The sequence below is a fragment of the Eublepharis macularius genome, chromosome 5, assembly GCF_028583425.1.
Source record: "Eublepharis macularius isolate TG4126 chromosome 5, MPM_Emac_v1.0, whole genome shotgun sequence".
Lineage (NCBI taxonomy): Eukaryota > Metazoa > Chordata > Lepidosauria > Squamata > Eublepharidae > Eublepharis > Eublepharis macularius.
Window position 1 is genome coordinate 17,529,650 of NC_072794.1, and position 144,179 is coordinate 17,673,828.

The 144,179-nt window shown below is 45.6% G+C and overlaps 1 protein-coding gene across 1 annotated transcript; it reads right to left on the minus strand.

Annotated features, from left to right (window-relative positions):
* Positions 1–35,871: 35,871 nt before the first annotated feature.
* Positions 35,872–103,277, minus strand: LOC129330255 (ceramide synthase 4-like). The gene is made up of 11 exons (XM_054980292.1): positions 103,192–103,277; positions 81,360–81,533; positions 67,327–67,444; positions 59,693–59,811; positions 57,576–57,633; positions 57,307–57,357; positions 56,355–56,444; positions 55,212–55,340; positions 50,113–50,219; positions 48,646–48,802; positions 35,872–36,191 (listed from the first exon to the last, which is right to left on the minus strand). The coding sequence occupies exons 1-11, from the start codon at positions 103,275–103,277 to the stop codon at positions 36,099–36,101; spliced, it is 1,182 nt and encodes a 393-aa protein (XP_054836267.1). The 3' UTR covers positions 35,872–36,098.
* Positions 103,278–144,179: the final 40,902 nt, after the last annotated feature.

The following is a 144,179-nucleotide window of genomic DNA, read 5'->3' on the forward strand; positions in this document are numbered from 1 at the left end:
TGCCCACAGCCGAGTCACGTCGTGCATGCACATCCACAGAATAGTGCTTGATGAAAGTGTCTGCAGTGGACCATGTCGCAGCTTGGCAGACGTCCCGGAGCGGCACTCCTCGCAGGAAGGCAGCAGAAGCAGCTTGCGCTCGAGTGGAATGAGCGGTAACCAACAAGGGACACTGGACTCCAGCATGCTGATAGCAAAGTTTAATCGTAGACACAATCCAGCGAGAGATGGACTGGGCAGAAGCAGGTGAGCCCTTGCGAGGGCCAGAGTAACACACAAACAGGGCAGGAGACTTCCTGAAACATTTGGTGCGGTGCAAATAAAACAACAAAGCACGCTTCACATCCAATGTGTGTAGTGTTTGTTCCCCTGGGGATGAGGGTGTTGGAAAAAAGGAAGGGAGGAACACCTTTTGCTGTAGGTGAAACCTTGAGACTACCTTGGGCAGAAACTCCATGCTAGTGTGGAGCATGACAGTACCAGGAAAAAACTGCAGGAAGGGAGGATCACACCGCAGGGCAGACAGCTCCCCAACACGCCTAGAGGACGTGATTGCCACCAGGAAAGCCACCTTCTGAGTGAGCAAAGGTAGGGGACAAGAAGATAGAGGCTCAAAGGGCTGGAGCATCAGCCGGGAGAGAACCAGGGAGAGACCCCATTGCGGAATGGGATGGGCCCTAGGAGGGAAGGTCTTGAACAGGCCCTTCAGGAACTGCTTGGAAAGCCAGTGAGTAAAAACTGTCTTCCCATCAATCTGCTCATGGAAGGCAGAGATTGCAGCCATGTGGACCTTAACACTGGAAAACGCAAGGCCCTGGGAGCAGAGTTCCAGGAGGTAGTCCAGGATGACAGGAAGCGGGCAACTAAAGGGAGAAACCCCCTTCAGGGCCAACCACCGGGAAAAACGTGACCACTTCCTCTGATAGGACAACCTGGTAGACGGTTTCCGGGCATTCAAGATCACCCCAAGCACTCCAGAAGAGAGGCTCACTCCCGGGTGCCCAGAAGCCAGGCAGTCAGATTCAGTACAGCCACATCGTGATGCCACACCCCGTCCCTGGTTAAGAGGTCCGGGGCGTGAGGCAGGGGGAGGCATCGCCCCTGGGACAGGGAAAGTAAAAGGGGGAACCAATCCTGGCGAGGCCACCGAGGGGCAACGAGGATACAGTGGGTTCGGAAGGCCCTGACCCTGGAAAGAACCTTGTACAGGAGCGGGAAGGGCGGGAAGGCATAAAAGAGCCCTGGGGACCAAGGTATTTGGAAGGCATCCCCTAGGGAGTGGCGGCCAGTGCCGGCCCGGGAGCAGAACAGCGGGGCCTGTTTGTTGCGGGCAGTGGCGAAGAGGTCGACCAAAGGCGTGCCCCATGTGCGGAAAACCTGGTCGAGGTAAACCCTGTTTAGGGACCACTCGTGCTGAGGCAGAAACACCCTGCTCAGCGCATCCGCCGAGGTGTTGAGATCCCCGGCAATGTGCACGGCTCTGGGAAGGACGTTGTTGACCATGGCCCAATTCCATAGAGTCGTTGCCTCCTTGCAGAGCTTGAGCGAGACCGTTCCTCCCTGCTTGTTGAGGTAGTAGCAGGCCGTGGTATTGTCCGACAGGACCTGAACCCTCCTGTTCCGAATGGCATCTGCAAAAGAAGCGAGGGAGTAACGGATCGCCCTAAGCTCAAGAAGGTTGATATGCATGGATGCCTCAGATGGGGACCAGATGCCCTGAGCCGAAAGCTGTCCACAGCGCCCTCCCCATCCCAAGTTGGAGGCATCGGTATAAACTGTGACCTCAGCTAGGAAGGGGCCGAAAGGACAACCTTCAGACAGGTTCCCAGGGACAGTCCACCAGGCCAGAGAGCGCAGCACCACCCTGGGGATGGAAAACCTCTGGTGCTGACCCATGGTGAGGGGGTTGTACCTCCGGACAAACCAGTTTTGCAGAGGCCTCATACGCAGGCGCGCAAAGAAAACCACCCCTGTGGAGGAGGCCATAAGGCCCAACAGAGTCTGAATCAAAAGGGCCGTCTGGTACCGGCAATGCATAAAATGCCGGGCTAAAGCAGAAAGCCTGGCCAACCGGTCTGGGGGCAGGTAGGCTCTGCCCAGCAGGGAATTGAAATGGACCCCAATAAACCTAATGGCCATGCCTGGGGCCAGGATAGACTTATCCCCATTAACCACCAAGCCCAACCTAGCCAGCACGGACAAAGTGAGGGCAATATGGGCCTGGAGAGAGTCAGGCGAGGGTCCCACCAGGAGCCAGTCATCCAGGTACGGGTAGATAAAGCAACCCTGGGACCGCAGGTATGCCACTACGGTGGCCATGCACTTTGTGAATACTCTGGGTGCAGAGGCTAGCCCAAAGGGCAACACTGTATATTCATACACAGAATTCCCATACACAAACCGCAGGTATTTCCTGTGGCCCTCAAATATAGAAATGTGGAAGTAGGCATCCTTCAGGTCTAGAATGGCTAGCCAGACGCCCACTTCCAGGAGCTCCATGACCCGCGCCAGGGTCAGCATGCGAAACTTCTCAGCCTTCAAATAACCGTTGAGGCCTCGAAGGTCTAAGATAGGCCGGGAACCTCCACCCTTTTTATCCACAAGGAAGTATCTGGAGTAAAATCCCCATGGGGAAGTAGAGACATTGACCACCCGGACAGCACCTTTGGTAACCAACTCCATAACATTATTGTGTAACACAACATCACAACATGGAGAACAACGGGGAGGGAAAGAGAGAGGGGGTGCATCCGTAAACATTAACTTGTAACCATGGGCCACAATGGACAGGACCCAAGTGTCAGAAGTAACACGTTGCCAACAGGGCAAAAAAGGACGAAGCCTGTCCAGAAACTGGGCAGCAGAGGAAGCACCCTCGGAGGCCAACAGGGGAGCGTTCAGGCGTAGTCAGAAGACCGAGGGCTTCTGCGCCGAGGTCGAAGGCTTGGGTGAAGAGGGCTGTTGCCTGCCCTTGGACCGGCCGGAGCGCCTGGAAGGGTGACGCTGCTGGGCAGAGTAGGATCGGTGACCGTAGGACTGGCCCGAGAAGAAGCGCCCTTGACGCTGCTGGTAAGGCTGGTAAGGGGTCTGGTAGGATCGGAACCGACCATAGCGATACCTCGGACCCGACGACTGGGCTGAGGGGGCGACTCCGAGGGACTTGGCCGTCTGCTGATTTTTCTTCATCAGGGAGAGGTACTCATCCGTCTTCTCCGAGAAGAGCTGGGGCCCCTCGAACGGGAAATCCTCCACCTTCGCCTTCTTCTCTGGAGGCAGGGCCGTGGACCGGAGCCAGGCGTGCCGACGCAGGACCACCGAAGTTGCCATCGCTCGCGCTGCAGAGTCGGCGGCGTCCTTGCCAGCTGTCATCTGCTGTTTTGACAGCTTCACGGCCTCGGCTTGGAGGGCCTTAACCAGGTGGCGGCGATCCTCCGGGAGGTCGGAGAGGTAAGAGGACAGCCTCTTCCACAGGAATAGATTATAGGATCCCATTATGGCCTGGAAGTTGGCAATACGGAATCCCAGAGACGCGGACGAGTAGAGTTTCCTGCCCACGCCATCCAGCTTTCTGCCTTCTCGGTCCGCCGGGGCCGACGAGGAACCGGAACGGAACCGAGCCTGACCCTCCTCAGCCACGATGGACGAGGGTTTCGGGTGATTGAAGAGGTACGGGCAATCATCTTGCTTCAAACGGTAGTACCTTTCTACCTTCTTTGCCGTCGCGGACACGGACGCCGGCGTCTGCCAGAGCGCGAGAGCGTTATCAACAAAATCCTCCACAGGGGGAAACGCCACCGACGCGGGGGACCCGGAATACAGTGCCTCCAGCAGCTTACTCTTGGGCTTGGAGGTCGTGGAGGAGACGTCTATCTCCAGCGCGGCGGCCATCCGCACCATTTGTTCGGAGAACAGCCTGTAATCGTCATTCGGGGACGACGAGCGGGGCCCACCCACGGTGTCATCCGGGGAAGGATCCGAGGCCGCGTCTGAAGAGCACTCCGACGGGGACGCCAGACCTTCCTCATCCTCGGAATCCGAAAACTCCGGCGAGGTTTGCGTCGGAACCGAAGACCGGTGAGCGGTCGGGGCCGACGGATAAGTTGCAGGAACCGGCGGTCGCAGAGGCAAGCCCGGAGGTGGAGGAGCGGGTGCTGGGAGCCCGACTGGCTGAGCCGGAACGGAGACCATCGGAACCGATGGATGTTGCAGGAAGGGCAGCGACTGCTGGAACCACGCCACAAAATCCTGCCAGGAGGTCATGTTCCCAACCCCCGCGACCGGCTGGCAAGGGGGCAGAGGAGCAGGCACCGGGACAGGCCAGCGAAGAGGCATCGGAACCGACGAGGTGGACGGCAGTGGAACGGAGGCCTCTGAAGGCGCCGGGGCGGACGGCAGGGAGCGCTCAAAAGATTGGAACGGTTCCGGGAAAGGCGGAAACGGCATGAATTCCTCGGGAACCGACGGAGGAGGCGTGCAAGGAGGCGACGGGGTGTGGAGACTCACCACATCGTCGGGTATCAGGACTGGTTCGGCCGGAGAACCAGGCAGCGCAGTCGGAGCTGGGGACAACGCACGGCCCTTGGCCCTCGACTTCGCCTTGGCCTTCTTGGACGGGGGCTCCGAAACAGCCTCCGGAACCGAAGGCTTGGAGGAGGACTTCGGCTTGGGCGCGGAACGCTTCTTGGCCTTCCGGCTCGAAGGACGATCCCCGGAACCGGAATCAGGTCGGGCCTCCGGAACGGGTTGCCCCGTCGGTTCCGAGGGGAGCGGCTCTGGCGACTTACGAGACGGCGCCGGTGACGGAGAGGCGGAGCGCGGCCTATCTCCCGAAGAGCCCGATGGCTTGGGGGGGAGAAGGTTGGCATCCCACAAGAAGGCACGGAGCCTGGCCTTCCGATCACTCCTTGCCTTCGGAGTGAAGGACATACAAATGGAGCAGCGCTCGACAACATGCCCCTCGCCCAGGCAGATGAGGCAGAGCTCATGGCCGTCCGAGTGGGTCATCTTAGTGCCGCATTTATGACACTTTTTAAACAAAGATGTCTGCGACATAATGAACGGTATCTCCCGACAGATGACAAGGGGAAAATACCGACCAGCAGAAGAAACGATCCAAAACTCCGAAGAGACGCTGAGAACGAACGCTAGACAATAGGAACCTTTTCGACGGCGGCGAAAAAGGAACTGAGGGAATGCCGGGGACGTTCGGATATATATGCATTCAAAATTGGCGGGAACACCGGCGCGCATGCGCGGTGGATCCGAACGTCCCCTTCACATCTCTTAAAGCTAGAAAAATCTTTTCCGCGGCTGGCCTGCGCCTGCGCAGTCCCAATGTGGGGCTGCACAGAAGGACGAAGACGATCTTGCATGGCCCATCCAGGCCCAACTGCTTGATATTGTTGAGGGTATGAATGAAGTATGTAAATCTATACATATAAAGACAAGTGTCCTGACTGACTCCTGGACCTGGAAACCTGAAATCTGAGGAGAACGTTCCTTTTGTGACATAGAGGCTCACTAATAAGGGATTTTAAGAAATTTGCCCCCTAAGGGGGTAAAAGGGGGTAAAATGTGTTTTCCCATAAGGATACAGCTTCCCTGTGTAGTTGGCAGGCTTCTCCTCCCCTGCCAACTGCCAACTCAGCCACTCTTCCTTGATTGGGCTAGCTTTCAGGGTCATTTGCATATGGGGCCAGCATTCTAAACATTTGCTAAGGGAGTCATTGAATGTGTCCTGAGGTAAAAAGCACCTCACAGTCTTCCCCTAAAAGTTTACTAGGGTTGCCAATCTCCCTGTGGTGTAGAGTTGCCAACTTCCAGGTGGTGGCTGGAGATCTCTCAGAATTTCAACAGTTCTCCAGGTGACAGAGATCAGTTCCCCTGGAGAAAATGGCTGCTTTGGAGAGTGGACTGAATGGTATTATACCATTCTGAGGCCCCTCCCCTCCCCAAACCCAACTCTATCCAGGCTCCACTCCCAAAATCTCTAGGAATTTCCCAACTTGGACCGGGCAACCCTACTGTGATGCCTGCCTGCTTGCACCCCCCTCTCTCTGATGGTTCAGTTATGGAACTCTCTGTTCTGAGGTAAAAATCAGGTCAAGAAACTGCGGACAGTTGAAGAAAGACAGTACACAACTCTGAAATAGAGATGTTATATAAAAGTCAGTATGGCAACTGAGTTTTTAAATGTTCATGAGGAGATGGTGCATGAACTTTCTAGGGGCCACTTCAATGTGAACCTCTCACATGAACCTGTCGAAGTGCCCACCACACCACCCCTCCCTCAGTCGAACTCCACCTCACACCTCTTGCAGCCATCACCTCTTACTGCCCCCAAGAAGCCTCCTGGCAGACATTGTGCAGGATACACCATGCTAAAAGGAGGAAGGGATATTTTGAGGCACTAAGCATTACCCTCAAATATGTCAGGGGCTACAAGAGAGTGATGGGGGGAGTCACCGGGCTGCTGGCTGGAGACTTCTGGCAGACTCTGCCAGTAGTCTCAAGGGGAACTCAAGCTGACGAGGTTATTGTGTGTGTCAAGACATCGTATCTGTGGCCCCTCATCAGGAAACTCTCACTAAGAAAGAACATGAGTGTCCACTTGAGAGGCGAGGTGTCCACTGGAGAATTCTCTGAACTCCTACTAAAAATAGGGGACAGAGAATAACCTGAGTTCAAGGGAAAGGTGACCATACCTGCAGATCTGGGCACAGTAGTGACAACCCTAGCAGACCTAACAGCCACAATATACCCTGATATCGTCACTGTAATGGAGAAGTCCATGGACTGGCTGTGCAAGCATGCCATTCTGACCCCCAGGAATGACAAGGCTGCCATCATTAATGAAACACACCTCCCGCAAAGGGGCAGAAACAGAGTACAGATCTGGGGACTCAGTGGGGTGAATGAATGATGTGGTCCACTACCCCGTGGAGTTCCTCAACACACTCAACCCTCCTGGCTTCCCAGACCACAAGCTTCTCCTCAAAGTGGGGACTCCTGTGATGCTGCTCTGGAAACTCAATCAACCCAAACTCTTCAATGGCACCAGACTGTGAGTGAAAGCCCTCCACAGGAACATCATCGAGGCCACATTGTTCACCAGCAGTGCTCAGGGGAGTCAGAGTTCATACCACTCATACCGTTCATACCATCAGAGAACCCCTGGCAGATATCGTGCAGGATACACCATGCTAAAAGGAGGAAGGAGTATTTTGAGGCACTAAGCATAATCTTCAAATATGTTAGGGTCTACAAGAGAGTGATGGGGGGAGTTACTGGGCTGCTGCCTGGAGACTTCTGGCACTGAGAGATCTCTGCAGTGCCAGATCTAGGCGCGCGGGCACCTGGGACAAACCTTCAACAGGTTCATGTGAAAGGTTCACATTGAAATGGCCCCTAGATACATCATGCACCATCTCCTCATGAAACCTTGCTGGGACAAACCTTTCATGACATCATCGTGCAGGGGCAGGAGGCATGCCTGCCTGCGTGGCAAGCCAGCTGCTCCAGCGCCTGGTGAGCTGAGGAACTGGCGGCAGCACAGCTGTGCGCTAGGGTGGCTAGCTGGCTTGCCGCACACGCAGGACCTCCCAGCCCTGCACTCAGCCACCTGCGTGGCAAGCCAGCTGCCCCAGCGCACACCCTCACTGCCACCAGTTCCACAGCTCACTAGGTGCCGGGGTGGCCAGCTTGCTGCGTGGCCAGCTGAGCGCATGGCTAGGAGGCCCTCCATGCAGTTTGCATGCCCCACTGCCCTGTGCCGCCCGCGCGGCAAGCTGGCTGCCCCAGTGCACAGTGAGCCGTGGAGCTGGTGGCGGTGAGGGTGTGTGCTGGGGCAGCTGGCTTACCACGCTGGTGGCTGAGTGCAGGGCTGGGAGCTCCTGTGCGCACGGCAAGCCAGCTGCCCCATCAGTGGGGCTGGCGAGGGTCTCCCAACCCCGCGTTCAGTCTCCCGGGCAGCTGGCAGCCGCACCTGGCACCACCTCTTTGGCAGCGCTGGGGAAAGGCTACCCCCCCTCCCCCCCTCAATCCGGCCCTGGATCTCTGTCAATTCCCGCCACTGAGAGATCTCTGTCTTTCAGTGCTACACCTCTGAAGATGCCAGTCACAGCTGCTGGTGAAACGTCAGGAACTACAATGCCAAGACCATGGTGATACAGCCCAGAAAATCCACAACAACCATCATTCTCCGGCCATGAAAGCCTTTGACAATATAAGGCTTTTTTGTCTTGCCTGTTTTTGCTAAACCTACAATTAAAATTTAACCAAAATTGCTATTGGCTAAGTATTAAGAAGACTCCCTGATGGTAAGAGTGGTGCCTCAGTAGGACGGGCATCGTCAGGAGGTAGCGGGCTCTCCTTTGGAGGTTTTTAAGCAGAGGCTACATGGCCATCTGTCAGCAATGCTGATTCTATGACCCAGTATGAACTTTGGCAAATTGTGAGAGAGAGGGCAAGAAGGGAGAAGGCACTACTTGGTTCTCATGGTCCTTTCTTATGTGCCCAGGACCCAGGGTAATACCAATATCCACTTTGGGGGTCAGGAAGGAATTTTCTTCTGGGCCATATTGGCCCAACATCCTGGAAGTCTTTTGTCTTTTTCTGGACATTGAGCAGGAGTCATTAAGGAAGTGGGAAAGTAGCTGTGAATTGCTTGCATTGTGCAGGAAGCTGAATTAGATAACCCTTGGAGTCATTCCTGCTCTATCATTCTATGTATGTAATGAGCAGCTTGCAGCAAATCATATTAAGGATGCTGAAAAACAATGGGCAATGGGAACGGGCAATGGGAAAACATAGCTGTTATGTCAGAGCAATCTCAAATCAGCTTTGACAAGTTGATTCCTGATGGCGGCTCAGGTTTTCTAAAGGATGGAAATTGCTTAAAATAATTAACCCAATGTCATACATTCATTCATTCAATGTCATACATACATAAGGTACCCCTTACCTCCTGTCGGGAGGGTGGGGTACCTGGCACTTACCTTGTGCAGAGCATGACATCACTATGCTGGCCATGTGAGCTCTCCTGCGCTCTGCACAGGGCCAATTTGTTGCATTTGGGGGCCAAATCAGCCCAAAACAAAGCAACAAAATGCACCCACGGGCAGTGAAATGATGTCACTTCCAGAAGTGCCACGTTGGTTGGGAGTGCATGTGCAGCATGCACTCCTGAGGTGCCTGCCAGTGGCACCTCCTTCTGGTGCCAGTGGCACCTTTCCACCCGATGCAGAATTGTACAACCATTAGTATATCAAGCAGCAGTGAACTGCGTAAATTAATTTAGGATTCTATTAGGCATGGCCTCCACTCGTAAAATCATGCTCTGTTCATGTGATATTTTACCAATTTGCCCCTATTTTTTGCAAAATAGAGTTAGAGTTCTAGAAAATTGGAAGGGGTAACTCAAATATATAAATGTCAGTGAGGATAGTTATGGCAGATACTGTAGAATTAAGAATTTTACATCTTCACTAAAAAGTAACGAATATTCTTTTCCTATTAAGGATACATTATGGTGAGGGGGGAAGGCTATGAAATGATGTTAAGGATTTGTCAGTTGTATCAATGTGTGCAGAGGACCTCTAAGTAGTCGCAAGCTGCACAAGGCCAGTGTTTCTGTAGAATATTTGAAAATGATAAACAAAGCCATAGTGGAGGGTTCCTAACATGTTGATTTCCCTTTGGATACAAGAACATCTAACTTAAAATACCAAAAGCGGGGCAGAGTTTGAACAAGCTGCCCTAAATAAAGGTGTCGCAAGACTGTTTTTCACTTCTGGAATGGTTTGTTGCAAGAACCAGCGTGGGAGTTGTTTTGCTGCATCTTTGTAAAATGCAACTCAACAAGAGATGCAATGAACTACTGATACAAACCATGTATCTGTATGTTAATCTACATATCCTCATATAGTATGTGGCCTATGAATAAGTTTAATCGCTATGTGAAAGTGTAATAAAAACTCAAAGCTGTTCTCAACAAGGTAATTCTTTAAACTTGATGAAGAGATTACAGATAAATGTAACTTTTTAGTTACCCTGGAGACTTTGATTAAGAGCATTAATAAGGTAAACCTGATTTACCTCAGTAGTAAAGAAACTATAACCATTATATGTTTAGATCAACTTTAGAGCTTTAGGAGATTTAATTTTAATAGTTTGAGTATTCTCTAGTGTTACTTGTATAAACTGCATATTTTTCTACTTACTGATTTTTTCCCCAATAAACAGTTATTTTTTTATTTTTAAACAAGATCATTAACTCCAGAAAGCTCTCTGTTCAAATTGCTGGAAGAGGATCCAACATTTGGCCAATCATAATTTTGTGCTGCCAGAGTGATTTTTTCTGGTTTGACTTACAACAGACCTAACTGGAGCCTGTGCACTGTGTTCAGTTATGGAGGCTTTAAATCTTCATGAAACTGAATTCTGAATGAATCCTTAAATTGGGCACAAACAAAATAATTTGTCACAGAAGGAAAGAGCAGAAATATGTTGACTGGTGGCAAAAAGGGAATAGGCCTGTCAACTCCAATGGCACATCAAGACAGAGAGCAAAGTGAGAGCCAAGCTACAAGTGACGCCTTACACAGGTTGGACACTTGTCAGCTTCCCTCAAGTTTTGATGGGAAATGTAGACATCCTGGTTTTACAGTTTGGCTCTTCATTACAGCTGCAAGACCAGGATCCCTACATTTCCCATCATAACTTGAGGGAAGCTGACAAGTGTCCAACCTGTGTCAGGCGTCACTTGTAGCTTGGCTCTCAGATGAACACTGTGCTCTCCAGCACAACATTGGAAGCACATGAAAGGCTGTCGGCAGACTTCCCTGTGGGTTACTCGCTCCTGAAAGATCTCAGACACCATATTGCTTAAAGAAAGTCATTGTGAATGGACTGTCATTCCGCATTTCAGCAGTAGAATCCTGTGGCTTGCATTTTTTCCAAAAGAGTAAGTTTTATATTGCATTTTTTTAAAGGACTATTTCTAGCAGGCAATTTAAAAGAGATTCAAAGTTCTGGGAAACTAAAGGCCAGTTAATGCACATTGGCAGGAACTGCCTGTATTCCTATGGGATTGGTTCACTTAGTAGAGTTTGGGATGAAAAGGGGTTTTTTCCCCATTCTGTTGATGATGGTATTTCAAAGCACTTGCATTTTCTTCATTTGTTCCTGCATACCTCTTGGCTCCTGACTTTCCTTGCCTTCCTTATTTGAGCAAGTAATCTCAGTCACATGTGCATTAGCTGTTATTCTGGAAGCCTTCTTCACCCTCCTCTCTATTACCCAAAGTGATAAAAAAAACCTATGATGGGCAAAGGCATCCCCTTGCTGGTGCAGGATAAACCCACGTACAGGGTGGACTCGTATTTATAGGCACTATTTGGGGGATTTTTACCCTTTGAATACCAAGGAAGTATGAGAGGGGATAAGCACACTTAAAAGAAAAAGGGGTTGTATTGAAGCGGTGGTGGACAGTGCCCTCAAGTCACAGGTGACTTTTAGCGACCACTGGTGGGGTTTTCAAGGCAAAAGATCAACAGATGTGGTTTGCCATTGGCTGCCTCTGCAATCCTCATCTTTGTTGGACATCTCCTATCCAATTACTAACCAAGACAGACCCTGCTTAGCTTCTGAGATGTGACAAGATCAGGTTCACCTGGGCTATCCAGGTCAGGGTTTGTATCGAAGTAACACAAACCAAATTAAACAACTGTTATGAAAATGGAATACACAGAGAGATATTTTAAAACAGAAAACCAAAACGCTTTCCCTAACAGCTGCCTGTCTATAAGGGGAAACAAAGGGGAGGGGGGATGAGAGAATAAAACTTTTCCTGTAGAATGTGGAAATCCTGTAGAGGCCTGATGTGGAGACCAGAAGAGTAAAGTGTAGAAACAGAGACCTGTGTCAATTTACAGGGTCAGTGGCTAGAAAAACTGCTGCAAAATATTGGGAATTTGGAGGCTATAACTGTGAGGAAGGTGAATATGTAAGAGTCCAGTACATCTCCCTCCTCTGGCATTGCTGATGCTGGAGAGGATTTTAATTTTAAGTCATGTTGTACATGGGCATTTCCCAGTGTACAGGGTATACGAACAACTACAGCCTTCAAACTTCCAACAATTATTCTTCTTGTTTCTGCATCAGAACATGAGCACTCTGGTAGGATCCAAAGAAGAATAGAAACCATCTTCTCCAGGTGGAGAATGCCACTGAACAGGCATAATCTCTTGTAGGGGCTGCTGATCTTCTTGTGTACTTTGATAACTTCTTTAAGGACTTTTCCCATTGCTTCTACAGTTGCCTCCAGAGTGCAGGGAATGTCTATTATGTTCATCTTGAGCAATGTTTTTTTCCTTTGGTAAGAAAGAATAGAGCTTGTTTGAAAACTGGCTGAGGAGGAGACTACAGACTCTTGTTCTGAAGGCCTAGGTGGTGTGCTGAGGCCAGTCAGTATCCATGGAATCCCTTTTGTGGACTCTTCTATTATTGATGGGAATTGAGAAGTAGTAATTTCCACATTGCTAGTACTGAGACAGTGGTAGACTTATATACCTGTACTTCAAAGCAACTTCTCCCTTTGACATTGCCTAAAATCTGAAGAATATCCTGAACAGATCCAATCATAGAATATTCCTTCTGAATGCAACCTATTTTAAAGCCTTAGTGAGGTTTAGAGAAAAGATTCTTCTACCTGCACCATTACCCCAACTTAGACTTTGCCATATTTACAGAGGTATGAGTGTGTGTGGGGGGGGGGAGGGGTGTTACTTACAAGTTATCTGTAATAACTTTGCAAAACCCACACTATTTACCTCACCCACATATCCAGAATAATCCTCCTGGTGCCATCAAAGTTGAGGGAAGAAAGTTGGGGACCCGGGCATTTTCACATGTCTTTAAAATAGCTTGATACTCACAAAAGGCTGCCGGCTTCCTTGTGTGATTTTTGACACCATCCGTTTACAAAAGTCACAAAAGTGCCATCGTCACTGCTTGCCTCTGTTTTGTAAACAGATGGCATCTAAAATTGTGCTAGGAAGCCAGCAACCTTCCGTGAGTATTGTGCTATTTTAACTACTATGGAAATGACCCTAGTTTGGTAAATGGGAGGGGGTTTGAAAATGAGACGGTAGTGGTGCCTCTAGTTCTCTGGGTCCTTACCCTGTAATTTTCAAAGCAATTCCCCAGATCCTATAATCACCTTTTACCCATTCACAAATAAAGCTCAAAATATAAACAGGGTTTATTCAACAAGAAGAAGTGGACAACCAAAAAGCCTCAGCAGTTGCAGTCTGTTCCCTTGCATTGTCTCTTAAAGTGCAAAAGGCTATTTCCTACCCCCTACCTCCTACCCAAAGTCCGTAATAGCAGGAATTAACTGAGGCTCTTCTCTCTGTGCAAGAGGCTGTACTGCATCCCACAGATGTTCAAAAATAAATGTCAGTGAAATGGCTAGATCAGAAGAATTACTTTGGAGCAAAATTAGCTTTGATTATGATTCTGGTGCACACAAATCATTTATGAGTGGCCGATGATTCATAACATCTCCCCCACAACTACCCGAAAAAGCACACAAGCACACACACACACACACACACACACACACTTAGAAATCTGTACTTGGCTTTTCGGCTTTTAGATGTGGAGCTAGGCTCACAGCAGGCCACTCGACATGAAGTGTTTTCGCAGCAACATTTGGTAAGCAACTATCCCTCCTCTGGAGCCGTGGTGGCTGTTGATTGCATTGCATAGTATTGGCTTGTGAGTTAAGGGTTGGTCCAAAGTGACTATTCACACCTTGCAGTGGCACGTTAGTGAGCGGAGGGTAAAGAGGCCCTGAGGGCAGGTCATCTAACGCAAAACGGGCAATTTTTAAATAGCCAGAAGATGGGAAGTTTCGTTCCTTACAAGGAGTGTCTCAATTGATCCCCCACCAATTAATATGGCTCTATTATGTCAAAGAGATCAAAAAACTGTTAGAGATTTATGGTATTTTATATATTTAGTTTAGTAACTTAGCAGAGTAACATAGCAGAGTAATTTAGTCAGAAGCGTTTAAACCCTCACAAACGTGCATTAATTAATCCTCAGACAAAATTCATAGAAAGATAGAGCTTATAGTTTATTGTAGCAGATTTCTCCATAGCAATATCTTCTGGTAATAACAAGGGAAAGATCCTATCTAAAGAGTTACATTCTCTAGGCTAATACCACGGCCTGAAACTAGGCTGAGAGGTTGTAGGTGAAGGTTTGTGGACAAAGAGAAGAGTTCCATGAGGAGCATGGTGGCTTTACATCTTTCTCTTGGAAGAGCATGAGGGAAGGTGTGAAATCTCCCAAGAAGCACAGAGGCAAGAGAGGAGGAGTCAGTAGGCGTTCCCACCTTAGACAAGAGAGTGGCAGATTGCTAGACTTATACATTGCATTCAAAGAGACATGCAGCACCCCCCAGTGTCCAAAGGCAGGCTGAGTCGCCTATTCCAACAAAAACACCATTGCTCGGCATGTTTGGGAGTCTTAAAACGGTGCCGTTGAGAATCGTGGAAAGCAGCTTCAGAGTGCACACAATGAGGCAGGAGCCATTATGTGATGTGATGTTGACTCAAGGGGACTACAAGATCAAAATTCCCTTCCACTGTCATTGCGGTCCATTAAGCTTTGTTCATGGAAAACAGAAAGGTTACCAGTCGGCTGAGATGTCATAGCTGGTATAATCTCTTCCGGTTGAGTGATGTAGGAAGAGAGAGATTTATATTCTGTGTTTTTCCCTTTTCAAGAACTCTAACACCTCTATGGCATCAACCCTTTCCCATCAAACCTGGAGGCCAATTTACAGTAAATCCATCTAACACACCAATGGTGGCAAAATGTTTGTTCTGTTTTGAAAACTGGATACTTTCTATGTTCATAGATTAATAGGAGTTAGTCATGTTAGTTTGTAGTAGCAAATTAGTTAAGAGTCCAACAGCAACCAAAAGACTAACCAACTTCATTTTTGCGTAAGCTTTAGAGAATCACAGTTCTCCTCATCAGATGCATGGAGTATCTGAAGTTGGCACGTCATTGAAGAGCTACTGGACTCTTTACTATCACGATAATTTCTGCAGCACTTTCTTAAGTTGGCCAAATATTTTGAAAAAAAAGGGCAGTGTAACTGTACTTGGAAATAAACACCTTAATGACTGATCAGTCTTTTCTGTGGCTATTCAGGGAAATCACCTCCCACAACCCTGTTGTAAAGCACTGGCTGTGAAGAGGTGTGGGGAAGGAGGGTGTTTGTAAATTGGAAAGCCTAATTCACCCATAGCTGCCATCCAACAGATAACAGAGGGAAACAAGATCATGAGGTCAGGGCAGGATATGCCAAGCAAACAAATGTTCCTCATGCCGTAACTTCCCACCTCCAGGTTTATTTACTTTTTAAGTAAAGGAGCCCTAGAAGAGGCCAGGGGGAAGAGGCGCATTTACACATTCGCTGGACCCCCCCCCCTCGGAATGGTCGGTCTTACTGATGAAGGAACATAGCTGTCAATGAAAGGGCAAGATCAGAGGATGGACTTTGGAGCTCCAGTTGATTTGAATCTGTTCTCTGGGCACAAAAGATTTCCCGAAAAAAATCTGCCCCAGCAGACACACCAAACAGCACACAGACACAGACACACACATAACCACAAACAAAATTGGCTTCTTTGAGCAATGCCAGGCTCACAGCAATTTTAACCAGAAAAAAAGTTTCTTAAGACAAGAAAAAATAGGGTGGGCTTTGACTATTTCCATCTCAGTTTTGATTGCATTTACCGCTGCTCCTGGGGATTGTCCAACCACCAATTCCATCCCACAACAGACTGCTAACCTGTCTCCTCCCCTTACTGAAATCTCTGGGAAATGATTGGATTGGGTCTTTTCAAGAATAGAGAGAATTTTAAATCATCACCTGTTTTTGAGCCATTGGATGATGTGGTGATGATGATTCTGAGCTTTAAAAAAGGGGGGGGTGTAAATGCCAGAATCAGGAAGCACAATGGGCGTTCCATGCTGAATGCAGAGCCGGAGGGATTTCTTGTGGACTGCCCTCCAGTTGGAGCGATCTGTCAAAACACTGCTCTTGATCGAGGGAAAATGCTTTGCAACACACAAGAGCTGTGTGAGGGGCCTGAGAAAGGCCAGAAGGGAAGCTTCGGCCCGTAACAACCTCTCTTGTTCCAAGGCCGGGTCTCTAAAGTGGCTCCAAGGCAATTCCTTCAGCAATGCGCTCTGCTTGCAACTGCACAGTACTTCACATTGGAGAGGGGAAACTGACAAAAGCCTTTGTGAATGCCAGGATGAAAGAGCAGTGTTGTGGGAGGTGATTTCCCTGAATAGCCACAGAAAAGACTGATCCGTCATTAAGGTGGTCTTCATCTGCAAATGGAGCTGCCTGATGAAAGAGTCACATTTCACAGCTGTTCCAAACACCAGCTTCTGGAAGCAGGCTGACGTTTCCCAACAAGGTTAGACCCCCCCCCGCCCCCCAGCGAAAGCAGCCCATATTTCTTACAATCGAAAGCTTTACAGAGAGTGGGACCACAAGTGACACCTGACACAGGTTGGACACTAGTCAGCTTCCCTCAAGTTTTGATGGGAAATGTAGGCATCCTGGTCTTGCAGCTTGACTCTCTGACTGCTGTCCAATGGGCTTTTCAACTGTCACTTGTCCAACATTCCGCCAAGCTGCCTACATTTCCCATCAAAACTTGAGGGAAGCTGGCAAGTGTCCAACCTGTGTCAGGCGTCACTTGTGGTCCCGCTCTCAGTTCCTGCCTATACAATAGCAATGTTTTTACAACAGCGCCACCTATCTGAAACAGGGAAAATAACAGGTAGGAAAAACGGGCAGAGAAAGCGGAAGCCAAGCAAAAGCCGTCGCTCTTCAACAGCAACTCAATGATGTTCATCGCGGCCACTTGCAGCCGCGACTGCAATATCAACTCTGCACGTGTACAGAGTAATGGTGCAGGACACATGCTCACAAGGGGATAACTGAACACAAGAACGTAAGAACAGACATGATTACTGCCACTAGCACATTCACGAGTATTTCGTCTCGTTTGGTTTGGCTCTGACTCCAGGAAGTCACAATACCTGGAAAGCCAGACTGAATTTTGTTCTGAACATTGAAGGGTTGCCCCATCAGACCTCCTTCTGCCCCATCAGAAACTTGCATGGGATGAATTGGACATGACAGCAATTTATTATATGTAACAACTTCCATGTCAGATTATTATTTGTGGGCTATAACTACTCAGCTGCAGAGAGAACTCTGTATTCAAATGGGGATAACTTTGATGCTTATTTTGGGAAGCTCACAATTTTGTTTGGGCATCTGAAACACTGTAAATTGGCATTGGATGAAACGCAAGAGATCCCTCCTTTATTTCTCAATCTGCCACCCTCATTTACGCATACCACAAGTTCTTTTGAGACCCAAGCTAGCATGAGTTTCCAAGATGCAGCTGGACAGATTTGTGAGTTTTTTAACACAAAGAACCCTAGCCAGAAGGAAGAAAGATTTCTGTGTTAAAATCACTCACAAGATGACTGTGGAAGCTGCTTGGCTTCAGCTGCAAGCAGCTATAACCAAAGGAGGGATCAAGTTACTATGTGGGCCCCACCCCCCAGGAACACTTCCTACTAAACCAGGGACAAAGCAAGCCTGAAATGCTTTTACTGCAATGAGATTGGCCACAAGATGGTGCAATGTAACCAGAAACCTGCCCACACCTCAGATAAAAGAAAGTTTTGGCTCAGATACCTTCTTTGCTCACAAAAGCTACCCGGTCATGCATGAAAACAATGAGTGTAATTTCATTTTAAATGCTGGGTTAACCTAGTATATTGTTAATTATAAAGCCTTCTTTACAGAGCAAAAATAAATACTACATACACTTGTCAAGAGAAAGTAAGCAATGAATATCAATGGGTGATTGCAGCTGCAAGTGTGTCCAGAGCGCAGAGTACAAATTTGGGTCTGTTTTTGCTGAGAGAATGAGTACTGTAGGCTCCTTTGACTTGCCAATCTGCATTTCTTTGAAGTGTGAGAAACTGTTTAGATCTGCATTTCAATGAATGGATGTGGAGGTAGAGGAAACTAGGATACTTTTAGCAGTTGAGGAGGAACTGATATGGAATGTGTGAATGTATTCATGCAGAGCAAATTGAAGTGTGACTGTGCAAGCAAGTGCATGGAAAGTTGGAGGGGGGACATGTGAAATGAGGTTCACTTGAGCGTCCCTAGTTACTTAGTAACGTGCATTTCCACCATTAAATAAGGTAATTTATAGGGTTGGCTGAATCAAAAGGAAAGTGGGCCAACCAAGATTTGGAGGAAGGCTTAGCTGAAGGGTAGTGTGCCACTCCAAAGAATAATTTATAGGGTCGGCTAAGGTTCAAGGGAAGTGGGTTGACCAAGAATGTTATGGTCCAGAGATTTAAGGGATCTCCAGGGCATAGTAGTATAAAAATGGCCTGACGTAGGGAATGGGGTCCTCAAAAAGAAAAAGTCCAGGCCATCTTCTTGGGAGATGGACCTGGAACTTCTACAGCAGCCTCCGCAGGAAGAAAAGGTAGTTGAAGGCTGTAATACATTAGAGGAGGTCAAGGGAATATATAGATATAGTGGACAACTCCAGACCTTGCTGTGGGAAATATGGTGCTGCTGGCTACTTGTGAGGCTTTGAAGTGTTTCAACATGCCATGACCAATGAGGAGAGAGAAAGTCAAAAGGCAAAAAAGGAGAAGCAGACTCAACTCCAGGTGGAGACATCCATAGAAACCGAGCAGATCAGAGGGTGCAATTGAAAGAAATAGAGCAACAACAGTAGTGGGCTAGGAAGGAAAGGGAATTGCTTCATTGATTAGAACATGAAACAGGGCTTTAGGGACAACATTTTTCTCAAGCCTGTTTCAGGTCCTCTAGAAGGGTACCTGCCTGGTAAAAAGAGACTTGAGTGGACTCTACAGCTCTATGCCAACCTAGCCCAGTCATTGGCAAAGAGTGACTTGCGGTCACAGCATCAAGCACTACTGCAGGACAGCCTCAATGCTGTTACGCATTTTGAGGGTATAGTACAGCTTCTTAATCCTTTGCTTTCTACTGACAGACCCCCCAAAGCTAGAACTTATTCCAGTGGAGGGTGGTTTGACCAAGAATGCAGAACTGCCAGGAAAAAGTTAGCCTATTACACCAGACTGATCCGCCACTTGAAGAAAGGAACATCTCTAAATCATCTTATCTTATTAAGATCAGCCTACAAAAAGTTATTGAAACAGAAGAAGTCAGATCACGCCAAACTATTATGGCAAGAATTAGGCCTGGCAGTTCAAGAAAAGAGGGAGGCTTGGTTCTGGGAACTAGTGTCCTTTGGGACAGGTAGACAGCCCCCTCAGTTGGATGCCCAAATTTCAGCGAAAGACTGGCACGTACACTTCAGCCAAGTATTCAGGGCCTCCTCAGTTCTCCAGAACAGGGTACCCAAGCAGATACTTCCTGCTGATCTCTCTACCCTGCCACAGTGGCCCCCTGTTACAGAGACCGAGATCAGAGGTCTTATTTCCTCACTTGCCTCTGGCAAGTCCCCTGGTGAAGATCTGATTCCCTCTGAGATGTTTAAGTCCTTCCCTGATTGGTAGGCTCCCATTTTAGCTAAGTTATTCACCCAGGTAAATTCCACAGGGGTCTGCCCCTCAGGGTGGAAACTGAGTATAATAGTCCCAGTGTCTAAAAGGGGGAGCCTCCCATCTTTTCATCAATAAATAGTTCAGGTTCGATGCCGTCTGACTGGAAGCGTTCAATTATAATCCCAATTTATAAGAAAGGTAATAGGTCCGACCCTCATAACTATCTTCCTATAAGTCTACTTTCTATTCCAGGGAAAATCTTTGCAGCACAGCTTCTTGATAGGTCAATGGATTGGCTGGATCAAGAAGCAGTACTCTACCCTGAACAAACAGGCTTCCGTACTGGGGCCTCGACTATGGATCATTGTTTGGTTTTACACCATCTAGCAAGCAAATACTTGGCACCCCCGGCGGTAAACTCTATGCGGCCTTCATGGATTTGAAGACCACATTTGATTCTATTAATCGTTGTAGATTGTGGCGTAAATTGTAAGAATCTACAATAGATAAAAGACTTTTATATTTAATTATGAACTTATATACTGATACTTCTGCCCAAATTAGGTACAACTGGCAGGGTCAATTAACTCCAAGTTTTCAAACCGATAAAGGTGTGAAACAATGTTGTTTGCTGGCTCCATCCTTATTTAATCTATTCATTAATGATATGATTCCATTTGTGAAATCACATACCAGACACCCCCCTTATCTAGCAAATACTCCAATTTTGATTCTTTTATACGCAGATGATGCTCTCCTTATCTCCAAAACAGAACTAGGTTTAAAATCACTAATTAACGCATTTATTATATATTGTAATAATGAGGAACTTAAAGTTAATTATGCAAAATCAAAAGTCCTGAGATTTTCCAGGTCCTTCCATAACGGCTCCAAATCGATAAGAGTACTGGGAGGGGCTTTGGAGAGAGTCCCCTCCTTTAGTTACCTTGGTATCACTTTTAACTACAATCTGTCATGGAAACCACATATTCAGGCTGCTCTGAAGGCCGCAAACATTTCATCAATGGCAATTAAAAAATTCTTTTACTCCAAAGGAGCAAAACATATACCAGCAGCCATTAGGATTTTTAATGCTAAGGTTATCCCACAGATACTTTATGGGTGTGGAGTGTGGATTGAAGGTGTATCCGACAACCTTGACACCCCTCTACACACATTTTTGAGGGAGATAGCGGCAGTCCCGAGATGCGTAGCAGGTACTGCACTTAGGGTGGAATTCGCCCAACCCTCAATTGAGAAGAGAGCATGGATTACAGCCTTTAAGTTGTTCTTGAACAAGGAAATTTACAAGGACAATTCAGGGAAAGTAGGTTTTGCACATTTGATCTCGCAGGATACCTATAAGAGTAGCCGAACTAATTTAATTAACCAGAAACTAAAAATTCTGGATATTGATATAACATCTTTACAGACAAATGAGGCCCTCAGAGTTATAAAATTAAAACTAAAGGATCTCGATTACAGCAGTACTCTCCAGAGAGCCAGACGTACATATTCGGGCTTATCCCTGGGACTTTCACCCCCAGAGGCTATTCCATCTTACTGCTATTCTTTAAAGATTCCAGCTCAACGCAGAGCCTTCACATTGGCTAGACTTAACTCCTTCCCCTCTAAAGTGCTTTCTGGTCGTTTCTCAGGACTCCCTTATTCTGAACGAGTTTGTGACTGTGGACAAGGAAAGTTAGAGACCTTGGATCATATAATAGTTTTTTGCCCTAAGTGGAGTAAGGAAAGAGAGAGATTTATTATTCCTATTATGTTAAAAGAAAAGCTTCCCTTCCTTCCTTGGGCAATCTCAGTGTTATTATCTAATAACTTTCCTGACAATCAAACCTCTGCTATAGTGGCTTCCTTTTTAGCCACGGTGATAAAGAAACAAGATTTTCATGAGTTTAGATAGTTTAAAGTGATAATGACGAGTTATGTCTGTGTGAATTGGGTATGTTCAAGTGTACCGTTCATATTTTGTTGGTGTTTGTATGGCTTATGGCTTCGGCCGGAAAAGCAATAAGCATATTATTATTATTATTATTATTATTATTATTATTATTATTATTATTATTATTATTATTATTATAAAAGGGGGAGCATAGCAGATCCCCAGAATTACCGTCCAATAAGTTTGCTGGACATAGCTGCCAAATTGTATAGCAAATCTCTGCTATGTAAGCTGGAGGATTGGGAAGCCTCCAACCAAGTCATCTATCCTGAGCAAGCTGGCTTCCGTAAAGGGCATTGTACCATCGACCATTGTCAAACCCTCTACCAACTAGCATCCCAAAGTATCAAGGGCCCCACTAAATCTCTGTATGCGGCCTTCGCGGACATAGCCACTTTTGACTCCATTGACAAAGAATTCCTCTGGATGAAGCTGGCTGCCTCAAACACAGTTAGGCGGCTATTGTTTCTTCTGCGGGAATTCCATTCTAACATCTTTGCTAAAATCAGGGTGGGCCCCTCAGGCTCTTTAACAAAGGCAATACCAATTCTGAGAGGGGTAAAGCAGGGATGTGTCCTGGCCCCTTTACTTTTTAACCTATATCTAAACAATATTATCCCGACATTATCAGGCCCTGATTTTGCCCCCACCCCTTTTAGGATCACAGAAAATATCAGTCCTATTATATGCTGATGATATGATCCTGGTCTTTCTTACCCATGTTGGCCTTAAAAGGCTTTTACATAAACTTGGTGACTTTTGCAAAGAAGAGGCCTTAAACATCAATTATGCCAAGACAAAAATCTTGGTTTTTAGGGAAAGAACTCGTAGGTACAAGTGGACCATAGATAGAACCAACATAGAACAGTGCAGCACCTTTAAATACCTGGGGATTACCTTTAATGAAACTCTGTCTTGGAGGGTGCATTTGGCAATAACCAAATCTACAGTTCTTAGATCAATCAGTGCCATTCTCAAATTTTACTATACAAAAGGAGGTTTTCTAATAGACCCAGCAATGAAATAGTAAGGCTATTCCTCAGCTCCTTATTTCCTATGGGGGAAATAAGAGAGGCTTGTCTGGCTAGGGGCCCATCTCCTACCTGTTCTCCCTCCCTCCACCAAGGCTCAAGCAGATCCCTCCACCAAGGCTCAAGCAGCTGGTGTAATGTGTCCATAACAGGAATCAATAGGAAGTGGCTAGCCACAGGACAGGGGAGGTTAGGTTTTGGGGAGGGTGTGTGTGGTATTGGGCAGTTTGGGTGCAGGTGGACTGTGGCTGTGGCCATTGGCAGCCCCAATCCCATGTGTTTCTACAGTGTGGAAGTCTTCCCCTTGGTAGAAAGACAAAGTGGTGTGGCAGGAGAACCACCTTGGGGGATCATAAGATGTCCCCCCAAAGTGGGATCAGCTTGGGCCTTGGTGGAGGGTGGGAGGACAGGTAGGAGATGGGCTCCTGAAGGTTGGGGGCATTTTGCATACAAAATACCACACCTAGCCAGACAAGCCTCTCTTATTTCCCCCATAGGAAATAATGGAGAAAGGGGAGGCTAAGAGCAGCATCTTTGGGAGGCCATAAAAAGCCCCCCCCCCCAAAAAGTGAGCTCTGCTTGAGCCTTGGTGGAGGGAGGGAGGACAGGTAGGAGATGGGCCCCTGAAGTTTGGGGGCATTTTGCATGCAAAATGCCACCCCTAGCCAGACAAGCCTCTCTTATTTACCCCATAGAGAATAGTGGAGTGGAGGTGGATAGGGGCACCTTCTTTGGGAGGCTGTAAAATGCCCCCCCAAAGTGGAATCTGCCTGAAACTTGGTGGAGGGTGGGAGGACAGGTGGGAGCAAGTCCTCTGAAAGTTGGTTGCATTTTGCTTGCAAAATGCCACCCCAAGCCACCTAGAAAGATGACTTGTTTTTCCCCATAGAGAACCATGGAGAGTGTAGGAGGATGGGAGCACCTTATTTGGGGGGGCATAACATGGCTCCCCAAAGTCCAATCTTTCTGAGACTTGGGAGGTAGTTAGAGGAGAGTTAGTAGAAGGTCTCCACCAAGTTTGGTGTGATTTGGACAGAAAAAGGCCCCCTCGACTCCCAGAAATCCAGGAGGTTTTCTCATTGAAAACAATGGCCGAATCATTTCGACAATCTCTGTTTCAGTATTACCAAAAAATTTTGGTATTCAGAAAAAGTTTCAGTAATACTGAAAAAAAACGAAACAGCCCTGATTCGGTATTTTTAACCTAATCAGAATACCGAATTGCACACCCCTAAGCCTGACAGGAAGGTCGAGTTAACCTGAGCTGTGGCTGTGGCTATATGCACAGTGTCATGAGTAGAAATGGGCATGAATGGGGGGGGGGGGAACCGAACACCCTGTTTGTTGTTCATTGCGATCCATGAACACTGTACAATGAACTTGGACGAACATGAACTGTTCCCAGACATGTTCGTTGTTCATTGTTTGTTGGGGCCAGAACCACCCCCAACACCAATCCCCTTAGCCCCCCTCCCCTCAAACCCACTTACCTGGTCCTTTAAAGATCCCTTTAAACTATCAGCTGGCAGGTGGCTGGGGGGGATTCCCCCCCTGCCGCCTGCCAGCTGATAATTTAAAGGGCTCTGTCCTGGCAAAAACAACAGTGCCTGTTGGCAGCTAGTTTGAGGGGTTAGAAAAGTGACCTTCCCAATGTCCAATACCCACCAGATTTGCAGGGGACATAGTCCTCAGTGTCCTCTGAAGACCCTCCAAAGTTTCAGAGAGATTGCACCCCGGGAAAGGCATGATCCATGGGTCTCCTCGTTGGCTGTCATTTTCTCTTCACAGTGGCAAGAATGGGACTCTCTGCTGAAAGTACTTTGAAGGGTTAAAGTTCAGAAGGAAAGCCAGAAGGAATTCAGACAGAGTTCAGTCCCTCCCTGCCTCCGATTGCCAAGGGATTGAATGCAGGTGCGAGACTGTCTGGCTTGATGAATGGCCGCCAAAGGCAACAAACGAGGCTTGCAACGACCACCTGTCCATTTAGGATGGCGCCTCATGAACAGCTTGTTTGAAAACAGCATATTAGGCTGTTCATGGGTTTTTTCTGTTCGTAATGCTGTTCGTGCCCATGTCCAGTCTTGAGTAGCCTGACGAATACCATATAAGGACCAGCTTCTGTGCTGTCCAGCCCTCTCTCATCGGCCTTTAAGGTGCTCCTGGACTCAAATCTTGCTCATCTATGAACAACCATGTCATTCTGGAGGTAAAAGCAAATTTGGGTCTTAAAAAATACCTACTTCAGCACTCTCCAGTGGTGAATTTTGGAAGATGGGTCAGTCTTGCAGACAAGTTAAGAAACTAATCCACCTTGTTACCAAAGTATTTATTCATTTACTATGCTTATGTATGTATGGTGCCCTGAAGTCATAGTTGACTTATGGCAACCCCAGCATGGTTTTCATAGCAAGAGACTATCAAAGGTGGTTTGCCCTTGCCTGCCTCGGCAACCCTGGTCTTCTTTGGAGGTCTCCCATGCAATTACTAACCAAGACCAACCCTACTTAGCTTCTGATATTTGATGAGATCAGGCTCACCTGGACTATCCAGTGTCCTACAGCACACTTTTCTTCCTGAGACTCAAGGCAGATAACAAAAAATGCAATCAGTCCTCATAAAATATCCAGAGATCAATGCAGGAGGAATACAATTACAGAATTAGAAAAGATTGCAAATAAAAACCATCTAAGGCATAATATATAAGAAACAATGGAGAAAGTGGATGACAACGGTAGAAGAATGCAGTAAAAGCAAAATGATGATGCATACAATGAACATAGCAATAGATATACAAGAGTTCTAATCTCCTTTTAAAAATGTCCTCCTGAACATTTCTATTCCGCACATTCTGTGGAATGGGGTTAAATGCTCAGGGATGAAAGCTTTGGTCAGATCCAGAAGAGCTCTTTGTGCTTTAAACAAATCAAACTGTGAATGAGATCAAATGAGACTTTGGAAGAGATGTGAACAGCTCTCCAGCATACCTTCCAAAATAACAGAACTGGGAATGCCCTGATTTGTACTGGAGTTACCAGATGGTGGTGGTGAGAACTGAACTCTTTCCCTTCTTTGTGTTCACGCACATTGCCACCGCACACTGGTATTTTGTCCCATTGTGAAAAATATACAGGCTACCTGTACAATGCCCGTCTATCTCTCCAAGTGGGGAAACAGTGGCACTGGGGAACTCTTTGGGGCTGGGAAAATACCACAGGGGAAAGAGTGAAAGTCCCCCTCCTCCTGTGACTAAGGAAAAGTATGTTTTTTCCAATCTTGAATCTGCCAGTGTCTCATCTGGATTAGCACTGAGACCTCTCTTTCTCTAAGAAAGGCACAGTATGACAGTTTTTGGTCAAATATGTGACTGAGCACAGATTGGAAACCGGGGTGCACTGCATGTCTTTCTCCATGAATGTGTTATGTTCCTGATAAGAAAGATATCTCTCTTTATCTAAGGTGGGAGCACCTCCCGATTCTTCCTCTTTTCCTGTCTCCACTGAGATTCTCTCTTGCTTCGTAATGTCCAAAAGAAGAGGTTGCATTGGCATCTCTCCCTTCCAGTTGGGAATACATCCAAGCAGCCACAGTGCTGAACTACTCGGCCACAGTACAGGAAAAGTAATGTTTAGACTATGATTCCTTCTTTCTTCTGCAAGAAAATGCTGTGAATGGAATTTACCTCAATAGACTGTAAGCTCTATCTTTTCTACAATTCATTTGCTGGAAGATTAATAACTGCATGTTGGAGAAAACACTTCTGACTGAGTAATATAAACAACTATTTCTAATAGTTCGTCTCCCTCCCTGTGCTCACGCAGAATACCCTTTCTAAAACAGCCAAACTAGGCAGTCCTTTTTGGGGGGGACAGGTGGTGTAGTATAGATGGAATCACAGTCAATTGTGCCATGACTTTGGAACTTTGGATTTTGGATTATGGAATGGATTAGGCAAACCACTTGGCACACAACCAGTGGTCCTGCTAAGCTATTCTACACATACTCAGAGCCATCTGCCAGTCAACACTTCACCACACAGCAGGACTCTTGGAATAAAAGGGAATTCTAGTCCAGTCTCAAGCACTTGATTTTATCTTGTTGGAATAGTCGACCCAGCCTGCCTTTGGACACTGGGGGCGCTGCATGTCTCTTTGAATGTAATGTATAAGTCTAGCAATCTGCCACTCTCTTGTCTAAGGTGGAAACGCCTACTGACTCCTCCTCTCTTGCCTCTGTGCCTCTTGGGAAATTTTCCTCCACTCTCCCCTCATGGTCATCCAAAGAGGAAAGATGTTGTCAGGATGTCAGTTCTTTAGCCTGAGTTACACCATTTTTAACTTGTGTTATAATCAGTAGTTGTCTAGTTTTCCTCCCTCTAGGCCCTGCTGTCATCCAGGCCACTCATACCCATGGGAGCGAAGAGTCCTTATCTGCCCAGTCCAGACAACGGCCTTGATGTCCTCGTCTTCCCATGCCTTCGCAGACAGGACTAGGGGGGAGTCTGGGAATGAGTGTTTGAAGTATTGTAACTTTTGCTTTGCTTGTCATTCTCAACAAAGCTTGCGTTCAGTCAAGGGCCTCCAAAGCCTTTGGAGTATGGACACCTGTATCATGAGCACAGTCTTTCAATAAACCTTGTGGAACCAAGAGACCTTGTGCTTCTTGCAGAAGGGGGGAGACGAACTCTGGATAACTGGGATTCCATAGTCTGATGTAAATTCTCCATGCTCTTTATGGAGCCCTTCTTTTTGTCCACAAACCCACACCTACAACCTCGCTGCCTAGTTTTCAGGCTGTGGCATTAGATTAGGGAATGTAACTTTTTAGATTAGGATCTTTCCCTAATTATTACCAGAAGATATTGCTCTGGAAGAAATCTGCTACAATAAACTGTAAGTTCTATCTTTCCATGATTTTGTCTGAAGATTAATTAATGCACGTTTGTAAGGGTTTAAATGCTTCTGACTAAAATAACACTGCTATGTTACTGTGCTAAGTTACTAAACTAAACCATACTAAATATATATTCCCAATATATCTCACATATCAAAAAGGCTTGGACATATGAGGGAAGCCCATAGTGGCTGGGGCCTTGTTAAAAAGTGCCCTCATATCTTCCCATTTAGAACTCAGTCTCTAGAAAGATTTGGTCATGGTGCTCCTGGCCTGAATACCAGAAGCATTTAGGCAAGGAGGGAGATCAACCAGTTTAGGGTTAGAATACGGGGCTGTGGTGACCTGAGTTCATATCCCCACCCTGCCAAGGAGCATATGGTTGAACTTGGTTAACACTTTTTCTTTCAGCCTAAGCTTCCTTACAAGGTTGTTGTGAGGATAAAATGCAGAAAACCAACTATACTGCCTTATATCACTGAAAGAGACTTGAGATTTGATATCTACAGTGTGAGATCTGAATGAAGTTATCAGTGTTCAGGACTTTTTCGTTGAGGCTCCAGCTCTGTGGCGTGAAGAGGTGATGGATGTCCCTCCTCAGAGATCTATAGGACATGCTGCTCAGCTTGTTTGCCAAGGCTTTTGTGGGGGTGGGGGGAGTTGAATGATAATATGGGGATGCATGGTATATAAATTGAAATATAAATAAAAATAAATAAATAAATAAAATATTCGTTTAAGAAGGGGAGGGAGGGATTTGGTAGTCATTATTTTATTTAGATTTTTGCTGTAAATATTTTTAATCAATTACTGTCAGTTACCTTCAACCATGAGGAGAGATGAGGTAAAAATATTTGAATAAATAAATAATAATCTAGTTCTGAGGTTATGGGTATTGGAGCATGGATATGCATGGTCTGATCAGATGCCTGCACATAGGGAGCCTGCTTCCCTAGATAAGAAAAAGCATTTTTTACAGTCATACACATCTGCTTCTCCAACAGGAGAATAAGATCCTGCAGAACTTCCAAGATTTTACTGCAGTTTTTCAGTGACTATACACTGTGGATGATAGGAAGATCAACCCAATTAAAAGCTGTAGCCCAGCCAGCCAGCATCTTCTCTGTAGTCTCCCTCTGACTTTGTTCTCCCTGTGACACCGGCCCAAAGAGAGACAGTAGCAGCTGGTGGCTTGTTCAGAGTAAATATAGCTGGGTGTCATCAATGTATTAATGAGGACCGCTCACTCTAAATGTCTTAGCAATCTCATTAAGGGGACTCACATATACATTAAACAACATGAGAACACATGAGTGGTCCAGGTGAAGATTAATGGAAGACGTAAGTTCCCCAGCAAGGCATAAACCCATTGCAGATTAAATTAACATCCAAAATGTAAATACCTGCCGAAAAAACCACTCTAGATAAAAGGAGAGGGCTCACAGATTTCTCTTTAATGGCAACAATCCTGTGGGGTTTAGAACAGAGTTTGTGTTGTAAATCAGGAAAAGTTGCCCAGAGACTTGGAAAACAGCTTGCTCCATGCTGCGATGGAAGCCCAGAGAGGAACTCAAGTTGGCCCCCTCAACTCTTAAATTTTCTGAGGATCTAACTACTAACATCTACGAAGAGAAATTTTCTACTGTGAAAACAGACTGACTTGCTAACAGTGAGACTAAACAGGAAAGATTACTCTATGAATAAGGGCCCGAGAAAATTTTATGCATTTTTCGAGCCAGCCTCGACTGTGGCAGCTGTGATAATTAGAGAGTGTGGAATATAAACAATGATGTGTAAAGAATTCCTGCTGGAAGTTTACAAGGCCACTAGAGTTCAACTTCAGCTTTACTTCTGAACTTTGGTTTTGTCATAGAGGGAGCCAAGAGACTGTGGAATCTTGTAGATAGAATCTTATAAGAGAGACAATTAACAGAATTTTATATTTAAGTTGTTTACTAGAGAGGTTTGTTATGCTGGACATTAAGTTATAACATCTACCAGGAAAAGGATAGGATCAGCACACATTTCCCTCTGAGAAAATAATTACACCAAAAATTATTTGAACAAACAAACTCTAAATTGGAATCCCTTTCGGATAAAATGGAGATAAGATTTTCAAAATCTGAAGATAGATTTTCAAAACTTGAAGAAAATTTTAGAAAACTAAAAGAGGAAATGGTGCTACAAACCAATAAACTGGATGACTCCTAAAAAATATAACTGCTCAAGTCAAACAGACTGCTGATACAATACAGGTTCTGGAGTGTAAAACTGAGGTAACAAATCAAAAATTGTTTTCCCACTTCAAGTTTATCCAAATCTTTTTCAGGTGCACACTCCTAGTTATTTTTATTTCAGACAATACCAATATTGACATCTGATATTCCATTTAAACAATGGCAGAAGGATAGAATTTGAGTGGCAAGGGAAGAAACCACATGTTAAATATAAAATATTGCAAGTTGCAAAGGAAAGATGGGGGTTATGCTTACCGAGTATAAACGTATATTTTGATGCTTGCTGTTTGGTTTGGTTGAAAGATTGGTTAATGTTGAGAAATAAAAGGGTTTTGGAGTTGGAGGGCCATGACCAAAAATTCGGATGGCATGCATATTTGTGGTATGATAAAGTTAAAGTTAATGTGGATTTTAAAAATCATGTTAGACATGCCATTTTGAGAGCATGGAATAAATATAACTTTAGGCAGTGAAGACACTGCTCTGGATTTCTCCACAAGAAGTTTAAGGCTAAACCTTTGTAGAATGGATTACAGTAGTCTAGTCTTCATGGAATCATGGCATGATTCCATGTAGCCAGATCGATTTAGGCTCGTTTGAACTGGGAGAAGGCCTTTTTGGCAGCTGCATTTAGAAGACAAACATGATAGAAAGATTTGTTTTTGTTCCTGTCACCTTCTCTATAAAAGGTGTCATGTCAGGGAATAAAAATATGTAGAAGGAAGAATAACATGTAGAAGGAATGATGATGATAAAGAACACACGGTAGGGAAGAAGGAAGTCATGTATGTCTGCACAGAAGATCACTTGATGAACAACAGTTACAGGTAAGTGCAACCCTGTTTTCATTGTTGTGTCCCACATGGTGCAGTCCCACATGGGAGATTAGCAAGCTAACTTAACCAAGAGAAGGGTGTGAAGCTCTTTAATGGAAAAGACTCTTTAGGACTGCCATGCTAAGAGCTCTGTCTCTTCTTGAGTCTACGTCAATTGCATAATGTTTTATTAACATGGATGGTGTAGACCAGGTTGCCCGCCTTACACAGTTTCCATTACAGGGATGCCCAAGTTGAATGCTGATGATGTCGATTGTGCTCTTTAGAGTGCGCCCTTACAAGCAGTGGATAACATAGTTTAGATTGTGTAATAGTCTTTAATGAGCCAAACTATCCATTTGAAATGGTCTGTGCAGTGACCTTTAGACCTTTTTTGGGACCTTTAAATGAAACAATTAGGGTCCTTTCAGAAAGGAGCTGTTCTGTCCAAGTAAAAGCCCAAAGCATGTTTAACATCGAGGGTATGCAAAAACCTCTTTGTGTCAGTTGTAGGAGAAGGGGAAAATACTGGTAAGACAATTTCCTGATTTAAATGAAAAGCAGAGACGACCTTCAGCAAAAAGGGAAGGCTTGGACAGAGGGCAACCTTATCTGTGAAGATTTTAATGAAAGGAGGATCATGCCTCAGGACTTGCAATTCACTCACTCTCCTATCTGAGGTTATAGACATCAGAAAAGCTGTTTTAGCTGTCAGAACCTGAAGGGAGTAGGTAGCTAGAGGCTCGAAAGGTTTATGCATGAGTGAACCAAGGAGAAAGTTGACTGGGGAATTGGTCTGGATACTGGAGGGTATAGGTTCGCTAAACCCCTTAGGAAGGACTTGCATTGTGAATGGGCAAAAAGCGACTTCCCATCTACATGGTCATAGAAGGTGGAGATGGCCACTAGGTGGACCTTAATTGAGGAGTTAGCCAAACCATGGTCCTTTGACTGGAACAGATAGTGTAACACTGACAATAAGGAGACCGAAACAGGGATCAAGTTTTTGCCTGTAACCCGAATAAAAATCTTTTCAATTTGGCTAAATATGATTTCCTGGTGGATGATTTCCTAGCCTCCAACAGGACCTTCTGGTCTAGGGAGGAGAAATTCAGTCCAGGGCGGGATATGAACCAGGCTGTCAGTTTTAGTGTGTCCTGATCATGGTGGAGAGCCACATCATCCTGTTGCAGGCATGGTATAAGGGGAAAACAATAAATCCTGCCCTTTGCCATTTGGCAAACGATGGTAAACATGGCTGTCTCAGCCAGGATATTATGATTGTTGAGGAACCTTCTCTCATCATCTTGCTGAGTGTCAGTTTCATAAGAGGAAGAGGGGGGAAGCATATAGGAGGATGTCCAACCATGGGATCTAAAAAGCATCCCCGAGAGAGGATCTTTTCCTGCCAGGGAACAATATTGAGCATTACCTGCCAGCATATTACCTGCCAACATCTTTTCCACACTGTGACACTGAGAGATCTGGGAGAGAACTGGGAGAGAATCAAAGGGGGTCCCCCATAATAGGTTTTGGGTGTTTTTCTACTTGTTCAGGGAACTATAGATGAATCTCAGAACTTGTACAGGTTATGGTGATGTGGGAGGAACACTCTGATGAACCAGTTTTGCAAGGGACGAAGCCTCAGCCTGGCAAACGGGACTATCAGGGACAATGATTCATGAAACCTAACAGTCTTAGAATTTTCTTGGCAGTTTGCTGCCAGTATGAAAGGACCTTCTTTAGAGTGAGGAGAAATTTTTCTATTGTCCCCAGGGAGGAGAAAACAAGGGCTAGTGACGAATCCAGGACTGCCCCCGCAAACATCACTTTCTGGCAAAGAACCAGGGACAACTTTTCTATATAGACTCTCAGGCCCAACAGGTGGAGGGCTTACAGAACCAGAGGAGCGTGCCGGGACAGGGATTCTCTAGTTTGGTCCACTAAAAGCCAATCATCTAGATAGGGAAAAATGGTATGCCCTTTTTTTCTGAGGTGGCTGACTACCACTGACATTACCTTAACTAATATACGGGATGGGGAGGGCAGATGAGAGACCAAAAGTAAGAACCTTGTATTGGTATCTTTTGGATCCATATTGAAAACAAAGGAACTTTCTGTAGGGACGCTTTATTGGAACATGGAAATACGTGTCTTTTAAATTGATAGTAACAAACCAAAGATAAAGTCTTAATGGGTAAAACATCACTTAATGACAACCTTTGAAACTTCTTGACAACTTCTTGTTCTTTAAACTTGTTTCAAAAGCAAAGGGCTAAAATGAGACGTGATCCCCCTGACTTTTTGGTCCACAATAAAGTAGTAGAAAAAAAACCCAGTTGGTACAGCTGGCCAGAACTGGTTCTATGCCTTTTCATCAGTAATTAGTTCACTTCCTCTAAAAGTAAGGCTGGAGGAGGTGGATGTCAGGGCTGTGACCCACAGCACTTCCATCTTGCTTTCCTCCCTTGCTGTAAATTTCCAGTATTTGTTTTTGTTTGCAGGTTCCCAAGAGCAGCTGGATTCCCAAGATGGTCTTATCAAGAAAGGCCGGCCAAGGCGACCTTGGAGCTGTTACTGTCACATTCTATCTTAGCTGGGCAAGCAAAGGGGGGGGGGAATTTGGAGGGTTTGATATACTGTTACCAACCTTAACACACCATTCTCAACAAGAGTTCTGTGTACAGCCAAAGCTTCTCTTAACCTTTGGATTATCTATGGACACTTGCATATTCTGAATATATATTCTCTCAATAAATAACCTTTGACTCAAGAGACGTTGGATTTCTTGCTGCAAGGGGTGGGAGATGAAATTAGAGTATCCTGCCTTCCATAGACTGACAGTGGAGGGTTGATCAGAGGGGCAAAGTTGGGTGGAGTTGCCTTGAATTCAGAGTGGCAAACCTGCCCAAGTGAGTGGGGAGCGTTGGTCCTCCCCATAGGCAATTTCCAAAAAGGCCAAGTGGTGGCAGCAGGTGCAAGACAGCAGGAACAAAAGCCCCTCTGAGAGTTGTAGGGGGCACCATGTAGGTGGCACTTGCCAGGCAGAGACTTGGACAGCCACTGGTGAACCCCAGTCACCCCAGAGGGCAAGAAGGGGGAATGTTCACAGATCAGTGGGGCTATTTTGCCACAGAGGGCATTGGGAGGGGCCGGGGTCAGCCCACCCCAGATACTCTATTACTAGATGGCCCAGAGGGTGACAGGCAGGAGGAGTTGGATTGGATTGGTTCCAAGATATAAAGGGACATCAGGAAGCCTTGGGAGGGGGAGGGATCAGGGTGCAGCAGGACCTCCTTTGGGGCCAGTGATGTGATGAGAGATGGCCACAGGAATGGTTGTGCAGTGGGGTTGATAGGGATCTGACATCCCTACAGTTCTTCCCCATTGTAGAGGCAGTTCACCTCTCACCTGGGTCCCTAACCAATTGTTCAGTGCACTTTTGGTGTGACAACAGAGCCGCTGTCCATGTCATTAACACTCTTTCTTCTAAATCTGTGATGGTCATGGCTCCAGTTATGGCCTTCCTGCTCCAATTCTTCAGGTTTAACATCCTCTTCACAGCATTGCATTTTATTGGGTATTACTGATGCAGCTTCCCATTCACTGATGGTGCACCTCCGGCTTATAGCCCCTCTGGTGCAGGAATCGCAGTACAAGATGTCTGTGGTTCTCTGGAGCCTTTGAGGCTTGGTGAGCCATTGAAAACCCCTTGGCCTTTACAACCAGGCATAGCTACCCTGGGGTCTGTAGGGCCTTCAAGGAATTTAGGGTTAAAAGCAGTGGTGGCAGTCTTGGTCAGTCCCAGTGGACCATCTCATACAACACTGCATCCAGCTGCATGCATTGGGATGTTCAGTCATCAATATAGCCAGCTGCCTACAGCCAGAGAGGGAGGATGTGGTAGCCTGTAAGCGAACCAGGAGAAACAGTTTCTCAAAGAAGATCTGTTCATGGTCTTGGCATTGGCAATAATACTTCCAGGGAGAAAAGGATTGGTCATGAAACAGTATGTGCATTTGATGACGCTTTATTGATGCATAAGCTTAGCAAGAGTTTCTTCCCATCAGTCACATTGAAAAGCTTCCTCCAGTTTCCCCATTCCAAAAAGAAATTTCAAGAATACATTTTAACTTGTACTAGTCCTATGCAATTCATCCAGCTATAATCCTATGCACTACACAATTATAATGTTTCAGCTGGACTAGCACTCTCTTTCCCCAAGAAGGGCCCAGCATGGCAGTTTTTGTTCAAATACATGACTGACCGTGACTTGGGCACGGGAGTACACTGCATATCTTTCTTTGTGTATGTTACGTTCCTGATCAGAAAAATATCTCTCTTTACCTAAGGTGGGAATGCCTCCTGATTCTTCCACATTTCCTGTCTCCACTGAGAAAGATTCTCCCTCTTGCTTTGTGGTCTCTGAAGGGAGAGGTTGCATTGGCATCTCTCTCTCTTCCAATGGGTAATTTCCTTCTTATACCCAAGTGGCCACAATGCTGAACTAGTCAGCCACAGTACAGGAAAAGTAATGCTTTAGACAATGATTCTTTCTTTCTTCTGCAAGAAAATGCTGTGAATGGAATCTACCTCAAGAAACGGTAAGGTCTATCTTTTCTACAGTTTAGTTGCCTGAAGATTAATAACTGCATATTAGGAGAAACTCTTCTGTGGTTGTTGGGGGTTTTCCGGGCTGTCTTGCCGTGGTCTTGGCATTGTAGTTCCTGACGTTTCGCCAGCAGCTGTGGCTGGCATCTTCAGAGGTGTAGCACCAAAAGACAGAGATCTCTCAGTGTCACAGTGTGGAAAAGATGTAGGTCATTTGTATCTACTCAGGAGGGGTGGGGTTGAGCTGAGTCATTCTGTAAGAGTTTCCCAGGGTGTGGAATGCTAATGGCGGGAGGCTTCACTGTATCACTGAGGCAGTGAAGCCTCCCGCCATTAGCATTCCACACCCTGGGAAACTCTTACAGAATGACTCAGCTCAACCCCACCCCTCCTGAGTAGATACAAATGACCTACATCTTTTCCACACTGTGACACTGAGAGATCTCTGTCTTTTGGTGCTACACCTCTGAAGATGCCAGCCACAGCTGCTGGCGAAACGTCAGGAACTACAATGCCAAGACCACGGCAAGACAGCCCGGAAAACCCCCAACAACCATCGTTCTCCGGCCGTGAAAGCCTTCGACAATACATAGAAACTCTTCTGTTGGGTGACTCCGATAGCAAATATAAATGACTATTTCTAATAGCTTCCTTCTCTCCCTGTACTAACTCAGAGTACTAGTCCAATTAGAGTCAAACTAGACAATCTTTTTTTATGTGACAGGTGGTGTGGAGAACTAATTGCCCACTGTGGTTCCACTCCTCTGATTTGGAGAGGAACCACAGGGCAGGAGCAGGAGGAGAGGATTTAGCCTATCCCATGTAGTGTTTATCCAACCCCCAAAGGCCCCAGGGCCATAGTTTGCCTCATTGGAAGGCTTCACATGCACGATTCAGTACTTGCTTCCTTCTGCTCTGTCTCTTCTTTGTCACTTTTGCTGTCTTCTGAGTCACTCCTTATGTCTTTTTTCATCTGCAAGAGAATCAGATAAATCAGCATCAACCTTGATGGTCCTTCCTTCTCTTTTCTCCAGATAGATGTCCCCATGAAATTTTATTGTCTTCTACTTTTTATTCACCACCACATACAGACAGAATCTCAGTCAATTGTGCCATGACACCTGTTTAGACTTTGAAATATGGAAAGGATTACACAAACCACTCTGCACACAGTCAGTGGTCCTGCTAAGCTTCTCTTCACATGCTCAGAGGCGTCACACGAAAGGGAAATCAGTCAACAACTCACCACATATCAGGCTTCTAGGGATGCAAGCGGGAGCCAAGACCAGGCTCAAGTACCAGATTTTATCTCACATGTCAAAAAGGTTTGGACATATGAGGGCGGACCATAGTGGCTTAGGCTCTATTAAGAAGTGGCCTCAAATCTTACTGTTTAGGACCCAGTCTCTAGAAAGATTTGATGATGTTCTTGGCCCCAGTGCTAGAGACTTAAAGGCAAAGAGGGAGATCAGCTCATTTAGGGGTTAGAATACAGGGCTGCAGTGACCTGAGTTCAAATCCCCACCCTGCCAGGGAGCACATGGTTGAACCTGCCTGAAATGATTTCAAGTAAATGTGTGCATGTATCTTTAAATGCTTGGTGTGAGATAGGTGAAGAGTGGGAGTGAAAGAGAGGGATGAATGAGTGATATGATTGGTTGATGATTGAGAGTGTGGGCAGAGTGAATGCGTTTTAGACTGAGAGTGGAAAAAGTACATTCAGTCAAGAGAAATCAGGCAAGCTGTGTGCAGCCTGAGTAAATTTAAGCAGTTCTGAGAGAAATATTGAGTCAGAGGAAAGCAGGCAAGCTGTGTGCTGCCTGAGCAGTTTAAGCATTTCTGTGGAAAATATTTAGTGAGGAAAAGAGAGGCTAGCTGTGTGCTGCCTGAGTAACTTTAAGCACGTCTGTGAGAAATATTGAGTCAGAGAAAGAGACTAACTGTGTGTGAAGCCTTAGAAGAGATCTGTGTGCATGAGTTTAAATGAAGTAACTTTAAGAACCGAGAACTACTTTTTGAAACCGATACGCTTCTTGGGAAAAAAATAAAAGTTTATTTTGTTTTTGTTATATCCCAGAGTAGCTGTCATTGCTATATCCCATTCCTATCCTCAGGGCCACATAGAACCATGAAGGAACCTGATGCTTAGGCATGTTACTAAGGGGAAACCTTAAATAAAATATCATGGAATATAATATCCCTGGTGGCAGCAATTTTCCCAGAGGATGTAAGGGAAAGATTAAAGGCAAAATCTACCCTAGAGAAAGTAAGGGTCATAACACTGCTTACCACATTTTCTTTCGGCCTATGCTTCCTCACAAGGTTGCTGTGAGGATAAAATGCAGAAAACCAAGTATGCTGCTTTAGATCTCTGATAGACACATGAGTTTTGATGAGAAATAAATGTGAGAAATGAATGAAACTATCATTACTGCAAATTCTACTCAGCTGTACCAGTTTAACTTCCACAATAGTTAGGACTGTAAGGAAAAATTAGAAAGAATCCTTTGAGTTTCACCTAAATAAGGATCTTGATATGAGAATGGTTTGGGATGCAAGTAAAACCTTCATGAGAAGCTATTTAATGCAACACAATATTAAGGTGAAGATGAAGAGACAAGAGAAAACAGAGAAGATTATGAAGGAGAATAAAAGGAAAGAGGAAGAATTAAAAATCACTCCTAGTAATAATAAAATTACTCATCAAATGAGAATTTTAACTTTAACTTTAACTTTAACTTTAATTGAATTTTTATACCGCCCATCTCCCGAAGGACTCAGGGCGGTGTACAGCAAAAATAAAACATACAAATATAAAACAATAAGAATATAAAATATAAACATATTAAATAATTTAACTCAGAACAGGACAACTCAATTAAAACACATTTAGGCCAGCCCCGCTTGTTGGAATAATAACGTCTTAAGGGCACGGCGAAAGGTGTGTAGGTCAGGGACAATACGTATCTCCGGGGGCAATTCATTCCAGAGGGCAGGTGCCCTGACAGAGAAGGCTCTCCCCCTGGGGGTCACCAGCCGACATAGTTTGACCGATGGCACCCTGAGGAGGCCCTCTCTGTGGGAGCGTACCGGCCTGTGGGAGGCTATCGGTAGCAGCAGGCAATCTCGCAAATACCTAGGCCCTAAGCCATGGAACGCTCTAAAGATGGTAACCAGCACCTTGAAGCGCACCTGGAAGACCACCGGAAGCCAGTGTAGCTCGCGCAGGAGAGGTGTTACATGGGCACGCCGTGTCACTCCCATAATCACCCGCGCAGCCACATTCTGCACTAATTGCAGCCTCTGGGAGGTCCTCAAGGGGAGCCCCATATAAAGAGCATTACAGTAGTCCAGACGGGAGGAAACAAGGGCATGGGTGACTGTGCGCAAGGCGTCCCGATCCAGAAAGGGACGCAACTGGTGAACCAGGCGAACCTGATAAAAAGTCCCCCTGGCCACGGCCGATACATGATCTTCTAACGACAGCCGTGCATCCAGGAGGACACCCAAGTTGCGAACCCTCTCTGTGGGGGCCAAAATCTCGCCCCTGATAGTCAGCGATGGAACCAGCTGGCTATAACGGGGCGCCGGAAACCACAGCCACTCAGTCTTGGAAGGGTTGAGTCCTAGCCTGCTTCTCCCCATCCAGATCCGCACAGCCTCCAGGCACCGGGACATCACATTAAGGGCATCATTGGGGTGATCCAGGGTAGAGATGTACAACTGAGTATCATCAACATACTGATGGTACTTTACCCCAAAACCACGGATGATCTCACCCAGGGGCTTCACATAGATGTTAAACAGAAGGGGCGAGAGGACCGACCCCTGCGGCACCCCACAAGTGAGGTGCCTCCGGGTCGACCTCTGCCCCCCTGTCAGCACAAACTGCGAGTGGTCGGAGAGGAAGGAGGAGAACCATTGCAACACAGTGCCCCCCACTCCGTCCCTCCAACCGCCGCAGCATGATACCATGGTCAATGGTGTCAAAAGCTGCTGAGAGGTCTAATAGGACCAGGACAGAGGAGCAACCCTGTCCCGAGCCCTCCAGAGATCATCAACCAATGCGACCAATGCCGTTTCCGTACTGTGCCCAGGCCTGAAGCCCAACTGATATGGATCCAGATAGACATCTTCCTCCAGGTGCTGGGGAAGTTGTTGCACCACCACACTCTCAACAACCTTCGCCACAAAACCAAGGTTGGAGACTGTACGATAATGGTTGTTGTGGGTTTTCCGGGCTGTATTGCCGTGGTCTTGGCATTGTAGTTCCTGACGTTTCGCCAGCAGCTGTGGCTGGCATCTTCAGAGGTGTAGCACCAAAAGACAGAGATCTCTCAGTGTCTGTGCTACACCTCTGAAGATGCCAGCCACAGCTGCTGGCGAAACGTCAGGAACTATAATGCCAAGACCACGGCAATACAGCCCGGAAAACCCACAACAACCATCGTTCTCCGGCCGTGAAAGCCTTCGACAATACGACTGTACGATAGTTTGCTAATACAGCCGGATCCAGGGAAGGCTTCTTGAGGAGGGGGCTCACCAACGCCTCTTTTAGGGCCGTTGGGAAGAAACCCTCTCGCAAAGAAGCGTTAATAATTCCCTGGAGCCAGCCTCATGTGACCTCCTGGGAGGCCACCACCAGCCAGGAGGGACACGGGTCCAATAAACAAGTAGCAGCGCTAAGCCTACCCAGTATCCTATCCATGTCCTCGGGAGTCACAGGGTCAAACTCTTCCCAGATGACATTCACAAGACCCACCTCTGTCCCCCCTCTATACCCACCCAGTCAGAGTCCAGACCCTCCCAAATCTGAGCAATCTTGTCGTGCAGATATTGGACAAAATCCTCAGCCCTGCCCTGCAAAGGGTCTTCCTGCGTTCCCTGGTGAAGTAGGGAGCAGGTCACCCTAAACAGGGTGGCCGGGGTGATTATCTGCGGACGTGATCAAAGCGGAAAAATAATTGGATTTTGCCACCTTTATCACCCCTAGGTAGGTCTTAATATAAGACCGTACCAGTGTCCGGTCAGAATCGGAACGGCTGGCCCTCCAACCACTCTCTAGGCATCTTTTCCGGCGTTTCATCTCCCTCAGCTCCTCAGAGAACCAGGGGGCCACTTGGGATTGGCACTGGGTCAGAGGCCACAAAGGCATGACACGGTCCAAAGCCCCAATGGCCGCCCTATCCCAGGCAGCCACCAGCTCTTCAGCCGGGGCGTGAGCCAGTGCCTTGGGTAATGGCCCAAGCTCCGTCAGGAACCTATCCGGGTCCATCAGGCACCTGGGGCGGAACCACCTGGTCGGCTCCGCCTCCCTGCGGCGGGGGGTAGCTAAACGGCAGTCCAGTTGAAGGAGTGAATGATCTGACCATGACAAGGGTTCAATGACTAACTCCCCTGTTCCTAGGTCATTCAACCACTGGCCAGAGACAAAAATCAAATCCAGAGTGTGCCCCCCAGTGTGCGTAGGGCCCTGAACTAATTGGGTCAGGTCCATGGCCGTCATAGAGGCCATGGACTCACGAGCCGCCTCCGACGCTTCGCCAACAGATGGCAGGTTGAAATCCCCCATGACCACCGGCCTAGGGGTATCAACCGCCACCCCGGCTATCACCTCAAGCAGCTCAGGCATGGCCATCGCTACATGGCAAGGAGCCAGGTACACAATTAGCAGGCCCATCTGCACCCCATGGCCCCACTTCATAAGTAGGGACTCGCATCCAGCTATCTGAGGCACATCGGTCTCCCTCAGACAAAGACTTTCCCTTATAACAACCGCCACTCTCCCGCCCCTACCCTGAGCCCTCGGCTGATGGAATGCACGGAAGCCTGGCGGGCACATTTCAATGAGGGGAGCCCCCCCTCCCGGCCCAGCCAGGTCTCCATAATACCCGCCAGGTCCACTCCCCCCTCCTGAACAAGATCATGAATGAGGGGAGCTTTATTTACCGCGGACCTTGCATTGCATAGCATCAGTCGAGGGCCCAGACCCCAAGGGTCTGTGCAACCTAGGGAACAAGAAGAACATTGGGGGCCGGAGAGGGCAACCTCTCACAGACAGCGGCCGCGCGCTCCCAAAACATGATATGGCCCCGTCACCACCATATCTGCCCCTCCCACCTACAGTACTGATGGAACCACCCTCATCAATCTGGGATCCAACCCCCGCCCTGATCTCCAGACCGGCACCTGCAGTGCCGCGGCCCCCTGCCGGACCTGGTTCTGACCCTGATGGGTTGCCCCCCAAACCCACCCCGGTCATATAAACCACACCCTTCCCCTTCCCCCTTAAAAACCGAAAAGCAAAACTCCTTAAAAAACCCCTAACATCCTTCCGCTTTCGAAGCTGTCTCTCTGCTAGTCAATTTGTTTCTATTACATCCAGTGTCCTATAGCGATCTTCATAGACACATCTGTTTTGAGTGAGGATCTGCTGTCCTTTATAACTCTTATAGCTGGCATCCTTATGATCATCCTGACTGGGAACATGACTTCTGGTGTCAGGCCCCTTCCTTTGAGACGTATTATTGCCAGTTTCTTCCTCTAGCTTCTTCTGTTTCTGGTTTGGGCTTGCACAGTCCAGCAGAAGATGATCCATATCGTTGTTGGCTTTGCTCTGAGTAGCCCCCACAGTCATACTGGCATCTGTTGCTATTTCCATCTCCTCCTTTGCAGGCATTTGATGGATTTCCACCAGCTTTTCATAAACCCCTCCCATTCTGGAGATTATAGCCGTTCGATCTTCAAGTGGGAGAGTTGCAAAATTATGAAGCAGTTCTTTCTCCTCAGGATTCTCAAGCCAATCATTCCCTTCTTTGATGTATGGCCTTGTTGTATCTGGCCTCTGGGTTGAATTATTATCTCCTTTTATTGCAGGTTCCTGGGAGGATTCCTTGTTATCCGTTGTCATCTCTTGGGTATCATAGGCATCTTTATTTGGCTGTTTGGTGATTAAAGATCTTTTAATAGTGACACCAAACACACGGGTAGGGAAAATACCTTTATGCCTCAGGGTATTTCTGAGGACCAACATCTTATGTGGGATCTTTGCACTCTTAAACGTAAGGATTATCCTATGTGCTTGATTGTCATTGGTGATATCCTCTACCCCTTCCAGATCTATGTTCATTCTCCTCATCCTCAGGAGATAACTTAAGTGCTCCACCACTTTGTGCCTGTGATTCCATAGGTGAATCCTTCCCCTGTACCTGCCGACTGTCAGAGCAATCTTGTTAGAATATAAAAGCAGGCATTGGTCCTGAATGTCTGCAGCCTGCCAGTGCCTGCCAGGCACAAGGGCAAATATCTATGTAAACAGTAAGAGAAATGGAAATGAAATTGACATATACTAAACAGAGAAATTTTAAGCTGGCAAATAAATATGGCAGATGTTTGGCCTATGAGTTAAGAAAAGAGAGAGAAAAGAAAATGCTATGGAAGATACAAGAAGCAGCTAACTTATTATTGGACATTGAGGACATTCAAAAGCTTTTTATAAATATTATTCAAATTTAGGATATTCCATCAGTTAAAATAGAAGACTATCTAAGAAACAAAATTTACCTGAGATTTTTGAAGAACAAAGGCAATTTATGAATGGACCTATAACAATTAAAAAAGTATCTGAAGGTTGTTGTGGGTTTTCCGGGCTGTATTGCCGTGGTCTTGGCATTGTAGTTCCTGACGTTTTGCCAGCAGCTGTGGCTGGCATCTTCCGAGGTGTAGCACCAAAAGACAGAGATCTCTCAGTGTCACAGTGTGGAAAAGATGTTGGCAGGTAGTTCCTGGCGAAACATCAGGAACTACAATGCCAAGACCACGGCAATACAGCCCGGAAAACCCACAACAACCATCGTTCTCTGGCCGTGAAAGCCTTCGACAATACAACAAAGTATCTGAAGCTCTAAAAAAATTAAATTGGGTTATTGGGTCTGTATTATAAGTGTTTTGAAGATGAAATAATAATACATCTAAAAAATACAATGAATTCTATTTTATAGAGGGTAAGATGCCTGAATCTTGGAAAGAGGCTTATATAACTTTAATACCCAAAGATGGACAAGATTTGACTTCTCTAAAAATTATAGGCCAATTTCAGTTTTGAATAATAATAATACGTTTTTTACCACAATTTTAGCAGTAAGACTTAAAATGTGTGTGTGTGTGGGGGGGGGGGGTTACACCAAAGAGGCAGTTGAAAGACAATGTTAGAATTATACTTAATATTTTGGAATATTTTGAAAAATACAATGAAAAACAAGTTGCTTTGATTTTCATAGATGCAGAGAAAATGTTTGACAATTTAAACTGGGCCTTTAAGCTAAAAGTATTAGAGAATATTAATTTCGGAGAGAATTTTATAAGTTGGGTAAAATTGATTTATACCTTGCAATCAGCAAAAATAATTGTAAATGATGATTTAACAAAACTATGTAAAATTCAAAAAGAAACAAAACAGCCATGCACTTTGTCTCCCCTTCTATTTATGTTGGTTCTTGAAGTTTTGAATAGAGATATAAGAAGAAAAAAATTGGGGAGTAAGCTTTAAGAATGAAAATTATAAATTGAGAGCATTTATCAAAAATTTGATTTTAATTTTAGAAGACCCGGAAAAAAGAGTTGATATTCTGATGTATAAATTAAAAGAATTTGGGATTTTATCAGGTTTGAAAATTAAACAGAAAACAAAGATTTTAACAAATATAAGACATTACAAAAACAAGTTTTCTTGATGGAAAAAACAAGTTTAAAGATAGAAAAGAAAGTAAAATATTTGAGTATTACATTGTCAAGTATGAACTGTATGTTGTTTCATAATACTTATGATAAGATATGGAAAGAAATCAAAATTATCTGTCATGTCTGCATATCATTCATCCATGCCATTCATGTATTCTCTCTGATCACTGTATTGATATCCTGTGTACCTGTGTGTTTTCATATAGTATAACCATTATAATCATGCCAGCCTTGGGCTGCCTAAAAATGCAAATACTAAGGCTGAGAGAAGTTAGTCAGTTTGTTATCTCTAAAAGTGTGCTTGACCTTGCAAGTGTGCTGTAACTTTTCACAGAAGACAGAGGAAATTTGGTTCCTTGTAATTTTCTGTCTTCCTTGGCCCAGACAAAGCTATTGTGTTCTCATGAGACTTTGGGATTTTTGCACCTAGTTGCTAACTGCTCAAGAGGAGGGGGAATCATGCTCCATATATCAAAGTGCCTATGCTTGTATCCTCATTCCTGCCAACTTACCCATCTATGGATGTACCCATGAACTTACTGGATCTCTAAAATAAAACCTTTTCATCCAGTGTACTGGAGTGCTTGCTGTAAGAGGTGTGGGGATCTATCTGCCATGGACTGCCATCCCTAGAATTGACATTATTGTTGTTGGGGAGAATATTGGTAATTAAGATGAATGTCCTACCTAGAATGTTGTTTTTGTTCCAGACAATACCAATATTGACATTTGATACACCATTTAAACAATGGCATATTTCCAAATTTGTGAGGCAAGGGAAGAAAACATGTTAAATATAAAATATTGCAAGGTGCAAAAGAAAGATGAGGTTTAGGCTTACCCAATTTAAATATTTGATTTGGTGTTTTGCTGTTTGGATTGGTTGAAAGAATGGTTAATGCTGAGAAATAAAAGGTTATTGGAATTGGAGGGCCATGACCTAAGGTTCAGATGGCATGCATATTTGTGGTATGATAAAGTTACCACTTAGGCATCAAGTGAGTTTTCTCATCATAGAAATGGGAGTCTCTATGTTTAATGAACTAGGATTAAGATTCTCTATTGGGCAACCAGTTAATGGGGGGGGGGGGCAATTAACTACAAGGATATACAGAAGTTTATGGTTCTTTGTTCAGTTAGTCTGTTTCCAGTCTAAGCCAGGCATCTTTTTAAGATGTAACAGTCTGAAGCAAGTCTCTGTTTAGTTCAGAAGCTAGCCAAGATGTAGCCAGTTAGGCACTTATTGTTTTATTCTAAATGTAACCTTTTTATCCTTTATGTAGTAAAGTATTTTTATAGAGGTAAACTCTGGGAGTGTGTGTTCTCGTTATGTACAATGCACAACTCTACCACTCTGCAACAAATTGACAATATCCCCACAAAGTTTATGGACCCAGTAGTAAATTGATGACCACAACTCTTTGTTTTAGCTAAGAGAATAATCCAAACCCTTCCTTTTTTGGGCTAGTGAGCTCAGAGGAATCTCCTCTCAATTTTTTTCACGCCGAGCTTATCATTGTGAAGTTGAGACAACTTGAAGGAATTAACCTGTTTGCTCCAGCTAAAGAGAAGGGCTGCATTGGAATACGCTCTTAAGTTGGCCATATCAAAGAAAAGATGAATGCCTATGATGCTGCTGCCAGTGCTCTGGATTTGTCCACAAGAACTTTGAGGCTAAAGCTATGTAGGGTGGATTACAGTAGTCTAGTGTTCATGGTATCATGGCATGATTCCATGTAGCCAGATCTATCTAGGCTTCTTTGAACTGGGAGAAGGCCTTTTTTGTAGCTGCATTAAGAGGACAAACTTGTTAAACTTAGATTTATTTTTGTTTTGTGACCTTGTCTATAAAATGTGTTGTGTGAGGGTCTAATCAGGCTTCCTGCTGGAGATTTTCCAGCAAAGTCCTTATATTGGGTGAGGATATCATGTGTCCTGGGGTTACCATTTTTTTATAACGTTCTGCCTATCATCTTAAAAACCAATTGCCTTAATCTTAGAGAACTGTTATGATGATGGATTTAGATGAGTTTGAGAAGTAGTAGGAAATGTGATTTTTTGCATGCATTTCGTCTGGTAGTTGTAGGATTGTTTTGTACATTTATCAGGTTCTTGTATATTAAATAGTATTATGCTTTATTTCAGATGTTCTGTTTCTTCTGCTGGCAAAAGATCTGACATCTGAAGAGAGAAATCTGTATTAAACAGCTACAGAGAAGATTTCCAGAGCTTTCTAGAAGGCTAGGAGCACCTCTCCCCCCTTTGCTGCTTTTCTGACAAAAGCATCACATGACCAGGAGGTGGGGCATTATTTCCTCAGCTCTCTCCATGCCACCCCCAGAGACTCCCTAAGAAACAAAGGTTCCAGAGAATTCACAGTAGTGCAGGAGGGAGGAAAGTCTGCCTGCACAAAATAACAACAACAACAACAACAGTCAATTTACCTACTGCCCTTCAGGACAACATAACATCCACTCAGAGCAGTTTACGAAGTATGTTATTATTATCCCCACAATGATCACCTTGGGAGGTGGGTGGGGCTGAGAGAGCTCTGGAAGAGCTGTGACTGACCCAAGGTCACCCAGCTGGCTTCAAGTGAAGGAGTGGAGAATCAAACAACTGTTCTCCAGGTAATAGTCTTGCCGCTCTTAACCACTACAACAAACTGGCATAGAAGTCTAGAAGACTATGCAATAAACAACAATTACAGGTAACCACAGCCCTGTTCTTATCTTCATGGCTGCTTCTGTCAGTAGAAGCCTTGACAGCAGCCAATTTAATGAAAGTTTGTGTGTCAAAGAATTCTTGCCCTGGGACACTCTTTCTGAGTAGAAACACAGGAATGATTCCCGAGACAGGATGAACACAATTGAAATAACAATTCTCTCCTAGTAGTATCAGTTATATTAGTGTAGGTCTGCGTCATGTTTTAAGTTAGTCTCAGGATAGGTGTATCTGGAGCAATTCTGGGCCCAGTTTTACTCAAATCTTTGTAAACTGGCTGAAGGACTGCTAGGGAAGGCCTGTGATAGGACTTGTGCTTTCCTTGGTTTCTGCTGAATAAAGTTACTCTGTGTTGACATGCCTAAGTGAATGAGGGTTGCACTTACCTGTAACTGTTGTTCATCAAGTGTTCGTCTGTGCAGGTACATGGGAATGGGCAACGTTTAGGTTTTGGATTAAAACCCTGTTCTCTACAGAATCAAATAGCTATTTGCATCTGCTACAAATCAGTTCTTACCAAAGCCACAGTCGTTCTAAAGCTCATTTGCCCAGCCTTATTGTACGTTTTTCTCCCGGTGTGGCTATAAAAAGCGGGATGAGTGGGTCCCTCCCTCAGTAAGCTGCTGGTGCAGAAGGAAAAATAGCAACAACAACAACAATAATAATAAAGAGCAAACAGTAGGGAAGGAGGGAGGAATGTGTGCCTGCACAGAATAACACTCAAAGAACAACAGTTACAGGTAAGGGCAATCTTGTTTTCATCGTTTTGTCTTCTCAACAATCCCACGTGGGAGAATAGCAAGCTAACTTAACTAAGAGGTGGGAGTAAAGCTCCCCTCTTAAGAGTGTGGGACTCTAAACTGGAGAACTGAGTTTGATTCCCCACACCTCCATTTGAAGCCAGCTAGGTGATGTTGGGCAACTCACAGCTCTCTGGAGCGTTCTCAGGCAAACCCACCTCACAGGGTGTTTTGTTGTGAGGATAATGATAACATGCTGTGTAAACTTCTCTCAGTGGGCATTAGGTTGTCCTGAAGGACGCAATATAAATTGAATGTTGTTGTTGTTGTTATTAATGGAAAAGACTCATTAGGATTGCTTTGCCAACAGCTGTGTCCCTTCTGGAGTCTATGTCAATTGTATAATGTTTGATGAACATGGACGGTGTAGACCAGGTAGCCATCTTACACAGTTCCACTAAAGGGATGCCCAAGTTGAAGGCTGATGACATGGATTGTGCTCTTTATAGTACACCCTTACAAGCAGTGGACAACGTAGTTTAGATTATGTATAACAGTATTTAATGAGACAGACTATCGATTTGAAATGGTCTGTGCAGTGACCTTCAGACCTTTTTTGGGGACCTTTAAAAAAACCAAAGCTATTAGGGTCCTTTCAGAAAGGAGCTGTCCTATCCAAGTAAAAGCCCAAAGCACGTGTGTTCAAAAACCTCTCTGTGTTAGTTGTAGGAGAAGGGAAAAATACCAGACAATTTCCTGGTCTAAATGAAAAGCAGAGACGACCCTTGGCAAAAAGAGAAGGCTTGGATGAATGATTTATCTGTGATGATTTTAATGAACGGGGGGTCATGCCTCTGTGAGTTTTTGTTTATTCTGAGGTTGTGCCTGTTATGAAATAAAAAGGTGTTTCACCAATCACTTTTTTCAGGTTCCTGGGTTAAAACTGCTACAACATAAGAAATTAAGAATTTCCACCAGAGAGACGCAAACATTTCTTGTTCGGGGATTCAAGATCCCATAGGGTTTGAAGGTCCCTTTACCCTCCCAGTGCACCCAGCAGGCATTTTCTCCTGTCTTTCCCCCACCCCTATTGGATGGGGGGGCAGAGGGTGAGAGTGGGGGATCAATCACCCCCACCAGGGGACCTGACAGCACTAAGGTCCCATGATCTCTTTAGCTGGATTTAAATGGGTATCCCCTCCTCTGACAGTGCTGTGCCCCTACCGTGCCAAATTTAAGGAGCTTGTACATCATCTTGAAGATGAGAAAGGTCCAGAAGATGCTGAGCAGTTGTAGGACCATCAGGCTGGCATTTATTAAGTAGTAGCCAAAGAAGGGTTTGACGAATTCCATGGTGCAATAATACGTGTTGTAGAGCACTCTGTGAGGCAAAGAAGGGAGAAAGCAGGAGAAGATGAAGTTCCTAACATCATAACTTTAGGTCATTAGTAATTTGGGGGAAGGGATCTGCTAGTTTATGCTTTCTAACATACTAGCATGCCAAAGATGGTGGTGCACGATGTGGGAGAGATCCCTTTGAGGTCCTTCCCAGCCTTGTTCTCCTCACTTGAATTTCTCCCCCCATTTTTGGCTCTTCACATTATCAATTTTTATTCCTGAAATGGAACCAATGCATTATGAACTTCTGTACTTTCATTTTTAAATTATGTATGTACATCTAAACAGGTGGGGTCACCACCACTAGACATGGGCACGAATGGAAAAAAAACCTGAACAAGCTGTTCATTGTTCATTGCCATCCACGAACACCAAACAACGAACAGTAACGAACATGACCCTGTTCACAAACATGTTTGTTGTTCGTTGTTCTGGGCCTTTAAAGATCCCTTTAAACTATAAGGTGGCAGGGGGATTCACCCCTGCCGCCTGCCAGTTGATAGTTTAAAGGGCCCTTTTCTGCCACATGCAAGGGGCAGGGCCCTTTAAACACCCCACAAACTGACCTTCCCAATGTCCAATATCCACCATATTTGCAGGGGACATAGTCCTCACTGTCCTCTAAAGACCTCCCCCCCCAAGTTTCAGAGAGATTGCACCCCAGGAAAGGCATGATTCATGGGTCCCCCCCTTAGCTGTCATTTTATCTTCACATGTGGCAAAAATGGGACTCTCTGCTGGAAGCTACTTTGAGGGGTTACTAACTGACCTTTCCAATGTCCGTTACCCACCAAATTCACAGGGGACATAGCCCTCACTGTCCTCCAAAGACCCCCCAAGTTTCAGAAAGATTGCACCCCAGGAAAAGCATTATCCATGGGTTCCCCCCCCCTTTGCTGTCATTTTCTCTTCACAGTGCCAAAAACGGGACTCTCTGCTGGAAGTACTTTGAAGGGTTAAAGCCAGAAGGAAAGCCAGAAGGAGATCAGACAGAGTTCAGTCCCTGCCATTGCCAGGAGAATTGATTGAAAGGCCCCAGACTGTCTGGCTTGACGAACAGCTGACGAAGGCAACGAACGTGGCTTGCAATGACCACTTTTTCATTTAGAATGGAGCCTCACGAACAGCTTTTTCGCAGAACGGGCTGTTCGTGGGGTTTTTCCGTTCGTAATGCTGTTCGTGCCCTGTCTAGTCACCAATAAGTTCTGAAATGGTCCCCCTTTAGCAGATATGATGAGACAGACTGTAAAACTGTAGAGAGGCTCAAACATGTGTGCCAGAAGCAAAACTTACTTGTAGGGGAAAATTACGATGCGACAAGAGAAGAACATGATGGCAAATAAGATAAAGAGAGTTTTACTAGTTCGTTGCCATTTTACATAGATGAAGACCTTCGTGAGCTGGAGGGGGAACACAAAAAACACACAGATCAAAAGGACCCTAGCATGCAGTCATCCAGGACACATCTAAAGTGAAAACTATGGCCTGTTTTAAATTGCTATCATCGCCCCCAACCAAAAGATGCTGGGAAGTGTAATTCTGGAGAGTACATGTGCTTGAAAAAAATGACTGTTATGGTCTCTGTCACTCAGTATTCTCTGTTGGCCGCCCGCACCATTCACCTTCCCCAGCACGACAGGGAGCGCGCGGCAAGCTGGCCGCCCCCTCAGCCGGGCAGGTGAATGGCACAGAGAGCTGGGAGGCCACCCATGCCACTTGCCTGCCCCACTGAGGGGGAAGCTGGCTTACTGCACACTCCCTGTCCTGCGGGGCAGGCAAATGGCACGGGCAGCCTCCCAACCTTCCGTGTTATTCACCTGCCCAGCTGAGGGGGCAGCCAGCTTGCTGTGTGCTTGCTGTCCTGCTGGGCAAGCAAGTGGCACCGAGGGCTGGGAGATCGCCCGCACCATTTGCCTTCCCTGCAGTACAGGGAGCATGTGGCAAGCCGCCCACCCCCTCAGTGGGGCAGGCGAGTGGCACAAGCGGCCTCCCAGCTGCCAGCACTGCTGCTGCTCCGCTCGTGGCACACCAGCCCTTCGTGACATCATCACACAGTGCCGGGAGCATGCACGCACTGCGTGCGTGTGCGAGGGCAACCAGACTTGGGTTATCCCGGGTGCCAGGAACTCAAGATCCAGCCCTGCATAGTAATGGGGAATACCATAGTTTGGATTATCTTGATCTTGGTCCCCAGAGAGACATCTTTATCTTTAAGGATCTTTTCTAGCTCCCTCTTTTACCTTGAAAAATCTATGGGGGGGGAGGCTAAAAATATATCCAATAGATAATTGCAGCTGAAAGAATGAAAATTTATTCTCCATACTCCTAATTGCTTTTTGGCTAGTCTTTGACTGAGGTGAACTAATAGGGTCAAGAAGTCAACTTTTACATTTCAAAGTGATTTCCCCCCATTTAAAAAATAAATAGGAAACAAACTCAGATTAAAAGGGGAAGATCAATGTGTGTAGGGGGATGGGGTGCCCGTTAGTTTATTTTTCTGTTGAAAATTATTCCCACAAGCTTTTACCTCCCCGCCCCCTTACTGTGTAAAACATTCTGGAACTCATATTTTGTCCTGTGGAGCAAAAGCATCAAACTTTCAGAGTGACTTTCAGAGTGGAGAATAAGGGTATGTTTAAAAATTATATATTGTTAAGCAGTATATTCCTGACAGGAAAAAGAATGTCCTTCTTCAGAAACATCAAAATTAATTTGTGGAACTACCTGTCACAGGAGATAGTATTGGGCATTTGATTTAAGTGCCTTTATAAGAAATTTGATGAATTCTTGGAGGAGAAGCTCTTCGATACGTGTTACCCCTGATGTCTAAATTGTGGATATGCATACACCCAAATTAGCTGTTTTGAGTCAGTTGCTGAACATTTAAAATATCACAAAGTAATCACAAATTTGAGGAGTAATAAAAATTTATCCCTCTAATTTGGGGGTGAACAGCTGGGGGTGCCAGGGAAACAGGCAACACTGTCTCCTGGCAGGGCTTTGCTGCACCTGGTTGCATTTTAGTCAAACTCCTTAGGAGAAATCTAACAGCACCAGAAATCTGTGGCACCTATTTGCCATGGATAAGCTGAGGCTTAGGATTGCACCGTAAGTGGCCCTGATTTTCAGAGTGGAGAATAAGGGTACTTTAAAAAAAACCCCCTATTGTTAGCAGTATATTCATGAGTGGGAAAAGAATGTCCTTCTTCAGAAATGTCAAAATTAATTTGTGGAACTCCCTGCAGCAGGAGGTAATGTTGGCCATTTGGCTTAAAAGACTCCATAAGAGATTTGAGAAAATCTTGGAAGGGAAGCCCATCAATATTATCCATGTTGTCTAAATTGGGGGTATGCAGTCAGATTCACCTGAGCCAAAATTATATCCAAGTTAACTGTTTGTAGTCATTTTCTGGAATCATTAAAATAGCACCAAGTTCATCCAAATTGAGATGTAATGAATTTTTTTCCTCCCAGAATTTCAGGAGTGTTTCCAAGTGTCAGGGAGGTACAGAGGTGTGTATGGAAAGAGAGGAAGCCAGCCTAGAAAAAAGTTGTCTCTTGGCATCCTTGCCCCCTGCCTCCTCTCATGGCCCTTTATAAGGGAAACAGCTGAACTGGCCCTGGGTTTACCATGCCAGTATTGTAACTGATGGAGGCTTCTCCCCATAGTAGGCAACAGAGGCAAAGAACCCACCCCCTCAGTAGGAAACTGGTGGGTAGGCTGGCAGATTCCAGGACTCCTGCTATGCTCGGCAGTTGCAGTGGTCAATCCCCCTCCTCCACCACATGATTTTTTAAAATTTGGCAATTGAATACCATTATATCGCTGTAACACTACAGTAACATGCATATTAATCAATCAATGTTTAATATGGTCAAAGACCAGACAGGTAACAACATAAAATCTAATTAAAACATACAGTCGAGGTAAATCATACTATTAAAAATCTATCCATCTAATAAACATGGAGTTTCCATGAAAATGCATACCAGGTTCTCTGAATTCCCACTTTCTTTCTTTTTTTTCTCTAAAGGAACACCCTGTGTCTTTAAGTTGTAAAGATATACCTTTTCCTTTATATCTCCACAACAGAAGGGGCTTGACACTTCTTTTAAAAAAAATGAAAACTGCCAGTTCAGATAACCAGATACATATGTTGCTATACTGTTATATTGCTATGATGATATTCAGTAGTTAATCTAAAAAACAAAAAACAAAGAGCCCCCCAATTTGGGGAAGGAGGGGGATGGACATTGTGAAAACCAAGACTTTTTAGTCCAGAAGCCCTCCCACGGTTCGCCAGCTGTGCTGTGGGCTCTTATGCCTCTGTTACCGATGGCATAAGAAGCCTTTTTATGGGACTAGCAACAAAGCCCATTGTGGGGAAAAAACACAATGGGCTCTAGAAAGGGGGGAAGGTTGGCATTGCATCCTCCTCTGCCCCTGATCCTGGCTGGGTGAGGACAGGGGGTTGGCATTGCCACCTTCTCCGCTTCTTATCCTGCCAAGTGAAGGGAAGGTGGGCATTGCCACCTCCTCCTCTCCCAATCCCAGCCACAAAAAGGTGGGGGACTGGCATTGCCACCTGCTCCACTCCTGATCCCGGCTGGTTGGAGGTGGGGGCAAGCATTGCCACTTGTTCCACTCCTGATCCCAGTTGTGTGAAGGCTGGAGGTGGGCATTACCACCTGCTCTGCGCCCGATCCTGGCCAGGTGAAGGTGGGGGCTTGCATTGCTGCCCATTCCGCTCCTGATACCAGCCAGGTGAAGGCAGGGGGTGGCATTGCTTCCTGCTCCTCTTCTGATCCCAGCTAGGTGAATGCAGGAGTCAGGCATTGCCACCTGCTCCGTTCCTGATCCCAGCCAGGTGAAGGTGGGAGTCAGGCATTGCCACCTGCTCCATTCCTGATCCCGGCCAGGTGAAGGTGGGGGTCGGGCATTGCCACTGTTCCATTCCTGATCTCAGTTGGGAGAAGGCGGGAGTGGGTATTGCCTCCTGCTCTGTGACCGATCCCAGCTAGAAGAAAGCAAGGGGTTGGGCATTGCCATCTACTCCACTCTTGATCCCTTCCGGGTGAAGGTGGGGGATGGGCATTGCCACCTGCTCTGCTCCTGATCCCTGCCTGGGTTTCCTGCTGCAGCAGTGCCCTCTAGAGGGGCACCAGGGTAAGAAATGAGTTGTCTGGAACACACTTACACTTTTATATAGTAGGATTATGGGAGCATGGTAAGTCCAAGGCTGACTTTCTTTCTTTTCCTATCCCTGTCCGTGTCTCTTGTGGAGGGACTGACAAAAATAATAGTTCCAAATTTGCGGGCAGGGAATGTGGAAAAATCTCCAAATTAGTAGCAAGACCATTAAAAAAAATGAAAACAGAGCCAAACCTGAAATCTGGATCTGAAATTATTCCACAATCTTTTGACTGGTGCAGCCCTAGTCTAAATGGAACTTCCCAATTTAGAGGTAGTATATCTTTGAATGTTAGTTGTTGGGAGGAGGCAATGACAGGGGGAGACTTTGGTTTCCTTCCCCTCTTTGAGAATTCTCTGGAACATTTGGTTGTCACCATGGGAAATACATGGCTGGACTACATGGACACTTGCTGTGACCCAGCAGGGTTCTCCCTATTTATTATTATTCTTTATTTGTTTTATTCGATTTATACCCTGCCCTCCCCACAAATGGGCTCAGGGCGGCTAACAACATTAAAAAATACATTAAAATCACAAAAACTTAAAATCAACAATAATTTTTTAAAAAATCATTAAAATAGTCCAGGAGCAGGCTATTTATACAAATATTGGGAGTCCGTATACAGGCATAGCAGATGGCCGAGGGCAGCCCCAGAAGAAGTGGCGGTCTTAGATGGAAGAAGGAGGACACCCGCTGGCACTCAGCCGATGGCCCGGTGGAATGGCTCTGTTTTACAGGACCTGCGAAACTGTAACAGGTCCCGCAAGGCCCGGATCTCCAGTGGGAGAGCATTCCAGCAGGCCAGGGCAAGGGAAGAAAAAGCCCTGGCCCTGGTTGAGGCCAGACAGATGTCCTTCAGGCCAGGGACCACCAGGAGTTGCTTGTCTGCAGCGTGCAACACCCTGCAGGGGACATAATGGAAGGGGACGTATGTTCTCCTTGCATGTAACACTGACAGCTGCAGGTTTTCAAAACAGGTTCTAGTCCAGGTAGGATAACTGAAATGAAGCATCCATATGTGCACCTGCAAGATTTGTCTATCATTACTCTTGCTTCTGCATTTAAAGGGCATGTACTACTTGTGAATGGTTTCATTTTGCAACTTCTGATGTAGTCAAACAGGCTTCCTCATTAGAACAGGAGAGCCAGGTCAGCTCCTTTGACTTTCCCTATTGCAAGGTGGTGAGCCATACTCACAGCCATGAAAAATGTGGAACATTCAAATATGAATATAACCAAGGTTCCAATACGGAGGTAGTTGGCACAATACGAGTAGCAGATGAGGAAGATGGTGACAGCATGGTGGAGAAGTTGCTCGTCAAATTTCTGTAGTGGGAAGAGAGGAGACAGCTGATGGACCACCAGGAGGGAACACAAAGGTGACCCCACCCATTGCAGAATGATAACGAAACAGCATTTAGTATTTCTAACTTGCTTTACAAGAGTTCAAAAGGACAGGAGAGGTTGCCCTTAGGCAAGCCTTGGGAGAAAGCCAATAGCATGCCACAGGACACTTGAACTACAGCCCTACAAGGCAGTAAGTGCTGTATATGATACAAAATATTGTGGTTTGAATACCTGATGGAAATGCAAAATTCTACGAATAGAACTGCTACGTCAAGGGAAGATGTTTGGGTTGCAGATGGATACATATGATTTTATGATAAGCCATTCTTTTCCTGTTTTAAGTTGTCAATAAATCCCAAGCAACATACCCGGTTAGAGATATGGCATTTCATACTGGCCAACAAGGGAGAAAGAGTAAAATTAATAATTAGATACCATCATGTCTTACCATTTCGATGAGAGATGAATCTCAAAGGATTTCCAGTTGAAGACCTCTTTCATCCTCTCCTATGACCACAGCATGCTCATTGGCACAAATCTGTCATTTTCCTCTTGGATGCCAGAAAACCTTTTGTCTTTACTTTGGGAATGATCAGTCAAAATTTCTCTTGGAGGGAATTTTGAATCTGTATCTGAAAGTTCTGACTCTTCCCAGAAAGGAATTTCCCAGGCAGAGTCTTTGTAACATTTTAATGTTACTACTACTATGGAAGATTCTTTCTGCAAGGTGAAGTTGGTGAGTTCAGTCACAGGCTGAGTGAACATTCAGTGAGAGTGCTGTGAACCAACATTCCCATGTAGGTGCCATGAGCTCTACCCCTGTTTACATCCAAAATACGTCTGCATCATTAATGAAATTTTACAATGTGTGATTATAATTCCTTGCTGTGCCATATCTCATTCTATAAAGCAGAAGGGGACCTAGGGGACCTGAACTGGAGAGGAAGTTAAGGGTGGGCATTCTGTAGATCCCAACTGCCTCTCTCCACTTACCTTCTTTCGTTGGAAAAAGAGGGTGATGGATATGGAACAGTAGATGGAAAGCTGCAGCATGTAGTAGGCAAACGTAGAGGGCAGGAGTGGCTGGAAGGGAAGCAGCAGAGGGAAAGATGGACTATCTGGTTGGAAAAGCATGGAGTGATCATCTGGCTCTCTCTTCTATGCTTCTGCATGGTTTGGTGGCCATGGCTTCTCACAAGGCACTGATGGGGAAAACTGGTTGACATTCAGACTCTTGAAGGAGCACGCTTAGTGGCAAAAGGAAGACATCTCCTTGACCAAAGAAATGCCAAGCCACCATAATCAAAGATTTAACATTTTTGTTTGGAAGATATGTCTAGTGGTAAAAACTAAATATGGTTGGGGGGTGCTGGTTTAGTCCGATATCCAGTTTCCAGTGCTTCATGGTAGCCCAGAAGCAGCATCTAATTACTTAGTGGTAGACTTTATGCCTGGAGGTTCCGTTTAACTATCAAGGCTTGAGGGAGGCATTCAGACACCAAAGTCCTAGTTACACAGTCAGGGAAATACCAGCAAGGAAGGGGACCAGATGCAGATCTCTTAGGAGGCCATTCCAGAGCTGCAGCGCTGCCTCTGAAAAGACCTTCTTTTGGGACCACCCACCTTAAAGCCTGACAGAGGTGACACAGAAGAAGACCTCTGAGACAAACTCACATAACAACAACAACCTTTTGCTTATATGTGACTCTTCTGGACAGATTAGTGCCACACTCAGAGTGGTTTACAAGTCAGTGTCATTATTATCCCCACAACAGACACCCTGTTGGGTAGGTGGGGCTGAGAGAGCTCTGAGACAGCTGTGACTAACCCAAGGTCACACAACTGGCTTCAAGTGGAGGAGTGGGGACTCAAACCCAGTTCTCCAGATTAGAGTCCTGCCGTTCTGTCTCTTCATTCTATTTCTGAGGATTTTTTGGCCACTTACCTGGCGCGGGTACCCAGTCCACCACTCACGGTCATCCCAGAACAAGGATTTCTGCAGTGAGACAGAACTTTACATTAGTCACATGGGAGTTGCACACAAACAGGAGAGAAGATGGATGTATGAGATGTCCTCCCCTCATCCCCACTCCCAACATATGGGTTTCCCATCCAGAAGAAAAACACCCAATCCTAGTAACCACCCCGTTGCACAATTCGGTTGGCTGCCTTTTGAAATTGGTTTACAGAAACCAGGGGGGACTCCATACTCACATCATAGAAGACAGCCAGGCCCATGATGAAGGTAATTACAGAGAATATGGCCATCCAACTATAAAACAAGCAGAGAAACACCAGCCAGAGATTACAGGCCACGAAAAAGAGTTATTTGCATGTTGCAAGGCCATATCTTCTAATTCAATCACAGACTAATTTCACAGCTTAGCCAATGAAACTGAGCAACAGTAGATTTTGGACAAATGTTAAGAGATTGTTTGCATGAAATTATAGTGCAGAAGTTGCTAATGCATCGTAAAGTGATGGATTACTGGATTAAAGAGCGATTAGACGACTTCATGACAGAAAGATATGTATACTGCTAAACAGCACTTCCATGTTCAGAGGCACTTTCTCTGAACACCAAGCATTAAGGACGTTTATTGGGGAAGTCTTTTGGCTGAAGAATCCAGCTGGCCACTGGAAAAAGAATGCTGGAGTGGAGGGATCCATTTTGGGCTGTGTCATGTCTGTGTACAATTATGCCATGATTATCTGTATGTTGTAACCACAATGCTCATTACTAACCTGATGTATTCTCTCCTTATTGCAAAGTGTTACTTTTTCAGACCCAGAATGGGCCTCTCCTGTTATCTTATAGAAATATGCACCTCTAAGCTAGCACTGACCGTGGAGCATCCAGATGCCAGCTTTTGCTAATTTGCCCAGACGCTCTGAGTGTATTATTGTGTACTGAATATCGAGCCGTAACTAAAAAGGGTTCTCACAGGACCTGTGTAGACTTGCGCACCAAAACCTTAACAGTTATTTGAGCGCGGGAAAAATCAAGTGTAACATAGATTTCTTGTCTTGTCACTTCTACCAAGCTCTGTGATGGAGTGCAGACCTGAACTGTAAAATCCTAAATAAAGCTTTTCTACTGGAACCAATGTGTGTTCACTGAAGAGGGGCTAAGGGATCTACCTGGCAGGAACTGACAGGCTGTTTCCACATGGCAACCATTGTCTTTGCAGCTCAGAATGCTTCTGCAAATGCAGAAGCGTTCGCTGGAGCAACTGTATGCCCCAAAAGGGGGATTCGTCTGCACTTTGTTAGCTGCAGTCCTTTGGCCACCATTCTACCCACCACCACTAGAGGGCATTTCTAAAATTGGGAACTAACATATCATTATAGCATTAATCTATAGCTCTTCGCCAATTGCTGATTTCAAGTTGCATTTATCAATTACCAAATATAATGATGTGGTCAGCCATTCAGCATTCATCATCCAAAGATGAAGAGACAAATGAAGTGAGGTCATATCCAGTGTTCTATGAAAAGCTAAGTTAATATACATGAGATATTTATTTATTTTAGTTATTTTATCATATTTGTATCCTGCTCTCCTTTCAAACAGGTTCAGAATGGCTCACAACAATAAGGATAGACCTCTCATGCCATTCCAGTTGGAGATGCTTGACCCTGAATCAGCCAGCCTTCCTAGAGAAAAGCAAAAGTGTTGGGGTTGAGGAGAGTTGTGGTTGTGGTCCAGTGGAGAGACAGAGAGAGCTGTGTTGCCTGGGGCAGGTATGCATACTCAAGCAGTCTTTAAAAGAGGTGGCTCTGAGGAATCTAGGACTACATTTGGTGGATAATGGAGGAAAAAGAATGAGACATGTAACTCTTGTCTGCCAATGCGGCACAGAACTTTGTAGCAGGTGTCCTGCAAATGTTAAAAGTACTCCCTCTGCCTACCTTTTTCTGGAGACAGACCACAACCATCCTATTCTGGTCAAGTTTGGTTGACAAATTGGAGGAAAAGCTGTGTGGACCTTAGTTTTGATTCACCACAGAGCCTCTTAGGAGAGCCTCTCAACAGCTGTTAGTTAAGATAGCTGATAGAAGCTCCATGTTTGGAGGCAGTCTCTCTCTAACTTCCAGTTGTTCACATGAACAATGTGGGAGCATTATTGCCTTCATATCATGTTTGTAGATTTCTCAGAAGTTTATGCCTGGCAGGGCTAAAATGCCCTTGCATCTAATCTAGATGTTCACATCCAGAACATTCTCTCCAGAGAAATAATTCAATACTTCAAGAGCACTGAGAGAGATTTCCTCTTCTCCTGACTTCCTTTCTCCTCTTATTCAGAAGCACAGCATCCTTCCTTGCTCACCTGGCTTCACAGAATTTCTCTGTCAAGCTGAGTTGGTCTTGCTTGAGACGGGATCGAAACCATCTCTCCACCTTCCGGGGTTGCAGGTCGCACTGCTTGGCCAGTCCTTTCAGCTCCCTCTAGGAAAAAGAAACTCAAATCTAGTGTAAGAAAGGCCATATCTGTTCTAAAAGAAGTTCTCTTTCTGTTTGCAGGACAATTGGATGATCCATTTAAAATATTCCTCTACATATTGAAAACTAAGATCAGGGAGAAAGTTAGGCCACAACCTTGCTCCCTCTAAAGCCTAATGTGTGTGCAGGGAATACAAGTTCTCCTCCATATTTAAAAATTCCTACTGGTAGAAAACAAGAAGGTCAGCATGAAAGATTCTGCCTCACTTCCTTCCTTGAGATGTTTCAGAGATAGATGAGTATATTCTCAGAAAATTTAACTCACCAAAGGTTCCTCTCACAGATTGATCAAGAAGTCCTGATAAGAGTTCTCTGTAGAAAACAACCCACCTAGTCACTACAGAAATATTTCAGAAGAAGCAGCAATGTGAATTTGGACCAGTTCACAAAGGGCTGTCAATTTAAAGATCTTAATCGTGATCAATTTACTCTGAACTTTTAAAAAGTTTGGTTTTGTATAGATAAATAAATTTAGATTTATGTACACAAACTGTAGATATTATCATGTATGTCAAATTTACATAAATAAAACAAAAAAATCAATAGTTACACCAAGTATCCTAGACCAAAAATCTAAGAAAAGTTTCCAGTACTGGAAAAATTAGAGGGTTTTTTTTACTGTTGTCCTATTTTTTTTTCACTTGACTTTCCTTCACTGATCCCTTTTTGCCCCATATGTTTCAATTTTTTTGAAAAAAAATTATTTTATTTGTGAAAAAACAGAAAAAAATTAAAAACACTTAGAAAGAAAAAAAAGAAAAGAGTGCTGGCTACAAAAACACTATTGACAAATCTGTAAATAGATGCAGAGCACAGTGGCACCGAGAGGTAAGCTACAGTACTGCAGTCCAAGCTCTGCTCATGATCTGAGTTTGATCCTGGCAGAAGCCAGGTTCAAGTAGCCAGCTCAAGGTTGACTCAACCTTCCATCCTTCCAAGGTCAGTAAAATGAGTACCCACTTTACTGGGGGTAAAGTGTAGATGACTGGGGAAGGCAATGGCAAATACAGTTGGGCACGAACAGGAGAAAAAAAAGAACACGATGTTCGTTGTACATTGCCATCCATGAACAGGGAATCACGAACATCAACGGACATGACACGTTCACGAACATGTTCATAGTTGGAAGTTTGTAGTAGCAAGAATGGCCCCCTTGGGACATAGCTGAACTTGAGCCGGGGAAAGAAGAGTCCATGGGTCTCCCCCTTTCATGTCATGATCTCTTCACAGTGGCAAAAACTGGACTATCTGCTGAAAGCTACTTTGAGGGGTTACAAACAGACCTTCCTAATGTCCACCAAATTTGCAGGGGACATAGTCCTCACTGTCCTTGGAAGACCCCCCAAGTTTCAGAGAGATTGCACTCTGGAAAAGGCATGATCCACAGCTCTCCTCCCTTACAGTCATTTTCTCTTTACAGTGGCAAAACCTGGACTGTCTGCTGGAAGCTAATTGAGTTAAAAACTGACCTTCCCAATGACCAATACCCACCAAATTTACATGGGACATAGTCCTCACTGTCCTTGGAAGACCCCCCTCCCCCAAGTTTAAGAGAGATTGCACCCCGGGAAAGGAATGATCCATGGGTCTCCCCCTTTCATGTCATTTTCTCTTCACAGTGGCAAAAACTGGATTGTCTGCTGGAAGCTATTTGAGGGGTTACAAACTGACCTTTCCAACGTCCAATACCCACCAAATTTGCAGGGGAAATAGTCCTCACTGTCCTCTGAAGACCTTCAAGGATTCAGAGCGATTGCACCCCGGGAAAGGCATGATCCATGGGTCTCCCTTTATTATGTCATGTTCTCTTCACGTGGCAAAAACTTGACTGTCTGCCAAAAGCTACTTTGAGGGGTAACAAACTGACCTTCCCAATGACCAATACCCACCAAATTACCAAATATGCAGGGGACACTGTCCTCTGAAGCCCCCCCCCCCAAATTTCATAGAGATTGGACTCTGGAAAAGCCATGATCTATGGGTCCCTCCCTTTCCTGTCATTTCCTTTTCACAGTGGAAAAACCTGAACTGTCTGCTGGAAGCTACTTTGAGGGGTTACAAACCAGAAGGAAATCCAGAAGGAGTTCAGACAGAGTTCAGACAGTTCATGCCTATGTTGCCCGGGGAATTGATTGAAAGGCACCAGACTCTCTGGCTTTACAAATGGCTGATGAATGCCATGAAGAGGGCTTGGAACGAACACATTTGCTGGGAACGGGGCCTCACGAACAGCTTGCTCGTGAACAGCGGATTGGGCTGTTTGTGGCTTTTTTTTGGTTCGTATTGCTGTTTGTGCCCATCTCTCATGGCAAACCACCCCATAAAATGTCTGCCAAGAAAACGTCATGATGCGACGTCTCCCCCATTGGTCAGTAATGACTTTGTGCTTGCACAGGGGACTACCTTTACCTTTATACATAGATATCTGTAAAAGATTTTCAAACATTTAAAAATAAATCCATACATGGTTGCATTCTATATTCAATATGGTCAATATAGCTATGTTCAGAAGGTCTTCAATACAGTTAATTACAGGAAGTGGGCATTTCTTTTTCCAATATTGAAGCATATCTTGTATTGTATTATTGATTTTATATTGTATTTTATGTCACTGTAATATTATTAATGTTGTTACCTGCCCTGAGCCTGCTCGAAGGGAGGGTGGGCTAGAAATGCAGTAAATTTAATTTTATTAATTAACAGCGCAGTCTTGGTGTTGGTGGCTGAAAGTGCCCTAGAAACTGACCAGGAGTTACCCTAGCATACCCCCCCCCCCATCCTGCGATGGTGCAATGGTTCAGCGTCACTCCATTTGCCTTTCCCCCAGAACTCAGAAACAGCAGCTGGACTCAGGCATAACTATGGCATAAATCCCAGTGCTGGTGGGTTGGGAAGCATACTAGGGGCAACTGACAAGTGTGAGAAAAAGGTACTGGCAATGTCTCTGGTTCAGACCTTCAAGATTACAAACAAGAAAAGAGAGGTGGACAAGAACCATAGCACTAAACAGATAGATAGGCTAGTATCAGTCTCCATCTTGCCTACTCTGCTATCACTCACTTTCTTTGATTGGTAGAATGTAGTCCTAGGGAACTTCCTTCCTTTCTCTCTCTTCTTCCTTCTTTTTCTGCATGCACCAGGAGGAGCGTTATGGTATCTCCTCCTGGGACAAAATGAAGCAGATGGCCTGTTATCAATCTGAAGCCATCCTAATTAGCAAGATTAGTTAGTCTCTCTCCACTATACTCAAAGGTTTCAAAGGTTTATTATGGTCACAAGACCAGCCAAGTAAAGTACAGATAAAAAGAGCAGTTTTTAAATACTTAAAATGGGTAAATACATAAAAGATAAAATCATATATATGTATATATATCTAACAGTAAAACTCACTCACTTCATTAATTCACTTCCCAGCAATTGACGTTTCCTTCATCAAATGATTCCGCTTTCTGAGTGCTATCACTCAGAAATTTGCCACTGCGTAAGATACAGTTCTCTGGCTATCCTCTAAAAGATATACCGAAGTGTTTCAGGACTAAAATCCATATAATACTCTAATGGTTTAAATCTACAGAGTAGTGGGATAAGTAATTGTATCCTTTCTTCTTGATAGAATTCGCAGTGGAAAAGTATGTGTGTGATATTTTCGACCACTTTATTTGAACAGGGCCAACAACGCTGCTGCAAAGGCAGACAGGAGAATCTCCCATAAAAAACTGCAGAGGGGAATGCATCAAATCATGCTCTAGAGAAGGCCCATCTACATCTTTCATTTGTAACGTCCAAAAGACATGGGGATATGGTGTAACTCAGTCCTTTTTTAAAGCTCTTATAACTTAGAGGGAGCATTGCTTCATCATTTTGGGACTCTATAGTAATTAGTCTTTGAGTGATTAAAGCTTTTGCTTTGTTGAATCCCATATCAAACAGGGCTACTGGGTCCAAGCCAATCAATTTAATTTTATCAGCTATCTTTGAGCACCATGTAGGATAAGGGTCAGAAGCCAACAACAAGGGAATTATACCCTTTGGCTCAAGATGAATTCTTAGCCAGTAATAGATGACATGTTCCCAGATTTTTATTTCAACTCTGGGCAAACCAGCTTCTTGCCTAAGAATGACATTAGGAGTACATCTAGGTGCACCAAATAGAGATCTGAGAAATTTAGATGGAACCGTTTCTAAGATCTTAACATTAGCAGTTAATCCAATTTGTGATCTGTATAAGAGTTGTGCTAATGATTTTGTTTGGAATAGTTCCCGGGCTGCAGGTATAAAGCCCGCATCTTCTCTTCTAAAGAATCTAAGGATGGCATTAGCACTCATTTCTGCAGCATTTGCTGATGAAATCGTATGGGCTTTGAAGTTAGCATTGAATGTAAAGATGACTCCTAGATATTGGAAATTTTTAACTTGATGTATAGTATTCCCATTTATTTCCCAGTTAGTTTTTTTTTAATTGTCTACTAAAACATATAATTTTGGATTTCGAGTAATTAATTGTCAGAAGCTCAGTATCACATTGATTGCTAAATTTTTTTATGGCATGCTTTAGACCAATTTTTGTTTGGGACAGGAGGACTGCATCGTCAGCATACATGAGAATTCGTACCTTCCTTCCTACAAGACTTGGGGCATGGACATGTATCTTATGTAAACATTGGCTCAATGTGTTTACACAGATGTTGAATAAGAAGGGCGCTAATAAGCAACCTTGTCTAACACCCTTCTGGACCAGGATTTTCTTAGATAGTTTGCCATCTTGTGTGTACCTTATCTGGAATTCACTGCTCTCATGAAGCTTAATCATCAGGTATAACAGTCTTTTATCAATGGATGTATCTCCCAATTTTGCCCATAGTTTTCCTCGAGAGATGGTATCAAAAGCAGCCCTGAGGTCTATAAATGCTGCATATAAATTTTTCTTGGGAGACATCTCCACTATACTTAAGTTAATGTACTTCTCTAAATAAATAGGCCATTGCTGGCTCTTTACCTCAAAGGAGAGGCTGTCTGTGTGCAATCTGTAAGATAGTGTGGTAAATGATAGTTTAGGCCATGCTACTGCACTGAAGCTCAGGAAGAGCACTCTGATAATAAAGAAAGGAAGAGCTGTCTGACTGGTCCAGCCATTCTTATCTAAACCCAACAACAAGTCAGCCTGCTCCCTAACCATCCCTCCAGCAGCAGGGGAAAGTTATGACATGAAAAATGACAGTGTAGCCCATCAGTGCCCATTGTGAAGGAAAAGTTGATTGCCCACTCCATGCCTGGCCCTGCCCAAGCAGCACAGCAGAGCTTAGGATGCCAACAACGATGGGGACCAATCTACTTGTGCCCTAGTGGTGGCTTAGCCCCTCTTCTCAAGCCCAATCAGCTCTTCGATCACCCTACATAACATCTGGCCAGGATGCTCATGACCCCAGTTAAGTGTGGAGGTATGTAAGTGGGGAGGCAGCTGGAGGCTCTGTCTGAGATCTTTCTGCTGTGGGAACTTAGAGCACAAGGGGGGAAAGGGTGCTCACAATGGCGGGGCAACACTGCACAGGGGAGACTTAGTGAAATTTGGGGCACATCTTGCATTCACATGGGAGATAAGAGCCATGTTCAGAATGTATGACTGACAACTAGCGCTCAAGTTCCCTTATAGGTTACCCCTCTCTTGAGTCCTGGTTTGGGGAAGGGTGAGGGTGTTGTGACAGATAAGAAGGAGCTGGGGAGGTGGCTGCCCCAGCTTGCTTGTTAACATTGGCTTCCCCCCCCATGCCCCTCAAACCCTGGCATCTGCAGGTGAGGCTCACCAGGCGGCATGGCCGTTGCCCATAAGCCACAGAGGCAATTGCCCAGGGAGCCATACTCTAAGCAGTTTTTCTGCATGCAAGGGCTCCTAGCAGCCCACACACATTCATACTCCCATGGCCGGGATCACCCCTCAAGCAAAGAAGAGAGAGCAGACATGGGTTGAGGTGAATGAGTACTCCTTTCAACTCCCCCATGACTGTCTCCTTCTCAGAATCACAACTCCAAGCAGCCACAGGAGCAGAACAACCAGATACTGATGAAGAGCACTTTCCCTCTGGAGGGGCATCCATCATCTGGCCTCCAGCAGCATCTGTGATGATGGCACCTCTGCTGCTGCCCCTGGCCATGGACAACCCCCCAGAATGTGGCAGACCTCACCATGGCTTGTGTGAAGCCCAGACCTTTGCCACCCATGGGTCTATTTCCTTTTCAGACAGGTCATGATGACCCATCAGGGAGGCCAGGAAGCATGGCTGTTCCAGCCCTCAGTGATCCTTTCTGCCTGCCACCTGAGCTCTGCCAATGGAGCAGTTTCCCATGTAGCTCATGACTCAGCCCTGCTGCTGAGAAGACAGCACGAGGAATAGCTCTTGTGGCTCTGGCTGCTGCACAAACAAGAGCAGTTTCTTTCCTGACCAAGGGAAGTTGGCAACATGCAGCCAGACATCCTCTTCACTATTGGCAGTTCAATAAATTGTGTCTAACAACTAGTCTGTTCCTGGCTCTTTGTCCACCTGTAGGTGACAGTAACTCCCCCAACCCCCACTCCCTCCTGGGTCAGACCCACGGCACATCCCTAGGGACCCACCAGGCACCTCCGCCCTGTAGAGTGGCTCAGTGCCTGGAGAGTGGGGGTCCATTGATCCCGTGGGGGTTGGAGCATGTGTGTGGTGATGCAAGCATGCACCAGCTCTCTTACAGTACTCACAGGTTTAACTGTCTCTGTAGGACCTGCCCAGATAGCCAGATAGCTAGATTTTCTACCTGGTTGGCTAACCCAAGTTGGATTAGCCAACTGCTTGTGACCTCCCCATCCACCACTAATAAGGGGTTGTTCAGGTTGAGGTAAGCAGCCCTCCAGGCCCACTGCAGGGACACAAGTCGCAGCTGCAGGAGGTCCTGGGGTGGCAGTGGAAGCTGCTGGAGCAAGGTTTCTGTGAGCACCTCCCCAGCAGGGCATACCTGAGAGGGTCTCACCAGCATTCCCCCCTCATCTGCATAGAGAGATCCTGTGCAGTAGCAAGAGGGGCAGGGAGCTGGCCACCCACCCCACATCCATATGTGCACAGCCAGGTGGGGGAGGGCAGCTGTGTCCAGCTTCAGACACACAAAGAAACCCTACATAGCTCAAGAAACAGAGTTGCCTGAAAAAACACATTTACCCTATTTACCTCTTGCCCCAGTTCAACATGAAATTCCTGCTAGCACACCCTGTTCACCTGCTCTGATCACCTGCTCCAGAAACAACTGACTTAAAAAGGGTTCAAACCAATTAACTTCCCAGGGTCACCCTGAGCCCATCACAGTTTAACATACTTCACAGGCTGGCTGTCAGGATAAAACTGCATAGAAGGGGTTGCCTGCTTCTCTGAGTCCCTTAGAAGATGGGTCGAATAAATATGTGATGTGGTTTGTGTGTGTGTGTGTGTGTTTACTCACCTCTTTAGGTTGCTTTTGGTGTGTCCTGTAATAAGCTTCAAGCACAGCATTTGGAGAAACTTCCTTTCGCACTTTTTCCTTTAGTCCCATTTTTCTGCCCAGGGAAAGCGCAATGGTCCTGCGAAAGACAACAAAGGAGGGATCAATTGGGTGATGATTTCATTTCTTACTTTCTGGGCCAGTATTAAACAGCAGAAGTAAACTCCAGCATCAGCACGAGCCTACTGATGATTAGGATGAACAGATTGCTCCTTTTCACTTTAATTTTTAAAAATGTGATTATCCCTTATTTCTTGGTGCTGTATTCTACACACTCCTTGACCTTCACTGAAATGCACAGAACTTTTAAAACTGCTTTCAGAAGTGTTTTATACATTTCATGGATACTTCAGCACACCACATCCTGCATGGTGCAATCCTGGAAATAATTGCAGAAAATCTCCTAATTAAGCCAGAATTGAGCAGAGGTGGAGTACAGCACAGAAAGAAACTACAGAATGATGAAGGAACTGAAAAGTGGGGGAAGGGGTGGAAATTCCTCTCATCCTTACTCTAAGCCTACAGCCTGCACATGTATTAGCTAAAACTAGCAACAGAGCACATTGTGTAGAAAAATACAATGGGCTCTAGAAAACTAATTTGGCGGGCCCCTACTGTGGGACCTTGGGAGGGCTGTGCCACTGCACTGGGCCTCCCTGCCACGTTTGCAGCCACTGCAGGGTCTTCAGAGGGCCATGCTTCCATGCTGGACTTTCCTACCACCGCGGAAACCTCCTCAGGGCCTCCAAGGCAAGCTGTGTTGCAACGACTCATTTTTTATCCCCGCAGAGGGGCTTGCAAGTGCGCCTGCACAGGGATGAAAAGTGAGTTGTCACCAATATGGCTTGCCTTTTATATAGTAGGTAAAGTGATCAAACAACACATGATCTCTTATTAGGCACAAGAAACAAATTCAGTTACAAGTAAATACTCAAGAATCATCCAAGGAAAGTCATACAGTCTCAAATTACAATTTACTCCAAAGTTATCAAGAATCAGTTCAAACAAGTTATAGACAAACAATATGCAGCTTACTTAACCACCAGGAACTCGATTCTTAAAGTGGCCTGTGCTAATGGTTCATAATAAAGTGACATCTGCAAAGACAAGATTAGGTTACTTCCTGAAACAGGTAGCAAATAATCCAATAGATAAAGTGCAAGTGCTCCTATGACATTTTACAGCTGGGCAACATTTTACCAAACCTGATAATGGCCTAAAAGTGCATCAGGTGAGGGGACTGGAGCTTTGAATCCCTTGGCACATTTTGTGTAGAAGAGGATAAATAAGGCCAGTGGAAGAAGCTGGCTGCATTTGGAGTCATAGTGGATCTGCCAAAATACGGCAACCAGTTGGTTAGGCTGCTCAGTACAGCCTGCCTCATTGAAATATTTAGCATATTTCAATATGATATTGTTATGAATTTAGGCCTATGTAGTGATGCCTAGTGGCCCCATGGAAGCCTGTGCTAGAGTGACTACAGGGCCTACATTTCCCATGTCCCCCTTGGACCCTGTGATTGGTTAACAGGGGATTTGGAGGGGGAAATTGCACCAATAGAGAAGTAGGGGGATAGTAACTGAGAAGAAGGGATAAAAGTGGAAGACTATTCATTCCTAGGGAGCAAAACTGAGGAGAGGCTGCTGCGGACAGAGGGCTCCCTCATCTAAAAGGAATGAGACAATTTGGAGACAATCACCAGGAGATGGCTAGGAACAGTCCAGTTAGACATGTTAGGGTGTTTTATTTTGTTTGTTAACTAACCTTTACTTTCTCTTTAATCTACAAAGTTCTGAACACCAGTTATTACTAAACCTTTTTTTAATAAACTTGTTTATTACTGTGCCTGGGTCCTCATTCCTCATTCAGTCTCACATAAAGTAAAAACCTACCGGAAAAGAGTAAACAAAAGGAGTCAGTTGGTTGCTCTGGGCCCTGCTGAGAAGACCTGTACCAGAGTGGTGGCAGCCTACAGAGAGCCTCCCTGGTCCCAACATGCTGTGTTAGATATAGATCACATAATTAAATAAACTACTAGAACCCATACATTCATCTCCTGTCTCTGTTTGGGGTGCTGGGGCAATGTACATTCCCAAGAAGGTACGGAAGTGCATCTCTCTGACTTGCCTTAGATGCCAGCATTAGTCTTTTTATTCATGTGTGATTTTGAGGTTCAAACCCAATTTCTGTTCACTTTTAATGGTTGAGGACGAGGATGTTTTGGGGATGTTGAGTTCCAATGAAACTTGAAAATTGCTTTGACTATTTTGCAGGGTATGAAGGTTGCTTATCAAATCTCCATAATATTGGAAGTGAAGGATGGTGCAATGTCTCTTTGCATCAAGCACACCAGGACTCCAGAGGAGGCAGCATATCTAGTCCAGTGGGTGAGTCAAATTCCTGTATATCCTTCCTGTATTCAGATCTGCTGCTGTCTCTTTGTTTACCCAAGCTGCAATTATCATTGGCGTTCTTCCTTCTGACAGCCTCCTTCTTTTATTGCTTTTGTTCTTGTTCTCTCTCTCTTTCTTTCTCTAACCTCCATGCACTCTCTGAATTTCTTTCTGGCCTAGCTTAGACAGATAGCTGGAATGACTATAATGCCTTTCTATCTAAAAGTAGATTACTTTAACAATAAAGATCAAGCTTGTTCAATTCAAATTGACCAGCTGCAAAGCACAGGAATGCTCCCAGAGCAGTGAGATGATGTCACTCCCAGGAAGTGATGTCATTGTGCCACCCAGGGAGCATGCTTGGGAAGCCTGCCTGGGATGCCTGATCCCACACTTCCTTGAGTTTATAACAACATTCTTCAGATCAGGGCCTCCAAGGACCGAATCTGAAAAAGGGCCTAATTGGTCCAATGGCCCAGTCAAACTCTCAGACCATGACCTTATTAGTTGGGATGAACTTCCCAACAACTTGGACTTTAAGGGTGGGGATTCCCCATTTACCTATTCTATTGAGACAAATTAAATTAATTCCTTTAATGCTTTCTCTTCAGGGGACCAAAAGTCTATCACAAATAGGCTGGAACAATTGAGGGACTAAACTCTTGGAGATGAAGGACCACACCTGTGCTCTGATGACCCTCACTCTCACAGTAATTGTAGCTCACCCTGAGATCTCATCAGTCCAAACATCAGCAGAAACTGCTAAGCCAGCTCTTAGTATAGCTCTTAGATGTACCTCTGAGTGATAACCAACCTCCCCCATATAAAAAGCATGTATTTCATGGAATGTGACAAGGAGGTTAAATAAAATCCATGACCCCCACACTTCGACATATTATACGATGTTATGATATAATTTCCATCCAAGAGACTTCGTTAACATCAGACTTCATATTAAATGAATTTCTCACCTACACACTCAATGCTATTCCCATCTGCTAAAGGACACCCTAGCGGGGGGCTGGCATATCTGATTTCTGTATCAGTGAAGTGTATTGTAGCATTGCTCCTCCCCTAAGATCTGTAGTAATGGCCTGTCTTTGGACTTTTAAGATCAGGTAATTTGGGCTTTAAATATATATATCCTTTCCCATTCCTCACCCTTTTATAACAAATATATTGTTGGCCTGATGTGGAAAACTACATATATGAACTTGAGGTCCTGTATCCCAAGACACTATTAATACCATTAGGTGACTTCAATGCTTGCTTTGGAAATGGTAGCTTAGGGTTTAGGGGAAATGTCTATGATGATCACCTGCAATGATAGCAGGAATTCAAAAGACTCTTTGGTTAACAAAGCTGTGGAAATTTTCAGTCTATTGATCAATTAGCTCAACTTTGTAATATTAAATGGCAAATCAGAGGGAATTCATATGGGAAGTTCACATATTAAAACCAGAAGGGTGAGTGTGATTGATTATATATCACCTTCTCTTTGTGACAATACATTACATTTGAAGTAGGGTCTCTACTAGAAAGTGATCACAACTGCTTGTATTCTGTATTTGTATCTCTGGAGCTTTGGGGACATTGTTGGGACAATGAACTGCTTTCTATGGGACAATGAACTGAAATGAACTGCTTACCCAAAACCTTCTTTAAGCTCTTTAATAAATATAAATGCCTACTTCAAGGAAAAAAGCTGGCCTCAATAAGAGAATCTTAGCAGGAGCTTACTGTTAGAGAATTTCTGAAAATACAATTTTTGTTGTATTGTCGAAGGCTTTCACGGCCGGAGAACGATGGTTGTTGTGGGTTTTCCGGGCTGTATTGCCATGGTCTTGGCATTGTCTGTGACATTGAGAGATCTCTGTCTTTTGGTGCTACACCTCTGAAGATGCCAGCCACAGCTGCTGGCGAAACGTCAGGAACTACAATGCCAAGACCACGGCAATACAGCCTGGAAAACCCACAACAACCAACAATTTTTGTTCTCTATTTTATTGAACTAGATTGTTCTGTTTCTACTCATAAATCTCTCACACAGTTTTTGATCACCATTTATGCTGCTGCATCAAGCTGTAGCAGCTTGGAAGTAATTAAGAGTTGAAGTCAGCTAGTTTTTCTACTCACACACAAAGCTACGTGTGGGTCTTTGACTCTCAGCCTTGAGAGGGTAAGTTCCAAAGAATGTTATGATAACTACCACAGTCATTGTTACTGTTTGTATTTCCTCAAAGATTATCTCTCACTTATCATAGGTTTGCAGGTGTCAGCTTGACTGTTCTCATTCCTAAATGTAAACTATCATCTGTCAGTCTATCACTCCTCGAGGATCATGTACTTCTGATATGACTTTTTTATAGAACTGTATGAGATTGTTTGTACTGTAAACAATTTGTTACATGTTAACTGAAAGGTATTAAACACAGGTGCTGATGTTTCCCTGTATGCATTCAAAAATCTAATTGACTGTCTCAAAGGCTTATTGCTAAATAAACCTTTCTTTTCTATGATTCCCAAGTTTATGACTTGAGTTGGTTTCTCAGACTTGTAGTGAAGTGGGGAAATCTACAATTGGCTAAAGATATTAGTTTAATTTCCCCATCACTTACCTTGGCCTTAACTCAGAAAGACAGGATGAAGTTTAGGCACATACATACGACTTCAGAAGAGAGAGTGTGTCATGAGTTAGATTCGTATATATCCATGGACTGCTGGGAAGAATATTTTTGCAAACTATTTAATGATCAAACTCATGAGGGTAACATACTTGAACTCCATTTGCCATTTCCATCAACAAACTCACCTGAATGGCTACCGATATCTTCCAGTGAAATAAAATCCCTAATTTCTGCAGTCAGAAACAATGAAGCTCCAAGTGAAGTTTCATCCTCACTGATTTGCTTAAAGCCTTCCAAGACTAGTGGGCACCTGTTTTAGCTAGCCTATTTAGTTATTTAGTTAGTTATTTAGAGCGCCAATTTGGTGTAGTGGTTAAGAGCAAAGGGACTCTAATCTGGAGAACTGGGTTTGATTCCCTACTCCTCTGCTTGTAGTCAGCTGGGTGATCTTGGGCCAGTCACAGCTCTCCGAAGCTCTCTCAGCCCCATCCACCTCACAGGGTGATTGTTGTGAGGATAATAATAACACACTTCATAAACTGCTCTGTGTGGGCATTAAGTTGTCTTGAAGGGCAGTATTCAAATTGAATGTTGTTGTTGTTGTTATACAGATAGATGTGGTAAGTTGCCCTAGAAATTGACCTCTTCTATTGTTGTACCAATATTTGAGGAGGTGGAGTGTACTGATCCAGCTAACTATACAGCAAAAAGCCTGTTGGATTTAATAGGAAAGCTTTACATAAGTCATCTCCTATTGAAGCTGGAGACACGGGTCATTGAAAATAACTTCTTAGCACCAGAGCAAATTGGATTTAGAGAGGGGCATTTGACCCCGGACCATTGCCTTCTAGCTCAATATCTTATTAAGAAATACTCAAATGGACCATCTAGGCAACTATATGTGACATTTATTGATCTCAAAGCCATATTTGATTCTATCTCATGATATCATTTGTGGACAAAATTAAATAATATGAAAACAGATTATAGGTGGCTAGAGAGTAGGGGTGTGCAGTTCAGGTTTTGGAAACCCGAAAAAAACCTGAATCACCCCGATTCGGATTGATTCGGGGAAACCCGAATCGATTCGGGTTTTCCAAATCACCATAACCTGAATCGATTCAGGTTGATTTGGGTTGATTCGGGTTTCTTCCTGGCGCCATTTTGCTAGGCGCTTGCTTTGGCAAGCGTCTAGCAAAACCAACAAACCAAAGGTGGGAACAGTTTGATTATTACTAAATTGGATGTACAACACGTTGCCTGAGATGAACCAGTAAAAGAACTTTGGAAACGAATTTGCGTCCTTTCACGGTCCTTTTTCACTTCAGCTTGGTTTTCAAGCGTCTAGCAAAAGCCTGCAGGAAGCTTAGCTTCCTGCAGGCTCTTAGAAGAGGGGGGGAAGGAGTGAGTCACTCACTCCTTCTGTCACCCCCCACCCCTCTTGCAAAGGAGGAAAGGGAATCCTTTGCTTTGCCTTGCAAATGCAAGGTGCATTGCTTTGCTAATTGCTAGCATTGCACTTTGCATTTGCAAAGCAATGCCAGAGATTCCCACCAAAATTATCAGGTAGTGGAGGGGGAGCAGGAGGAGGGTGACTGTTGGAGTGTGGGGGGGTAAGGCAAGGGAGGGGGGACTTTAGGAGTCACCAATCCCACTGCTGCATCCTTCTGCCAGCCAATAGATTCAAATCTTTGGCTGAGGCTGCAGCAGGGGAAGGGGATTTAAATTTGGGGCAAGACAAAGTGGTCTGAACAGTTCTGTTGTTGCGTGCTGACTGAGAGAGAGGAGAGAGGCTGCGCCTGTAGGACATCTGCCTGGAGGATCAACTGTGCTTGTCTGGACATCCTGAGAGGAGCCCTGGTAGGCCTTTTTAATTTTTATAAATTTTTGGATGCTGGCTGGGAAATGTGCTGCTGTGGCATGCCTATGCAAAATGATTCTTCAGTTTAGTCTGTCTTGGCATGGCCTGGGGGGACATTTTCAGGTTGGGCAGAAGAGGAGAATGTTTGGGGGAGGGGGTTCAGCATTGGTTGCTGTGCTTTCTTTCTTTAATGTTTCCTTTTTTATGCTTGAGTGTGGGGTGCTCTTGATCTACTGTTTCCCAGGCCTAAAAAATGATAGTGCCAGCTCTGGGCCTACACAGGCTAGAAGCTCTGCTGGGTGGCTTTGGTGCCTGTTTGCTTCACAAAACTGGATTGGTGTGTCTTGCTGTGCTGTTTCTGGTCCCCTTCATCCAATTCCAATGCTTCCCACCAGGCTCTCAAACAAGCGTGCCAGCCTCTGGCCCACACATAGGCCTGCTGCTCTGGCTTTGGTGCTTTGTGCTGGCTGGCCTGGCTCTCCCAATTATGCTTCAAAAACTGGATTGGTGTGTCTTGCTTTGCTGTTTCTGGCCCCCTTCCTCCCATGCTTCCTACCAGGCTCTCAAACAAGTGTGCCAGCTTTGGGCCTGCACAGGCCAGAAGCCTGCTGCTCTGGCTTTGGTGCCTGTTTGCTGGCTGGCCTGGCACTCACAAGCATGCTTCACAAACTGGATTGGTGTGTCTTGCTGTGCTGTTTCTGGTCCCCTTCATCCAATTCCAATGCTTCCCACCAGGCTCTCAAACAACTGTGCCAGCCTCTGGCCCACACATAGGCCTGCTGCTCTGGCTTTGGTGCTTTGTGCTGGCTGGCCTGGCACTCACAAGCATGCTTCACAAACAGGTTGCTGACCGTTCGTGGACCTCTTCTGGATTGGACTGCACTGCACTTGGAGGACATCGGCTTGGAGACCTCTGCGTGTGTGGAGGATCAACTTTGCTGCCGGACATCTGGAGAGGAGGACTGGTAGGGGTTTTTTTAAATTTGTTTTTTGAATTTATTGCTACTGCTGTGGCAATCTGCCAGCATATGCTTTAGTTTGGTCTTTATGGCTTGGGCTAAGAGGGACATTTGCTAGTTGGGCAAGAGGACATTGTTTGGGGGTTGGGGGGGTTCAATATTGATTGTTGTGCTTGCTTTCTTTAATTTTTCCTTTGTTATGCTTGAGTGTGGGGGGTGGGCTTGATTTACTGTTTCCACCAAAAAATGAGTGTGCCATATTCAGGCCTACACACAGGCCTGCTCTGCAGGGTGGATGTGTTGTGTTTTACCACTGGTTGGCCCTAGCCTTTCTGGGGGGGGGGGGTCCTGCATGACCTGACTTTTAACTATGGCACCGCTTCCTCACAATGGCTTCTGGATTGTCTAGGCCCAAAGCATATCAGGGCCTTGACTTTTGGGGGTTGTGTGTGTGTTCAGCGTGTTATTGACTCTGTTAACATGATTCCACCTTTCTTGACAGCATCGCGGAAGAGAGGAGGACCAGCTGCACGACCGCCTGAACACTGCTGGACTGCAGGACTGGTGAGTGAGTCTGGGTTTACATTTGGGTGGGCTTAGGGGTGTGTTCTTGCTAGCTTGGGAGGGGGGAGGCACATTTTCAGACCACCACATCCACACCCCACACCGACACACCACAGAAACATTGTTCCTGCTAAATAGTGTCTTAGGTAGGTAGGCCAGTTGGTAGGTGTTAAGTGGCTAATTGCCCTCAATGTAATCGATAGGGAAACCAAGCGTAGTTTTTTTAAAAAAAAACTAAATAGGGACTCAGCAGGGAAAGCATTAGTGAGTGAGAGTTAGGTTTGAATTCTATATATATACACATTTGGAATAGCTGTCAATAGGCTTCCCATTAGTGCCCCCTTAACTAGGGTTCCACTGCCCATCTCTGGCACCTGTGGTGGTGCCAGGCCGGCCCGGGCATACTAGTGTGTGAGTGTCTAAGGCTGTCTGTCACCTACTGGGGTTTAGGGCCAGCTCAATTCCGGAGGAATTCAGCTGTTTGGCACGCTCAAGTTCCCCGACATAAATAGGGTTGCTTAAAAAGGAACTTGATAGTTCATCTCCAAGTCACAGAGCCACTAGAAGCACAGATTTAGAGCAGGTAACTTAGGTCTCGAAAACAAAGTTGACCTTTGTTTTCCCAAGGTTTTCTGATCAGTTAGTGTAGATTTCGGGAGGGAAAGTATGTCAGAGAGGGAAGCAGAGAGGGGCCCCGGGGGAAAGGCTAGGGAGAAATCTAGATGGGAGGAGGGGAGGGAGAGGGGGACTGCTGTGGCAGCCCCCCCATCTGAGCGGAGGAGGCCCTCCCCTGCACTGCTGCCGTTCACCAGCCTGGCTTCTGGTGACAGGAAGAGGGTCTGCAAGACTCTCTTTCCTGAGGCAGCTGCTGGAGGGCCACCCCCAACCCGGGTGCATGAGGCAGGGGCTGGCACTGGGCGGGGGCCTGCTGCTGAGGCTCCTCCTCCTCCAGTGGTTGCGAGCCAGCTGCTGGAGGAGGGGCAGCATGTGGTGTCTCCTGGGATGGACGTGGACCATGTGACTTTTCCATCCCTCATGATCACCCCAGGAACCCGGAGGATGTTAGAGGAACTGCCTGTGAGACCCCCCCTGGGGCAGTCCACCCCAGTTTCCTCTGAGGCCAGCAGCAGGCCTCTCGCGGCTGTGCAGGAGGAGAGGATGCAGGAGGAAGAGGCAGAGACTGGGGTGGAAGAGCCCACATCTCTGCCCCTTCAGCCTCGACCATCCCCGACTGCCCGGCCGAGAGTGGGACACGGTGTGTCCGGCCAGAGCACCTCACATGAGGTGCCTCAGGGTGGGCCCGAAAGCGCTTCTACTGGGAAGCGTGGGCCGGCCTGTTACTCCGACATCTGGAAGCACTTCCAAACAACGGAGGATACCCGAGCAGCCCAGTGCCTGCATTGTAGGCAGCGCGTCAGCCGTGGCAGAGATGCTGTGCATCTCACCACGTCTGGGATGAGGAACCACATGAAGAGGCACCACCAGGCAGTGCTTCTTCGGGAGGAGAGTTCAAGTGGCGCCACACAGCCGCCAGCTAGCCAGAAGGAGGCAGGCTCCTCTGGTGCTCTCACCCCAAGGGTTCCTGCAGGGAAGGGATGCCAAGCCTCTCTCCCGGAGATGCTTGGTATGCAGGGCCCTAGTGTGCCCAGAGAGGGGATCCGGAGGGCGAGCCGGCGCATCACGTGCCACATCGTCAACATGGTAGTGGTGGATGGGAGACCGTTTTCCATAGTAGAAGACATTGGCTTCTCAGGGCTGCTCCATGATTTCTTTCCCTGGTACACCGTCCCTGCTCGCCCGATGTTGAGCAGATCGGTGGTGCCCTCGTTTTACAGGGCTGCCAGGGACCATGTGAAGGCACAGCTTCACTTCAAGTGAAGGCCACTTCACATCCGACATCTGGACCTGCCCAAGTGTGCAGCAAGCTTACCTCTCACTTACTGCTCACTGGTGGGAACCTGAGGCGGTTGTGGGTGGGTGCCGGGGGGAGGTGCCTAGAACAGCTAGCCAGGGAGGGATGGGAGAACACCGGGCCAGCTACAGCAAGTCATTGCTTCACGCCGAGGTGCTCGACGTGTCCCACGTGGCGGAGAATATTGCTGCCACCTTGAGGAGACAGTTGGAAGAGTGGGGTAGGCCAGGGACCCACCACCGTGGGATGCATGGTGACGGACATCTGTCCAAGACAGAAAGTGTTTTTGACCCATTTTGCGCCCCCGCTGTGCAACCCACATCTTGTAATGCTGGTTACAAGTTTTGCTGATTGTCTAATATTAATTGAGTTGTGTGTTATGTTTGTGTAGTGTGAATCGCTGCAAGCATGCTGTTTCCATGCCCTTTTGTGCCCTGCTGCTGTGTAAATTTAAGCAGTTCATGGAATAAAGTGTTTTTGAAAGCTCTTGTTATGGTTTTGTTGAATCTCTGATTTGAAGTTGGTTGTGTTAATTTTGTCTAGGGGACTTCTGTTTTCATGCCCTGTTGTGCACTCCTACTGTATAACCCAATTCAGTTCAAAAATTTTAGAGTTTGTTAAAAAAAAAAAATTTATAAGATTCTCTGATGTGTAGTGAATTTTGTAGTCCTTTTGTGGGGGGGGGGACAATTAGTGTGCTTTGTTGTGATTTGTTGATCTATTGTACTTTGAAAGTGATAAAGTTTTTTCAAACTGGAATCCTTGTGTGTGTGTTCCCTTCTTTGATATGAGGTTGGTTCCCAGCATTGGGAACAATGGGGCAGGCTGGCCAGCCTTCTCTGTAGGTGTGTGTGTGTGTGTGTGTGTGTCAGGGGGTGGTTGTCTGTGTGTCAGGCCAGGTGCTCTTTCCCACGGACAAGTTGGCACTCAGGAGTGTTCCCATTGTGGCACCCCTGGGCTGTGCGGATTTGCCCTGGGAAAGAGAGTTTAGAAGTTCCCAAAGGGGGAGGGCTGGCCAGCCTGTTCCTGGGGTTATGGTGGGTGTGGGGCTGCTGGGGTGGATTTGGGTCTGTGAGGGGCTAATGTGGGGATTTGGGTCTGTGTGTGGCAGCTGGGGGGGAATTGGGTTTGTGTGGGGCTGTAAGGGGTGGACTTTGGAGGCTGAGCCCCCCAAAGAGCACCTACTTGGGGAGGCCATGAAATGGCCCCCCCAAGTGGGAGCAGGCTGAGCCTTGTTGGGGGGTGGGAGGAAAGGTGGAAGAAGGGCCCCCGAGGGTTGGCAAGACAAGCCAACAGGGCAAGACCCCTGGCAAGACAGGCCTCTCCCAGCTGTAGTAGAGAAAAGAGCACCTACTTGGGGAGGCCATGAAATGGCCCCCCCAAGTGGGAGCAGGCTGAGCCTTGGTGGGGGGTGGGAGGAAAGGTGGGGAAGGGTCCCTGAGGGTTGGGGGGCATTTTGCATGCAAAATGCCCCCCCTGGCAAAGGAAGCCTGCCTCTTCATTTTTCCCCTTAGGAAAAAATGAATGAAGATCATCATCAGCAACCTAAAGCTATGCCCTTTTTTTAGGCGAGGACAGGGGGACGTGGTTTGGGGTGCCATAACATGGCCTCCCAAAGTCCAATCAGTCTGAAACTTGGGGGGTTGTTAGAGTGGAGTTAGAGGAAGGCCCCCACCAATTTTGGGTTGATTCGGTTGAAAATGCCTCCCCCAGGCTTCAGAGAAGCCTGGGGGAGGCTTTTTCCCATTGAAAAAGCTAACCCGAATCAACCCGAATCAACCCAAATCGGCAAACCCGAATCAGCTGGGCAATTCGGGTTTCTGCTATACCCGAATCGGCTTCTCGATTCGGGTTTGCCAGATCCAGGAAACACGAACCAGGGTGCCTTTGCACACCCCTACTAGAGAGAATAAAAGGTCTTTATATGGACAACAGCTTAAAGATCAGGTTAGATGTCTAAACGGTCTAGCTCAGTGAAAACTTGAAAAGGGGTACATCAAGGTGTATTTTGACTCCATCACTTCTTAAAGATTATGGTATTTAGTAGAAGAGCATTATTATAACTGGCAAGGGATGAGAAACTTCTGGAAGAGGTATCAAGCTTTAAACATTTGAGGTTATGTTCCATTATTTAGGCTCTTGAACAGTAATTGATTATGATAAGCATAACCTTGAAAATTTTATCTTTGGTATCTTAAGATTTTATAGGGAGAGAGGGGGTTGTCTGATTTTTCCAACCATGAAAATTTATAAAATGGAATTACTGCCCCAGCATCTATTCTGAGACTGTGTTTAGGGCTCTGGAAATCTCCTGTCTTCAGAAGTTGCTCAGATCTCATTTGCCCACCTGTTGTTAGCTGTTCTTTCTTATTTATATTATTTATTTATTAAACTTCTATTCCATCCTCCCCGCGAGTGGGCTCAGGGCAGTTCACATCATTTAAAACCAGTAAACATAATTTCACAATTATGACTTCTTTCCCACACTGTGACACCGAGAGATCTCTGTCTTTTGATGCTACACCTCTGAAGATGCCAGCCACAGCTGCTGGCGAAACGTCAGGAACTACAACGCCAAGACCACAGCTATACAGCCCAGAAAATCCACAACAACCATCGTTCTCCAGCCGTGAAAGCCTTCAACAATACTTCGACAATACATAATTTCACAATATCTATAAAATTCCATTTAAAAACATTACAAAATCACACTCAGTTTATACAATAATAAATAGTTTTCCAGATGGCAGCAATCACTGTTTAGGTATATTCGCCAGCAATTGGATAGTAAAAACAGGGTGGTAGACAGACCAGAGGGCAGATTAAAATCAATCACTCATCTCCCCTTCCCTACAAGGCCAACACAAGATGGCGCCACAGGCAGGAACTCTGTATGGGTCCTGCGGGTTGAAACAGAATTTTACCTGTTTTTAACATCTACTATAAAGAGTTTTAATACTTGGTTATAGCCACTAACATCTTGTTATAGCTATCAGTGATTGAACAACTTAGCCATATATATTGGCTTGGAAAGCTACAGCTTGCCAAGAGAGCTGGTGCGAAAACTTACTGGGCATTCCAAAGGGGCCTGGATTCAGGTTGGCTTGGCTCGGCTTGGCTATTCAATTGCCCAGATGCTGAATAATAATAACAACAACAACAACATTCAATTTATATATCACCCTTCAGGACAACTTAATGCCCACTCAGAGCAGTTTGCAAAGTATGTCTTAGCCCCACAACAAAACACCCTGTGAGCCATCCTAAGCAGCAGTCTGAAGAGGCAGCAGAGAAACAGTCCAGATAAATAAATAAGGGTTTTGGTGTTAGTATAGGATCTGGGAAATGCAGGTTTGAATCCCCATGCTGCCCTTTTCTCTCAGCTTAACCTACCTCCCAGGGTGTTTGTTATGAGAAGAAAATGGAGGAGGGGAAAGAAATGTAACTTGCTTTAGGTCTTCAACTGGGGATAAAAATGGAGTATCAGTAAGTGAATAAAAAACAAGAGTATTGATTGATACTCCCTGAGAGCATGAAGACAGCAAACTTGGAGAGGTCTGTTTGAGACACTTTTCCATTAGAACAGCTATCTGTTTCTTTTGCATGGGAATTGCCATGAAAGATAAGAAGGTAAATATTTGGCTTGCACTGACATGCTTGCAATGGGATAACACTTGCCTTTGGAAGACAACCCGGAGGATGAGGAGGAGAGCTGTAAAAGGGATGCTGAGGAGGAGGTGACAGGGCTGAGGGTAGCGGATCTCTTCAGTCTCTTTCATGTCCTCCCAGGAGAATCCTGGAGGAAACCAAAATTCATCTTTCCACAGCCACTTGGTTATGGGCAGCATTACCCTGTTGACAGGGGGGAAAGAAAAGGCCAGTAAAAATCAGCAGAATTCATCATCACAGCAGATTCTTTGCAGTCCATGAAAAAGATTTCAGAGCTCTCTAGAAGACTGGGCCACCATTTGAACCCTTGATGCTGAAACCATCTGATGGCCTGGAGGATGGACACTCCTCCCTCAGTTCCCTTTTCGCCAGTGCAAAGGGAGGATCTCCACTACTGTTCTCCATTATTTCTTCACCTCATTTTTTAGGCTGAGGAGACTTTTTTTCTCTTAAAGTTTCTTTTAAAATCATGAATAGTCATTCAAGAGAGAAATAATACTACATTTAAGGAAGAAAAGGTTCTGCTTTCCCATTTGTCATTAGGGGCCAAAAGGGGCCTGTTATGAGCCTCGGCCTAGTGGGCCTAGTGGCTCTGGTGAAGCCTGCACTCAAGTTACTGCAAGGCCTACATTTCCCAGGTTCCCTTTGGCCCCTGTGATTGGGTAAGAGGGGATTCTGAGGGGAAAATTGCACCAATAGGAAAGGAGGGAGATGGTTCCTGAGAGAAGAGATAAAAGGCCTCATCACAGGGGGAGGGTGTTCACTTCTAGGGAGCACAGCTGAGGAGAGGCTGCTGCAGACGGAGTGTTCCCTCATCCAGAAGCGGTGAGACAGTTGGAAGCCAGTAACCAGAGGACAGTTAAGAGCAGTCTAGTTAGACGCGTTAGGGTATTTTATTTTTGTTTGTTCACCAACCTTTACTATTTTCTTTAATCTACCAAGTTTAAGAACTATTATTAATAAACCTTTTAAATAAAGTTCTTTATTATTCTGCCTGGGTCCTCATGCCTCATTTGGTCATGTACTAAATCAAACCTACTGGGAAAGAATCAACAAAAGGTGTTAGTGGGGTGCTCTGGGCCCTTCTTTCGGAAACCTGTACCAGAGTGGTGGCGGCCTACAGTCAGCTACCCTGGGCACCAGCAGCTGTGACAGGGCCTCTTCAAGATTGTGCCAACTGTATCTTTAAGATGACATGTTCTGTGGACCTTCGCTGCCTAGGGAATCATGTGACAGAGCTGCCTGCTCTTTCTGCCACCAATTTACCTAGGAGGCATGACCTCATAGAGCCCTCAGTTGAAATCAGCTCTTTTCAAAGGCTTTGGCTGAATACCAGCGTGAGAAGTGGTACCCTGCCTGGCTGCCTTGGTTGTGATGGGAGAAGCTTGGAGGAGTGGCCTGACAGACCTTCCTCAGAATGGCTCTGTTACGACCCTTACTTTCTTTTGGGTAGATTTTACCTTTAATCTTTCCCTTACACTCTCTGAGTAGATTGCTGCCGCCAGGAATATTATATTCCAAGATATTTTATTTAAATTTTCCCTTTGGTAATGTGCCTAAGCGTCAGGCTCCTTCATGGTTCTATGTGGCCCTGAGGATAGGAATTGGCTATAGCAAATACAGCTACTCTTGGGATATAACAAAACAAAACAAACTTTTATTTTGTCAAGAAGCGTATCAGTTTCATAAAAGTAGTTCTCAGTTCTTAAAGTTAATTCATTTAAACTCATTCACACAGATCTCTTCTAAGGCTTCACACACACTTAGCCTCTTTCTCTGACTCAATATTTCTCTCACAGACGTGCTTGAAGATACTCAAGCAGCACACAGCTAGCCTGCCATCTATAATTTCTTCTGACTGAAACTTTTCTCTCCACTCTCAGCCTAAACTGCATTCACTCTGCCCACACTCTCAGTCATCAACCAATCATATCACTCACTCATCCCTCTCTTTCACCCCCACTTTCACCCCTCACCTTCTCAAACCAAGCATTTAAAGATACATGCCCACATTTACTTGAAATCATTACAGGCTCTTTTTCCTTTTTTAAAAAAACTTTCCCCAAATTTTTATTTAGTTATGCTTAATAAATAGTTACAATATTAAAGGGAAGTTGTTATACAATGGTATCTAATAAATTTTCTATTATGTATGTTAATGATGGTTTACATACCATGATAACAATGAGTTTTTTTACAAGCAGGTGTTTCATCTTTGGATTTCAAATAGAGGTTAATAAACTTAAATAATATTCTAAAACCTGACATTACTATTGAGAATTCTTTGTATATACAGAAACAATTGTATTATTTTTGGTAATAATCAGATTATTATTGAAGATAATATTTGAAACAGATTCTTTTATAGTAATGATTAAATAGGTATTATTATAAAGTCAAACCTTTTATGGATCAATTACAGATATTAATAAACAAGGTGTCCTTATGTCTTTTTTTTTTTTGAAAAAATTTTTATTGGGTTAGGATCAAATGTTTACACATTACAGTCAATATTCCCATTTCCCAATTTCTAACCCCCTCCCTTTCCTCCCCCTTTTTGTTGACTTCCAACAGTTTTCCAACCCTTTGTCCCTTTTCCCTTACTCCTTTTAATCTCCTCTATCTAACAAATATATATTCTCCCTTTATTCTAAGCAATACTTCTTTAACTATTTTTAATACTCTGTACCCTGACTATGAGTCCCATTTTCCATAATGGATAAACAATTTATCCCATTTTTCATTATTTCACTTTCAAATATTTCTATATATCATAAACTATGTAAACCATACATTCATATAAATCAACCAGTTTAACTTATACTCTATATGTTATTCATTCTATCTATAAGGTGTCCTTATGTCTTGTTAGATTAAATGCCCAAATATTTCACTGAGTTTCCCGCTATCACACATCCTGATACTTCTTGGATTTTTTTTCTTCCTCCTGCTTTGTTAAAAATTTAGGGATAATTTTTGTTTTTTTCTTGTTAATTTTAAATCCTGAATATTTACCGAACTTCATAAGCTCTTCCATCACATCTAGTATTGTCTCCTGCAGGTTCAGAATTGTCAAAACCACGTCATCTGCGTAGCATTTCAATTTGAATTCTTCATCATCCACTTTTAAACATTTGATTTTGGGGTCTTGCCTTATCTTGGAAGCTAGAATTTCCATTGCCAATATGAATAGTTGTGGTGACAAAGGGCATCTTTGACGGGACCAGGAAGTAATCTTGAAGGTTTTTAGAGACATTTACCTTTGTTTTTTTCTTCTCTGCATTTTGTTTATGCATATTTCTCTTGTTTTTTGCTTTTGGTTTCTGTTACGATGATTTAATTTGAGGCTTTAGGGTGTGGAGGGACAGCTCACTTTCCAAGCATCCTTCTCCCTTGGAGCCAGAGCCACGCCCCCCAGAATGGCTCTTTTCAAAGGCCTTTGCTATACACCAGCCTGTACCAAAGGTACCCTTCCACTCCCTGGCTGCCCTTGCTTCCAAGGTAAGAAGTTGGAGGTGCAGTCTGGATTCCAAACAGCTCTTTTTCACAGTTTTTTGCTGCCTACCAGTTTGAATATTGTCATTGCTTCCCCTCCTTCTCTTGCCTTGACTGGAATCCAAAGAGTTATGGTTTAATACAGCCTTACAGTTCATAGCAGCACTTTGAGAAAGGTGCCAGTAAGACCAAAGGCATTCTTCATTATTGTGTGTCCTCCATTTTGAGTTCAAAACCATTTCTCTGTTGATCTCGGTTCTGAGTCCTCTTGCCTAGTTCTAAGGGATAACATAATTACATCACTATGTTATCCCTTAGTTTTACCACCATGCTTGACAGTCATGCTTAACTTTAAGGGGCTATTTTGAGGAGAGGCATGGCTTGTTATTGCCATCTCCATGGGGGAGTGTGGACCCAACTGCAAACTTGTTTAGGGGGCAAGACTGAACAAAGTCTCTCCTCTCGATTCCATGGTAACCTTTGGAACCATCTAGGAGGTAATAACCTTGGGCTACCTGGCTGCTTCTGTTTTTAATAGAGATCATAAACCTGCACCTCTAAAGCCAATCCTTATGAAGGCAGTTTTTCCTCTCATTTCTGTGTATGCCCACACTCCCTTCTTCCCACTAGAGTGGCACTTACTTGTGCCAGGGTTCTCTATCTCATTGCTCTTTCTGAGAGAGATTTCTTATTTCCATTAGGTTCAGCCTCGAGTCATTCCTAAAGGACTCTATTTGTAATGAAAGCGAGTGTGGTATACTGGTTAGAACTTTGGGCCTCCATGTAGGAGATCCGAGTTCAAATGCTGTTTTGCCTTAGAGGCTTGCCTGTGACCTTGGGCCCATCACATTCTTTCAAACTGACCTATCTTGCAGGGTTGTTGTTAAGATGAAATGGGAAAATATTTTAAGGCACTCTGAATCCCTATTGGAGATAAAAGTGGGGTATAGATAAATCAATCAACACAGCCATCTTTTAGAGAACATCTTATGTTTCTACTCAAATCTGGTGCCGTACAGGAATAGAGAGTGTCTACAACCTGCTGCCTCCAGTGATGACTTACATACTGGGAATTAATGAGATACTATACCTAAAAACTATAATGAGGGTTTACTGAAACTAAATAGACAGACAATGGAATAGTGATGAAAACATAGATCAGGGAAAATACTTCAAATTTTACAGAACAACACAGTGAAAACATTCCTTCTCTCTTCCCATGTCATATCTTATTATATAAAAGGCAAACCGTGTTCCTGACAACTCCTCAACCACAGAGACTAGCATTTGGAATGGCATAGATGAGGGGAGAGGGGAGGCTGGTGTGAAGGAGCAAGTTGGGGCATCCACCTCCCCAACTCTTTCTTGCCTGTTGGTGCAACCTCACCCCTCCCTGAGCCAGGACTTAGGAAACTTGGGTGGTGGTGGTTAGTTGGACATTCTGAACGTGGGTCTCCTCCCATATGTGAGTGCAAAGCACGCCCTAAATTTCACAAAGTTCCCCCTACACATTCTTGCCCCACCACTGTGAGTACCCTCTCCTGCCTCACACTGTAAGTCCCCATGGAAAGGAAGAGATTCCAGCTGCCTCCTTCTCTACCTGGGCTTCAAAAGTGCTCTGGCCAGAGGTTATGTAGGATGCTTGATGAGCTGATTGGGTGGTGAAGGGGCTTTGCTGCCACCAGGACATGAGCCAATTGGCCCCTGCATAGTCTGCATCCTATACTCTGCTACACAATAGGCACTTATGGGTTATGCAATCATTTTTGTGGTGTAATTTTCTGCAGCTGCTGGGGGCATTTCCATGCCTGAAATGGCTTAGGGAGTCAACTAAATCATGCCTCATCCCCAGCACACCCCCTGGCCTGCCCCCCAGCCCACCAGTGCAGAGACCTATACCCTGGTTATGCCTATACATAGCCAGTGGAGCAGTGCCAGGCCACTACACTGGCATGAGGGAGTTACGCTGGCATAAGTCTGAGATAAGTCTGTGTGATTCCTAGCTAGCTTACAGGATGCATTCGCCCTCCCTCCCTCAGGATTGTGCTGTAAATTACCTTATGCAGTTTGCTGCTTCAGATACACAAATGGTTGCACAATATTGCTTAAGGTGGAGAAAATAGACAGAGCTCAAGATTTCTGCCCTGTAATATGAATGTTCTGAGGGTTCTTAATTAAATTTAATGGTAGCAAATTTGAGACAGATGAAAGAAGGCTATTCTATTGGCTCAATATTAGCTTGTGGAATCCACTGCCAAAAATTGTGCTAGCGGTTGTATAATGAGATGGAGAAAATGGATGGAGAAAGTTATTTCCATACTGTAATTTCAAGACAGATGAAATGCTTTTTCATTAGATTTTGGATAGAGAAAACAAAGTTCTACTGCTCAAGGATCATAATTAGCTTGGAATTCACTGCTAAAAGATATTATGATGGTTGGCACCCCCACTATGCCTCAGTGTTGAACTGGGACATTGCCGGCATCAGGAGGAAAAGAGTTGCCCTCATTGAGGACTTGGCAGAAGTGATGGTGCGAGAGTACCTTTTCAAGAGCAGGAGCCCATGAACTGAGGGTCATTTCGACCTACTTGTCCATGAATCTGCTGGGGAAAGGCATCTTTGGTTTCTACCCTGTGGGTTAGATCCATTATTTTTCCAGGTCTTGTGCTGCTGCTGCTTCCACAGCCACCCCATCGTCAAGGTAGGTTCTGTTGATGGGCACTGCTTCCAAACCAGAGGGAGAGATCCATCACCATCATGTTTCCTGAGTGGGAACAGTCTCTCTCCTCTACAGAGCCTTTGCACAGTGGTGAAGACATCTATCCTTTTCTTTCCAGTCTGTCGCAGCTACACCATCCAAGAGGTGGTTCTGAAGATGGCTACCTTTTCTCAACAGGCAAAGCATCCTCCCCTGTTCCATCTCTCCCATCGGGTGGCCATTGAGTTGCCTGCCCTGAACATGGGGAAGGCATCCATCCTTTCCCTTTTCCATTGTGGGAATCATATTGCCGAGGTCAGCTGAGGCTGATGTGAGGAGAGAAAACATATTTTTAACAAGTGCCCTTCCCCAATTGAAAGACATGCTAAGCTTGGTCCCAGAGGTTGGCTCTGCCACGGAGACTGCTGGGAACACACATTGGTGGGGAAGGCATCTATCCATTCCCTTTCCCATCACATTGCAGAGGTGGCTTTTGGTACATAGGATGGGGGGAAGCTTCTTATTTTTAGCAATTGTCCCTTCCCATTGAAAGACATGCTAAGCTTGGCCCCAGAAGTTGGCTCTGCCACAGGGACTGTTGGGGACAGACATCAGTAGGGAAGGCATCCATCCGTTCCCTTTCCCATCACGTTGCTGAGGTAGGTTTCTTTTTTTTTAATAAAGTTTTTTATTTTTACTAGAAATAGGGAATACAGAATAGAAGATTGGAAAAAGAAATTCATATTATACAAATCTAATACATTGCACCATTCAATCTAATATATTTCTTATTACACCATTATATTCTGCAGATCAGCTATTTATTTGCACATTTTTCCATGTATTTTTAGTATTGTCCATCAAGGTCTTCTTCTTAACTAAAAGCTAAGTTTCTTCAATCTTCTTTTGTATCCAATTGTAAAATGACTCCCAAATGTCATTATGTATTATGCTATCAACGTCTTTCAATAAACTCAAAAGTTTATCCATTTCATCTGTCTCAAGTATGCTTTCAATCAGTTTTTCTTGTGTTGGGATGGCTGTCAGTTTCCAAAATCTCACATATAAAATCCTGGCTGTTGTAATTGTTCAAAATCAATTGTTTTTGGTTTTTGTTGACTGGAACCATTATGTGATTTAGTAAAAAGGGTTCCAGTTTCAGAAGTAAAGAGATCTTGAGTATCTGTTGAATCATTCTATGAACCATCTTCCAGAATTCCACCGCTTTTTTATACGTCCACCACATATGGAAGTATGAACCCGGAATATTTTCACATTTCCAACATTTACTTGACATATTTAAAGACATTTTAGCTATCCTAATGGGAGTTAAATGCCACCTATAAAACATTTTGTATATATTTTCTTTCAAAGAAGCCAATTTTGTTACCCTTAAATTGCCTTCCACATTTGCGACCATTGCTCTAAATCTATTGTGTACTCCACATTCTCTGCCCATTTTATCATAGTATCTTTAACTTTCTACCCCTGTAGTTTTACATTTAGAAGCATACCATATATATTCTTTATCATTTTAACATTAGTGCCACACATTATCATATCAATATTCTCATCTGTTTCATAGAAACCCATTACCTTTTTTGTATCTAGATTCCAATTGTGCCTGGCCCTACTACCCCATCTCAATATCTAAATCTGCCATTTCTTTTGAGTTTTTTAGTAAGCCACCTGATTTCAGTAATTCCTTATAAGTGGGGGCTTTCCCCTACCTTTTCAAGGTGGGTTGTATAAATGCTTCAATTGGGGATACCCATAGGGGAATTTTCTCATAGAAGGTGTATCTTACTCTTTCCCAGACCGACACTAATGCCTTCCTTATCCAGTGATTTTTGAAGTATTTATGATATTCCCATTTTTTATACCAGAGAAATGCATGCCAGCCCATCAGTAAATCATGTCCTTCCAGATTTAAAAGTCTTTCATTTTCCAAAGTAATCCAATCTCTTAGCCAAGTCAATGCACAAGCCTTATAATACAACAGCCCATATGGTAAGGTAAAACCAGCTTGTTCCTTTGTATCCTGCAACGCTTTCAGCTTGATTTGTGGTCTTTTATTCTGCCAAATAAAGGATTGTACAGCCTGATTAATTTCTTTGAAAAATGTTTGGGGTACCCCAACTGGTATGCTTTGAAACAAATAAAACTCTTGGAAGGACATTCATTTTTATCACTGCAATTTTTACAGTGATCACTGCAATTCTTACCAAATCCTTCCATCTTTCCAAATCTTTTTTGATTGCTTTTATTAGTATCATATAATTATAATTTTTTGTTTGTTTGTTTGTTTCCCTTTTGCCTTCTGCGATTTTGGTCCCTGTATTTTTTCTTTCTCCCATTCCAGGATATAAACATATGTTTTTGTGGTTTTTGTTCCTTTTCATCCTTCCCTTTTCTTAATGGTGGATTATTTTTTATTACTAAAGTTTGGCTGGACCTCTACTTGGTTGGATCTTCATTCTTTATTTTTTATTTTTTGGTTTCTTTTGGGGGGGCTCCCAAAATGGAGTACAAAGTAATTGAATCTGTGTAGTTCCTCTCACATTTCTTGTAGCTTCAAAAAGAAGGAGATCTCCCAAGACTGTAACTTCCAGGGCATAAATTTGTCCAGCAAGAGAGAATGTTGTGTTTTTTCTCCTAGAAAGATATTTAAATATTGTCTGGCTGGGACAGGAACTGTTTGAGAACATTGTGGTTTATGAACCAAAACGCTTTTTTCTATCTTAAGTGGCTAGAAGGAGGGAGTGGGGTAAATGAGACCTGACTACTTTTAAGTTACTGAGCTGAGGATAGATAGTAAAAATAATAGAGTGGAGATATTTGTTTAAAGATGTTGCCAGGTAAAGAAAAAGAAAAAGGCCAAAAACCATCCCCTAGAAGCCTCAAATCTGTGACATCAGCTATGGCACAGACATCTATATCCACACAGGCATCAATCCAGACAATACAGGCTAGCATGGTCCAGTTGCTTGACCAAATGAAAACTATGAATGATAGGTTTGAAGAGTTCCAGAATGAGATGAGAGAAACCAAGAAGGATGCAGCTGTACTAACATCTAAGGTGCAAGAAGTGGAGGAGAAGACTCAACAGAATGAAGATAAGATTGAGAAGGTATCCAAAAGCCAGTTGATGATGGAAACTAAACTGATAACCTTACATATGGAGAGAGCAGCATTGATGCTGCATTTGCAGAATGTGAAGGAGGAAGAAGGAGAAAATACCTTAAAGGTGGCATCAGGGCTATTGGCAGTAGCACTAAATATTCAACCAGAAGAAATGGAAACAGAGATAGACACGGCCTATAGGATCAGTTCATCCTATGCAAAAAAGAACAAAAAACCACGGGAAATCCATGTAAGATTTATCAGACACAGAATCAGAGATGATATTCTTAAAGCAACATGAGAGGCTACCTTGAAGTGCCAAGATGAAGAAGTGATAGTCCTACGAAATATTCCATGGGAGGTGCGAATGAAGCGAAGGGAATATGGATTTCTGATGGATTTACTACGCACAAATGGAATACAATATAGATGGTTGATACCAGAGGGACTACTTTTTAACTTCAACGGACAAAGGTTCAACATTAACTCAATTCCTAAAGCACAAGCATTTGTTCAAAAGCATTTGATGGCGGACCAGAAATCCAAGGAAGGCAAGGGAGAAGAAGAAAATGTAAGCCCACAGTCTGAATCAGAACCAGAAACAGAAGATGGAGCAAGAGGAGGAGTACAGAGCAGGAAGCAAACCAGAGAAGAAAATAAACAAGGTAGTAAGAGAGGCAAGAAGTAATGGCCAGTAACTCTCTAGAAATACTCTCAATGAATATTAATGGATTGAATTCCCCTCAAAAAAGAAGAAGAACGTTTACATACCTGAAAAAATTTAAAGCAGAGATTATATGCCTTCAAGAAACCCATATCAGAGATAAAGAGGAAAGGCTCCTGAATTGTAAACCTGGGATACACATTCATTGCAGCAGACAAAGTTAAAAAGAGAGGTCTAGTAACATATATACAGGGAAGATTGAACCCAAAATTGATCTATGCCTGTGACCAGGGAAAAATTCTTATGACTGAACTTCAGAAAGGTCAAAGAAAAATCTTGGTAGTGAATATATATGCCCCAAGTGAGCAACAAGAAAAATTCTTTCAAAGACTTTCAGAGCAAATATCCAAATTGAAATACAATGACATATGCATTGTTGGAGACTATAATGCAGTAGTGGACAAAAAGCTGGATAGGAAATGTGAAGAATGGGGGAAAAGGGGGGAAGTGCTTCCTAAAAAATTCTTTGAAATAGCTGAAGAAATGGCCCTTGTAGATCTAGGGAGAACACGAAACTTGAACTCAACTAATTATACTTTCTACTCTGACAGACACAAATCTTGATCACGAATAGATATGTGTTGGGCCTCAACATCGTTAGTGGCTGATATGGAAGAAATAGACATTTTGCCACAAGTGATTGGAGACCACAACCCTCTGTTAATAAAGATAAAAGAAGGGAAAAGACAATTTAGGTGGAGACTAAATACAAGTTTATTAAAAGACAAAAAAAGAAACCATTTCCAAAGAAATGGAATGGTATTTCAAACAAAACTTAAATAATGAAACTACCATAGATATAGAATGGGATGCAAGTAAGGCTTTCTTCAGAGGACTGGCAATTAGATATGCGGCAGGTAAAAAGAAAGAGAGAAACAAAGAATATCAAAATTTGGAAACAAATCTAAAAAAAGAGGAATATAACTTTAAAAATGCTCTTGAAAACAGTACATCAAAAATGAAGATAAAGATACTTCAACATAAACTTAATTTGATGTTAACGGAGGAGATGGAGAAGAAAATTAAATATGCCAAACTAAAATACTTTGAAAATGCAAACAAACCTACAAGATGGTTAGCTTACAAACTAAGGAAAGAAAATACCAAAAGACAAATAATGTCACTGACTGATGAAAAGGGAGAGGAGAAAGTTCTTCAGGAAGAAATAAAGAAGGTGGTTGAATCCTACTATAAGAAGCTCTATGGGGAAATGACTGCTCAACCAGAACAACAAGATGCCTATTTGAAAAAAATGAGATTAAAGAAATTCAGTGAGGAACAGAGGAAAATTCTAAATGACCCAATCACTATGAATGAAATAATACAGGCCTTTAAAAAGCAAAACAAGGGGAAATCTCCCGGCCCAGATGGCATGCCAGCTGAATATTATCAATGCTTTAAAGAAACCTTAATTCCTTTAAGAAGCTGGTGGAAGAAATATGGGTTACAGAATCCATACCAGAAACATGGAAAGAAGCTACAATATCCTTAATACCAAAGGATGGAACAGATTTGAAGGAAATCAAAAACTATAGACCAATCTCCCTGCTGAATGTAGATTATAAAATCTTTGCAACTATATTATCAAGGAGAATGAGGAAACTAATGGACCAGATGATCCACCAAGATCAGGCCAGCTTTTTAACGGGATGACAGACTAGCCATAATATAAGAAAAATACTAAACATTTTGGAGTATTACGAAGCCCATCCAGAAAAACAAATGGCTCTGATGTTCCTTGATGCAGAGAAGGCGTTTGACAATCTCAATTGGCAATTTATGTTTAAACAACTAGATGAGATGCAGTGTGGAGAAAACTTTCTTAGAATAATACGAGGAATTTATGACAAACAAAGGACTAGAATCTCAATTAATGGCCAACTAACAGAACCAATAGAAATTGAAAAAGGAACAAGACAAGGCTGTCCATTATCTCCTCTCTTGTTTATACTGACACTGGAACCACTTATGGACAACATCCAAAACTCAGATGAGATCAGAGGAGCCAAAATTAAGAAGCAAGTATACAAAGTACAAGCATTCACAGATGATTTAGTTTTTATTTTAGAAGACCCTTTAACATCAATACAGAAGCTCTTGCAGGAAATCAAAGGATATAGAGCTTTGGCAGGATTAAAAATAAATATTCAAAAGACAAAGTTGATTACTAAAAATATCCAAAAATGACAGATGGAAGAATTAACTCAAAAATCCTAAATGTATTTTTGTATTTGTAATACAGCAATCTTTTAACTTTGTTCTTTCCTTTTGTAAGTGGATAACTTGAATTGCTGCTATATGCCAATAAAGGCTAACTTGACTTGAACTCAAAAATCGCAACTAGTAATTGAAAAGAAGATAAAATACTTAGGAATTTGGATGACTAACAGATGTAGCTCCTTATATGAAGACAATTATGGGATACTGATAAAAACTATCAAAAAAGACCTGGAAAGATGGAAAGATCTTCAGCTATCATTGACGGGAAGAATAGCAGCGATAAAAATGCATGTTCTCCCAAGAGTTCTATTTCAGTTTCAAAATATTCCATTAGGAATACCCCAAGTATTCTTTAAAGACCTTAACCAGGCTGTACAATCTTTTATCTGGCGGAACAAAAAACCACTAATTAAGCCGAAAGCCCTACAAGATATTAAGGAAAAAGCAGGCTTTGCCCTACCAGACTGGCTCCTATATTATGAGGCTTGTGTGCTGACCTGGCTGAGAGAGTGGATTACTTTGGAAAATGAAAGACTTTTAAACTTGGAAGGACATGACCTATTGATGGGCTGGCACGCGTTTCTCTGGTATCAAAAATGGGAAAATCATAAATATTTTAAAAATCACTGGATAAGGAAAGCACTAGTACTGATCTGGGAAAGAATAAGATCTACTTTTATGAGAAAATTCCTTTGTGGGTTTCCCCAATTGAAGCTTTTACACATCCTTCATTGAAAAATGAGGGAAAAACTCCTACCTATAAGATCTTACTGAAACCAGCTGGGCTATTAAAAAATCCAAAAGAAATGGCAGAGTTAGACATTGAGCTGGGATGGTGGGGCCAAGCACAACTGGAATCTAGATATAAAAAGACAAAACAGTGGGTTTTTATGAAAAGGATGAAAATATTGATCTGACACTATGTGGTACCAATGTTAAAATGATAAAGAAAATATATGCTATACTTATAGAGGCAAAATTACAGGGGGAGGAGGTCAAAGATACTATGATAAAATGGGCCGAGAATGTGGGACATACAATAGACTTAGAGCAATGGTCACAAATGGGGAAAAGTAATTTAAAGATGACAAAATCAGCCTCATTGAAGGAAAATGTATATAAAATGTTTTATAGGTGGCACCTAACCCCAATTAGGTTAGCTAAATCCTGCTTAAATATGTCAAATAATTGTTGGAAGTGTGCGAAGATACCGGGATCTTATTATCATATGGACATGCAAAAAAGCAGTGGAGTTCTGGAAGATGGTACATACAATGTTACAACAGATACTCATGACTCCACTACCTTTGAAACCAGAACTTTTTTTATTAAACCACATATCAGTCCCGGTCAATAAAGAGCAAAAGCATTTGATGTTGAATATAATTACAACAGCTAGGATTGCATATGCGAGACTTTGGAAAATGACAACTATCCCAACACAAAACCTGGTCAAAAAAATACTTGAGACGGCTGAAATGGACAAATTGTCGAGTTTATTGAAAGAATTGGACATTACAATCTATAATGACATTTGTGAGCCTTTTTACAAATGGATACACGATACGTTTGGAGAAATTTAATTTTCAACTAAGATGTGGTCCTTTATGGACATTATAGAAGATAAATGGAAAAAATTGCAAATAGAGAGCTGATTAGCAGAATACTAAGACATATATTAGAGTGAATGGTGCAATATAATAGATATGCAATTTCTTTTTTTTTTGTTCTTTCTTCTCTTTCTATCCCCATCTTTCCAAATCTTTTTTGATTGCTTTATTAGTGTCGTATAATTATCCTCATACAGAGAGCTGCATCTATTAGTCATCCAAATTCCTAGATATTTTATCTTCTTTTCAATTACAAGTTGCGATTTTGGGGTTAATTCTTCCATCTGCTGCTTCTGGACATTTTTTGTAATCAGCTTTGTCTTTTGAGTATTTTTTTAAAAATTAAAATTTTATTAATAAAATGCATACAATAAATTACAAGATAGCACAGATTAACAAGAAACAATTGGTAACTAAAACACAACCAATAACCAAATAACAATACTATATACAATGTAAAGTTACAGTGATAAGGCTTAAATTCTAAGAACTACATTATAGCAATTCAAAAACAAGATTTGTGAAACTTTGATACAGCCCAGATATTATTGTTTTCCAGATATTCATAGAATGGAGACCATTTCTCCTGAAAATTAGTGCTTTTGGGAAAGTGCTTGGCTTGATAAATTTTGTCACTCAATTTTTCCGTAATGAAATGATTCCAGATCTTGTTATGCCAGACAGATAATGTTGGAACACCATTACTTTCCCAATAAGTTGCAATAACACTCTTTGCAGCTGTTAGCAGGCTTGTTATAAGGTCCTTTCTTATTTTGGGAATGAGTAGGTCGTCCCATTGATCCAAAAAGATTAATTCAGGCTTTAGAGGGATTGTGTAGTTAGTGATGTCTTTAATTGAAGTGAGGATTTTCTTCCAAAAATTAACGACATGTTGGCATTCCCACCAACAGTGGGAGAATGTTCCAACCTCCCCACACCCTTTCCAACACTGAGGTGATAAAGACGAGTGAATTTGTGATAGTTTTTTAGGCATCAAATACCACCTGTTTATGATCTTAAAAGTTTGTAGTTTGGTAACAACTACTGGAGAGTTGTTTAAATTTGAAGACCATATTTTGCGCCATTTTTCAGATGTTAAATTAGTTTTGCAATCATCTGACCATTTAGTTTGATAATTTAGAGTCTTTTGGTTACATGTATTTAATATAATATTGTAAACTTTGGATATTAGGCCTTTGTAAGACAATTCTTGAGAATCTAATAGTTCTTCAAAATGAATTTTAGGGGTATTCATTATTTGATTAACATTGATTCTGTCTGTTAAGCTTTGGAGTTGCAAATCGAGGAGCCATTGAATCTTTTGGTGTGTCTTTTGTTCCAGTTCTAGTTTACTCATAAGACCATTATGCGTTGCAATATCTATCAATCTAAATTTTTGTGTTTGTTGCCAGAACTGATGAAATGAGTTACTCAGCCTTGGTTCTAGCATGGAATTTAATATAATTGGAGAGAATCTAGAGATATTCAGAAGAATCTTATGTCGAATTTGATCCCAAACCTTTAACGTAGCATTTAGGAAAGTATATTTTTTTATTTTAGAAGGACAATTATAGGGTTTTCCCCAAATAAGTTCAAGTAACGATCTTTTGATTAATAAAGGCTGAAAGATAAATGCCCATGAAGAAAGATTGTTGCTTGACATCAATTGAATAATGTTTATTAGTCTTGTAGCAATTTGGTATATATTTAAATCAGGGTAATTGAACCCATCATTCAGATTTGTCTAATGGTTTCAAAAGCAACTCTGGGTTTTTTATCCTGCCATAAAAATTTGTTTAATATATTTTGCCATTGAGATGAGTATGTGTGAGATATATAAATTGGTATCGCTCTGAGTATATATATTAATTTAGGAAGTATAAATGATTTGATGAGATAAAATCTATCTAGCCATGAAAGATTTAGACTATTGCAATTAGTTATACTGGATTTAATTTGAGTTATGATCTCTTTCTGATTTATTTGCAGTATGTTGCTAATATTAGCTGAGATATTTACTCCTAAGTACCTTATTTGAGAAGTTAATTTAAATTTGAATAGTGCTGCTATTAATTTGTCTGTAATTTCATCAGTATTTAGTGGCAGAAGATATGATTCACTTTGATTGACTTGTAGACCAGATATTAGTCCAAAGTCAGATAAAATTGGTTGTAGATGTTGGAGTGACACTAAAGGATCAGTTAAGTAAAGCAGCATATCATCTGCAAACAAACATTTTAAAAGTGTTTGTATCTACGCAGATTCCCTTCACAGATTGTCTGTCTCTTATAGCTACTGCCAAAGGTTCTCGGGCAATAGCAAATAGTATTGGTGAAAGTGGGCACTAGGGGTGTGCAGTTCGGGTTTCAGATACCCGAAAAAATCCGAAACAAACCTGTTTTGGTTTGTTTCGGGTTATCCGAAACGTTTTGGGTTTTCCGAAACGTTTCGGGTAACCCGAAACAACAATACCCGAAACGTTTCGGGCTGTTTTGGGTTTTTTTCGGAAACCAAGAATCGCCATTTTGATTTTGCTAGGCGTTTGCCTTTGCAAGGGTCTAGCAAAATCCTGCTGGAAGCTAAAGCTTCCTGCAGGCTCTTAGAAGAGGGGAGGGGGTGAGAAGGAGTGAGAGACTCACTCCTTCTTTCACCCCACACCCCTCTTGCATAGGAGGGAATCCTTTGCTTTACAAATGCAAGGTGCATTGATAGCATTGCACTTTGCATTTGCAAAGCAATGCCAGCAGAGATTCCCGCCAAAATGATCAGGTAGGGGAGGGGGAGCAGGAGGGAGGGTGACTGTAGGAGTTTGTGGGAGGTCATGCAAGGGAGGGGGGACTTTAAGAGTCACCAATCCCACTGCTGCATCCTTCTGCCAGTCAATAGATTCATATCTTTGGCTGAGGCTGCAGTAGGGGATTTAAATTTGTGGCAAGACTGGGACAGCTCTGTTGCTCACTGACTGTTGACTGAGAGAGGACTAAGAGAGGAGAGAGGCCGCACCTGGAGGACATCTGCCTGGAGGATCAATTGTGCTGGACATCCGGAGAGGAGGCCTGGTAGGAATTTTTTAAAAAATTTTTTGTAAATTTATTGATGCTGGGCCAATGTACTTACAATTATGCTTCACAAACAGGTTGCAGTTGACTGTTGCTGAGAGACTGCCTTCGTGGACTTCTTCTGGACTGGACTGTACCTGGAGGACATCGGCCTGGAGACCTCTGAGTGTGGAGGATCAACTTAGCTGCTGGACATACGGAGAGGAGGACTGGTAGGGATTTTTTTAAAATTTCTTTTTGGAAATTTATTGCTGCTGCTGGGCCAATCTGCTAGCATATGTTTCAGTTTGGTCTTCATGGCTTGGGCTAGGGGGACATTTTCTGGTTGGGCAAGAGGACAATGTTTGGGGGTGGGAGGGGGGTTCAGTACTGCTTGTTGTGCTTGCTTGATTTAATGTTTCCTGTGTTATGCTTGACTGTGGGCTTGATTTAATGCTTCCCAGGCTTAAAAACAACTGTGTGCCAGTTTCTGGCCCACACAGGCCTGCTCTGCAGGGTGGGTGTGTTGTGTTTTTCCACTGGCTGGGCCTAGCCTTTCGGGGGGGGGGATTCTTGCATGCCACCTGACTTTTAACTCTGGCACAGCTTCCCCACAGTGGCTTCATGACTGTCTAGGCCCAAAGCAGATCTGGGCCTTGACTTTTAGGGGTTGTGTGTGCAGCGTGTGTGACTCTGTTAACATTCCAACTTTCTTAACAGCATCACGGAGGAGAGGAGGACCAGCTGCACGACTGCCTGAACTTCGCTGGACTGCAGGACTGGTGAGTGAGTCTGTGGGTTTACAGCAGGGTGGGCTTAGGGGTGGGTTTTTGCTAGCTTCGGAGGGGGGAGGTACATTTTCAGAACACCGCATCCACACCCCACACAGACACACCACAGAAACATTGTTCCCGCTAAATAGTGTCTTAGGTAGGTAGGCCAGTTAGTAGGCATTCAGTGGCTAATTGCCCTCAACCTAATCGATCAGGGAACCAAGATTAGTTTTTTTAAAACATTAAATAGGGATTCGGCAGGAAAAGCATTAGTGAGTGAGAGTTAGGTTATATTTGATTTCTACATACAAATTTTGAATAGCTGTTAATAGGCTTCCCATTACTGACCCCCTAACTAGGGTTCCACTGCCCATCTCTGGCACCCGTGGTGGAGCCAGGCCGGCCTGGGCATACTAGTGTTGTTAGTGTATAAGGCTTTCACTTGTTGTTATTGGGGTATAGGGCCAGCTCAATTCCAGAGGAATTCAGCTGTTTGGCAGGCTCAGGTCCCCCAACATAAATAGGGTTGTTTAAAAAGAGATTTGAGTGACCATCTCCAAGACAAGTTACAGAGCCACAAGAAGAACAGATTTAGAAGTAGTTAGATAGGGCTTGAAAACAAAGTGCACTTTTGTTTTCCCTTGGTTTCTGAGTAGTTAGTGTAGCTTCCGTAAGGGGAAAGGATGGCAGAGAGGAAAGCAGAGAGGGGCCCTGGGGGAAAGGTTAGGGAGAAATATAGCCAGGAGGAGGGGTCGGAGAGGGGGACTGCTGTGGCAGCCCCCCCATCTGAGCGGAGGAGGCCCTCCCCTGTGCTGCTGCCGTTCACCAGCCTGGCTTCTGGTGACAGGAAGAGGGTTCACAAGGCTCTCTTTCCTGAGGCAGCTGCTGGAGGGCCACCCCCAACCCGGGTGCTTGAGGCAGGGGCTGGCACTGGGCAGGGGCCTGCTGCTGAGGCTCCTCCTCCTCCAGTGGTTGCGAGCCAGCTGCTGGAGGAGGGGCAGCATGTGGTGTCTCCTGGGATGGACGTGGGGCATGTGACTTTTCCATCCCTCACGATCACCCCAGGAACCCAGAGGATGTTGGAGGAACTGTCCGTGAGACCCCCTGTGAGGCAGTCCACCCCAGTTTCCTCTGAGGCCAGCAGTAGGCATCTCGCGGCTGTGCAGGAGGAGAGGATGCAGGAGGAAGAAGCAGAGACTGTGGTGGAAGAGCCCACATCTCTGCCCCTTCAGCCTCATCCATCCCCGACTGCCTGACTGAGAGTGGGACACGGTGTGTCCGGCCAGTGCACCTCACAGGAGGTGCCTTAGGGTGGGCCCGAAAGCACTTCTCCTGTGAAGCGTGGGCCGTCCTGTTACTCCAGGTGTGCCAGAGCACGTTCTGATCACTGACGTGAGCACTCGCTGGAACTCCACCTGCCATGCTTGAGCGCTTGGTGGAGCAGCAGGCCGCACTCCACGCATGGCTCTCCGAGAGCCGCGGTGCGAGTCAGGTGGTTGAGTTCAGCCAGGAGGATTGGCTCACCGTCACCCAGACAGTGGAGGTCCTGAAGCCCTTCAAGGACTTCACTGTGGCGGTCTCGTCAGACATGGCGACCCTTGGTCTGGTCATTCCACTGGTGCACACGCTCCAGAGGAATTTGGCCACCCTTGCAGACCGGGTCGCGCCTTGTGCTGACCTTGTTCCAGCGGTGCACACACTGGTGAGAAGGCTGCAGCATGGCATAGTTGCCAGGCTAACTCCTCTCACGCAGATCGAGTCATACATGTTGGCGGCCATATGTGACCCGCGCATAAAGGGCAATTTCACCGAGCGGGATGGGAACCTCACCCAAGCCAGAGACGGGCTCTGCTCTTGGGTGAGGCGCAGGCAGGCCGAGAGGGGACACCTGTTGACAGGGGGGACGCGAGAGGGGCCCTGCCGTGTGGGTCCCTCTGACACCCCCTCTGTGCAGCCCCCCCCCCCCCGTGGCCACCACCGGAGTGCTGATGGAGATGGAGATGCTCCGGTGGGCCCTCGTCCCCTCTGGGGTCGTGAGGAACGTGAGAGAGGATTTGGCAGAGGCAATGGTCAGTGACTACCTTGCGGAGCCCTGCGAGTCACTCTCCACTGATCCGCTCAGTTACTGGGCCAAGAAGGAGTCGATCTGGCCGGACCTCTCCCTCGAGGCGCAGCGGCTGCTCTCATGCCCTTCGACGAGCATGGAGAGTTAGCATGTGTTTTCTCATGCGGGCGACATTGTCAGCCCACATTGCACTTGTCTTCTCCCATGGAGAGTCGAGCAGTTGACCTTCCTGAAGTCAAATCTTGCCTCTTCGATTTCTCAGGACTGGACTTCCAGAGTGACTGAGGTGAGCCCAACTTGTGGCCTGCATCCTCTGCGAGTCCAATCCTTTGGAATCGCGCTCTCCCCTGCATAAAACCCTGTAGACGCAGTTAAAACCGGCCAGTAGAGGGAGGGTGGTTAGGAACCAGTGGCGAAGGGAATCCACCCAGCAATTTGAAAGCCCCCCCAAGGGAATTCAAAACATCTCCCAGCACTGAGACAGACCCTGTGGGACCAAATTTATTCTGAAAAATAATGCCCCAGAAACATGGATTGCCACTGGAGGGAGAAATAGGTTAGATATTTCCAAAACTGATAGGAGGGAAGGGGTCTCCCATTGAAAGGATCTGATTGACATGGAGGGAGATAATGCCATTTCTCAGGTTGCAATGGTAAACAGACTCAGTTTAAGGAGCAGCAACTTACAGTAAATTACAAAGAGTTAAGCCGTCCCCTGGCTCTTCAGGAACAAGATGGCCAGCATATGTTTTCGCATTAATTAGACAAAAAAGAAACTCCTCCAGATCATTCTATCACTCCTCTTTGTTGGCAGCCTTATCCCAATGCCAAATGTCAGTTCAGCACAGCACAGCTAATGACCAAAAATAGCTGTAGAAATGAGAGAAAAAGCAAGGGCTTTTCCGGTGAGTTGTTTCCCTGGTGCCATCTTGAATACCCCCACTGCCCAATCTGAAGTAATAAAGCCTAGCATCACTCAATTGTTTTTTCTCCTGTCTGACTTGGCTGCATTTGTTTCTTATAGAGTCTCTCTGTTTGGCTTAGCAGCCAAGAAAATCCGAGCTAGAGTTGTTTCCAGAAGTATATATACCCGAAGTATATTTTAGAGCACTTCCAATCCGGGACATGTCCGATGCGGAAAGTACTCTCCGCAGATTCCCCCCTCCTTCGAGACGTTTCACGCCATGGTGTGTCCTGGCTCAATGATTGGTCCTGTTTTTATTGACAGCTGCCTGACTCCTCCCCTCCATCCCCTCCTCCTCTACTATCTATTTTTGCAGCTGAATGGATATTTCCCTCACAGCGAATGATTAATTTAAGAAACCATTGTGATGTTGTCCCAATGTTGACTCGATGGTACATCGCCACGTTGTTGAATGGCGATGATAAATACCACATTGATGTTAAACTAAGTGAACACACTGCCCTGAAACCTCCAGACTCTAAACGCATCTTTCTTACGTTGGGGGAAAACAAGGGCCACGCTGAAACTAAATACTCTTGACTCTATCCATTCACTCAAAATATTTTTGACAGTGGTATACTTGGCCACATTGGCATTCAGTTGGCTTTAACAGATATTTGGTTGAAAACAGAACTCCATATACAGCTCGCTATCCAGGAATTCATTCTCCCACGTGACAGGAGGTAGCCAATCAGGACCCTTTGTTTCCGGGCACCAAAAATGCGAACAACGAACTGAGGAGAAAGCATGACCATTAACTAGGAGTTGAAATGGAGGGGAACAGTAGGGTTGGTGGTGGACGAGGCGTCTCATGGAGAGAGGAAGAGACTCTTGATTTGATAGCATTATGGGGAGAGGAGAAAGTGCAGGAGGCGCTTTCTGTGTGCCACCGCAACATAGACATCTTTATAAAAATCGCCGAACAGATGACGCTAAGGGGTCACCACAGGACCGTGACTGAATGCAGAACAAAATCAAAGGCACTGCGACAAGAGTATAAAAGAGTGGTGGCTCACAATAGCAGATCTGGGAACGCGCCGGCATCCTGTCCTTTTTTCGGGGAGTTGGATCGGATATTCCGCGGAGTCGCAAGTATAAAGCCAAAACGTGTGGCTCGAAGCCTTTCCTACCGGACTGTCTCTGCACCGATGCTGCAAAATCGAGATGTCATGGAGGGTTCAGAACTTTTCTCACATGACTTCACCACCATAAACATGGCGGAGCTAAGCACAACCTCAGCATCGGAGAATGGTGAGTTTTATTGCGGCCATTACTGGGGACAATGTTAGAGCTCTGTTCTGTTGTTATTGTTAAGGTGCAGCGCATAGGCAGACCTTGGACTGGGACAAGACACCGACTGCCACACAAAATGACCTGTGAGGCGACTTGGATGATAACCGTTTTACATAGCTATTAGGGAGGTTGGGTCAGCTCCTGAAAATGGATCAAAGCAATGCATCTTTGAGAACAGGGGATGCAGAATGGGACTGTCATTGGGATGTGCACCAGGAGGTTTTGCATGACAGTACTATCATGGGAATGATCATTCACTCTTTTTTAGCTTCCAGCCCTGAGGAGTGTCCCTTCGATGAAGACCAAACACCTGACCTGGAGGACATCATTGAGGAAAGGAGAGGAAGAATCGTGGGAGGTGAGTTATGAATTTCTGCAATTGGTGGAAATTCTCTTTCAAAAATCAGCGCTTGTCAGCGTCATGTTTTCCACAAATGTAAACTATAACTATTTATTTTGGTTTCAATTGCATGAGATGTGAGTAGGGATGTGCATTTCGGCTTTCTGAAAGCCGAAAGAAAGCCGAAACAAAAGTGTTTCGGCTTCTTTCAGGTTAGCCGAAACGTTTCGGGCTAAGCCGAAACGTTTCGGCTAGCCGAAAGAAAAAAAGCCGAAACGTTTCGGCTTTAGGCTTTTTCAATGGGAAAATGCCTCCGGCGTCTTCCCGGACGTCTGGGGGAGGCATTTTCCCACCGAATCAGCCCAAAATTTGTGAGGACCTTCCGCTAACCCCTCTCTACAAACCCCCCAAGTTTCAGATCGATTGGACTTTGGGGGGCCATGTTATGGCCCCCCAAAGCAGGTCCCCCTATCCTCCCATAAGAAAGCGAAGGAGCAGCATATTGTTAGCATGCTGCTGCTCATCTTCTTCATTATTTCCTATGGGGAAAAATGAAGAAGCAGGCTTCCTTTGCCAGGGGTGGCATTTTGCATGCAAAATGCCCCCTTACCCTCAGGGGCCCTTCTCCCACCCTTCCTCCCACCCCCCACCAAGGCTCAGCCTGCTCCCACTTGGGGGGGGCCATTTCATGGCCTCCCCAAGTAGGTGCTCTGCTCTCATCTCTACCACTGACAGCTGGGGGAGGCTTGTCTTGCCAGGGGTGGCATTTTGCATGCAAAATGCCCCCCAGCCCTCAGGGGCCCTTCTCCCACCCCTTCTCCCACCCCCACCAAGGCTCAGCCTGCTCCCACTTGGGGGGGGCCATTTCATGGCCTCCCCAAGTAGGTGCTCTAATCTCTACCACTGACAGCTGGGGGAGGCTTGTCTTGCCAGGGGTGGCATTTTGCATGCAAAATGCCCCCCAGCCCTCTGGGGCCCTTCTCCCACCCTTCCTCCCACCCCCCACTAAGGCTCAGACTGCTCCCACTTGGGGGGGCCATTTCATGGCCTCCCCAAGTAGGTCCTCTCAGCCCCTAAAGTCCACCCCTTACAGCCCCACACAAACCCAATTCCCCCCCAGCTGCCACACACAGACCCAAATCCCCACATTAGCCCCTCACAGACCCAAATCCACCCCCACCTGCCCCACACCCATAACCCCAGGAACAGGCTGGCAAAGGCCAGCCCTCTCCCTTTGTTCCCTATGCTGGGCACTTCTAAACTCTCTTTCCCTGGGCAATTCTGCACAGCCCAGGGGTGCCACAATGGTGGGCACACTTCTGAGTGCCAGCTGGTCCCTGTGAAAGAGCACCTGAACCACAGACACCCTCCCTCAAATTCCCCCACCACCTACAGAGATGGCTGGCCAGCCAGCCCCATTGTTCCCTATGATGGGAACCAACTGCACAACAAAGAATAAAACAAGAACAACACAAAATAAAGTTTTTAAAAAATTATTTTCTCCCTTCCAAACTACAAGTAGGCAAAGCATAATGACACATTACTCCAGCAGTCCCCCACACAGAAAAATAACACAACTCACTTAACATCAGAGAATCACAAAGCACGATTCCTGTCAAAAACACTTTATTTCTTGAACAGCTTTAGGTTACACAGCAGGGGGGAACACCAAAGGGCATGGAAGCACTATCTTACACAAAAATAACACAACTCACTTAACATCAGAGAATCACAAAAACACAATTCCTGGCAAAAACACTTTATTTCTTGAACAGCTTTAGGTTACACAGTAGGAGGGCACAACAGGGCATGATAGCAATGTACTACAAAAAATAATACAACCCACTCCACCGTTTTTGACAGCAATTGTGTTTGTGTGATTCTCTGATGTGAAGTGAGTTGTGTTATTTTTGTGTAGTACACTGCTTTCCTGCTCTGATGTGCCTTCCTACTGTGTAACCTAAAGCAGTTACAGAAATAAAGTGCTTTTGACAGCAATTTTTTGGGGTGATTCTTTAATGTGAAGTGAGTTGTGTAATTTTTGTGTAAGATACTGCTTCCATGCCCTTTGGTGTTCCCCCCCTGCTGTGTAACCTAAAGCTGTTCAAATAATGAAGAAGATGAGCAGCAGCATGCTAACAATATGCTGCTCCTTCGCTTTCTTATGGGAGGATAGGGGGACCTGCTTTGGGGGGCCATAACATGGCCCCCCAAAGTCCAATCGGTCTGAAACTTGGGGGGTTTGTAGAAAGGGGTTAGAGGAAGGTCCCCACCAATTTTGGACTGATTCGGTGGGAAAATGCCTCCCCCAGACGTCCGGGAAGACGCCGGAGGCATTTTCCCATTGAAAAAGCCGAAAGCAAGCCAAAAGCCGAAAGCCGAAACGGCTGGCCGTTTCGGCTTTCGGCTTATATGAAAGAGAATCCTCTTTTGGCTTTCTGCTTTCGGCTTTAGCCGAAAATTTTTGGCTTGCACACCCCTAGATGTGAGTTAACTAAATTTGGGGGGGGGGGTTAATTTATTTTTTGGTGCAGGTTTTCCTGATGAAGCGCAGGAACCAGGTACTTCTGCAGCAGAGACTGATCATTCTTCTGAGGATTCAAATGGTGAGTATATGAGAAATTAGGGATCAATCACCTGAATGAGAGCACAGTCATTTTGGTCTGTCCACCATGATAGCATAACTCCGATCTTGAGAGCCGCTTTTGATTTTCCATTCCCATCCTTGAATATTGGGTTGATGACCTTTGTCAAGGCACAGCTCTCTGTAGTTCTCTTAGCAAAATCCAATGCACAGGCAGTTTGTAGAGTGGATAATAGTGACATGCTTTACATGCCTCGATGAGTGGTCATAACGTGGTCAAGCGGGATGATACGTGAATTGTATAAAACTCGTTATGTTGCTGTTCATTTTGTGTTTGTTTTTAAGACAATGTTTTCTGTTACCTTACCCACCCCCTATCCTGTTTACAGACCATACGGTGGAGTCTCAACATTCCTCCAATGCAGAGCTATCTCCTGCCACACGCCTTAACAATAGGAGAAATAGAAAGCGTCGTGTGTCGATTCTGACTGATGTGGCACAGTCCATGATTCAGCAGTCGGAATCAGAGGACAGACAATTTAGAGGTGCAATCATGGAGTCTGTGCGTGAGGAGACCCGCAGGTACGATTTGTTCACAGAGCATTCTGAGCGCCGCCATAAAGAGATGCTGGATGAGGCGAGGGAAGATAGATTGATGTTTAGAGAGATGCTCACCCAGAATCTCAATGCAATGGAGAATGCTGTTAGGGCTCTCAATTCATTAGGTGACTTGCTGCTTGGAAACACATCACAACGTGGTGATCCCTCTCCTGAGACCATGACTCAGGAGAACAGGTATTGTAGGAAATTGCCATTATCAAAAGCAGCCGTTCCACATAAAAGGCGATGCTAAAATGTCTGGTGGACTGAAAAACGTCAATAATTGACAGAGTCCAACCACTGGAAGTGTTATGTCATCAATGGCAATAATTTGGATGAACAGTGTTTATCACTGCTTAGTTCTGGCTGGGCTTTAAAAGAAAGGGGAGGTAGGGTTGTTTGGAAAAAAAATTCCTCCAGAAAAACTTCAAAGGTTGACATGGAATAGGTACTCCCTGACTTCGGGCACTGTTGCATTATCATTCGGATTACTTAAAAACCACAATCAAAACCCGTGGCGTTCCCACTCATTGCAATCAGAAATCAAATCCCTTTACTTTCCTCATTTGGAAAGACACATTGAATTGAGCCAAATCACCACAATAATCAAGATTTTCCTATAAATTAACATGATCTAGAAGAGTCCAGTAGCATCGTGTAAGACTAACAGATTTTATTGTAGCGTAAGCTTTCGAGAGCCACAGTTCTCTTCGTCAGAAGAATGGTGGGCCAAAATAAACTGTTCAGATATCTGACCATTTTCTTTTGGCCCTCCATGCATCTGACGAAGAGAACTGTGGCTATCGAAAGCTTACGCTACAATAAAACTGGTTAGTCTTACACGATGCTACTGGACTCTTTTCGATTTTGATACTTCAGACTAACACAGCTAACTCCTCTGGATCAATAACTTAACAGTCATCATATTACCTGAATACTGTGTTCAATCAACAGTTTGATGGGGCCTTCCTTTTCATCACGCTGACAAATGATCACAGCAATTTAAACAACTGCAAAACCCTTTTTATTCCCAAAGATTGAACTGTTAAACAGAACCAAAGGAACCTTTTTTTTGAGAACATGAAAAAAAAATGACATCGCCTCAGTCCCCAGAGGTCCACCTAGATAAGAGAGACCATTCTTATTAACTGAAAATTAGGTTTTTTTTCCATATAAATGTTATTTTGAGAATTTTTTCCCACCAAATAATTGTCATAAGTCCACAAAATTAAAATTTGAGTCTCACACATGCGTTCTGTGTTTTTTGGGGGGAGGGAAAGATTGCTCGTTATCCTTAAAAAAAAAAATTGTCCTAACGGAAGTCCACCTTCCAGTTCTCCATAAAACCATGGTGGTGACCTGCGTGTGTCTTGTACTCTCATTCTTCTCCATTGCTTTTTTTCAAGTCATCCCTCAGCCTCCCGAGCTCCTTCTCCAATGATAAAAGTCTTCTTTTAAGGTTAGCAATATTTCTTTGGTGTTGCCAGTTCTTTTTCTCGATAGTGCATTGTCTTTTGTTGAATTTTCTCACTGTTGAAAATGAAATCACCAATTACTGATTGAATTTCATGCAGTAACTGAGAAACCTATTTAAACTGCTGCTCTCACTGACACTGATGTTTAGGTAACTAAAAAAAACATTCACATGGCACCAGCAGTACACATAATGCCACAAATATCATTTGTTTACCAAAATACATAGCTGTAGGTTGAGGATGCATTTTCTGTTATTTTAACAGGTACGGTGCTGTGTCTTCTCTCTAAATTTAATTACTCTGTGAGGGGGCAATAATCACATCAATGTTTAAATTGAATGAGAAAGTGATGCTCAATAGTTTCTTACTTGTCCCCAAGCAGCTTTTCTTAATTGCCTCAAGATTAGCAAACACGGAGACATCACCCAGTGATGCTTCTGCTATGGTCTGTGTTCCACATGATTCTTGCTCTGCCTTGACAGGTGTTCCCTCGCCCACTGCACCTACCAATGATGCAAAGGAGTGGAAGGGGTTGACAAACTCTCAGCAGATGCTCACCAACACTGAAAATGTAATTCTGTGTCCATCGGGGTTTAGGGTTCCCATACACACCTGAGGTTGATCGCTGTTGATTACTAAAGGCGATCCCCGAAGGTCCAGCCCTGTTCAACATGTTTCGAAAATCCTCCTCCTCTGGGGTCGATGATGAATCAATATAAATGGGACCCTCCTGTACCTCGCTTCCATGCTCGGATGCTGCGGTTGGGATGGCTGTTTCTGTATTTGCTCCTGCAATACAATTATAGAGACAGAAGGTTAAATTTTTTTAAAGATTTGAACCAGTAACACCAAAAATTTTGGAAAGACTGGTGTGGGTGGGTGGCAATTTGTCTAACCAGCAATTCAGAGTTTGTGAACAGAAAGAGTTGTGCAGTAAAACAGGTGGTGACATGGATTTCTGCATGTTACTCCACACTGTCTCTGCATGATGGCTCACAGCCAATGGTTAACGGCTATTAAAAAAAATGAGACAGAATGCCTGTTGGTCCATCGCGTTAATGATGTGCTCACCTTTCCCAAAAAGGTTTTTCCTGATGGCCTCCAGAATCCCTGTCTGGTGTGCATCATCCAACCTTGCTCCATGCATGCTCAGTTCCCTGCATGGTGTCTTATCCCCCTTTCTAGCTTCTCCAGCAAACATGTTATCTGGTGAAGTTCCTCAAGTAAAGAAGGGGAAAATAATTTTTTTAAAAGATCACAAATCCTAGTATGATTCCTGTAACACTTAGAACATCACTAGTCATGTCTTGGAAAAATATGCAAACCTGCACTTGAGAGCAAGGCGGCAGCCTGACACTCTTCTGAAGGGTCAGCACTGGTGCTTGGTGCATTTAACTTGTCCTCCTCTCCCGTCTCCAATGAGTCAACATTGATGGGGCCATCACACTCATCCTTATCAGACTGTGTTGCTCTTTCCTCCACCGACTGTTTTCTGAATAGTCCAATAATCAAACATTAGTTTGTAATCACAGAGAAAAACCCACTCTGGGAACTTGGGGAATTTTTGGGGGGTGACCTAAGAGCGCATCCCTTGCTGTGCCTTGTTTGAAAGGGAAAAATACATAGAGTATAAAAATCCATTGTTGGCACCTCCACAAGTCAGGAACATGACAGGAGTGAATATGTATGTGAGTGAGGCAAGGAATGTTCTGTGAGTTCGTTGAGGCAGGAGCTGCTGGGAGCAAGCGTGCTTGATCATACATGGGTGCCACGAAGAGTCTGCACTGTTGTGGGAAAGTGGTTTTAGGAAACACTAAGAGCTAAGCTACAAGTGACGGCTGCCACAGGTTGGACACTTGTCAGCTTCCCTCAAGTTTTGATTGGAAATGAGGGCATCCTGGTCTTGCAGCTTTAATTGAGAGACAAGCTGTAAAGCCAGGATGCCTACATTTCCCGTCGAAACTTGAGGGACGCTGAAAAGTGTCCAACCACTATCAGGCCTCACTTTTAGCTTGGCTCTAAGATATGCACCTTTGAAGCGTCTGTCCTCCCATCTTGGTCGGCCTGCAGCCTCCCATAGACGCATCATCGCAGAATGGTGCCGAACATGTCCGCTCGCTCTAGGGATTCCCTGCCAGGCCTCCAGAGACCCCAGGAAGTCGCGCTTCAATTTTTTGAACTTGGTGCGGCATTGTTCAGGGGACCTCGGGAAGCCGTGGCGATGAAGAACAGTCAACAGACGACGGTAGATCATCCTGTTCTTGAAATGAGTGCTCGACATGAGCTTAACAGCATGCTCACCTTCCAGGATGGTGTCTAGAAGAAGAGATACTTCTTCCGATTGCCAAAAAGTGTCTCTGCACTGCACAGACATTTCTGCCGCCATATTGCCACGTAGCGACACACTCCCCAGGCCGTGCTTTCCCAGCAGCCTTAGGGCGGGATTGCATCACTCGCACGTGACCCAAACAACCTCCTCGACTGTTGCCCAAAGGTTTCCTCGGGCAGCCCTATGATTCAAAGAATTGTTGGAATCGTCTACTGAATTAACAGCAGAGATTTAGATAAGCGCTCAGAAAAGGTGTTGCAAAAGCCCTCTAGGGAGAATCCTCAAATGTCATGAAACCCACAGAGTAGCCCCCACTTCTTTTTCAATGAAAACAGCAAATCCACACAAATCAATAGCATGTTTGGATGGTTAACTGACGCTTTTATTTTTCGATGGCTCCACATGAAAAAAAAATTTATTTATAAACCACACACATTTGTCAGCACCCAACATTTTCAAACATGGTTCTTTGTATTAACCACCTATTTTTGAGCGGGGGTAATTCCCCCACTTGGTCATTGAGAACCAAAACCTGTAACTTGGAATGCTTACACAAGAGGAGGAAAATGTTGCACGAACAGTACAACAATCATTTAGAAAACATCCCTGTGTGAAAACATGTATTGTGCTAATGCATCCCTCACAATTTTTCCCTCCTCCCGGTGGTGCGTGTCATGCCTGTCATACACCCGATCCTCTTCTTCAACCTCAACAGCTTGTGGGGAAGGACAATCAAGGGGAACCTCATGTCCCTTTTTTTCACAAATATTGTGAAGTATGGCGCAAGCTGTTATTATTGCAACAGCATTTTCCTCCCTAACGTTTATTTTTGAATGTAAGCAATGCCATCTTGCCTTCAGTCATCCAAAACATTGTTCAACCACAATTCTGGACCGGCACAAATTTCTGTCAAACAAACGTTCAGCTGAGTTTGCAGTTTTTCCATAAGGCTTCATCAACCATTTACGCAATGGATATGCTGCATCGGAAATAACCAGAGGGGGAACAGAAACACCATTCAAAGTAATGGTTGGGTTTCCAGGAATCAAAACACCCACATCCATTGCAAGACACAGCCCTGAATTCACAAAAACAAATGCGTCATGATTACGACCACTCCAGCCGACTTCAACATCTATGAAGCGGCCAGAGTGGTCTACTGTTCCTTGCAGAAGCATAGAGCAGAATTTTTTTCGATTCCTGTACTCCTCTGCTCTTCCGTGCAGCGGTCTGATTGGAATATGGGTTCTGTCAACCACTCCCACACGGTGGGGGAATCCGAGGCGCAGGAAGCCATCCATTATCTAAGTCATAAGAAGAACAAAGAAAGACAGTGAGCGCTGTGCTGATTTGTATGACAGGAAGCAAGTGATGGGCTGTGAGATCAGTCATTTCTTCAAACGATGCTAAGACAGTCTAGAGCAACGTTGCCTGTTGAAAAAAAGGAGGAGCAAGATAAGACAGAGGGTGTTCTGGCATAAGCTGGGATCATGCAGACCACTTACCAAGCCGACCTCTGAGCCCAGGCAGATGGTCTTTCGAAGGAGTTCTTTTTCCATGGCAAAGCAAACCTCCAAAACAATCTCTCCCACAGTGGAGATGCCGAGACCAAACTGCTCTGTCACCTGTCTATAGGTGTTTGAGTTAGCAAGGTACCAGATAGTGGCGGCCACTCGCTGTTCTACAGACACTGGTTCCCTCATCACAGTTGTTTTTCTGGTTAAATGTCCTCGAAGGACAGAGACAATGTCCATGAAAGTTCCACGAGTCATACGGAAGTTCGAGAGCCAATGTTCATCATTCCAGAAATTCATCACAAAATGGTCCCACCAGTGTACACTTCTCGGGTACACCCAGTAACAACGTGGCACCTGGATGCCTGCAAGTATGAACCAGTTTCTCCGTGCCTGATGCTTCATCCGACGCCGATGATGAAGCAGTAACCATGGCTGAGACCGCCGGGGAAGGACGCAGTTGTCATTAAAACCCAACTGTCTTCTGCGGGACAGCCTCCGCATGTACAAAAGGCATGCATCCAGTGTTGATTTCATGGCAAGAAGGATGACCCTAATGAGAGTCAACAAGACAATGTATCTCACCCTCATATCTTACTCTGAGCTGCGCTTGCAAGGGCAATAAAATCTCAAGCAATGGTCAGGAAAAACTGGTGGGAAGTTAGCAAGAACTCTATCTTTCCCTCCAATTTTTCAAAAGCCCGCCTTTTTTCCCCCAAGCCTGAAACTGTGTGACCAATCAGATGCTACAAACACTCAAACTTTGGGGAGGGGAGCACAGTTCGGATTACGTCAGATCGTATCAACGTGGCTGCGTTGAACTATGGGTAATTAAGGAATTTTCCTGTGGGAGGGAGCTATCTAACAGGAAGGCCCACTAAACTCGAAGCGAGAGGGGCTTCGAGGTAATAGGGGACAGATGCAAAACCGGGGCGACAGCGATGGTCTGGAAAATATGGGAAGCCGAGGCGAATTGGCCCCCAGTGAATTGAAGGCACAAAAACACCGAAGTAAGTCTGCTGTGCGGAAAGACAGATAGTTAAAGTTATGTCAGATATTTTACAAAGGAATATAAATAAAACCCCGGAATTGCTGTTATTATGTATGAACCTAGAAGATTTTGATAAAATGGACAGAGTTATGGTGTTTTATATGATTACGGCGGCCAGAATGTGTTATACACAGATGTGGAAGACTCAGGAGATACCATCTATGGAAGATTGGATTTGGAAAGTTTTGAACATGGCAGAAATGGACAAACTAACAAGGAAATTGAAAGAACAAGAAGAATTGGACTATACATTAAGCTGGGAAAAATTCAAGAAATAAGTGGAGAAAAAGTGGGACATGAAGGGGAAATTGTGGTCTTTGGAGAAGTAGGGGAGATAGAAACTTACTCAAGGTTAAAAAGGGGTATATTTTACTGTATTTTATTGGATTAGTATAGTATATTTACAGGGGAGTATAATTATGAGTAATAAGGTTATAGGGAATATATGTGAAATATAGATAATATAGTTAATTGGTATGTAAGGAATAGTATGTTACATATATATATGTAGTTTTTTTTAGTTCGTATATGTGCCTATTATTACTTATATAATTTTTATATTTTTAACTAAGATAAGCAATATAGTTAGTGTAGATTGTTAAGTAATTAAAGAGATTTGATAGGTATAATATAGATATATATTACATTATTACATTATTATTATAGACTTTAAGAATTTACAGGACATACTTTTTAGATTAAGTTGGGTATGGGAAACTGCTGGGAGTCACCAGAAAAAGGGGGGGGGAAAGGATGAGGAAAATGCAATGGGGTGAATAATGATAATGATTTCTATGTGTATGTTTGTAAACCCATCCAATAAAAATTCTTTAAAAAAAATGAAATCCCTCCCTGTATCTTCCATCAATGAGGCCCTCAGAAGGAAATCAGGAAGCAGCCAAGAACACTATTTTTAAAATGATTGTGACGTAGTATTTGGATTCTTTGACTAAGAGCTGAGAGACCCAGTTTTAGATCCTCTCTGCTCTTTCTTGAAACTCTCTAGGTGACTTTGGCCTAAGCATTTTTTTCTCAGGGTAGAAGAGAGAAAACACTGCCTCATGCTCCTTGGAAAAGAGTTCACCATTGGTATTCATGCATAGATCTTGTTGAGATGTAATCAGCATTTTGTATACCTTTTTATTCCCCTTTGTTTTTTTTTGTTTTTTAATTTTTATTGGATGAGGCAATATACAATAATTGATGAATACATTAAACTTATCCAAATTAACCCTTCTACATAGATATATACCCCACCCCTCCCCCTTTTCTTTGTTGACTTCCAACAACACTCGAACCCCCCATTTATTCATAGCTATTATTATTACACTATATTGCTATCATTTTTACCATGGTAAAGATCTTAATATGTTTTTCTTTCGTTAAAGTCTTTTTATATAAAATTTAAAATCCCTCCAAAGACCACAATTGTCCTTTAACATCGCATTTCTTTTCCAAATATTTTTTAAGTTTCTTCTAATCCTCCAAAAAAGTTTCTGGATCTTGCTCCTTCAAATTTCTAGTTATTTTATCCATTTCGGCCATGTACAACAGCTTCCCTGTCCATTCTTCAACATTTGGTATTTCTTCTTTTTTCCAATATTGAGCATATAGAATTCTTGCTGCTACTAACATATAATATAACAATGTCTCATCCTTTCTATTAACCTCTTCTAAGTGTAAAGATAATAATAATATTTCAGGATTTTTAGCAACATTATATTGTAATATCAAAGACATTTCAGTACATATTTTAGACCAGAAGTCTCTAGCCTTTTGGCAAGTCCACCACATATGAAATAAAGAACCTTCATGCTCCTTACATTTCCAACATTTGTTTGATAACTGTTTGTTAGCTATGGCTAGTTTTTTCGGTGTTAAATACCATCTATACAACATTTTATATCCATTCTCTTTAATACTAATACAAGTTGATATTTTTAGGGTATTTTTCCATAATTGTTCCCATGCTTCCATGGTTATTTCTTTATTACAATTTATAGCCCACTTTACCATTTGAACCTTTACTGTTTCATCTTCTGTAAACCACTTCAATAACAACTTATACATTTTAGATATTGCTTTATTATTATCTCCCAATAATAACTCTTCCAAGTCCGAATTTTTAATTCTAAAGCCTATCTTCCTTTTATCTGAGTCAAATAAGTCTTTAATTTGCCTGTATTGTAACCAGCCATATTTGAATGGCAAATCCTCATTTTGTCTAAGCTTCAACTCATCCTTTTCTAGTATTGTTAATTCTTTGAGGGTAAGCCATTCCTTTCCCTGGTATTCCAAATTTGGGTTGATTACTTCAGCTGGTATAATCCAAAGTGGTTTCTTTTCTTCTATGAGTTTCTTGCATTTAAGCCAAGTTAGCAATAAAGTTCTTCTTAGGTAGTGGTGCACCACATATATGCATGCCATCCAAATAATTTATTATATCCTTCCAACGTTAATAACTTATGATTGGTCAAGGACACCCACTCTTTTATCCACACCAAACATATTGCTTCGTGATAAAGTCTTAGGTCAGGTAACTGCATTCCTCCTCTTTCCTTTGCATCACATAAGACTTTCACTTTTACTCTTGGCTTCTTCCCTGCCCAAACAAACTCAGATATTTTCCTCTGCCATTTTTCAAACTTTTTTATCTTTCACAATTGGTATTGTTTGCATTAAAAACATCATTCTGGGCAGTCCATTCATTTTAATTGTAGCAATACGATCTAACCATGACAGATTTAGTTTATTCCATTTTATCCATTTTAATCCCCTTTGAATGGGATTTTAATCACTTTGGATGCAGTTTTGTCTGGGAAGTGAGATACAATTTTTTTCTCCCAGCATATCCAGTTGATTTATTTACAAGTTAATGAAAATCATTGTGTATAGGCTTCTCTCTGCCTCCCTGTCTTTGGCCCTTTGCCAAGTTTAAAATTGCTGTTGGGTGAGCAATCTTGTCAAGATCCATTCAGGTTATAATGACATTTGGCAGCTATAGTGCAACTTTGGCAGTAAATAAGCCATTGCATAATGGGCTCTGAGCAGATATCAATGCCCTATCAGGTTGATAATCACCTTGTTAACTGGCCATGGATGTAACTGTCAGAGGTCTGGGGCACATCCCCCAGACTTACCAGGAGGAGGGGATGGGAGCCAGCCGGGAGACAGCTGTCCAGTCACCGCAGCAGGCACCCACGGCCAGAGCCTACCTGCACAGGAGGGAGAGAAAATAACACCCAAGCCTCAGAAGATTAGAAGGGGCAGGTAGAGTCCAGCTAGTCCCAAACTCCAGTGGGAGTCCAGGGTGCCAGGCAGGGAGAGGGAGGGCAAAGGCAGTGGGGACAGGCAACCATCAGCAAGGCAAATTGAAGCCTTACCAGCCAGGGAGGAAAAGCAGCCTCAGCAACCCAGAGCCATGCCCCAGCCTGCAGCCAAGCTTGAAATCAATAACCTAGCCCAGGGGATGCCAGGAGCAAAGCAACACCAGGTGGAGCTGCCTGGCAATCTGGGGGTGAAGATGGGCAGCCAGCCAAGGAGGGTCAGCTGGACCTGCCTTCAGCCATCAGCCCAGTCAGAGAGGCTGGATAGCCAGCCAATGAGGCACAGGTGGCCCATCCCAGTGCTTCCAGCCAAATGAGCACAAGTGAAGCTGTGGAGGGGAGGGGGAGGGGAGGGAGAGAAGGGAGGGGAGGGGAGGGGGAGAGAGGATGGTTTTCCTAACGATTTTTTCTGGGAAGACAATGCCTTGAACAGCAAGTCTGGGTGGGGAAAATCCAAAATAAATAAATGAACATTTAGCTGCCAAAGGGGAAACTTTAAGTTCACCTTCTCCTCAGGAAAGCAGAAGGTGCAGTTTGGCTTGTGCCATGGTGGGCAGGATGGACATCTGAATTATGTCCCTCATAATTCTTTGCAGACTCACAAGTTGTAACAGCATCTGAAGGGCCCCACTGAATCAGATGAAAAACATTTCAAATACAGCACTACTGTGATTATTTACATATTGCTTTTCTCCCTAATTAGACACAAATGTATTGAAAATGCCATCACTCATCTGGTCATTTTATCCTAACAATAACTTTGAGGTAGTTAAGCCTTAGATAGGATTACCCACCCCCATTCCTGACTTTCCACCCAATTCATATGTTGGCTGCACCTGAAGATCTAGATTCTATTTAGCTATCATTTAGCTATCATTAGAGTGCCCTCAAGTCATAGTAGACTTATGGCAACCCCTGGTGGGGTTTCCAAGGCAAGAGACTAACAGAGGTGGTTTGCCATTGCCTGCCTCTGCAACCCTGGTCTTTGTTGGAGGTCTCCCATCCAAGAACTAACCAAGGCCTACCCTGGTTAGCTTCTGATGGCCAAGCTACACATGACGAATGACACTTGAACAGCAAGTGTATTTCTCCCTGTTCACTTGCCCTCCACTCAATCCACTTGCCGTTCAAGTGTCATTCGTCATGTGTAGCTTGGCCCTGAGATCTGATGAGATCAGGCTCACCTGGGCTATCCAGGTCAGGATAGGCATTAATTGAATGTGCGTCTGAACATGTAATTCAGTATTCCAGTTCTTACAGTGGCTAGCCTATATTTACAGCATATTGTGTCTGACTATTGAAGAAAGATGTGCTTTTAGAAGTTTTAAATACATAAAGCATCTTGATGGCCCTTCTTCTCTTTTGTCTCTGTGTATAAATCAATAGAAAAATGGTGCCACTCTGGTTGATCTGGTCTCCTTAGCAAAATCCCTCCCACCTAGCATCAAACAATTGAGAGAAATTTTAGGAACATATGATGGCTGCTAGCTGATCAAAAAAATCTTCCTGGCTTGCTCCTATACTTGAGGTTAGTATTCAGAAAGACTACAGATAAGGGCCAATCTAGAAGTGATGAATTATACTTGTATGGCAAGTGAACAGACTCACATGTATTCCTCCCTGGAGCGCAAGTGAACAGGGAGGAATACATGTGAGTCTGTTCACTTGCCATTCAAGTGTAATTCGTCACTTCTAGCTTGGCCCTTAGAGGTAAGCAAAGAGAATGCACATATCTACAGTTTAAAGCACTGCAAAGACATCGGAAAAACAATCAGTGTAACAGTTGGCAAGCCTGATGGGAAATGAAAGCATATATATATATATATATTTTAAAAAAATATTGGACGGGTCAGTATACACAAATCATAATATTCAATATCAATATCCATCACATTATATCATTCTCACCCATTCTCCCCCCTTTTCAGTTGACTTCCATTCCCTTCATCTGCATTACATCACTATCTCCTATAATATTAATTTCTACATTATAATATATAGTATAACATATCTATATCTACCATGTTTAAAATAATTCTCTAATATTACTTTCAAGATTATAATATAAAATATACTATATCATTCTTACTTATACACTATCCATATTTTCACCTCTAACTAATATAAAGTGAAGATCTATTCCCCCCTCTTAACAATTATCCAAAGACCACATTTTGCCTTTCACGTCCCACTTTTTTTCCACATAATTCTTAAGTTTCTCCCAACTCATAACATATTCCACGGTATCTTGTTCTTTCAACTTCCTTGTTAGCTTGTCCATTTCTGCCATATTTAGTAATTTCAGAAACCAATCTTCCACTGATGATATCTCTTGAGTCTTCCACAACTGTGCAGAAGACATCCTAGCTGCTGTAATCATATAAAACACCATTGTTCTGTCCATTCTATCAAATTCTTCTAGGTTCATACTTAATAACAACAATTCTGGGTTCTTAATCACATTTTCCTGTAAAATATCTGACATAACCTCTACAATTTCCCCCCAGAATCGTTTAGCTTTTTCAAAAGTCTACCACATATGATAAAAAAAAACCTTCATGTTTCTTACACTTCCAACACTTATCTGACATTTGACTATTACCATATGCTAACCTTTTTGGCATTAAATACCATCTATACATCATTTTATACACATTTTCTCTTATAGTGGTACATGTTGAAATTTTTATAGTATTTCTCCACAACCTTTCCCAAGCTTCCATCGATATATCTTTATTACAATTTATTGCCCATTTCACCATCTGTACTTTAACTATCTCATCTTCTGTAAACCATTTTAACAGAATCTTACATACTTTAGATATCATCTTTTTCCCCTCTTGAAGTAAACATTCTTCTAGTTCCGAGTTTTTAGTCCTAAATCCTACCTTTCTACGATCTGTATCATATAAGTCTTTTATTTGTCCATATTGAAACCAACCATACTGAAACGGCAGTTCTTCATTGGTTTTAAGTATATATTTATCACAATCTACTCTTAAAATTTCTTTATATGTCCTCCACTCCTCTCCATCATATTCCACCTTTGGGTTTACAACTTCTGCTGGTATAATCCACATTGGAGTCTCTTCATCCATGTGGAGTCTCTTGTCCATGTGGGAGGAAGACAGTGGCATACTTTCTCAAGCCAATGATTGTGAGAAAAGAAGGAGAAACTCAGAAGAAAACCAAGGAAGCAGAGGCTGAAATGTGATGGAGAAACCTGCCCAAATCAAGGTTTGTGAAACTAATGAGGCTGTTCTCCAACCTTGTCCATTTCACTGCAGACCAGAGATGAGAAATGAACTCTTAATCTCATGTGGGCTTGCCTAACTGCCACACACAAACAATAAAAATCTTGTTAAATAGGCAAGGCAGAGAAACTGTGAACTTCATGGCTGAGTGGGTCTTTGGACCCAGATCCAATAGCCCAACAGTATCCACTATGCCACACTTTTAAAAACAATATTTATCCATCGGTGGTTCTTACCTTCCTGTGACAGGTGCAAGCACTTGTGTCAGAGGACTTTAAAGGGAAATCCAATTAAGCTTGCAGGACAGAGATAAGGAGTCTGAGCTGAGTGTGGCAGGTGCTGACGTTTGGGAGCTTTTATTCTGGAACGTAGTTCAACCCTTCCTATCATTACAACATAACCCACCCAGGTCACAATACAACCTGCCTGTGCAAGAGCATACTTCCTGATACCCTGTGGGTAAACTGTATGCAACACTTATCCCATCAGTGAGACCTTCTCCACACCCACCCTCCACCCAAGGCATCTAGCTATTCTTGAATAGTGTGTCTTACAAACCAGCTTTGTTCTATTAGACAGGGAGATGCTGCTCTACACCAGAGAATGGGAGTAGAAGAAGAGAGCAATAGTTTGGGGACTGGCTCAATGGTAGAGTCCCATAAGAACTTGGATTTCAGATGCATTGCAGATAGCTTAAAGGCATGAACATTCCCACAAGTGTATTCTGAGTGCTTCTCTTTCCAGTATTGTGAATAACTCCAGGTATGAAAAGTGATGAGATGCTGCCAAACAACCTGAAATGCAGGCCCTGGGAAAACTGGGTGATTTGAGATGTGGCCGGTTCTGAGCACAGACAGACTGCTGTTCCTTCACCAATAAGAACTGATGCACATGTTACCCAGACACTGTCGAGAGGGCTGGAAACTGTTTTATAGTGGAGTGATTTCTCCATAAAGTCAGTTTTCTTTCTGTTAAGTAGATAGCCCCAAACTCCAGAGCATAGAGCTATCCCATGCAGATATTATCCACATTTGGAGAGAAGCAAAATCCCCCTGTTCCATTTCATAGTCTCTTGCTGTACAGCTGTTCATTCCATTTGAAATTCTGGTTCCAGTGAGACAACTCCAGCTTTAAGAATTGGGAAGATTAATTGTGAATTTGAAGAAAGCGCAGGTGTGCCACGCCTTTCACTTTGTTGAGCCCAACTTTTTCAACTGCTCTGCCAATATGCATATGCTTTGATGAAACACAGCAAAAAGGCAATGATGAGACTAGACATGGGCACAAACAGCATTACTAACTAAAAAATCCCACGAACAGGCCGCTCAGCTGCTCGTGGACAGGACATTCGTGATGCGCCACTCCAGTGGAACAGGAGGTCGGTAACAGCCTCAATCAGTGTGCTCAGCTGCTGTTCAGGAAGCCAGACACTCAGGCACCTGCAATCAATTGCCTCAGCAATGGAGGGAGGGACTCCCTGAACTCTGTCTGCACTCCCTCTGTCGCCCCAGACACCCCAATAAAAGCCCAACTTTGCTTGATGGGCAGGTCTTCCTTCCAAGTGTGGCGCTGCAAATTGGTTACAATTGGTAACGTGGGAGCAGACACCTGGGGGGGAGGGAGGGAGGAGGGGGTGTTCTGTGGCCATGGGGACTCCAATCTCATCCCTGAAAACCCTGTTAGGCAGTTCTGCCAACCACAGACCTCCTGCGTTTCTCAATCAGACCTCTGCTTATAAAACGGCACTGCGCTCCCAATTCTGAGCTTTCACTCTCAGCAAACAGTGTAGTGGGACAGAGCTGTTGATAGCCTTTTGGGAGAGAGACAGGGAAAGTGCATTGAAGCTGGAATTCTTTCTGTGTGTGGTGGGTGGGATAGGGAGCTATCCCTCCTGGTTCCAGGGCTGCTGCCAGGCCCTGGGGCCAAGCAAAGTGAGCAACTTGGCTGAAGGCTCACCCTGATTATCAGTGTCTGATCTGAACAGGCTTCTGGGAGTGCTGGGCTAGGGCCTGGGGCCAAGCTCAGTGGGCACCTCGGCTGAGGGCTCACAGTGTTGTCCCCTTCTCTTCCCTCCTTCTTGTTTGCTGGCACAATGAGGCTTTGGGTGGGGGCAAAGGGTGGTCATGGGGGGAAGTGCAAAGATTGTTCCAGTTGCCCCATGGGAAGCAGTAATGGGCAGGGCTCTGTGGCAAATTCCCAAAGATCACCTGTGGGGGCTGTGCAGGAGGCCAAAGAGCTCTTGACACCAGGGGAAGAGGAACTCTTTAAAATGTTTGTGGAGGAGAATGCTGAGGGATCTCTGGAGGAATGATTTGGGTTCGATGAAACATCCCTCTTGTCCCCATCCCAAACTCTTGGTGCTGTCCCTTTCAGCAGTCCACCCCTCACTCCGTCTTCCATTGCCAACTCTGCAGTGCAGCCAATAACCCTTCGTCCTCCCTCCCCTGGAGCAGTTAGTGGGCCACAGTTCAAATTGGCTGCATGGAGGCACTTCTGGGCCCTTCCAAATGACCCCCATGTGGTGCAGTGCTGTATCTGTGATGGCCTGGTGTACAGGGGCAATGATCTGAAGCACCTGTCATCGACGGTCCTGACCAGACACCTGAAGACGCACCACCCGATCCTGTGGTCTCCATCCTCGGCCTGCAAAGCATCCTGCAAGGGGAGACAGAGGGCAACCAGCTCCTCTGATCCGGGATCAGTGGGAGGGTCACCGGAATCCACCCCAAGCAAGATGCCTTGCCTCAAGAGTGCTGCCAGTGGGAGCGGAATGGTCAGGCAGGCTGCCCTTGGTGAGGTTGTTCCATTGGGGTTTGGGATAGTGCTGTTGAAAAGGGTGAAATCAAGGGCTCAGGAGGCGGGCATTCATGTGGTGGCAGAGACGATTGCCCTGCAAGGATTCCCCCTATCTGTCTTGGAGGGCATGGGCTTCCAAAGGCTGCTTCAACATTTTGCCCCATGGTTCTCCATGCTGTCATGGCGCACCATTGGGTGTCAAGTCCTGCCTGCCCTCTACCAGTCCCTGAGAGACATGGTGTTCAGGGAGTTGTTGGCTGCCAAAGGCTGTACCATACACTTCACGGCTGACCTCTGGAGCAGCTGCCATCACGGGTACCTTGCCATCACTGCCCACTGGTGGCAACCAGAGGACCTCTGCTGCCCCAGACCAAGAACTGTTCCCCAGAAAAAGGCACCATGTGTGACACCAGGCTACAGGGTGGTTCTTCTCCAGGCCCAGGGGATGGACGAGGACCATACTGGGAAGAACATTGCCACCACCATGAAGGCGGCTCTGAGAGAGTGGATGGCGGGGGCGGGTTTGTCCATGGCTTCATGACGGATGTGGGAAGCGACATGTTGGCAGCCCTGAAAGAGGCATCCCTTCCTGGCCTGGTGTGCATGGCACACAAGCTGCACCTGCTGGTGAGGGACGTTCTCAGGCTGGGGAGCAAGCCAAGGGACAGCTGGGATGAGGGAACCTTGTGGACATGCAATCTGCTGGAGAGCTTCCGCCGCATTGCTTCCCACTTCTCCCGTAGCATCAATTCTTCCCGCAAGCTGTTCCAGAGGCAAGGGAGGGGGACCCCATGCACCAACTCTTTCAGGACCTTCCTGCCCACTGGAACATGATATGTTGTCTGGTGGAGCAGAGGGGCCCATTGCAGGACATCCTGTCATCCACAAACATTCTGAGGAGAGGAGAGGAGCTGAGCCTCAGCTCCATGGAATGGAGAGACCTTGGCCAGATGTCCTTGATGCTGAAACTCTTTAAGGAGGCCATCGAGCTCCTGTGCTCCTAAGAGGCCAGCCTGGGTCAGGTCATCCTGTGCGCGTGCCATCCTATCCAGAACCCCTCGCTGTCCGTCTGTGGTCCCAGTGCTGGCATTGGGCCACCCTCGCTGCTGTGTCTCTGCTTCGCTTCAGGATAAGTGAGTATTCCCCCTATCATTGTTGGGAACCAGCTAATGCGAACGTCTCTGTATTTCCTACTCTGTATTTCTTAGATCTTGTATGTTCTCTTGTATGCTTGTGCAAGTTTAGGCTTACGCCACACTGAATACACGTGTTTGGAACCTATTTGTAGTCTGCCTCTTTTTCACTAGAGTGTCTGGGATCGGGACCTCCGTATACATAGGTTATGATCCGCGCTTAATTTTAAGTTACAGACTGCTACAGCTAATTCCCCATTATAATAAGGAGCAGTTCTGGTAACAGTTTACTGGTGGAGAATGCGGGCATAACCCAGTTCGTGTGAATACACGTGAGTCGACACGCGTGTCTTCAGCGAACTGACTTAGAGGAAAATTTTCCAGACCTCAGTGTAAAGAGCACAATTTAGCTCAGGGAATTAAAAGTGTGAGTGTGTGTGGCTCTAGTGAGCATTTCTATCTTGTGCGTTGGCTTTTCCCCATTTCCTCCTTCAGCCAGCTTTGGACTACTTGCCTTTTGTGGTGCACCGCGAGGCCCTCCAGCCGTTATAACCGGTGTACTGTGGATGAGGACCTCTGAACTGGTGAAGTTCCTGGCCACCTTCCGGGCCGCCTAAACGCGTCTATGTGGGTGGGATCCCAGAAGTAGGCTCTAGATATATACGCATATACACATCCTGAAGCAGCACATATAAAACTTTCTTCTGCCCTCCCCCGTCTCTCCTAAGTCCGTCCAAACCCCGTTCCTGCCAGCACTTAGGCTTCAATCCCCGCTCCGGAGGAAACGTGAAGGGATTGTTAGTCCGTTTGGTCAGTTTAGCTTTGGGAATCTAAAGCCAGGTTCCTGAAGCCCTGCGGCAGCCGGCCGCACCGTGCTTAAGAGTTTTAAGTTAGACTCTTGGGCGCCTTTCCGCTTGCGAGTTTTAAGTCAGACTCGTGGGCGCACCTCGCTTGGGAGTCAGTGGGACTCTTGGGCACACTTTTGCTTGGGAGATGTTAGAACTCTTGAGCGCACCTCGCTTGGGAGTACAGTAAGTTTTACTCCTGGGCACTTTTGCTTGGGGACTTGCAGAGGCAGTGCTTGAGCGCATTTAGTCTTTTGGTCGAGGCTTGGAGACAGTTTAACTGTTTGTCTCTGAGCACGAGGCCTGGGGACACTTTGAGTTTAGTTCTTGGGCAGAGAGCTTGAGAGCATTTGTAGCTTCTGAGCAGAGGCTTGGGAGCATTTCTGGTTGCCTGAGCAGAGGCTTGGGAGACCCCTTAGTTGCAGTTTCTGAGCAGAGGCTTGGAGACACTTTTTGGTTTTCTGAGCACATAGGCTTGGGAGACCCCTGAGCTGTGGTTTTCCGAGCATAGGCTTGGGAGACCCCTGAGCTTTTGCTTCTGAGCAGAGGCTTGGGAGCACTGAGCGTTTTTGTTCTTGGGCTTAGAGAGCTTGAGAGCACCCTCTGAGCCAGTAAACTTTTCCTGGTCCCGTGGCTTGTAGGCAAGCTTGAAACGGGAATAGGAATTTTTCCTTCTCCCCCGGTGGAGAAGAACAGAGTGTAGGACCCTTAAAAATACCCTGGTAAACCTAAAAGTAGGACCTTTTAAAACCCCCCTGGTAAAAACCCTGTGTAGAACCCAGTTTAAAAACCCTTGAGGACCTGAGGGAAGGATAAACCTCCCGAAGGAACATAGAGAGGAGAAAGTCGTTGAAAACCCCTAAGAATCCAGTGTAAGAATCCCCGAGGACCCGAAGGAAAATAACCTCTGAACGGCCCCTAGACGGGAAAACTTATAGGGAGCTTCAATCGCCCCACCCCTGGTGTCGCTGATCTACTCTTTAACCTCCCCCGAGATCAGCCTTAAACAAAAGTAAAATGTACCGGGCAGCCCCCACCGTGCCCCGCCTGGAGAAGTGGCTAGTTAAGAAGGGAGATTGCCCCTGGGAAGCCAGTTCCTTCAAGGGACCCGACCCACTCCAGATAGTTAGAAGTGCCTTCCAGGATTTCTGTGACAAAGAGAAACCTAGGTCAAGCAAGAAAGACAGATATGGAGCTTGGGCACTTTTCACCGCCCTACAGGACAGCGTGTCCCTAATTAGTAAGTTACAAACAGCGCAGGAGGAGCTAGAGGAGAGGTCAGAGCGAGAGCAGGACGCCTTGCATCTAGAAATCCAGACTCTCAGGACTAAGCTAACTGAACAGGAAAAAGAATACGAGAGAAGAGCAGTTGAGTGGCGCGCCGAACGCGTCAATTTCATACTAGAAAAGCAAGGACTAACTACCGCCCTCCAGGACGCTCAGCACAAGGCTGAAGCGGCCACCGCTCGTGCCGACATGGCTGAGCATGCATTAACTGAGGGACAAGAGGAGATTACTAAGCTCACCCATGCCGCCCGGTTCATGGCGGACCACAACCAGTCTAAAACCACAGCAGCGGACCATTCAGCTTGTAAGAGGGAGCTAGAGGCCCTGAAGCGACACTTGGGGATGCAACAGGCCGTAATTTCCGCCGTGCACCCCTCAGCCCTCTTGGCCCTCCCAGAAGATAGTAAGGATAGCTGGGCATCTCAGTCGCCCCAGCCCGAGAAAGCCCCACAGCCCCTCCACCCAATAGCCACTAAAGAAATAGTATCCATGGACGAGCATGGCAGAAAGACAGACCGGGTCGTTAAGGAAACCCGCAATTGGAGGCCCGACGAGCTCCAAGCCATAGCAGATCGCATGGGACCCCTAAACCGAGACACGGCTATCCAGTGGTTCACCCATGTGACCACCTCCCAGCCCTCCGCTAGTGGTTCCGATGTAGCCCAACTGGCCCGCCACTGCGCCAGCCCCGAAATAGTCACAGCCCTTAATGCCTACGTTTCTAATCGAAAGTTAGCCACCCGCAGTCAGTATGGGTCCATCAAAGAACTGTGCGCATTCCTATGGCCCACCAAAAGCTTGAAGGCCCTGTATATTGCAGAGTCCCAGAAACCCGGAGAGGACCCAGAAGCATATTTAGCTAGAAAGCAGCTTCTCGCTGAGCTAGCAGACGAAGTGGACCTAGATGCCAGCGATGTACCCGACTTTGACGAGTTAGAGTTTAGGAGAGCTGTTATAGATGGGCTCAACAGCACCACTCGCCTAGCCCTGGCAGGAGTTGAACCTGGGAGCATCTCATGGGGAGACCTGGAAGCTCGCATCAGGAGCATTGCTGGCCTGTTGCGAGAAACCGGAGCGATCCGCCATGTGAAGTCCCCGGCCCCCCATAGGAAAGACAGTGAGCCCATCAACACAGTCACGTATGCCAACCATGGTCCCCACTCCCAATATCGGCCCCAAGGGCATAGCTCGTACTCGGAGCCTAGAGGTGGAATCTTGCGTGGGAGAAGCGGTAGCTTCACTTGGGGCTGCAGCCAAAGGGACTCTCGTCCAGGAGTAACCTTTGCGCCCACCCCCAGTCGCTACCCTTCCTCCCCACAGGGACCCTCTGAGCCCTGGAGACCTGTGCTGCCCTAGGCACCCCCACCCCCTCAGGCACCTCACCCCTACAATCACCAGGTCTACCCTCCCCCAAGTCAGGCTGACTCCTGGAGACCGCAGCCAAAGAACCATGAGGAGCCCTCTGACCTAGGCGGCCCTCCGCCAGCCAGGGACTCACTCCGCTGGGAACTCTGGAAGCGACTCAAGGATCATGGGGCAGACATGGAGCTCTTCCACCAGCAGCCCACTTCAGTTCTTCTCTCCACCCTTCTAGACACCCTTGCGAAAGGCCCTCCCCAACATGCACAGCCAGTGGCTACAGTAAGAGAAGAGCCGCCACCAGCTGGGAACCCCTTTTTCCAATAGGGATGCCCGGGGGTCACACATTATTCTCCCCACTTAACTGCCCGTGGGAGAAAACCAAAGGTTGAGGCTAGCCTTCGACCTCCGGGAACTAAAAATAGCTGGAAACTTAAAAGAGAGAAGGAAAGATTCCAAAGGGTGATTCGCACACAGAACCCAGCATCAACTTTGCCAGACACCTCTGAAAGAAATCTGGCAGAGCTGCAAAATAAAATCCATGAACTCATAAGTGTAAACAGGGAGCAGAACTTAAAAATAAATGATCTTAATAAAGAGAATGAGGAATTAAAAGAAAAATTAAAATCTTGCACAATAGAGAAAGAGCAGCTCCACAATAAATTCCTTAACATGCAGACTTTGCTGGAGAACCAGAATAATGAAACTGCCACTTTAAAAACCCTGATGCAAAATCTCCTGGAATCCCAGAGACTCACTGAGGCCAGATTAAAGACTTTAGAGGAACAATCAGTGATTGAATCAGCACCCCGCCCCGCCAAAGGCAGTGAAACATGTAGCCAGTCACCTTTGCCTCCAATTTCTGCCTCAGCCCCCATGCCCAAGAAGCCAGAATTCACTTTAGCCTCTGAGCATGTGCAGAGTTTAAAAGTCATTCCCCAAGCAATTGTCTTGGCTCCCATAGAGTGCTCCCAGCCAAGCTATACACAGCCCACCGTGACTGTGCCCTCTTGCAATGGCCCTGAAAACCAGACAGACGAGAGTAAAAATGCAGTTCCTTTAAAAGAATTAAATTGCTTTGAAAAACCAGTGCTTGCAACTACACACCAAATAGCTTTCTGTCAGCCTTCCCTGACTAACACCCCTGAAGAAAACCTCATGTTGTGCCTGTGTGGTTTAGTAGTGCTTGAGCTAATTCAGAGACATTTGTGCAACTGTTTTCACGTTTTAAAAGGCTCAAGTCCAAAACTTAATGAAAAGGTAGAGCCTCCAGCAGTAAGTGCAGTCAGGAATGTAATAATGCAAGTGAGCAAACTCCAGAAAGAATCCCAGTTGCTAGCAGCGTCTGAAACAAACTGTTCCCACTCAGCGCTATACCCCCACCCCTCATTGAAATGGAAAAACTGGTCAGACCAGGATTCTGACCTCCTCCCAGTTCGTCCTTTTGTCCTCTCCCAGGCTGAAGTAAGCCCAAATAAATGTAATCACTGGTTCCCTGTCAGAATTTGGAAGGGATTAGAACCAGGAGTGGAAAAGCCACCTTAAGGAGACTTGAGTTCAAGTCCCCGCAGCCCCCGTACCTTTTCGTTGTGCAGTCTTAACTTTATGTGTGTGTGAACCTGAAGCCCAATTCCCTTTTGAATTTAGATGTAAAAAGCCAACTTGGCTTCATATAACCATTTTGTGTTTTTGTTATTTCTTGTCAGTTCTATTCTTTAACTTCATTAGGCGGGCCCCATAGTTGGGACCCTTGGGGGAAACACGGCAACCAAGGCCAAATAGGACCACCACCGAAAGTGATTCTTAATTGGATTTTTAAGCCGCATGTTCAGAAAAAATTGCACAGGCAAAAGAGATTTGCTGTGTGTGAAAGTGTTTGGAGAGGCTTTAGCCCAAAGGTGCATACATTCTTTCGAACATAGTGGAACCACCAAAAAAGGTGATCCCTGTATTCGAAAATATATCACCAGTCGTGCTGGTGAAGATCCCGCATCTACGTAGATTCGGGGTCTCACCTGCCAGACCCACGCTTTCGCATGATGGTCGGCTTTGGCTTTGAGGGCCGTGCCTCCCCTGGAAAAGGACCCCCAGATAGCCCAACATCCCTCTTTTACTAATGTTCATATTCGTCATGGTGAGTTGCTATACGGCGCCACCATCCAGTACGCTTTAGTGCAAAGGTAAAAGACCCGCCAGTATTTTGTAAATATGCTACCTCTGGAATGTGTTACTGGGGTGCGTTCGCCACGCACAAGGGGCAGCGTACCTCATTTACATAGCCAGAATCCCCCGCGCCAAGATGACCCCCGATTCACCCAGACTCAGTGGCGCCGGCAGATCTCGGCCGCCTCCGCCGCTTTTCGATAAACGCCGCCGAGTGCCCTCGGCTCCACTTCGGCCCTTTCCGCCAGCAGCCGCCCGCCCCACGTAATCTTTTCCCTTGCCCGTACCATACAAGGGAAAAGAAGGGGGGGAGACATATTGAAGTTATAATGAAGCCATGCCAGGCCTTCCAAGTGAGGGCAACCCGAAAGTACCCCACACCCGTGTGCTTTTGCTTTGTGTGTTTCTTTCTTTTAACATGAAATTGGGGCCTCCCGAGGGAGTCCCTCCAAAAATTGATCCTAGGAAAAAATATGGTCCGCCGAAATACATACATGAGGTCCTGCAAAAAAGCAGAGGGAAAAAGGCAAAGCAAAAGCAAACCATCATAAAACATACCTTCAACCCTAACCACCCCTACTTAAAAATCATTTTAGAAAAATAGAACGAAGGTCTCCTTTAGCAGCAACCCTTATAGTTAATGGAAACCGTTCTCTAGTTTTTTTTTCCTTTTAAAACGGCAAGGCCAGGCCGAGCCGGACCGATAGCTCTCAGCCCACAAAATAAAAATAGCCCGCCACCGAGCAAGGGGCACCTGAAGGCCACATAGTCTAGGCACCCAGGGACCCCTGGGGCAAGTTTGCATATTCCCGCCTAACGCACAGCCGACCCTTGCTCGACGTAAAGACGTTTCCCCTCTGAAATATACATGCTATAGGAAGAAGCCCCCGCACAGGAGTTCCCCAGAGCAACAAGCTGGAAGGCTCGCTTAGTGCTCCGGGACTTCTCGTTCGAGCCCCACCTAATAAACAGTGCTGGCAGAAAAACGCCCTCCCTTTTTCCCCGCTTCGCTTCATTTATTTTGCTGCAACGAACTCAGGGAACCTGTACTTATATCCGCAGGTCTCCCCAGGATATTTTCGGCACAAAAAGGAAAAGGAAGGCCAGGAGATGAGGCACCTGGCTACTCTGTGTTTGCTCGTACTGGCAGGCACCCTAATAGAGGGACGCCCGTCCAAATTAATGCCCTATGCCCACTGGAGATGTATCAATACCCTGGCAGGAAACGAAATGATGGTCTGCAAGGTTGTGCAGCAGAGCAATATGACCACCCCCACGGATCGCACTAACTTCCGCAGTTGCGAAGAGCAGTGGATCCGACCCCCAGAGCTTGTTATTTTATGTGTGGGAGTAAAGACTCTGTCCCAAGAATTAGTATGCTACTCACCTACCGATACAGTTTCACCACTTGCTCCGATTCCATGTGTGTTTCTCCCCCGCATAAGGCCAGCCCCCACCACAGTCCCGGTGGTAGACAAAGATACCACCCCTGCCAACTTCGAAACCTCGCCATTTGTCACTGAGGCTTTCGGACCATACTGCGAAGTTATTTTAGTGTCGGCCGCAGTATGGAAGGCAGGAGACCCCTTTAGAATGACCATCCTACTAGGCACCACTGCCACTGAAACTGCATCTGTCACTATCACGCCCCCTTCAGGCGCAGTTCTCTCCTTTGCTATAGAGCGCTGGGAGAACCTGACCTGGATTGTAAAAGAGGAAGACCTAGCCAAACATGGCCCACCCAATTGGATACTGGTTCAAAAGACACCCGAATGCCAAACCAAGCCCCTAGTAGAGAAATTTCACCGGCTCGGGCTGCTCTTTGTAAATTTGACTCATGAACCAGGCAATTACTCCCTGCTGATCCGGACCCAGGAGACCCACGCCATCCAAATTGACCCTTTGATTGCTAGCAATGAACAATTAAGCCAAGGCGGCACGCATATAGTGGGCTCCCATGTTTTGAAAACTGACATTCAAGAGAGAGTTCTAGTCCGCCCGCAAATGTCTTTAAAAGAGATCCGCATAGACTTAGCTGAGCTAAATATAACCCAGAGGCTGCCGCAGTGCGCTCCCTATCTGGAGGCCGGTAGCAAGGGTTGGAATGCATGGCTACAACTGTGGATCGATCCCTCTCCCTCTCTCTCGCGTGCCAGACGAAGCATTGCCGACTGGACTGCTCCTGCAGCCGGAGGCTTAGCAATCATGGATTCGGTCACTCTCGCTAATAAGTTTGCCCATGTCACGACTAGCATCTCCGACTTAGGTAAACCGGTGGTGCAGTCCCTAAATTCCATTTCCAATGGGCAACACGAGATCAGCTCCATTTTAGTTAACTGGGAGAGTCAAATTGAAAGAGATTTTTCTCTGCTGCTCAAAGGAACACAGTCTTTTGAACGCAACGTGTCAATAGCCATGGCATGTATGCAAGCCCAACAATTAAATCAGGCTGTGGCCATGGGGCTAAATCGGCAAGCCACGGACGGGCACTTGCCCCTGGAAATTAAAAGATTGATTATGCCCAAATTGTCACCCATAGAACTGGAGCTTGAATCCTGGTGGTCTCTTGTAAATTCCTCATTCTCACCGACCACCCAGGAGCTTAAACTATTTTTATTAACGGCCAGTGCGCACGAGTCATTCCACATGTATCCAGTCATGCCTCTGGGACTCCAAGTCAGCGACACCGAAGTCCTCTACGCCCGCCACCCCGACCATTGGGCCCGCTTCACCCCGACCGGATGGCAGCTCGTCAACCTCCAAGGGTGCCAGCATCGAGACCAGACCGGCTTCATTTGCCAAGACCAAGCCTTTGCACCACATCACCCCTGTGTAGCCCCGCAAGTCGACGCCCTCAACGAGTGCTCTTTTGAGGTCGTCCGGGAGAACAGCTCCGCTGTCGTCTACATTGGGAAAGGATGTGCCTGCGTGCGAACGGCCTGTGACTTCGTGATCCTGAACTCGTTCCAGCTCAAGCCCGTGATCCCGGGAGTCAATCGCTGCTTTTGCAACCTGTCTTCGGTGGCAGCCTGCGACTTCACCTACACGGTACCGGTCTGGACCCAAGAAGAGATCCTGGTGGCACCCTCCATCTATCGTTATGTGAAGCCAGTCCCCCTTGGCATCGGTCTGGAGCTAATCCACGAGCTCCTGACCCACCCCCAGCTCCACCGCACCCTCCAGAGCATCCAGAGGGACGGAGACACCACTGCTTTGGTTGTGTCCCACAACGGAAAGGAGATTTTGGATCTTGTCCAACGGATTAAGACCACCGGTGAGCACTCGTGGTGGGAAACCCTCTTTGGCTGGAGCCCCACTGCCACTGGAATTTACAATTTGGCTTTGCACCCGATCATTGTTATTATGGCCTTCCAAGTTTTGTTGTGTGCCTCACTGCTTTATTTGGGCTGTTGGAGCCGCCGACAGCTCCAGCAACTCCAACTGTCCTACCGTTTGGATCATTACAACCCCGACCTCCTTCTGCCTTAAGGGTTGTTCTTGGCGCCCTCCTTTAACCCTTGTTTAGTTGCTTATGTTGTTATGAACTATGATTATGTTTTATTATGTGTACGGATCCTGAACCAGCCCCATGGACGCTCTGCTGCCGGACACCGCTCTGAGGCCCTCTTGTGGACTAGGGGGGGGGGACGTATTTCTCTGCCTCCCCGCCCACGGCCCGTCTCCAAACGACCGCCAGCAGCGTCACCTCCATGAGGACTAGAACTGTGTGCCTGGAGCCCTTCTCGCCGCCTGCCGACCCTGCTCTGCGGATTGACGCAGACAGCAAGGGGGGGTGGAAGTGTGTTTTGGAACACATGGACTAAGCTTGCTTGTTCCTGTATATATGCAACCCAGTCCAGCAGCTGTACTGCGGACTGAGCCGTCTGTGATCTTTGTTGCTCTATTGTTTTATGAATTTCTTGCCATTGCTTTTTATGAATTTTACTCCCATGAATTTAGCCCCGAACTAGTCCCCCCCTCTATCTACTGCAAGTGCGCCCATGATCTTCCCATGAACTGGGACCCTTTTTATCACCCCCTATTAACTGTATCCCTATGAATTTGATTTTTAACCTTAGGAATTGCCTTTTTAACCTGACTCCCTCCGCCGAGGTAATTCTAGCCTATTTATCATTTTATGAATTGGGTTTTATCCGGGACCACTCCTGAACGGTCTCTTTTAAAGGTTATCTAATTACTGATTTTAAACTCTATGAATTTGGTTTTAACTGAGACCCCTCCTGTGCTGTCTCTTTTATTGGGTATGTAAACATTGGTTTTAGACTGTATGAACTTGGTTTTAATCTGGCTCCATGAGTTAGCCTTTTAATTGCGAAGTTTATTTTTCTGCCCCCATGAGCCCTTCCGCCGCTTACCCCTCATGAATTGTTTCCCCGCACTTGCTTTTATTGCTGCTATCCCTATGAATTGGTTTTAACTCCCTAGATCATTGCTTTTATCCTATATATATATGTATTTATGATTTTAACCATCTATGAATTACTCTACCCTCTATGAATTGGTCTATGCCTGACTTGCACTTTCTTACATGAATTATTCCCCCACCTATGAGCTTTGTTTTAACTTCCTATGGAGTAGCCTGCTTTTATTCTTACATTCATGAATTGTATCCATGAATTGCCCTTTTGCTTTTAATTCTATGCCTATGAATTGATCCATGTATATGAATTGCTCCTGGTTTTTAGTGCTTTTAGTCCACCCTGAATTACGTATGAATTACCTCCCGCCATGAATTGATCAATGTACACAAACATGAATTATTGCTATTTATATGCATGAATTGCTCATTGCTGCCTATACCACTATGAATTGCTATTACTTATGAATTATTGCTATTTATCCTGACGATCGCACTTAGCACACCTCCTGGTGTGAACCCAGAGACCTGCAGCCCATTGGCTGATCTAAATTGCACTTATTCGGTTAGGTGGTTCTCCAAATTAAATTTTTGAGTGACGCCTCCTCTCCCTTCCCTTCCCACTCCTTTTCCGCTCAAAGCTCGACCACCAGACATTGCCGACCACCTCGCCTTTGAAGTCAAGTTCGGAGACCCACGCGCCTGACGTCACGGGGTCTCCGAGGGGGGGAATTGTTGCCAAGCAGGCCCCCTCTCCTGCTTTAAAGCCTGCCATGGACTGTGTTAAAGTTTCCTGCATTGCTGTTTTACTGCTACACCAAAGATTGCTTTACACGTGCGTGTGTGTTAATACACGTGTCAGTTTCCTGCCTGCGTGTCAATTACCTTGCTGCTGCAATAGACTGTGTAGTTTACTGACCCCATGTTTGGTTAACTGCACAAAGGACTCTCTTTCCTGGGCAGCCCTGCCCAGACCTGTATCTGGATTTCCCAGTGTGTGTTTGGACTCTGTTACAAGTGTGCCCCGTGCCTGCATTGCCATCTGCCACGGACCGTGCCTGTTCCCTGCTTTGGACTGTGTTTTGAAGTGTTGTTCCCGCTGCCTCCATGGAAGCCTGCCTCATATGGGCCCAAGCCGCTGCTAGCAGCCAGGCGCCTGCCGGGGAAACCTCCAGCGAGCCTGGCTAGGCGCTCCCTGGTCAGTTCCCGCCTGGAGCCTCCCGCGAGCCGGTCGCCGAGCTTGCCCTCGCTACCGGGCAGCCTGCTAACCAGCCCCAGCTATGCCCAGCCGGCATCCATGTTCTCAGGCACCCAGAAGACCCAGGGAAGAAGACTGCTTTGAGAAGCCATTTCGGTGAAGCGGGCACACCACGTCCGCAGCGAGAGTACCTCGCCCCGCTCTGCATATCTTAGGAGCCGCCCAGGAGAAGGAACTAAGTGCCGACCATCCCAAGCACTTAGAGAATGCATCTCAAAGAAACCTCCGCGTTCCAGAGCTGATGACATCAGGACAAGCCCTGTCCGCTGGAACATCCTTTCAGCCCACTTGGATTTCCCCCTCCCTCTTTTGTCCCCTCTTCCTGAGGTGTCACTTATCACGATCTGATTACCAAAGTGGCCCATCCAAGCCATTCAGTAGCCCATTAGACCCTTTGTTTTAATCTGTGAGAACCACCAAGTACAGCACCAGCCCCAGGGTACGTTTTGGGGTATTTAAGCCGGCCTCTCAGACCGCATGGTGCGCGTGCCATCCTATCCAGAACCCCTCGCTGTCCGTCTGTGGTCCCAGTGCTGACATTGGGCCACCCTCGCTGCTGTGTCTCTGCTTCGCTTCAGGATAAGTGAGTATTCCCCCTATCATCGTTGGGAACCAGTTAATGCGAACGTCTCTGTATTTCCTACTCTGTATTTCTTAGATCTTGTATGTTCTCTTGTATGCTTGTGCAAGTTTAGGCTTACGCCACACTGAATACACGTGTTTGGAACCTATTTGTAGTCTGCCTCTTTTTCACTAGAGTGTCTGGGATCGGGACCTCCGTATACATAGGTTATGATCCGCGCTTAATTTTAAGTTACAGACTGCTACAGCTAATTCCCCATTATAATAAGGAGCAGTTCTGGTAACAATCCCCCTGATCCACGGGCTCGACCAGTTCCTGGCCAAGGAGCTCAAGCATGAGAAAGAGCTGCTCCCCAGGGTCCAGGACTTTGTGAAGAGAATCCAGGTGTGCATCGCCGAGCACTTGCATACTCTGTGCCATGAGGTGCCATACCAAATGGCTTCCGTCTGTGACCCCTGGATCATGGGCAGCATCACCATGTGGGTGGGTCAGATGCTTCTCTGGAAAAAGGAGCTCTGCGAAGGGGTGCTCTGTTACCAGAAAGAGAAGGCCAGCCTGAGGGAACCGGACAGGGGAGAGGGGCGGGTGGTGGAGAACAAGAAGCAGGAGGAGCAAGAACAGGAACAGGAGGAGGGGTGGGGGGAGTTGGGAAGAGAGCCATGCCAGGAGAGAACTGCTCAAATGGCCCCATTTGATCTCTGGACCTCAGTGGTGGGCTGTGTGGTTGGCCGCAGCACAGTGGGTGCATCACTTGCAGTGGAGGACTCAACGGGGGCTATGGTGCAAGAGTACCTGGCGGAGCCCACTGAGCCCCCCCTCTAATCCCTTGGAGTATTGGGCGAGAAAATCTCCCGTCTGGCTGGACCTGTCCATCGTGGCAACCAACATCCTGTCCTGCTCTCCCACCAGCGTGCAGAGCGAGTGGTTGTTCTCCCACCTGGGAGACCTCCTCCGACCCAACCGCTCACATCTGCACCCAGACCTGGTGGACATGTTGACCTTCATGAAGGTCAACCTCAACCTCCTAGAGCATCCCTCCTTAGACCTGGACCTATCGGCCCTCTGAGCCTCTCCAAGTCTACTATGGCTCTCGGCCAAGGTGCTGTGCAGCGGGCTCTAGCACTCCTCGGTTCTCGGGGCTGCCTCCATGGCTGGCAACCTCTGGTCCTCCTCTCCCAGACAAGTTCCCTGATGGTCCCTCTGTCTACCTCTCCCTCTCTTGATGGCAACTATACAACCCCTCCCCACAACCTGTCCTGCCCATCCTGTACTCTAGCTGACAATTCCCCGGACTGTCCATTTTTCATCTTCACAGTATGCGGTTGCAACTGCTCCAACCCCTTCCAACCACCTCTCCTCTTCTGCACACCCCATCCTTTCTGCGAAGGCTGGAGGGTGGGTGATGTCAGCTGCTGCCCCTTTTGGCCACTGGAGACAGCTCTGCTGCTGGTGGTGCTGGTGGTAGGGCAACAGAGCCCAGGGTCCCCTATCTATGGGCTCCTGCTGCCACCTCTGGGCATGGGGGGGATTTGGGGCCCTCCCACCTACCCTTTCCATGAAGGCAGGAGGGTAGGTGCTGTCTGCTGCTGCTGCTATTGGCCAAGAGGGGCAGATCAGAAACTGTTGCACATGTAGTTGTGGAGCATGGGGCCCCCCATCCATGGGCACCTGCTGTCCCCTCCCCTCTGAGCAGGGGGATGGATCCCGGCTGCAACAACTGTCATTTCTGCGAAGGCAGGAAGGAGGGTGCTGCTGGAAACAGCCTCCACTGCGACACAGGAGGAGCTGACAAGCCTATGCCGGAGCAGTCTGTGCAATCTGACACGTTGGATTTTGGGGTCTTCCTCATCCTCCTCTCCCCATCAAGCTCCCCCTCCCTCTATGAAAACGAGCCTCTCTGGATTCACTCCAAACGGCATGCAGTTTCAGTATTCGCGATTCGGTAATCGTTTCGGTATTTCGGCTTGTTTCAGCCATTGATTTCAATGGGAAAACCCTCTCCCAGATTTTCGGAAGCCTGGTGGGGGGGCATTTTCTCACCGAATCAAGCCAAGCTTGGTGGGGACCTTCTCCTAACTCTCCTCTAACCACCCTCCAATTTCAGAAAGATTGGACTTTGGGGGGGGCCATGTTATGCTTCCCCAAAGGCGGTGCTCCCATCCTCCTACACTCTCCATTGTTCTCTATGGGGAAAAACAAGTCATCATCTTTCTAGTTGTCCTGGGGTGGCATTTTGCAAGAAAAATGCACCCAACTTTCAGGGGACCTACTCCCACCTGTCCTCCCACTCTCCACCAAGGCTCAACCTGCTCCCACTTGGGGGGGGGCATTTTATGGCCTCCCAAAGAAGGTGCTCTCATCCCCCCTCCTTCTCTCCATTTTTTCCTATGGGAGGAAAAAGGAGAGGCTTGTCTGGCTAGGGGTGGCATTTTGCAAGCAAAATGCACCCAATCTTCAGGGGCCCATCTACCACCTGTCCTCCAACTCTCCACCAAGGCTCAACCTGCTCCCACTTCGGGGGGGCATTTTATGGCCTCCCAAAGAAGGTGCTCTCAGCCCCCAAAATACACACCCAACAGACCCACAAAGACCCAAATCCATCCCCAACAGCCCCACACAGACCCAAATCCACCCCCAACAGCCCCACACAGCCACACCTGGAAGAACACCTAATCCACACACACACCCTCCCCCTGATACCCCCACCACCTACAGAGATGGCTGGCCAGCCAGCCCCATTGTTCCCTATGATGGGAACCAACCTCACAACAAAGAATAAACCACAAACACACACTGAATAAAGTTTTTAAAAGTTTATTTTCTCACTCTCAAAGTACAAGTAGGCAAAGCATTATGACACATTACACCAGCAGTCTCCCACACAAAAATAACACAATTCACTTCACATCAGAGAATCACAATAACACAATTGCTGTCAAAAACACTTTATTTCTTTAACTGCTTTAGGTTACACAGTAGGAGGGTGCAACAGGACATAAAAGCAGTCCACTACGCAAAAATAACACAACTGACTTCACATTAAAGAATCACCAGAAACACAATTCCTGTCAAAAAACACTTTATTTCTTGAACAGCTTTAGGTTACACAGCAGGGGGGCACAAAAGGGCATGAAAGCAGTTCACTACACAAAAATAACACAACTCACTTCAGATTACAGAATCACCAAAAACACAATTCCTACCAAAAACACTTTATTTCTTGAACAGCTTTAGGTTACACACGGGGGGGGGGGGTACACCAAAGGGCATGCCAGCATTATCCTAACCAAAAAATAACACAACTCACTTCAGATCAAAGAAGCACAAAAACACAATTCCTGCCAAAAACACTTTATTTCCTTAACCACTTTAGGTAACACATCCTCCATTGCACAAAACAAGGTCAGAATAACAAAAAAAACCCACACACAGTTTTTTTCCCCAAATCACTTTATTTCTTGGCATGTGAGGCCATGAGGTCAATCACCCATCCCTCCCTAACCAAATTCGATAGGGGGAAACCATTGCAACAAGGTCCAGCAGAACCATTATCATTTCCTGCAGCTGTGCTTTCAGTTCAGCCAGTGGGGAAACATCACAAAGCAGAACCCTGCACAGCCGCGGGCACAACACAGTGGCATTTCCGGAGCAGTGTTGCAGAGGTTCCCCCCCGCCCTCGCCAGCCTCAGCCTGTTCCTGGAAACATCTGTGAGACGCAAATGTTTCCTTCATCATCAGTTGGCCAACTGCAACTTCCCCAACTCTCCCCCAACTCTCCTCCAACCCCACCAAACACACCCAACAGCAACATATCAACATTAGAACACTTAAAACAACAGTAAAAACAATAAAAAACAGTTAACATTTTAACAATAAACATCAGCATCCCTAACCTAACCAGTCCCTATCTTTACCTATTTCTCCCTCCAGCGGCAATCAACATTTCTGGGGAATGTCATTATTTTTCAGATTAAATTTGGTCCCACAGGGTCTGTCACAGTATTGGGAGATGTTTTAAATTCCTTTTGGGGGGGGGTTGAAATTGCAGGGTGCATTCCCTTTGCCACTGGTACCTACCCACCCTCCTTCTGCTGCCGGTTTTAACTGCATCTACAGAGTTTTATGCAGGGGAGAGCGCGATTCCAAAGGACTGGACTCGCAGAGGATGCAGGCCACAAGATGGGCTCACCTCATTCACTCTGGAAGTCCAGTCCTGAGAAATCAAAGAGGCGAGAGTTGACCTTCAGGAAGGTCAACTGCTCAACTCTCCATGGGAGAAGGCGAGAGCGATGTGGGCTGACAATGTCACCTGCATGAGAAAAGACATGCTCGTTCTCCACGCTCATTGGAGGGCATGAGAGCAGCCGCTGCGCCTTGAGGGAGAGGTCCAGCTAGACCAACTCCTTCTTGGCCCAGTAGCTGAGCAGATCGGTGGAGAGCAACTCGCAGGGCTCCGCAAGGTAGTCCCTGACCACTGCCTCCGCCGAATCCTCTCTCACACGCCTCACGATCCCAGAGGGGCCGAGAGCCCACCAGAGCATCTCCATGGACACTCCGGTGGTGGCCACGGGGAGAGCCCGCTCAGAGGGGGTGTGAAAGATACCCGCACAGCAGCGCCGCTCTCCCGTCCCCTCTGGCAACAGGTGTCCCCTCACGGCCTGCCTGCGCCTCACCCAAGTACAGAGGCCATCTCTGGCTTGCGTAAGGTTCCCGTCCTGCTCGGTGAAAGTGCCCTTGATTCATGGGTCCCACCTGGTCGCCAACATGTACGACATGTTCTGTGTGAGAGGCGTTAGCGTGGCAGCTATGCCGTGCTGCAGCCTTCTCACCAGCGCACGCACTGCTGGAATGATATCAGCACGAGGTGCATCTGGGTCTACAATGGTGGCCAGATTCCTCTGGAGCGTGTGCACCAGGGGAATAACCAGACCCAGAGTCACCGTGCATGATGAGACCGCCACAGTGAAGTCCTTGAAGGTCTTCAGGACCTCCACTGTCTGGGTGATGGTGAACCAATCTTTGCAGCTGAACTCACCCACCTGACTCGCACTGCCGCTCTCGGAGAGCCATGCATGGAGTGCAGCCTGCTGCTTCACCAAGCGCTCAAGCATGGCACAGGTGGAGTTCCAGTGAGTGCTGACATCAGCAAACAGTACGTGCTCTGGCATGCCTGTCCTGACCTGCTTCTGGTGCAATTCGTGAGTGGCTGTCATGCTGCGCGAGAAGTGACTCATGAGCCTCCGACATTTCTGGAGCAGTAACTGGAATTCATGAGTCCGGGCATCACGGGGTTCCTTTGAGGAGCCTGCCCGAAGCGCATCTCTCACCACTAGGTGAAGCTTGTGGGCCACACAGTAAATGTGCTCTTGGCTCACCAGATGCACCGCTGCCCTCATGTTGCTACCACCATCCGTCACCATGCATCCCACGGCGGCGGGTGCCTGGCCTATCCACTCCTCCAACTGTCTCCTCAGGGTGGCAGCGATGTTCTCTGCCATGTGCGCCGTGTCAAGAACCTCGGCGTGGAGCAAGGCCTTGCAGTAGCCGGCCTGGTGGTCTCCCATCCATCCCTGCCTAGCTGCAGACACACACCCCCCAGAACTTCCTCGGTTTCCCACCAGTGAGCAGTAAGTGACAGGTACGCTTGCTGCACACTTGGGCAGGTCCAGATGTCGGACATGAAGTGCAAAGTTCTCCCGGCAACCTAGGACAGCTGTGCCTTCACATGGTCCCTGGCAGCCCTGTAAAATGAGGGCACCACCGATCTGCTCAAAGTCGTGAGAGCAGGGATGGTGTACCAGGGAAAGAAATCGCGGAGCAGCCCTGAGAAACCAAAGTTTCAACTATGGAAAACGGTCTTCCATCCACAGTTACCATATTAATGATGTGGCGCATGAGGCGCCGGCTCGCCTTCTGGATCCCCTCTCTGGGCACACTAGGGCCCTGCTTACCAAGCATCTCCGGCAGAAAGGCTTGGTGTCCCTGCCCTACAGGAACCCATGGGGGGAGAGCACCAGAGGAGCCTGCCTCCTTCTGGCTAGCTGGCAGCCATGTGGTGCCACTCGAACTCTCCCCTCGAAGAAGCACCGCCTGGTGATACCTCTTCATGTGGGTCCTCATCCCAGACGTGGAGAGATGGTTCACATCTCTGTCACGGCTGACGCGCTGCCTACAATGCACTCACTGGGCAACTCGGGGGTCATCCGTTCTCTGGAAGTGACTCCAGATTTCGGAGCTGAAGGGTTGCCCATGCTTCAGAGGGGAAGCGCTCACGGGCTCACCTTGAGACACCTCCTGTGAGGTGCTCTGGCCAGACACACCGTGTCCCTCTCTCGACTGGGCAGTTGGGGATAGATGAGGACAAAGGGGCAGAGATATGGGCTCTTCCACCACAATCTCTTCCTCTTCCTCCTGCACCCTCTCCTCCTGCACAGCCGCGAGAGGCCTGCTGCTAGCCTTAGAGGAAACAAGGGTGGACTGCCCCTCAGGGGGTCTCACCGGCAGTTCCTCCAACATCCCGTGCGAGCAGGGACGGCGTACCTGGGAAAGCAATCTCGGAGCAGCCCTGAGAAGCCGAAGACTTCAACTACGGAATACGGTTGTCCATCCACTGCTATCATATTGACGATGTGGCGCGTGATGCGCCGGCTCGCCCTCCGGATCCCCTCTCTGGGCACACTAGCGCCCTGCATACCAAGCATCTCCGGGAGAGAGGCTTGGCGTCCCTTTCCTGCAGGTACACTTAGGGGGAGAGCACCAGAGGAGCCTGCCTGCTTCTGGCTAGCTGGCGGCCGTGTTGCGCCACTCGAACCCTCCTCCCGAAGAAGCACCACCTGGTGGTGCCTCTTCATATGGTACCTCAACCCAGACGTGGTAAGATGCCGCACATCTTTGCCACGGCTGACGCGCTGCCTACAATGCAGGCACAGGGCTGCTCGGGGATCCTCCGTTGTCTGGAAGTGCTTCCAGATTTCGGAGGAAAAGGGCATCCCACGCTTCTCAGGAGAAGCGCTTTCTGGATCACCCTGAGGCACCTCCTGTGAGGTGCTCTGGCCAGACACACCGTGTCCCTCTCTCGACTGGGCAGTTGGGGATAGATGAGGACAAAGGGGCAGAGATATGGGCTCTTCCACCACAATCTCTTCCTCTTCCTCCTGCACCCTCTCCTCCTGCACAGCCGCGAGAGGCCTGCTGCTAGCCTTAGAGGAAACAAGGGTGGACTGCCCCTCAGGGGGTCTCACCGGCAGTTCCTCCAACATCCTCTGGGTTCCTGGGGTGAGTGGGAGTGCAGGGAAAGTCATGTGCCCCTCGCCCATCCCAGGAGACACCACATGCTGCCCCTCCTCCAGCAGCTGGCTCGAAACCACTGGAGGAGGAGGAGCCTCAGCAGCAGGCCCCCGCCCCAGTGCTAGCCCCTTCCTGAGACACCTTGGTTGGGGGTGGCCCTCCAGCAGCTGCCTCAGGAAAGAGGCCTTGCAAACCCTCTTCCTGTCACCAGGCTGGTGAATGGCAGCAGTGCAGGGGAGGGCCTCCTCTGCTTAGATGGGGGGGCTGCCACAGCAGTCCCCCTCCCACTCCCCTCCACCCCTCTAGATTTCTCTCTGGCCTTTCCCCCAGGGCCCCTCTCAGCTTTCCTTTCTGCCATCCTTTCCACTCATGTAAGCTACACTGACTATTTAGAGAGACCCACGGAAAGCAAAGGTTAACTTTGTTTTCAAGCACTATCTACCTACTTCTAAATCTGTTCTTCTTGTGGCTCTGCCACTCGGAGATGGTCAATCAAACGTCTTTTTAGACAACCCTATTTATGTTGGGGGACCTGAGCCTGACAAACAGCTGAATTCCTCCGGAATTGAGCTGGCTCTAAACCCCAGTAACAAGGGAAAGCCTTAGACACTAACAAGACTAGTATGCCTGGGCCTGCCTTGCTCCACCACGGGTGCCAGAGATGGACAGTGAAACCCTAGTTATGGGATCACTAATGGGAAGCCTATTTACAACTATGCCAGTATGTATATATATGAATATAAATCCAATATAACCTAACTCTAACTGCTGCTTGTCCTGATGATCCCTATTTACTGTGTTAATCAAGCTACACTTGGTTGCCCAGCAATTAAGTTGAGGGCAAGTAGCCACTGAATGCCTACAAACTGGCCTACCTTCCTAAGACACTATTTAATGGAGAAAACTTTTTTGTTGTGTGTCTGTGTGGGGTGTGGTGTTCTGAAAATGCACCTCCCCCCACCCAGGCAAACAGAAGCCCACTCTTATGCCCACCCAAAGGTTAATCCTGGGAAGTCACAGACTCACTTACCAGTCCTGCAGTCCAGCAATGGTCAGGCAGACAGGTGGGCACGAAGTCCTCTCCTCCTCAGCAGCAGGCAAGACGATGCCCTGCCAGCCACCGAAGCGGTGAGAGTGTCTCGCCTCTCTAGGCCAGGAACAGAAAGGTGGGAGGTTAGCAGAGATCCATAAACTGCACAACCCCCCAAAAGTCAAGGCCCAGGCATGGTTTTGGCCTGGCCAGGCCCAGAGCCACTGTGCAGA

Bases quoted from the DNA above. Each gene is read 5' to 3' on its own strand.
- LOC129330255 (XM_054980292.1), bottom strand. From the start codon at position 103,277: ATGTTTATGGTGGTGAAGTCATGTGAGAAAAGTTCTGAACCCTCCATG. The intron at 56,445-57,306 runs GTAAGTGGCCAA...CTTCCCTTCCAG, and splicing joins GGACTGGGTACCCGCGCCAG to CCACTCCTGCCCTCTACGTT. The intron at 48,803-50,112 runs GTAAGTTTTGCT...TTTGCCTCACAG, and splicing joins ATCGTAATTTTCCCCTACAA to AGTGCTCTACAACACGTATT.